We start from the raw sequence: 110327 nt of genomic DNA on the forward strand, positions 1-110327 counted from the left end.
AAAAAAAGTTTGTGGAGAATTCCCTGGTGGTCCAGTAGTTAGGACTCAGTGCTTTCACTGCTGGGACCCCAGTTCAACCCCTGGTCAGAAAACTAAGAACCTGCAAGCTGCTCGGTGCAGCAAAAAGAAAAGAAGTTTGGTCTATATATTTAACACTACAGAGTACTAACCACTGTAGGATCACACGGGACTATATATTTCAACTGAACTATATATCAAAGTAAAAATACCTTCAAAGATGTTAAAATTTCCTATGACCATATTAATAAAAACAGGGATATAAATATTTTGAAATTGGTATTATAAAATACCAAAAAATATAAAATAGTTGGAAAATGTGGCTTCCTCTAAACTAAGAAATTTCCAACTATCTTAAAATACTAATTACAAAATCTGCTTTATTGACCATGCCAAAGCCTTTGATTGTGTGGATCACAACAAACTGTGGAAAATTCTGAAAGAGATGGGAATACCAGACCACCTGACCTGCCTCTTGAGAAATCTGTATGCAGGTCAGGAAGCAACAGTTAGAACTGGACATGAAACAACAGACTGGTCCCAAATAGGAAAAGGAGTACGTCAAGGCTGCATATTGTCACCCTGCTTATTTAACTTATATGCAGAGTACATCATGAGAAACACTGGACTGGATAAATCACAGGCTGGAATCAAGATTGCTGGGGAAAATATCAATAACCTCAGATATGCAGATGACAACACCCTTATGGCAGAAAGTGAAGAAGAACTAAGAGCCTCTTGATGAAAGTGAAAGTGGAGAGTGAAAAAGTTGTCTTAAAGCTCAACATTCAGAAAACTAAGATCATGGCATCCAGTCCCATCACTTCATGGGAAATAGATGGGGAAACAGTGGGAACAGTGGCAGACTTTATTTGGGGGAGGGGAGGGGCTCCAAAATCACTGTAGATGGTGACTGCAGCCATGAAATTAAAAGATGCTTACTCCTTGGAAGGAAAGTTATGACCAACCTAGACAGCATATTAAAAAGCAGAGACGTTGTTTTGCCAACAAAGGTCCATCTAGTCAAGGCTATGGTTTTTCCAGTGGTCATTTATGGATGTGAGAGTTGGACTATAAAGAAAGCTGAGTGCCAAAGAATGGATGCTTTTGAGCTGTGGTGTTGGAGAAGACTCTTGAAAGTCCCTTGGACCCCAAGGAGATCCATTCAGTCCATCCTAAAAGAAATCAGTCCTGAATATTCATTGGATGGACTGATATTGAAGCTGAGACTCCAATACTTTGGCCGCCTGATGCAGAGAACTGACTCATTTGAAAAGACCCTGATGCTGGGAAAGATTGAAGGCATGAGGAAAAGGGGATGACAGAGGATGAGATGGTTGGATGGCATCACCGACTCAATGGACATGAATTTGAGTAAACTCCGGGAGTTGGTGATGAACAGGGAGGCCTGGTGTGCTGCAGTCCATGGGGTCGCAAAGAGTCGGACAAGACTGAGCGACTGAACTCAACTGAAATGAAACTAAGAAAAAACAAAACTGCAAAGAGTTTAAGAGAAAATATTATACTTTTACATTTGTTTGAAAGGATTATCATTAACTTGAGCTGTATTTTATCTGAAACATAAATATATATTGTATACCATTCCATTGAACATATCTACATACTTTGACCAACTCCAATTCCCATTATACAACTGTGTTCACAAAAACAGTTCCTCGCTGAAAGAAAACATGTATCTTTAAAAAAAAAAAAAAAAAAAAAAAGGTAAAGTAAAAGGTGCCTGGAACATTTTCTCAGACCATCAAGCAAGGAAATTTTCCCAAACATCTAGGATTACTTTAGCTTAAGTAAGTGGTTAAGTTTTCAGGAAGTTAAGGAATAGAGTATTTGTTCTATAAATTGATAAAGGGATATTGAAACAAAAGTAAGAACTAATTTTATATATTGACTTCAGGACAGAATGAACATCAGTAGAGGTACACTGTAGACTAAAAGAGTTAAAATATTGCAAATAATTTCATTTATGTAAAGATAGTGCTAAGTCGTGTCCGACTCTTTTGCGACCCCATTGAACTGTAGCCTGCCAGGCTCCTCTGTCCATGGAATTCTCCAGGCAAGAATACTGGAGTGGGTTGCCATTTCCTTCTGCAGGGGAACTTCCCAACCCAGGAATTGAACCCCGGTCTCCCGCATTGCGGGCAGATGCTTTACTGACTAAGCTACGTGGGAAGCTTCATTTATGTAAATATATGGTTTAATATCATTCAAACGAAAATCTTTCTAAATCTTCCTTGCAACTTAAAAATACTTAAAAAAATTAATGAGATTTGAAACTTGCAATGAAAAGAATTTTTCCCTAACAAAGGCAACGTCTTCCCTGGTGGCCCAGTGGTTAAGACTTCACCTTCCAATGCAGAGGCTATGAATTCGATCCACGGTCAGGAAGCTAAGATCACACACACGCCTGCTAAATTGCCTCAGTATGTCTGACTCTTTGCAACCCTATGGACTGTAGTATCTTTAATTAGTTGGGGAATTAAGTATTTCACTTTGTCACACAGTATTAGAAGAATAGTGGTTGAAATTAGAGGTAAATTTTTATCTCACACCTTATAGAGCTTTCAAAACAGGACCTAAAGAAATAATAAATTACAGGACCTAAAATGATGAATAACCAATCTCATAGATAAAATACTGACTATATTTTAATAATCTTTGATAGAGTACATCAATACTGTATATGCTACAGACAAAAGACTATTTCATTAAAATGTAATAATGAAGGCAGAAGGAACAGGCCACGCATTAAAATTAGTCTAACTAAAATATTTATTAAAATATTCATTAGAATAGAATATAGTAGGACATAAAAAAGTATCAGTAATCACCTCAATGTTGACACTATACAGTTAAAAAAATGACCAAGAAACGCTGCTAATATGTATGAAGGGGCAGTCCTTAGAAAAAGTAAAACTTTTAACATAGGGCTCAGAAATCATCAGAAAAACACAAATGAATTTGAGGTGACATTCTATTCTTTTCAACTATAACATGCATTATTTTGGATCAAATTCCTCTGAAAGTTTTACCTTTCACTTGCTATCACAAACCATAATAAATTAAGCATGTTTACAACTAACAATTCTTTGTGTAGACTGACATAGCTGACATGTGGCGTCACATTAGTTTCAGGTGTCCAGCATGATTCATTTATATGTATAGGGAAGTGGCCACCACAGTAAGTCTAGTTACCATCCATCAACGCACATAATCACAATTTTCTTGTGATAAGAACTTTTACGATCTACTGTTCAGTTCAGTTCAATCGCTCAGTCGTGTCCAACTCTTTGCGACCCCATGAATTGCAGCATGCCAGGCCTCCCTGTCCATCACCAACTCCCGGAGTTCACTCAAACTCACATCCATCAAGTCGGTGATGCCATCCAGCCATCTCATCCTCTGTCGTCCCCTTCTCCTCCTGCCCCCAATCCCTCCCAGCATCAGAGTCTTTTCCAATGAGTCAACTCTTCTCATGAGGTGGCCAAAGTATTGGAGTTTCAGCTTTAGCATCATTCCTTCCAAAGAACACCCAGGAGTGATCTCCTTCAGAATGGACTGGTTGGATCTCCTTGCAGTCCAAGGGACTCTTTGTTTTTTAATTTTTTTATTTTTATTTTTTAACTTTACAATATTGTATTGGTTTTGCCATATATCAAAATGAATCCGCCACAGGTGTACATGTGTTCCCCATCCTGAACCCTCCTCCCTCCTCCCTCCCCATACCATCCCTCTGGATCGTCCCAGTGCACCAGCCCCAAGCATCCAGTACCCTGCATTGAACCTGGACTGGCGACTCGTTTTATATATGGTATTATACATATTTCAATGCCGTTCTCCCAAATCATCCCACCCTCTCTCTCTCCCACAGAGTCCAAAAGACTGTTCCATACATCAGTGTCTCTTTTGCTGTCTTGTATACAGGGTTATTGTTACCATCTTTCTAAATTCCATATATATGCATTAGTATACTGTATTGGTGTTTTTCTTTCTGGCTTACTTCACTCTGTATAATAGGCTCCAGTTTCATCCACCTCATTAGAACTGATTCAAATGTATTCCTTTTGATGGCTGAGTAATACTCCATTGTGTATATGTACCACAGCTTTCTTATCCATTCATCTGCTGATGGACATCTAGGTTGCTAGAGTCTTCTCCAACATCACAGTTCAAAAGCATCAATTCTTCAGCACTCAGCTTTCTTCACAGTCCAACTCTCACATCCATACGTGACCACTGGAAAAACCATAGCATAGCCTTGGTCAACTCTGAAATCAGACTGATTATATTCTTTGCAGCCAAAGATGGAGAAGCTCTATACAGTCAGCAAAAACAAGACTGGGAGCTGACTGTGGCTCAGATCATGAACTCCTTATTGCCAAATTGAGACTTAAATTGAAGAAAGTAGGGAAAACTACTAGACCATTAGGGTATGACCTAAATCAAATCCCTTATGATTATACAGTGGAAGTTAGAAATAGATTTAAGGGCCTAGATCTGATAGATAGAGTGCCTGATGAACTATGGACTGAGGATCTACTGTTAGCAACTTTCAAATATAGTATTATTATTAACTATTTGAGAAGGAAATGTCAACCCACTCCAGTGTTCTTGCTGGGAGAACGCCATGGACAGTGGAGCCCGACAGACTACAGTCCATGGGGTCGCAGAGTTGGACATGACTTAGCGACTGAAAACTTATAGTCATCATGCTGTATATTACATCCCCAGGACTTTTTAATTTTACAACTGGTAATTCTTTATGCTAGCCTAAACTCTGAAAGATGTTGAAAACCTGAATACTCTGAGATTTATATATGTATATATGTATGGTCTCCTCACCCACTTTTACCTCTTTTACAAAACCCCTCCAATTTGGGGTGTATTTCATATAAGATTTATAGAAATAAGACTTAATGGTATAACTTTTTCCCCTCATATTTCAGTTAGTGAAATCTCGCTGAGGGAGAGATGACTTCAGAGCAGGTTCAAATTGGGAGGGGAGAGGTGGATAATGGTAGTAATATACTTCATTTTCTCAGCAAACAAACTTTCAACATACATGAATATAAAAATACTTTTGTTTCAAACTCAGAAGACATAAATATTTTAGCCCAAATAGACATTATTAGATTTCCTGAGATATTTTCCTTCTAAGAATGTGAAAGTTATCTGAAGAGAAGTGTTACTTGCTTGATGTGAATTTGCTGTCAGGACTCTGCATTGCAGGGGTAGCATCTGTGCAGAAGTGGGAAGTGGATATTTTAGCCTGAGGAAAAAGATTTTGATTTCATGATGTCATCCCTCTGATGGGGAGTGATTATCATTTCACCTGTAATTGCAGTGACAGTATGTGCAAGGGGAGTGGACACTGTGAAAAGCATTTGTGACTTGTGTGTATTACTGGAAACTATTAATTTCCAACTAAAAATTTCCAGTGGGAGTTACAGAAGTAGCTTGGGAACACCTTAACTAGGAAAAATGAAAGTGGAAAACTCAATCTCAAGGGCAGCTAAGCAGAGGACATTGAGATCTAAGTAAGATAATGGAGGTAAACACATGACTCCAATGGATGTCGAACTATCAGGAGAGTTTTGACACAAAAATAGTTTGATTTTTTTCCCAAAGTGCAGGAAGTTTTCTGAAGTTGAAAGCAGAAATAGTGTTAGTAGAGCAAAGAGAGTTTCCAGGTTGGTATAAGTCAATGGGAATACTGTGTTTCAGCAAATATTTATTGTATCTCTTCTGTGGATCAAGGACTTTTTTTTTTTTTTTTTTTTTTTGCCATATATCAGTATCCAAAACAAAATTCTCCTCATGGAACTTAAATTGTAGTTGCTAGAAACATACAATAAACAGAGCACCTCAGTTACTAGCTTGCATTGTATTTCAGAAGGCAATGGAAGAACCTATAGAAAACAGAACAGGAGTAGGGACAGTGGATTAGGATGGGTTGAAATAGTAAATAGAGTGTCCCCAGTAGAATTCATAGTCAAGATGACATTTGTGGAAATAGTTGAAGTTTTGAGGACTTCTTACATATTTGTTGTCTTGCTTTACTGTATGAGGCAAGACCTCTAGTAGGACCTCCAGTACCATATGGTATCAGTGCAGAGAGTCCATCTTCTTTTGATTTCTGATCTCAAGGGAATAATTTTACAATTAAGTTTGAGATAGATTTTCTATAGAATTAGTTCATATTCTTTATGAGTGAAGATTCCTTTATATTGGTTTTATAAATATTTTCTCTCCATGTGTACACATTTTCTTTTTAATGTTTTGAGAGTAAATTGGGAACTTTAAACCCTTTGACCAATGAATACTTTGGTTATGGTTCCTAAATGAACAGTAATTCACATATTCTGAGTACAATGAACAAATCGTGAAATTTTATGTTGAAGCAAGTGCATTATAAGTTTCACAAACAATGTTCAAGTGTTTTCACTTTATCAGTCATAAGGGAAATGAAAATTAAAACCTTAATGACAGATCATTCCAAATGCAGAGGAAAGCATAAAATAAACACTGATGACACCAAACACTGGCAGAAAATACAGTCACTGATTTGGGAATGTGAAATGGCAAGGACACTTTGGGAAAAGATTATCACTGACAATAATGGACAATACGTGAACAACAGTATGTGAACTTCCAGATGTTCAAGCTGGATTAGAAAAGGCAGAGGAACCAGAGATCAAATTGCCAACATCCGCTGGATCATCGAAAACGCAAGAGAGTTCCATAATAACATCTATTTCTGCTTTATTGACTATGCCAAAGCCTTTGACTGTGTGGATCACAACAAACTTTGAAAAATTCTGAAGGAGATGGAAATACCAGACCATCTGACCTGCCTCCTGAGAAATCTGTGTGCAGGTCAGGAAGCAACAGTTAGAATGGGACATGGAACAACAGACTGGTTCCAAATTGGGAAAGGAATACGTCAAGGCTGTATATTGTCACCCTGCTTATTTAACTTATATGCAGATTACATCATGCGAAATGCCGGGCTGGATGAAGCACAAGCTGGAATCAAGATTGCCGGGAGAAATATCAATAACCTCAGATATGCAGATGACAACACCCTTATGGCAGAAAGAGAAGAACTAAAGAGCCTCTCAATGAAAGGGAAAGAGGAGAGTGAAAAAGTTGGCTTAAAACTCAACATTCAGAAAACTAAGATCATGGCATCTGGTCCCATTATTTCATGGCAAATAGATGGGGAAGCAATGGAAACAATGAGAGACTTTATTTTGGGGGCCTCCAAAATCACTGCAGATGGTGAGTGCAGCCATGAAATTAAAAGATGTTTGCTCCTTGGAAGAAAAGTTATGACCAGCCTAGACAGCATATGAAAAAGCAGAGACATTGCCAACAAAGGTGCATCTAGTCAAAGCTATGGTTTTTCCAATGGTCATGTATGGATGTGAGAGTTGGACTATAAAGAAAGCTGAGCACCGAAGAATGGATGCTTTTGAACTGTGGCGTTGGAGAAGACTCTTGAGAGTCCCTTGGACTCCAAGGAGATCCAACCAGTCCATCCTAAAGGAAATCAGTCCTGAGTGTTCATTGGAAGGACTGATGCTGAAGCTGAAACCGCAATATTTTGGCCAAATATTGGAGTTGATGTGAAGCTCTTCTGATGTGAAGAGCTGAATCATTGGAAAAGACCCTGATGCTGTGGAAGACTGAAGGCAGGAGGAGAAGGGGACGACAGGATGAGATGGTTAGATGGCATCACCGACTCAATGGACATGAGTTTGAGTAAATTCCAAGAGTTGATGATGGACAGGGAGGACTGGTGTGCTGCAGTCCACGGGGTTGCAAAGAGTTAGACACGACTGAGTGACTGAACTGTACTGATTGGACAATAAGAAATTGTCCTAAAGGAGCAATGAGAAAAAAAATTAAATATTTAAGAATACACAAATTCATGTGTATGTGAATAAATGAATGAAACTCTATATGAATGATTAATAGAGGAAATGGGAGGTCAGTTAGGGTCAGGTAAAATATATAGACTGAGAGTTAGAAAGTACTCAGTTGTTTTAAAACTAGTGATAGAAAATTGTCATTGATCAGGATATTTATATGTTTTCAAGATATCTCCTAATTAATTATTAAATATAATGGAAAAAGTATTATGTTTAAAGTCTAGAAGCCTGACAAAATTTAAGTGACAAAAATAATCAGTTTTGAAAAATATGAACATCTTTCTCCTATACAAAACTGTGAGAAAGACATTTTCTCTGTAAAATATCTAGAAACTTATTCATTAAGTTGAAAACATTAGAGAAATAGAGGGGAAAGTTTGAAGCTAGTGGGCCTGTCATGTATAAAACAACAAGTCCAAAGAACTCAGTTGAAGGCTGAGGGACTGTTTTGTGAAAGGATTTTTATAAAGAAACATGAAAACTAAATGTAATGCATTAATTTCATTTGGTCCTACAGAAAGAAAAATACGAAGAGGAATATTGGAACAAATGATAATGTAATATGTATGTTGTTTAAATAATAGTATTGTGTCAATATTGAAATTCCTGATTTTATTACAGAACTCTGATTATGTATAAGAAGTTTTCTAAGTCTAAAGGAATTATGCACTGAAGTACTCATTGGTATATAGGAAACATTTAAATTATATGCTAGTTGTTCAGAAGATATATATATGTATATATAAACATATACATACACATACATATATGATGTGTGTTTGGTGAAAGAAAAAAGAAGTAAATGCAGCAAAAGATAATTATTAAATTTGGAAAAAGTGTTCACAAGTATATATTTTTAAAATTTTTGTGGCTTTCCTGTAAGTTGGAAATTGTATCAAAATTTTTTAAATGGAAAAATTGTTTCATGTGTTTCTCTGCTTAGTAAGAAATGAGATCTTTTATATAATCAACCTAAGTGAATTAAATATTTATGCATTTCAGCCTTTCTTGAAATTTTTAAAACAAACTAGAATTAGAAGGAAACTTCCTTAAACTTCTAATAAGTATTAACAACAAAACCCTACCACAGACATTAAAAATAAAGGTCCATTATTAAAATATTTCACCCAAGTTCAGGGATGAAAGAATTATCACTGTATCACATAGAGGGTTCCCCAGTGGTTCAGCAGTAGGTAAAGAATCTAGCTGCAATGCAGGAGATGCAGATTCAATCCCTGGGTCGGGAAGATCCCCTGGAGGAGGACATGGCAACCTGCTCCAGTATTCTTGCCTGGAGAATCCCATGGACAGAGAAGCCTGGCAGGCTACAGTCCATGGGGTTGCAAAGAGTTGGGCATGACTGAAGCGACTGAGTACATGCACATATGTATAGAGAGAGAACAGCAAAGGAAGAAGTTACCCTGTTTTTTCTCATCTTGTTCTGTCACTCATCTGTGTCCAACTCTTTGCGACCCCGTGGACTGCAGCACACCAGGCTTCCCTGTCCTTCACCGTCTCCCGGAGTTTACTCAAACTCATGTCCATTGAGTCGGTGATGCCATCCAACCATCTCACCCTCTGTCACCACCTTCTCCTCCTGCCCTCAATCTTTCCCAGCATCAGGGTCTTTTCCAGTGAGTTGGCTCTTCACATCAGGTGGCCAAAGTATTGGAGCTTCAATTTCAGCATCAGTCATTCCAATGAATATTTCGGGTTGATTTCCATTACTAAAGCATTTTCTAAAATAGCATCATCAGTTTGAGTCCTACTACAAACATCCTTTTCAGTTTTGTGACCTATGCCTATTCTTGTGTTTTACTACGCTCCTGTCCTTTTCTCTTTTGCATACAACCCATCAGTATAATAATGTACAGTGTAATAACTTGAGTGCCTCACTTATGGTCTGTTTCCCTCAACCAGGATAAAAATTTCAAGGTGGCAAAATCATTGTAATGGTTTGTGTGCTGACCTATCCTCTGCACCCCAGGAACGGGCGTGACCCACATAAGCTATAGAATGAATGTTTCTTGAAGCACTCGGTGTCTCTGTAATATTCCTGTCTGTTAGAACCACTCTCTGTCTTCCCTTCACTTTGAGTACCCTAGAGTCTCAGGCATAAAAACAACAATTGTATTTTGAAGACAAGACTAAAAAAGGGACTAAAAATTTCACACAGCCATGTGTACGACTTCTCCCACTTATGGGACCTTGATGTCCTCCATTTAACTCCCATTGGGATTATTGTTCATTTTGAACAAGTGGTTTCACTCCTCTGTTTCTGCCATTTCTGTTAGATACCTTTCTCACCTTAATAGCTTTGCTTATGTGCACACTTCACAGATGGTTTTCACAGATACTCACCATTCCCTTTGCAGACCTTGTCACTGCTATTACAGGTGACATGATAATCACTTCCCAACAAGGAGATGAGGTCATAGAAACACAAAGCCTTATTTCAGAGTTGAGATGCCCCTTTTCACACCTGCACAGCTGCTGCCCAGGCATCTACTGTGCTGATGGGAAATACCAGTCAGGTAAGTAGCAATGTGTTTCAGGTAAGTGTCAGATTTTGAGACAAGCTTCATTAGAAAATTCAGTCGTCCATATGGAAAAAAAATTCTGTTTCAGGGGATTGGAATATAAAAGTATACACACACCTGTAATACATACACATTCAGGACAGATTTTTAAATTTTTTTTATTTCATATTGTATAGTTAATTTACAGTGTGTTAGTTTCAAGTGGACAGCAAAGTGATTCAGTTATACATATACATATACTTTTCAGATTCTTTTCCCATTTAGTTTATTACAGAACACTGAGTTCCCTGTGCTTTACAGCAGGCAGGACAGGTTTTTTTCAGGATACCCTCAGCATAGTGCTGCTCTCGTTCACCTGTGTTGAGACCGCCTGACGTCTCTCTTTCTCCTTTGTCTCTGACTCAACACAGTTTTCGCTGTCAAGGTTTCATGCTACAGGCAAATGGCCAGAAATAAGAGAAAGACAAGCTCCCAGCAGCTGAGCTGGCATCTGGTGTCTGCGTCTTGTTTTTGGGTGGCGGGAGAGAGTATGTTGGGTTAAATGCAATCTGTCTTAATATGCCTTTAAAGTTCTGTTCTTAGATGAAAGTTAACTTTTATTTAGAGAAAAGTAAGGTTCATTTCATCTCCAATGTGAGGGACAATTATTTAAAGAAACATGTGGCTACCTATTGTGTTTGACAAGATGTTATAGGGACAGGTTGGATGTTTTCTGCCCCACACCAGAAGCATTATGTATCTCCAAGATATTTTGCTATTAGCAAGAAATGGCTTTAGATATCATAATCTTGGTGTTTTAGATGGTTGTTACCATAGATTTTTTTAAAGTTGAAGTATAGTTGATTTACAATGCTAATCACTGCTGTACTGCAAATATATATATATATATATTTATTTATTCTTTTCCATTATGATTTATCATAGGATACTGAATATAGTTCTTTTTGCTATACAGTAGGACCTTGTTTATCCATTCAAAAGCTTACATTTGCTAACCATAGACTTGTTCAGTGTCTAGACAGACTCAGTTGGGGGGGGAGGTTGGAACATGTCTTAAAATTATGTACTATTAATACATGCCTTATTTCTTTGAAAATGTGTAGATTTTTGAGTCTTCATTTAAAATATTTGTATATTCTTTTGCCTTATGATGAAAGTCTTATTTGCCAATTATATTAATACACTTTGCATATGTTTCTAATAATTAATGCCAAATAACTGGCAAAATGTGAGTATGGACAAATGTTTAATATATCTTATAGATACTTTTATTTTCATATATGCCTCTGTGTAACTTGTGATGTTTTTTCTAGTACACATAGAACATCATGCTGATGGACAACCAGGGAAAATTTTTTATTTGAATCTTGATACCTAATTTTGATTAATATTTTTCAACAATTATGTTACATATTTATATGTGTAAAACTACTTCATGAAGCCTAGTTTATCCTTCTATCCTGTGAAATCTTTGCCTCAATTCATATTCCTCTACTTTCATAAAAAGAAAAAATGGGAAACATACACGTGTTTTATAGCTTGCATTTTTCTTCTCAGAGTGTATTGTGGCGGAAGATCTCTATCAGTGCACAGATAACTCCCTCACACATCTCTGCAGCCTCAGAGTTTCCTGTTGTGCGTTTGGCCACTTCCACTCATGCAGCAGACGACTTCATGATTGTAGTCTTCATTTCCATTGCCTTTGCACACATGAGCAAAAATCCTAAGTGCCCACTTAACATGAGATTATACGAGATGCAGGCTTAATATTGAAAACGAGGGCATGGTGATCATGACACACCTCTTCTCATCCTTTTCATCCTTCGCTCCTCTAACTTCAGTGAAACCAGTGCCCTCTAGGCACTGATGCGATGCTTTCTGCCAGCTTGGAAATGGGGACTATATTCCTCATTCAGACAGGAATTGGCCTCATGGGAAATATCTCCCTCTTTTGTCTTTATAACTTCACTTTGCTCACTGGACATAATTTGAGGCCCATAGACCCAATCCTCATGCAACTGGTCATCGCCAATGCCACAGTTCTTTTCTCTAAAGGCATACCACAGACACTGGCAGCTTTTGGATGGAGGTATTTCCTGGATGACACTGGATGTAAACTTGTCTTCTATTTCCACAGAGTAGCCATGGGAGTTTCCTTTAGCACCACCTGCCTCTTCAATGGCTTCCAGGCCATTAAGCTCAAGCCCAGTATCTGGAGGTGGATGGAACTCCAGATGAGAGCTCTAAGATTCATTGCCTTCTGCTGTTTCCTCTGCTGGATTGGGCATATCTTGATAAATTCTTGTATTCTTATCATAGTAAAGGGTCCACTGAATGAGAAGAACTTCAGTACGAGAAATAGTGATGGATACTGTTCTTGGTATATGACAGAGGGTTCTGTAGGCTCATTGTACACAGTCATGTATTTTTCCCTTGACATTGTGAGTTTGGGCTTCATGGTTTGGGCCAGCAGCACTGTAGCTCTTTTCCTGCACAGACACAAACAGCGAATCCAACACATCTGCAGCAACCGCGTCTCCCCCAGACCTTCCTGTGAGGTCAGAGCCACACGCACTGTCCTGATCCTGGTAAGCTCCTTTGTTGCATTCTATACAATCTACATTGTTTTGACAATTTGGATGACTCTAGTTGCAAACCGAGGGCAGTGGATGGTGAACACCTCTGTCCTTTTGGCCACATGTTTTCCAGCATTCAGCCCCTTTGTGCTTATTATCAAGGACACGCGTATCTCTCAGTTCTGCTTTGCCTGTAGGGCAAGGAAAACGCTGTTTGCTAATGTGATTGTCATTCTATGAGTCTGTTCTCAGTGGGATTCAAATATTTATCTCAACATTTGTGAATATTATGGGGACCTCTTAAGTGTTGGGTATTAATTAACCCTAAAAGGAAATATATTATCCGTTTCTAATGGCCAACATTAAGTATTTAAATAATTAAAACTTATTTTTATCAGCTGTTTTCAAATAATTTCAAAATATTCTGACTTTAAATACTAATAGCTTATTTTTTAAAAGGTCTATTTATCTCTGGATAATGGAGTGTGCTCTATTTTTTAAAGTCTTACTCAATCTTTTGTAATTGGAAATCCCAGCAATTTTAATGAAGTCTAGATATAATGTACATACATGTGTAAATATCTACATTCAACTGCCAATAGCATTTATTACATACCAAAATTATGAGTCTTTAATCTTACTTAATTTCAAAATTATCAAATCTATTTTACTGTTGTTTTATAAAGTTAATATACACATGTTCAATGATTTCCTTTGCTTATTTTAAAGTTTGTGAGAAAACTATCATTTATTTTATAGTACTTTTTTAACATTTAAAAGCAATATGCTGTGCTCAGTCACTTCAGTCGTGTCCAACTCTTTGCAACCTATGGACTGTAGCCAGCCAGGCTTCTCTGTCCATGTGATTCTCCAGACAAGAATACTGGAGTGGGTTGCCATGCCCTCCTCTAGGGGATCTTCCCAACCAAGGAATCGAACCAATATCTCTGGTGTCTCCTGCATTGTAGGCAGTTTCTTTACCCACTGAGCCACCTGGGAAGCCCATTAGGACACAAGATCCCCTAGACCTTGTTCCCATGAGCTCATGGTATCAGAATGTGGAGAAGCAAACCTACAGATCTGTCTCCTGACTACCTTCATAAGGCATGTAACTGGTCTGCTATCAACTGTGCACAGGCCTCCTGAATGCATGGTTTCTGCAGCCCTGCAGAGCCCATTAAGCTGCTGATGTGAGTGACATATGCAGTAGAGGGCACCGGTATCAAGACACATGCACTCAGGTGTCAGAGCAGCAGTTCACGTGCTCTCATCAAGCGCAGGATATGAAGTAAGTGAAGAACAGAACCAGGAGAAATCATGTCCTAGAGCAGGCTGGTAGGCACTGTCAGTGGGCTGTGCAGTGGTGTCGTGTGTGTGTGTGTGTGTGTGTGTGTGTTAGTCACTCAGTTGTGTCCAACTCTTTTGCGACCCCATTGAACTGTAGCCTGCCAGGCTCCTCTGTCCATGGAATTCTCCAGGCAAGAATACTGGAGTGGATTGCCATTTCCTTCTCCAGAGTGTCTTATACAGGAATTGTTAATTTGCATGTCATAGGCCAAATTTGTAAACAATGATGTTCAGTTACTTAGTCATGTCTGACTCTTTGCAACCCCGTGGACTGCAGCATGCCAAGCCTCCCTGTCCTTCACTATCTCCCAGAGTCTGTTGAAACTCATGTCCATTGAGTCGGTGATGCCACCCAACAATTCTTGATATTTGGGTGTAACTAAGGGGAAGAAGGGAGAAGGCAATGGCGACCCACTCCAGTACTCTTGCCTGGAAACTCCCATGGACGGAGGAGCCTGGTAGGCTGCCGTCCATGGGGTCGCAAACAGTCGGACCCGACTGAGCGACTTCACTTTCACTTTTCACTTTCACGCATTGGAGAAGGAACTGGCAACCCACTCCAGTGTTCTTGCCCGGAGAATCCCAGGGACGGGGGAGCCTGGTGGGCTACCGTCCATGGGGTCGCACACAGTCAGACACGACTGAAGTGACTTAGCAGTAGCTGCAGCAAGGGGAAGTGGTCATGGTCAGAAATACAGGGCAAGAAATTGTGGTGTAAATAGAGGGGCTGGCAGGAGAAGGCACTGGGAGCTGAGGATTCCTCTGCCCAAGAAGTAGAGGGGTTGGTTGATCTGAGTCAGGTGCCTCCTGAGGAAATCATTAATCTCCACTAATATTTAGAATGGCACTGGGACTTCCCTGGCTGACTAGTGGTTAGGCCACTGTGCTTCCACTGCAGGGGACCGGGTTCCATTGCTAGACCTAGATCCCACATGACACAACTAAGATTCAGTGCAGTTAAAAGTTCTCTCCAAGATTGTCATAGAGGTAGTCATAGACAAAACATGTAATAAAATAAAAACTAAGCACTGTACCAACGCTCTTTTAACATTTTGACTGTAATCATGTCTCCGCTTTTATGTTGAGAATCCTGAGTTTAAGGCGTCTTCTTTTACTCCATTAACCATAGGCTATGCTCTTATCTTTAATGTATTTCATCCTTGCCTGCCCACAATACCACTTAGCTAATTTCCGGATATCAGAATGGGCCAACCATCCCTGCAGATGCCCCCATGATGGAAACATTTCCCAGAATGACGGGTTCAGTAGGTCGCAGACTGCGTGGGGGATGAGCTAACGACCAGAAGAGTCGCTCCGAGAGCGTGCAACGTGTCGGGGTGGGACTTCCGGCATCTTGCACATGGCGGTTATTATGGCTGTTTTTGATACCATTCGCTGGATCAGAGGTTCGAGGTCCCCACTGCACAGTGGTGGGTCTGACATTCAGTGTGGGCGCTGCCATAGTGTCTCCACCGTGTCCTGCTCAGGTCTACCTCTTATCTCCCGGGTAGCCCTGGCACTGCTCCGCCCACACCTTCCCATGGCCACGCTGAAGGCCCAGGCCCAGGTGAATGTCGGATCTCCAGACTCTCAACCTTAACCCTACTTAAAAACGAAGGGTCTCAGCTCTGGCTATAGCAGTGCATGCTCCTGTTTCCAGAACAGCGGGGCCGTTATAGATATAGGGTCCCCAGTTCTGACAGGGAATGATGAAATGTGGAAGAGTGTTACAGGCAGAGGGACACACATATTCAAAGCCTTGGAGGCACCCATGAGTCAAGACCATTCTGGAAACCTGGGTTCCCTCTCGTGTCTGCAGGAAGCAGTGTGAAAGGAGGCACACTTTGGCAGTCCAAGCAGCTGGGTCTTCAGTCGGGGGCTCCTGGGAATCATGGACGTTGGAAGAGAGCAGGGACTCTGAGCCGTGGTTTTCAAAGCATTTGAGATGTTGCTCAGGGCGAGCAGACTGGGTGGGACAAGGCAGGATGAAAGTGGAGGGGGGAAAACCAGTGAGGAGGCACAGGAGGACAGTTCTGGCGGTAGACAGTTCTAGAAGTGGCAGTAGCCTGGAGATTAATGCAGGTTCTTGATGGATCTTAATGATCGAAGTAAATAACCATTCAGATTTTTTGCCCAAACATCTAGGAGAATGAAGATGGGGAATTTGGTGGGAGAAACAGGATTCAGGGCAGATTATCAGTTGGATTTTGGATATGGGGTTTTGAGATGCCCCAAAGTGGAGGTGGCACATAAGCAACTGGATTCCAGGTCTGGAGTTTTGAGGAGGGACCCTGAGGCCTGGACCAGAATCAAGCCTTGTGCTCAGATTGGGAGAGCAGGTTTTACTGTCAGATGAATCCTGAAGAGGGATGTGCTGAAGGGCAGAACTAAATTGAGCGTGTAGTGGGGAGGAGTACTCTGTTTGGTACAAGAAGAATCTGCCAGAGTGGAAAGCAGTAGGAAGTAAAGAGCCATGGCTGGAATGGAAATATTGGTGGAAAATGTAGATGCTCCTTTTTTAAGTCTCAGCAGACTCACATACACTCCCTGTAAACAGGGGAAAGGCCAGCCAGGCTCGTGCAGCAGCCTGGACCCAATCATGAACGGAGGGGTCTCAGCTTTCTCAGGAAATTTCAAATTTATAAATGGATGGACTTAAGGCTACCCAGGCACTTAATAATTGATTGAAATTGGTTCCAAAATCCACAGAGGATACCAGTCTTGCTTTCTGGAACTTTCTGGGATTTTTAAATATTTTTGATCCATGGTTGCTTGACTCTGCAGATGCAAAACTGGTAGATATGCAAAGGACCAAGCATTTTTATTAAATATCACATTTTCTTAAATGCTTAACAGGCAGGTAAGAAGCAACCAAATTTTAAAAAACTCATCACTTTATTTACACCAATATCATTTCCTGAAGTGTTAATCCTGTGGGCAGAATTAGCTCACCTTTACTATTTTTGCTATTTCAAATCCTGAAAGATGATGTTGTGAAAGTGCTGCACTCAATTTGCCAGCAAATTTGGAAAACTCAGCAGTGGCCACAGGACTGGAAAAAGTCCGTGTCCATTCCAATCCCAAAGAAAGGCACTACCAAAGAATGCTCAAACTACTGCACAATTGCACTCATCTCACACGCTAGTAAAGTAATGCTCAAAATTCTCCAAGCCAGGCTTCAGCAATATGTGAATGGTGAACTTCCAGATGTTCAAGCTGGTTTTAGAAAAGGCAGAGGAACCAGAGACCAAATTGCCATGATCCGCTGGATCATGGAAAAAGCAAGAGAGTTCCAGAAAAACATCTATTTCTGCTTTATTGACTATGCCATAGCCTTTGACTGTGTGGATCACAATAAACTGTGGGAAATTTTGAAAGAGATGGGAATACCAGACCACCTGACCTGCCTCTTGAGAAATCTGTATGCAAGTCAGGAAGCAACAGTTAGAACTGGACATGGAACAACAGACTGGTTCCAAATAGGAAAAGGAGTTCGTCAAGGCTGTATATTGTCACCCTGCCTATTTAACTTATATGCAGAGTACATCATGAGAAACGCTGGACTGGAAGAAACACAAGCTGGAATCAAGATTGCTGGGAGAAATATCAATAACCTCAGATATGCAGATGACACCACCCTTATGGCAGAAAGTGAAGAGGAACTAAAAAGCCTCTTGATGACAGTGAAAGTGGAGAGTGAAAAAGTTGTCTTAAAGCTCAACATTCAGAAAACGAAGATCAAGGCATCCGGTCCCATCACTTCATGGGAAATAGATGGGGAAACAGTGGAAACAGTGTCAGACTTTATTTTTTGGGACTCCAAAATCACTGCAGATGGTGACTACAGCCATGAAATTAAAAGATGCTTACTCCTTGGAAGGAAAGTTATATCCAACCTAGATAGCATATTCAAAAGCAGAGACATTACTTTGCCAACAAAGGTCCGGCTAGGCAAGGCTATTGTTTTTCCTGTGGTCATGTATGGATGTGAGAGTTGGACTGTGAAGAAGGCTGAGCGCCGAAGAATTGATGCTTTTGAACTGTGGTGTTGGAGAAGACTCTTGAGAGCCCCTTGGACTGCAAGGCGATCCAACCAGTCCATTCTGAAGGAGATCAGCCCTGGGATTTCTTTGGAAGGAATGATGCTAAAGCTGAAACTCCAGTACTTTGGCTACCTCATGCGAAGAGTTGACTCATTGGAAAAGACTCTGATGCTGGGAGGGATTGGGGGCAGGAGGAGAAGGGGACGACAGAGGATGAGATGGCTGGATGGCATCACTGACTCGATGGATATGAGTCTGAGTGAACTCCGGGAGTTGGTGATGAACAGGGAGGCCTGGTGTGCTGCGATTCATGGGGTCGCAAAGAGTTGGACACGACTGAGTGACTGAACGGAACCAACTGAACTTACTATTTTTTAAAAACATACATAAATTTGCTGCTTTAGCCATCTCTAAGTACATTCTTTAAAAGTATAGAGTACATTTATGTTGTTCACAGGATTCACCCATGTTGTGGCAGGTATCAAAATTTCCTTCCTTTTTAAAGTTGAATAATATTCCAGTGTATGTGTACAACACCTGTTTATCCATTCAGTGGTTGATGGACATTTGGGTGGTTTTGACCTGTGGCTATGGTGAATAACGCTGCCATGAACATGGCTGTGCAAATGTATCTTCATGTCCTTGCTTTAAAATGTTTTGGGTATATGCTTAAAAGTGAAATTGCTGAGTTATATGTTAAATCTATGTTTAATTTTTTAAGATTTTTGTCATACCATTTTCCATAGCAGCTCCACCATTTTACATTTCCACCAGCAATACCACAAGGGTTCCAAATCTTCCAGAGCCTAGCCAACTTCTACTTAGAAACTTCTAAATATACAATTCAGTTTTGTTAACTAAAGTCATTAAGCTGTGAATTACATCCACAAGTCTTAATCATCTTTCAACTAGAAGTTTGTAACTTCTGATATCCTTCACTCATTTTATCTACCTATCTTCTCTTGTTCTGGCAATCACTAATCTGTTGTCTGCATCTGAGTTTGGTGGTGGTGTTGATTCTTTTATTTTATTTTTTTTTTACGATTCTTGAGCACCATGGGTTAGAACTGCTTGGATTCACTCATACAGGGATATTTTTCAGTAAATAGAACACTAAATGACCTTTAGTTGAATGAATCCACAACTGGGAAACTTCAGAAAGGACCTAAGCATCCACAGATTTCAGTATATGCATGGGATCCTGGAACCAATCCTCTGTGGAAACTGAGGGACCACTGGATTTGTCTTTCTCTCTCTGACTTATTTCACTTTAGCACACTACCCTCGAAATCCAATCACATTGTTGTAAATGGGAAATTTTCCTTCTTTTTTTATGGTTGAATAAAACTGAATAGTATTCCATATATATGACACGATTGTCATCCAGTCATCTATCAATGGACATGTAGGTTGTTTCTAAGTCTTGGATATTATAAATAATGCAGCAATAAACATGGGGTACAGATTTCTTTTTGAGATGATGATGATTTCAATCCCTTTGGATAAATACACAGTGATGGAACTGCTGATTACATGATAGTACTGTTTTTAGTTTTATAAGGATTCTTCATGCTCTTTTCCACAGGGGCTGCAACAATATACAGTCCCACCACCAGTGCACAAGGGGTCCTATTTTTCCACATCTTCACCAATATTTCTTTCTTGTCTTTTTCATAACAGATATAATAACAGGTGTGAGGTGGTATCTTATTGTGATATTGACTTGCATTTCCATGACCATTATTGATACTGAGCATCTTTTCATGCAGAAGATTCCCATTTTTGTATCTATTCCAAAAAGCTGTGTATTCCAATTTAACAGATAACAATTTATACAAAAAAAAAAAAAAAAAACAAAACACAAAACCCCAGCAACAATGTACTCCATCATGGATTTTCAAACACACTCATATATGTATGTTTATATAAAACTAAAACAAATGAGAACAATAATATAATGGAGAGAAAACAATTAGTATTTTTTTTAATTATAAGCTATTTAAACTACCCATGAAGCCATAAAGTGTCACCTGAAAGTGGACTTGAATTAGTTTTAAATAAATATTGGAAACTCTAGTGCAAATACATTAAAAATGAAAAGGAACAAGGATAGCTGATATGCTAACAAAGGAGAGAGAAAGGATCATACAAAATGCTTCATTAAAACCACAAAAAGCAGACTGGAAGATTAAATAGGAAGAACAAGGGCAATGAAAAGAAAATGGTAACAAATATGTTAGACGTTTATCCAATTACATCAATATATTAAACATTGATAGGCTCAATGCACCAATTAAAAGAAAGATTATCAGACTGGATCAAAAAACAGGACCCAGTTATATGCTGTCTCCAAAAAACCCACTTTAAATGCCACAAACAGGCATACAGATTAATAGTAGGGACTTCCCTGGTGGTCCAGTGGTTAAGACAGCCCACCCCCATTGCAGGGAACATGTGTTTGATCCCACATCAAATCCCTCTATACTGAGTCCCACAATCCCACATACTGAACAGTCAAAAATAAATAACTGTATTAGTATCAAAACAGATTTCATGTAAGCAAAGTTATCAAGACTAGATGGCTTGAATGGGTCTACATCTATTAAAGAAACTGAATCAATGATGAATACACTTCCAAATTTTCTGGGAATGCCATTTGCCCGGATTGCTTCACTAGTCAAATCTGACAAACATTAAAAAAGAGATTATTCAATTCTCTAATTGTTTTCAGAAAACAAAAACCAGGAAATAGTTCCACACTAATTTCATGAGAAAATACCAAAACAAAGACATTACAAGAAAACTATTGGTGAATACCTCTCAAGAACATAGTTGCATTCATTTTGATATTTGGCAAAACTAATACAATTATGTAAAGTTTAAAAATAAAATAAAATTAAAAAAAAAAAAGAACATAGTTGCAACAATCCCAACATAGTTACCAGTAAACTGTTTCAAAAACTATTGGAAAAGAATTATATGCTGTGACCACCTGAAAATGATCCAAGTAATGCAATGCTGATTTAACATTTAAAAACTAATTAATATAATCCATGTCATCAGCAGGTTAAAAACCAACTCTTGGGGACTTCCCTGGTGGTCCAGTAGCTAAGACTACATACTCCCAAGGCAGGGGCCTTGGGTTCAATCTCTGGTCAGGGAACTAAATCCAACAAGCCTCAACTAAGAGTTTGAAGCTGCAACTAAAGATCCCACATACCACAACTAAGACCCAGTGCAGTGAAATAAATGAAAAAACAAACAAAAACTCATCATCTCACCTATTCTGACAAAATGCAACAGTCATTCATGATAAAAATCTCATAATAACCTAAAAACAGAAAAATATATTCAAACTGATGATCTAAATAACATCCTACACCTACTATCACAATTACAAGAGAAAAACTAGAAACTCTCCCTCTACAATGAAGAAGGCAAGGATGTTCCCTTTTACAACTCCCTTTCAATTTTATACTGGAAGTCAAAACAAAGGCAATGAGAGAAGGTTATACTGATCAGGAAGGAATAAATGTCTCTTCATTCTCAGATGACATGACTAGTTACATAAAAACAAACAAAGAAAAAAAAAAAACTAGATTAAAAAAAAAAATCCTGGACCAAAGAAGCAATTTATAGCAAGGTGTCAGGGTACAAGGTTAATATACAAAAACCAATCATGTCAATACCATCAATGAACAAATGAATTTGAAATTAAAAACCATGTACATAGCACCCCCTCAAAGGGGGGGGGGGAAGAAATACTAAGTTATAAATCTACCAAGATATGCACGAGAAGATATACATGAGGGGAAACAATAAAACTCTGATAAATCAGAAATTCCTTGGTGGTTCATGGTTACCACTCCATGCTTTCACTGAAGTAGTTGGCCTGGGTTGGATACCAGGTCAGGAAACTAAAATCCCTCAAGCTGAGCAGATAAATAGGAAGACCCACTATCATCAAGATGTCAGTTCTGCCCAACTTCATCTATAAATTCAATGCAATCCAAATCAAAATCCCAGCAAGTTATTTTGTGGATTTAAATAAATTGATCGCAAAGTTTATACAGAGACACAAAAGTCCCAGAATAAACAACACACTACTGAAGAACAAAGCTGGCAGACTGATACTACTCAACTTCAAGACTTAGTATCTAAAGTAATCAAGCCAATAGGTATTGTTTAAAGGATAGAGAAATTGATTAATGAACTGTATTGAGAACCCAGAAATAAACCCAAAATATACTCAACTGACCTTTGACCGATGAGCAAGCACAATATAATGGAGAAAAAGGAAGTTTTTGTAATAAGTGGTACTAGGACAACTAAACATCACATGTCAAAAAGTGAACCTAGACACAAACCTTATACCCTTCACAACAAAATTAACTCAAAATGGACATAAATGTTTAAAACAACAACAACAACAACAACACTTAAAATTTACTAAGAAAACAAAAACCCAAATACTAAATGAGAAAACTCCCTTAACAGACACTATGTTAAAAGAAGATATACAGATGAAAAATAACTAAATATACAAAGAAGCAAGGAAATGCAAATTCAACTGAAAAAATACACAATGTTACATACCGGTAAGAATGGCCAAAATCCAAACATTCACAACACCAAATGCTAGTAAAGGTGTGGAGCAATAGGAATTTTATGCACTGCTGATTGCAATGATTAACAGATGCCACCGTGGATACAGAAAAATTGGAATCTTGGGGAAGGGTCTTGTAGTTGTAAGACTACTGAAACTGAATGGTTCCCTGCAAGACTTTGGGGCTTCAGGTGTCATGGCACTAAGGAGTAGGGATGCACTCTGCCTAACCATAGTAACTGCAGCACATGACCAAGGAATTTAAGAAAGTAGTGCCCATAGTCCACATGTGAGAAGGACACAGCTGCCCTTGGGGAAAAGGAGAAAGGCAGAGCCTAGCTAAGAGGATAGGGTTGGGTGTGAGGGTCTTACCCAGCATGCATACAGGTGTAAAGTTCTCTAGCATGACATCAAGGTACAGGTGTTTCTGAGCCTTTTCAAGAAGACATCATTCCTCCTGGGAGAAGTACACAGCCACATCCTTAAAGGTCACACTGCCCTGGTATAACAGGGACAAATAAAACCATGAACAGTCTCACTCCTAAGAACCCTCCATCTAACCTGCCACACATCTACACTACTGCCCAATCAGATGGGGCCACCTTAGACCTGGGGAAGAACACCTTTTCTTCTCTCACAACAGTAAAATAGATGTTTATCAGTTTTCATAATCAATAGACAAAAATAAAAGACAATTACAAGCCTAACCTGATTAACCCAACAATATAAAATAATTACTTACAATTGGGGGGGGGGGTGTAGTTCAAGCAGAGTAACAACAGCAGGGAGATCCAACCAGCCAATCCTAAAGGAAATCAGTCCTGAATGTTCATTGGAAGGACTGATGCTGAAGCTGAAACTCCAAAACTTTGGCCAACTGATGCGAAAAACTGATTCACTGGAAAAGACCCTGATGCTGGGAAAGATTGAAGGCGGCAGAAGGGTATGACAGAGGATGAGATGGTTGGATGACATCACCGACTCAATGGACATGAGTTTGAGTAAACTCCAGCAGTTGGTGATGAACAGGGAGGCCTGGCGTGCTGAGGTCCATGGGATTGCAAAGAGCTGGACACGACTGAGAGACTGAACTGAACTGAAGCAGACTGATGTGGTTACGTGGAAGTGCATACATACACATGTTTTCATCTGCTCAGCCAGCCTATGTCTTTTGGGAAAGCCTCCGTTTTCTGATGTGAACCTCTCATTGCTTCCAAGATACACAGGCAGTCATTTCAAGCCTAAATCCTGCTCTTCCCTGCTATTTATTCCCACTGAAAAGGAAGGATACCTGCACTTAACCTAAACCAGCTAGTCCTCACCTCACAGAACATCCACATACTGGTATGGGATCCAGGACCATTGGTGGAAGGAAATGGGAACCCCTTTCTGAGAACCCGACTTGCACTCAGGTCCCTGAGTATGGGGTTCTCCTGGGTCCCAAAAACAAAGGGTTGGGAGAATGTCAGGTGAAGAGCCCCAAGACCCCCCTCAAATACAGAGAATGTGTGCATGAGGGTGAGAATAAGTGAGGGATTGGAACAACCTCCACTTGCCCAAAGTGCTTCTTCAGCCTCGAATGTGTAAGAAAAGGCAGGCTATGGAGGGCAGTGACCATGGCAGTGCGTCAGAGCCTCACGCACTTTCCCGCACGCTGGATAAGGCCTGCCCGCCCACCCCTATCCTCTGAGCCAGGCTCCTCTCCTTTTCCCTGAGGACAGCTCAGTTCTTCTCACAACTGGACCTCTGCCAGGTACCAGAAGCCAGGTAACCTCGGGCGGACTGGCAAACCACTCCTCTGTGCCTCTGTTCCCAGTTCTATCTATCTATTACCAGTAGTGACAAGAAGAGTCACATCTTCCCTCTGCCTCAGTGACCTCATCATCCCCTGAAGTCCGTGCTTCCACTGAACAAGCTCTGGAGTACTTTTTAAATTTACTTTTAATGGGAGGATAATTGCTTTACAACATCCTGCTGGCTTCTGCCATGGAGTGTTTTTAAAAGCCTAATTCAGGTGACGTCCATCCTGTGCTCAAACCCTCCACCACTCCCAGCGCCATAAGAAGGAAGGTACAACCTCTCACCCACCCCTCCAGGTGCGGCCTGGCCTCAAGCTTTCTTCCTGGCAGAAATAAGCTGGACTCCGGTTTCCTGAATGGTTCAGCTTCAGTTGCATCTCCAAGCCTCACTCACATGGAAAAAGAGAAACGACCCCTGAAGGTCTCACTGGGCCAAGGGCCTGGGGGTAGAGTGACGTGGACAGGCGCCTCTCACCCCTGGCATTCTTAACTCTCTGTGGAAACAGGCAGGGGAGACCCCGGAGCATGCCTCGCTTACCTGAGGCGACGGGTCCCTCAGCGCAGGCGCCGCATCGTAACTTCTGGGCGGAGTGAGGCGGTGACGGTCGAGCTACCAGGTCTCACTCTGCACGGAAACTCCCCGCAGGCGGCGGTATCCCTGACCCCCAGAGAGAAAGACCCTCCTCTTGTCCTGTAAGCCCGCACCCAACACCACAAGCCAGACCTTCCGACCAGCTCCACAAACCTCACCGTAACCAAAACGGCCGCTACTTAGAAACCGGAATTCCCTCTCCAGAGGGTTTGCAATCAGGGAAAAGCCCCCTGACTCGATTTTCAGTGGGTGAACATCTCTGCCCTTGATCAGAAATCCTTCTGGAAAATGAAGTGCAAAAGTCTCAAGGAAGGATGCCCCACACAAGAAGCAACTGCGAAAAAGCTAAGCAGCACCCCCAGGAGCACTGGGAAACGACCTTAGTGCTGGGGAGGGACTCTAGCCTTCTTAAGGGGGCGGGGACCCACCCCCTCGTGTCCCCTACGGGCACAAGGCGTATTCAGAACACTTAAGAATCTAAGAATCTTTTTTCCAGTGGTCATGTATGGATGTGAGAGTTGGACTGTGAAGAAAGCTGAGCACCAAAGAATGGATACTTTTGAACTGTGGGGTTGGAGAAGACTTTTGAGAGTCCCTTGGACTGCAAGGAGATCCGACCAGTCCATTCTGAAGGAGATCAGCCCTGGGATTTCTTTGGAAAAAATGATGCTAAAGCTGAAACTCCAGTACTTTGGCCACCTCATGTGAAAAGTTGACTCATTGGAAAAGACTCTGATGCTGGGAGGGATTGGGGGCAGGAGAAGGGGATGACAGAGGATGAGATGACTGGATCGCATCACCGACTCGATGGACGTGAGTTTGAGTGAACTCCAGGAGTTGGTGATGGACAGGGAGGCCTGGCGTGCTGCAATTCATGGGGTCGAAAAGATTCAGATACGCCTGAGCGACTGAACTGACTGAATAATCTAACGTTACTTATTGAAGACTTTGGACATGATCTCAGACGCCTTGAAGCCAACCTACCTGTAAATCCACTGGTGGCAGGAAACAAATAACATTATCCCACTTCTTCTGAAATGGAGAGTTAAAGTCATCTTGTCAGTTTTGGTCAGGGACCAAAATAAGTCAGAACCCTCACTGGGAATGTGGAGATTTTGCACAGGCCTGAAGCAATTGCACATGAGGGAAACGTTCCCCTAGAAAAGGCTCTTCCTGTGGTTACCAAACCTCTTTGCACTGCGAGAGACACAGGTTGCATCCCTAGTCTGGGACGAAACTAAGCCCTTGCACCACAACTACTGATCCAGCAGCGCTCTAGAGCCAGAGGGATGCAACTACTGAGCCTATTTGCAGCAACTCCTGAAGCCCACGTGCCTAGAGCCTGTGCTCCACAAGAGAAGCCTCCAAAAGGAGAAGCACAAGCACTTCAACTAGAGAGTCTGCTCTCTGTGCCACAACTAAAAAAAGCCCATGAGCAGCAAAAAAGACCAACTACAGCCAAAAAAAATTTTTTAATGAAAAATGTATTCCAAGAAGTTATTTAATGACATATCTAGAATTATACATCACACAAATACAAAAAAAATGTTGTACACTTTAAATACATGCAATTTATTGTAAGTCAACTCCACATCCATGACACCATTTAAAAATCAAATATACAAAACTTTTCTTTTTATAACCATTCTGCTATGGTTTATGAACTACATTCTTAAAATTATCTGTAGCTACTATATCTGTAATGGTACATAAAGAAGACAATGGTGGGCTATTGACAATGTTTCTCAATTCCAGTGACATTATGTTGGCAACTTGACTTTGGCTATGGTGGGAATATTTACACCACAGATATTGGCAGGCACTACAAAGCAGAGACTAATCTACTATGTAACTGAAAGTCTGGACTTAAGACTGAGGTAGCATATGTTAATAGTTCAGATTTATCCTAAACGTGTATAATGTATATGGCCATTGCACTATGCAAAGTATAAAATTGAGAAAAAATAGAGAACATATTCTTTCAGTATTCCAGATTACAATTACATTGAGAAAAGAAGTCACTGACTTTGGTCACCATTGGTGAATGGGTGAAATCTCACATATGTCTTTGATGTTTGGCTGATCTCCTACTTGTCAAGAGAAAAAATACCCAAATCTAACAAAATAAAGGAAGACAAAATATACAAATAGAAATTCATCCAAACAAGATGCACAAGTTTCTTTTTCATGTGCATGAAAAAAAGAAATAGACACACGAAAAAGAAACAAAACTCAAATCAAGAATTCTGCTGCTGCTGCTGCTGCTAAGTCGCTTCAGTCGTGTCCAACTCTGTGCGACCCCATAGATGGCAGCCCACCAGGCTCCCCCGTCCCTGGGATTCTCCAGGCCAGAACAGTGGGGTGGGTTGCCATTTCCTTCTCCAAGGCATGAAAGTGAAGTTGCTCAGTCATGTCTGACTCTTCATGACCCCATGGACTGCAGCCCACCAGGCTCCTTCATCCATGGGATTTTCCAAGCAAGAGTACTGGAATGGGGTGCCATCGCCTTCTCCGCAAGAATCCTGAGAGAAATGCAATTAAAATTATTTCACAGTGGGTTTTACAGTCTTCATTGGAGGTGTCTGCATGCATTCAGTCTTAGTTTTTAAGCTAGGTTGCTGAAGTGTAGGTCCCAAAGAAAGGTGGGTAAATTCTTGTTAATTAACAATCATTAGCTGGTGACTTAACATTTTTCAGGAAGTGGTGGTAGAAAGCAGTGAGACAAGGAGTAAAGGGGTTAGGAAGAGCCTTGTGCACCAGGCCATGTGAGGGCCACAATTAGTCTGTCAGAGTCCCTCACAATTCCCAGAACAGTGAGTGGGTCAACTGCATAACAGGGCAACACAGACACCTGGTGTGAGTATATGAAAAGATAAACAGGATATCTGAAACCAATCACTGCATATGGCGGTGAAAGCAGTGCCAAGGCTGGGTTGACACCCATGACCCAGTCCGGAGTGCCTGCCTTAGTGCTGCTGTCCCAGTGAAGAACTTCCCAAACAGGAGTGTTAATAGGAAGATGTGCACTGGGGGGCCCTGGGGGAAATAAAGATGTCAGGTGTGGGTAGTTCATGTGAGTAGTTTACAGCAAATGGAGGCCCTGCTCTGAGGGGCAGAAGAGATACCAGTTGATATGTGCAGTGTAGAGGAACTGCTCTCATGAAAGGTCTGGCAGTAGTGAGCTCTTGTGGAAGTTCCTCTGCCTAAGCTGGACACCCCTTCTTTCACAAATGGCAAATAATAATAGAATCACAGCAGTAGTTTTGTCGGGTAGATAAATGTCATTTAGGTAAAAGGCATCAATGTTGTATGCCAGAGAAAAAGATACTTCTGTCCATCAGTATGGGGCTGGGGTATGAGCAGGACTCGTGGGGCAGGAGGATTAAGGAGGGAAGAAATATCAGGATAATCAAGGTGTTCTTTAGTCCCCAAACCTGAGGGTGGGGCTGGGCGGGGGGTAAGGAGTGAAGTGACCAGACTCTTCAAACCCTGAACCAGGCAACCTGACACTGAATCCCAGATCCCCGTTCATTGCTGGGAGATCACAAGCAAATGATGCATCCTTTCTTTGTCTCAGTTTCCACAAAAGAGAGGATCCATTTGATGCACAGTAACTACATCAGTTTTTCCCACCATTACCACCTCAAACTCCTCCATCACTGCTGTCCACATTTGCTATATTCATAAGGCCCTTTCTCCCATGTGAACTCTCTGATATTTACTCAAGTGGCACCTTTGGATAAGCCTTATCACAATCCTAGCTCTCTTATTGGAGAAGGCAATGGCACCCCACTCCAGTACTCTTGCCTGGAAAACCACATGGATGGAGGAGCCTGGCAGGCTGCAGTCCATGGGGTCGCTAAGAGTCGGACATGGCTGAGCGACTTCACTTTCACTTTTCACTTTCATGCATTGGAAAAGGAACTGGCACCCTACTCCAGTGTTCTTACCTAGAGAATCCCAGGGACAGGGGAGTCTGGTGGGCTGCCGTCTATGGGGTCGCACAGAGTCAGAAATGACTGAAGCAACTTAGCAGCAGCGGCTCTCATAAAGTTTTTCTGCAATGTGAATTTTCCTATGGATATGGAGAAGCTGTATTTGAGTAAATGATTCCCCAAATTCACTGCACTCAAAGAGGTCTTTCTCCAACGTGAACTCTCTGATGACCACCAAGGCTTGACTTATCAATAAAAGATTTCCCACATTCACTGCACTCATAAGGTCTTTCTCCACTGTGAACTCTCCAATGATAATGAAGGCTGGAAATACCAGAAAAGAATTTCCCACATTGACAGCACTCATAAGGCCTTTCTCCACTGTGAACTCTCTCATGATACCGGAGCCCAGTCCTAGCAGCAAAAGATTTGCCACATTCACTGCACTTGTAAGGGAGGCCTTTCTCCAGTGTGAACACTCTGATGATAATGAAGGCTGGAGCTACCAGTAAAAGATTTCCAACATTTATTGCACTCATAAGACTTTTCTCCAGTGTGAACTCTCCGATGATGTCGAAGACTGGAGCTACTAGTAAAAGATTTCTCACATTTATTGCACTCATAAGGCTTTTCTCCAGTGTGAACATTCTTATGGTTACTGAGTTGCTCATTTCGACTAAAGAATTTCCCACATTCGCTGCATTCAAAAGGTCTTTCTCCACTGTGTACTCTCTGATGATTACAAAGCATAGATCTAGTAGTAAAACATTTCCCACATTCATTGCACTCATATGGCTTTTCTCCAGTGTGAAGTCTCAGATGATAAAAGAGGGATGACCTATTAGTAAGAGATTTCCCACATTCACTGCACTCATAAGGCCTTTCTCCAGTGTGAACTCTTTGATGTGCAAGACAACTGGATTTATGGGCAAAAGATTTTCCACATTGACTGCATTGATAAGGTTTTTCTCCAGTGTGAACTCTCTGATGTTCAATTAAGTTGAACTTTTGGGTGAAAGATTTATTACATTGCTTGCATTCATAAGCATTTTCCCCACTGTGGATTTTCCTGTGGGCAGTGAGGTTCTTCCTTCGGCTAAAGGATTTCCCACATTCATTGCAGTCATAAAGCCTTGCTACACAGTGAACTCTCTGATGGGCAAGGAAACGGAATCTGTGGCTAAAAAATTTTCCACATTGGCTGCATTCATAAGGCCTTTCCTCAGTGTGAACTTTCTAGTGCTGAATAAGGTTAAGTTTTTGGGTGCTGGCTTTCCTATGTTTGCTGAACTCACAAAACCCTTCACTAGTGAGGACTCCCTCATCCTCAACAAGTATGTCTATGTGGCTAGAGACTATCTTGCCTTCTTTCCAGCTCTGATGACTTTTTCCACTGTGAAAAACAGCTTCACACTCCTTATTGTTGTTTTGTTTCTCCCTGGTATTAGTGTCCTGTTGCTGAAGTTCCATGCTGGCCACAAAGTTGTTCGCTATCTCCATTTTGGGAGAGAGATTTTCTCTTCCATGCATCATGCAGCTCTTCAAAAATGTGGGGCTGCCCATACCAAACTGGAAGGATTTCTGTTCAATGTGCTGCATCTGGTGCTGTTGAATGTTTGCAGTGAAAAAGAATTGTTTCCCACATGTCCCACATGTGTATGCTTTCTGTCCACTATTATTAATATTTCTTTGCTCTTCAGTCAAATGTGAAACGTCTCTCAAAACTGGGGTACATATCTTACAGGACTGGACATTCTCAGAAGATGAACCTACCCTGGGAGTGCTAATTTGTGACACTCCTTCTGCAGATTCGCTCTGTTCAGAAGGTATATCTCCATCCTGGGTTCCACACCAAAAACCTGAAAACACAGAAGTGATGGTCAAGTTCTTGTTCACTTTATTGGAGGGAATGACACACAATTGTACATGACACATGAAAGAAGCAGTCCACAGAATTGTGTTCAGGATATGAAGTTGGAGTCAAACTGAGGAACCAATGAGTCAACCTCACGTCAATCCCCCCTAAAGCAGTTAACCTCCCTCTCATTCCCAGTTAAAAAAAAAAAAAAAAAAAAGCCTGCTGCCACATCCTGCCTGCTGTCTGTGGACCATGGTAGGTGTATCTCTTCAGGACCTTGCTTTGGGTAAGATCCCCTGTCCATTAAACCACTGTTGTCTCTGGGCTCTTTGGTCTTGAAGCTGGGCAACTGTAAGGTTTTTTCAATCTGTGTGTGCACTCAGTTGCTTCAGTCGTGTCTGACTCTTTGCAACCCTATGAACTGTAGACTGCCAGGCTCCTCTGTCCATTGAATTTTCCAGGAAAGAATACCGGAGTGAGTTGCCACTCCCTTCTCCAGGAGATCTTCCCAACCCAGGGATCAAACCCGGGTCTTCTCCATTGGTAGGCAGATTCTTTACAGTCTGAGCCACCAGGGAAGCCCTATTCTTCAATATACACTGCAACTTCAAATGAATGAAATATGAAAATGGTGACTGTTAATAAAGGTGTACCTCAATATACAAACTTGAGAAAAAGAAAGTGAAAAGTCTCAGGAACAAAAACAAAGTTTGGGGCATTCCTGATGGCCCAGTGGTTAAGAATCCACCTTGCAATACATGGAACACTCATTTGATCCCTGGTCTGAGAAGATGCTACATGCCCACACTCTACAGACTGCAACCCACAAGTACTGAAGCCCTTGAGCCCTACAGCCTGTGCTTGGCAACAAGAGAGCCACCATGAGAAGCCCTCACACTGCAATGAAGAGTAGACCCTGCTCTTCTCCTAGAGAAAAACCATGTGCAACAACAATGACCAGCCAAAAAATTAATAAATAAATCTTAAAAAGAAAAACACAAAGCTTGCACCATGGTGTATGTTTTGTTTTTAAATTTTTATTGGAGTATAGTTGATTTATAAGTTATACATATATACACTTTTTATATTTTCATACAGGTTACTACAGAATACTGAATAAAGTTCCCTGTGCTATACAATGAGTTCTTATTAGCTATCTATTTTACATTTAATACTGTGTATATGTTAATCCCTATCTCCCCATTTCTCCCCTGCTTCCCACCCTGGTAACCATAAACATGTTTTCTACATCATGACTCTATTTCTGCTTTGTAAATAAGTTCATCTGTACCAAGGCCTCACATAGAATTGGTATCATATACTTGTCTTTCTCTGACTTACTTCACTCAATATGACAACGCATAATGCTGCCAATGGCATTATTTCATTATTTTTAATGGCTGAGTAATATTCCATTATATGTATACCACATGTCCTTCATCCACTCTTCTGTCCATGGACATTTAGGTTGCTCCCATGTCCTGGCTACTGTAAATAGCTCTGTAATGAACAATGGGAATGGGGTGCAAGTATCTTTTCGAATTACGGTTTTCTCTGTAATATATGCTGAGGACTGGGGTTAGTGGATCATAGGGTAGTTGTAAACATAGTTCTTTAAAGAACCCCCATGCTGTTCCTCATTATGGTTATACCAATTTACATTCCCACCAACAGAGCAGGAGGGTTCCCGCAGCACGGTATGTTTTACTTTCTGCACATGACTGCACCTCTCAACTAGACATACGTATTCAGATACAAGTTTTTTTTTTTTTTTTTCCATAAAAGTAAAGTCATACTTGGTATACAGATATGTATGTGTATGTGTCCGTGTAAGACATCTATGTACCTTCATTTATCAAGCTGCCTTCTTCCTTTAGGGCCTGCTTTATTGTCCCTTGTCTGTATGCTCCACACAGCCTGGCTCTGGGCCACCACTGGCACCTCGGTCCCTGCAGGGTCCCTCCTCCAGGGCAAAGAGACTGCCTGCAGGTCCCCAGGGAACTCTCTGTGCAAGTCAGGCCCCTTTCTGTCCTCCTCCAAGCTGTCTCTGCCTCAGGACAGAGATCAAGTGCCTAAAGGTGAGGAGAGGTGGGAGAGGGGCATGGTTCAAGGCCATGGTGTCCCCAGGAATCCAGGAAGATGAGATCAGGGCCACCTGATTAGGTGGCTTCCTGTCCTGGGGGACCTTCCAGAGGATGCTAGAGTGCAGAGGGCACAGCCCTGAGGCTGGCTCCCCATACTGGGACTCTGGAGGTGGGGGGAGTCCCAGGGAGAACTGAGCCCCTCGAAAGTGGGCAAAGCTCCTTTTCTTTCTTGCTCTTCTTGGTGCAGCCTCTGGACCCGATTGGAGGGGTGTATGCAATGCTGTGACCTGGGGGTGCACACTTGGGCGGGAGCCAGGGCCACAGTGGTGAAAAGGCAGGGCTCAGCTTAGGGCAAACACTCTGAATTTTGTGTCTAGGATCCAGTCACTATTCCACAGCCTGAGTGAGGGTGGGGTATACCGCCTATGGGATGAGGGAGGGTTCTCAGTCTAGGGGTCCTTCCTAAATAGCCCTCCTGGGGCACCACCAACTCCAGATGTCTCCGGGAGTCTGCCGGTGGCCCCATTCCCCACTCTGTACCCCACCTGGCTCACCTCCTTTCTCATCATCCCCTCTGAGAGGGGAGGGGGCCCAGGGAGGAAAAGTCCTTATCAAGCTCCATGTGGAAGAGGGGAGCAGGAAGAGTTTCAGTGGACTAACCTTTGTAGGGTTCCCCCTACAATCCTTGGGCTCTAGTCTACCTGAAAAGCCCAGACAGGAACCAAGAGGCCCACAGTGACCCCAAATCCCTGTCCAGGTCTTCTCCAATTCAGGGGTGTCTGAAAAAGCAACCCAAGAAGTGGGGAAACCCAAGAAGGTGAAGAGCTGTTGGAAACCAACAGTCAACAGTTACAGAAAAGAACAGATGAAAATCATTTGGGGGACTTCCCTGGTGGTCCAGTGGTTAAGACTTCACACTTCCACTGCAGAGGGCATAGGTTCAATCCCTGATGAGGGGACTAAGATCCCACATCAGGGCCAAAATATAGAGGGGGAAAGAAAGAAAATCACTTGTAAGAGAGTAGAGGTGAGGTGAGGTGAAGTCACTCAGTCGTGTCCGACTCTTTGCGACCCTATGGACTGTAGCCTACCAGGCTCCTCTGTCCATGGGATTCTCCAGGCAAGAATACTGGAGTGGGTTACCATTTCCTTCTCCAGGGGATCTTCCCGACCCAGGGATCGAACCTGGGTCTCCCGCATTGGAGGCAGACGCTTTAACCTCTGAGCCACCAGGGAAGAGAGTAGAGGGTGTCACAACCCCTTCCAGTGTAACTGGTGGGATCGCTGCACTTCCCTGGAAGAATCAACTCACAGAAGGACAGGCTGTGTGCTGCCTGGGTAGGTGTGTGTATTGTAGGGGGTGGGGTGTCTTTCCTAACTCTTTTTCTTGTTGACCTTGTTGAATTCAGGACACAGTACCTCAAAAATTGGCCCCTTGGCATACTGGATAACACAAACTCAAAGAGGTGAAAAAAACCATTGAATTAGGGAAGTTCACTCTGACTTCCCCATATTCCTACCTCCCATCACCCCCACATCTTGCTTCCCTGAAAGTAGATAAATCTCCCAGGTGAAAGGTCCTTCTCTGTACCAGCGGGTACATTCTAACCACTAGAGACAGAGAATTCACACTGGAGAAAACTGTATTAACATACCTTGTTACTTTTTCACCAATTTACTGCTGCTGCTGCTGCTGCTAAGTCGCTTCAGTCGTGTCCAACTCTGTGTGACCCCATAGACGGCAGCCCACCAGGCTCCCCTGTCCCTGGGATTCTCCCAGCAAGAACACTGGAATGGGTTGCCATTTCCTTCTCCAATGCATGAAAGTGAAAAGTGAAAGTGAAGTCGCTCAGTCTTGTCCGACTCTTAGCGACCCCATGGACTGCAGCCCACCAGGCTCCTCCGCCCATGGGATTTTCCAGGCAAGAGTACTGGAGTGGGGTGCCATTGTCTTCTCTGCACCAATTTACTACCTATAGCCAAAACCCCTAGTTTTTGTCATTTTTAAACAGTTAATCTTTTTGGTCTAAATGTATAAAACAAACCTTGACACTCTTGTCAGTTCTTCAGGTTTTCATTCTCATGTGAAGGCGCTGATGTGCGTGTAAAAATTCAGTAACATTTATATGCCTCTCCTGTTTAATTTTAATTTAATTTTAGTTTAATTTTCAGACCTAACCATGTTCTGACGCAACTTCACAATCATGTCTGCCCATTTTCTTTTGTGTAAAACACATTTATACCATTCAACTCAAGCAAAAGGGAAGCTGGGTATTCAGAAAAAGAGAAAACTGGATTGGAGAGAACTTACCCAGTTTCTACTACAATCCCTCAGTTTGATCACCAGACACCCATTTATTATTTCACCTACACATTCAGCACTTTCAGCCCTCTTTACTGGGACAACTGTAAACCACCTCCACTTATTAGGTCTCAAGTTAAATGGTAGCCCCTCTGTTCTTAATCTATGCTGAGACAAGTATGTAAACAAAATGATGTTATTTCTCGCCATCCCTTCCTATAGATAGTTACGGAATGGGACACAATGGAACTATGCCTACAGCAGAAAAGAAAATCACAAACAATAATTTCTATATACAGCAAACATGTCAACAAACTTGTCATTCAAGAATGGATGCAACAAAATGACTGGAAGTGAGAAAATTAATACAAAATTAACACATATAAAGGGAAGCTAAGGTTCTACTTAAAGACAGTGGAAAAGGGACTATAATTCCAGTTAAAGAATCACTGATGATAGAAAGGAATGATGATTTGAGAAATACATCTGAATCTTGACACACATGTCATTAACTGTGTAAAGTATGAACGATATTTGCTTAGAGATTTAGAATGAAAGAATTCCTATGCAGAGCTGGAAGAACACATATTCCTATGGAACAAATGAATCAATACTTGATACTCCTTGTAATGTCTAGAAGTATTTATAACTGTGCTGTAATGTGTTAATTTTTTTAGTTTAATAAACAAACTGAATTTGAAATAACTAATAAAATTTAAAATTGTTTTAATGAGAAGATAAATAACAAGGGGTAGGAAAAGAAATTCACAAAAATAACAAGATATATTTAAATCCAAATACACCAACTATTACAGTAACTGGTTTGAAATAAACATTCAAAGTAGTGGGTAAATACTTTTTGACAGCCGTAAACTTCCTTGGAAAAGGATTTAATTTTCATCAAGTGATGTTCAAGAGAATGTTTTGAATTTCTATTCGAAGAACAACTAATGTTGCATAGGCGACTCAAACACCTACAGCTACAGATGCTACAAATACACATGACCACCCGACAAGTCTTCCTAAAAAGTCTCATCTAATCTTGGCAGGCTGAAGGAAAACAAGGCCATGAAAAATTCAACTACCCACATACCTATCATGGGGTCAGAAGCAGGCCTGCCAATTCTGTGTCTCAAAATTTAGATATAAGAAACAGGTAAGACAGGGGTAGGATCCAACTGTTATTCCATTTATATATACATTTGAAAACAGTCATTACAAAAGTAGAATATGCTCTTGTATCAGTAACGTTAATGTTGAGAATGAATTAAAACTGGCAGGAGGAAACCATTTTCAGAGGTATACACAAGTATCACAAAGTTAAAATGTACATTTTAAATTATGTGCAGTTTATTGAAAGAACTCCACATTCATTAAATGATTTTTTAAAACAAATACGTAAAACCTATCTCTTTAAAAAATCATCCTGGGGCTTCTCTGGTGGTCTAGTGGTTAAAAATCTGCTTGCCAATGTAGGAGACATAAGTTCAATTCCTAGTCTGGTAAGATCCCACATGCCATGGGGAAACTAAGCCCGTGCACAAAAACTGCCGAGCCAGCCCTCTAGAGCACATGGGCTACAAGTACTGAAACCCGGGTGCTCTAGCCCCTGCAAGCTGCAACTACCGAAGGCCACATTCTCTCGAGACCGTGCTCCAACAAGAGAAGCCACTGCAATGAGAAGCCTGCACACAGCAACAAGATTAGCCCCCACTGAATGCAACCAGAGAAAGCCTGTGTGCAAGGAAGACAGCGCAGACAAAAATAAATAAAAAAATCATTCTACTATGGCTTTATTAGCTACATTCTTAAGTGGCTGTTATCTGTATGGTAGAAAAAAAACACACACACACAATGGTGGGCTACTGGCAATGCTTCCCAACTCCATGTTCAGGGACATTATGTTCGCAATGTGACTATCGGCTACGATGAGAGTATATACACCAGGAAAATTGGCAAACACTACAAATCACGGCTTAATTTACTATATGATTCAATGTCTGGACTTAAGACTGAGGTAGCATATGTTAACAAGGCAGATTTATTTAAACCCTTTATAATGTATGGGGCCATTGCACTACGCATAGTTTAAAAAAAAATGAAGAAAACACTCTTTTAGTACTCTAAATTACAATTCCATGCAGAAGTCATTCACATCATTGGTGAATGAATGAAATATCACAAATGTCTTTGTTTCCCCAATCCCATATTTGTCAAGGAAAGAGAAAATGGCCAAATCATACAAAATAAAGTACACAAAAGAACAGAAATTTAACCAAACAGGAGATACAGGTAAAAAATAGACACATGGGGGGGGGGGGGGGGGGGAGCTCAACACTAATAATTCTGAAGGAAATGCGATTTAAATTATAATTCTAAGTGAGGTTTTACAGTCTTCATTGGAGGGTTTGGCCTGCATTCAGTCTTAGTTTTTAAGATAGGTAGGTCAAGTGTGGGTTCCAAGATGGGGGAGGGCAAGTTCTTGCTAATTAACAATCACCATTTTAGTGAGTTATATTTTTCTGGAGGGGTGGGAAGAGCAGTGAGGTGATGGGTAAAGGAGTTAGGAAGAGGAGCCTTGGAGACCAGGCCTTGTGAGGGCCACAGAAGACATTCTTAGTCATTCAGTGTCCCTCACACTGTTCAGAATGGTGAGCAGGTAAACCACGTGATGGGGAAACAAGGTCAATGATCCTCTCCAGGCTGCCTGGTTCAGTGCTGCTGTCCCTAAGAATTTATCCACCAGGAGGATGTTTGCAGGAAGGAGATAAACACTGGGAGAGGTAGAGCTTGGAGCCCTGGTAAAATGCACATGTCAGGTGTGGACAGTCCCTGCTGCTAGGGACAGAAGAGAAGCTAGTGGACATATGCAGTATAGAAGAATCATACATATGAATGGTCTGGCAGCAGTGAGCTGTTATGGAAGTCCCTCTACCTCTCTAAGCTAGACACCTCAAATGGCAGTAATGTTGAAAGCCACAGAAAAGAAACTACTGTTCATCAGAATGGGACTGGGGTATGAGCAGAGATATTCTGGTGGGGCTGGAGCAGGGCAGAAGTATGAGGATGGATAAGGTATTCTTTTGGTCCTCAAAATCGACGGGGTAGGTGGAAGAGGACTGAGATGAACAGACTGCCCCTGTCCTGAACAAGGCAGCCTGGCACTGAATCCATATCCATGTCCATTGCTGGGAGATCACATATAGATGACACATAATTTCTATGCTCAGTTTCCTCCCTAGAAAGGGGCCATTTGCTGCATAGTGACTGCACAAGAACTTCCCACGCTGTTACCACCTCAAACTCTGCCAATGTCAGTACCATATATATTTGATATACTCACAAGGCCCCATACAGCATGAAACTTTCAGATGTTGAAACAAGTGGATTTGTAGGTGAAAGATTTATCACGTTCCTCCACTCAAAGGCTTTTCTCTAGTGAGGATTTTCCCGTGGATATGCAGAAGCTGTCTCTGGCTAAAGGATTACCCAGATTTACTTCATGCAAAAGTCCTTTCAACAGTGTGACCTCTCTGATGATGACGGAGGCCTGATCTATCATTAAAGGATTTTCCACATTCACTGCACTCAGAAAGCTTTTCTCCAACGTGAACTCTCTGATGATGACAAAGGCTTGACCTAGCAGGAAAAGATTTCCCACATTTACTACGGTCATATGGATTTTCTCCACTGTGAACATTCGTATGGGCACTGAGTTGTTCGTTTCGGCTAAAGAATTTCCCACATTCACTGCACTTGAAAGGTCTTTCTCCACTGTGTATTCTCTGATGATTACAAAGGATCCACTTACTGGTAAAAGATTTCCCACATTCAGTGCACTCAAAAGGCCTTTCTCCAGTGTGAACTTTCAGATGAGAATAGAGGGCAGACCTAGTAATAAAAGATTCCCCACATTCATTGCATTTATAAGGCCTTTCCCCACTATGAACTCTCTAATGTACAGACAAACTAGATTTGCTGACAAGAAACTTTCCACATTGGTTGCACTGATAAGGCTTTTCTCCAGTGTGAACTCTCTGATGTTCAATTAATTTGCCCTTTCGGGTAAAAGATTTATCACATTCCTTGCAATCAAAAGGCTTTTCTCCAGTGTGGATTTTTCTATGGGCAACGAGGTATTTCCTTCGGCTAAAGGATTTCCCACATTCTGTACAATCATAAAACGTTCCTCCACAGTTAAATCTCTGATGTGCAAGGAAACCGGACTTGTGGGTAAATATTTTCCACAATGGCTGCATTCAAAAGACCTTTCCCCAGTGTGAACTTTCTGGTGCTGAGTAACACTATTTCTTTGGGTGCCGGCATTCCTAACTTTGTTGGACTCACAAGACTCTTCAGTAGTGAGAATTCTCTCATCCCGAACAAGTATGTCTGTGTGGCTGCAAGCAATCTCGCCTTCTCCCCAGTTCTGATCGCTTTTGTCACTGTGAAAAATAGCTTCACACTCCTTACTGTTGTTCAGTTTCTTCCTGGTATTACTGGCCTGTGGCTTAACTACCATGTTGGCCTTGAAGTCATTCACAATCTCCATGTTGGTACAGAGATTCCATGTTGCATGGATTGTCCAGCTTTTCAAAAATGAGGATCTCACCACATCATACTGAAAGGGTTTCTCTCTAATGTATTGCTTCTGGTGCTGCTGAATGTTTGCAGGAAAATAGAATTCTTTCCCACATGCCCTACATGAGTAGGCTTTCTGTGTCCTATTTGTTCCTTCCTCTTCAGCCAAATGCAAAATGTCTCTCAAGACTGGGACACATATCTTACAGGGCTGGGCCTTTTCAGGGGACAAAATGGCCCTTGGGGTCCTAATCTGTGAGACTCTTTCTGCAGATTCGCTCTGTTCAGAAGGTGTCTCTTCATTCTGGACTCCACGCCAAGAACCTGAAAACAAACAAGTGATGGTGAAGTTCTGGTTAACTTTCTTGAAGGGAATGAAGGGAAGTCTCTGACTCTTTGCGACCCCATGGACTGTAACCTATCAGGCTACTCTGACCATGGGATTTTCCAGGCAAGATTGCTGGAGTGGGTTGCCATTTCCTTCTCCAGGGGATCTTCCTGACCCAGGGATCGAACCCAGGTCTCCTGCACTGCAGGCAGACGCTTTACCATCTGAGCCACCAGGGAAGCCCTGAAGGGAATGACACCATCACACTTGTACATCTGCCACATGAAAGAAGCAGTCTATACAATCATGTTCAGGACATGAAATTGGAATCAAATTGAGAAAGCACCTGTTCTCATCAAGCACAGGACATAAGGACTAGATGTGACCCAAGGTGAAAGGTGTGCTCTACAATTCACTCCTCTGTTAATGGCTTTTACCAAGACCATATCTGACACTGGCTGGGGACACTGTGCAGAAGTATACTGAACATGAGTGCCCCAGAAAATCTGGCTGCAACAAGTGGCTGGTGTTCAAGAAACAGTAAAGCATACATGCATGTTTAAGGACATAAAAAATTTTGTCAATAAGTACCACAAGGAAAACAAGTGTGAAGCCCACATGAGATAAGTGGTTTATAGAGGAGAGAGACAATGAAACCCAGGCTACAGTCAGACTAAAAATGGGAAGTAGCATAAACGACAAGTTGGCAGAATGTCAGGAATAGAGAAAGACAAGAGAAGTCATGTGTAGCCACTGGCTATAGCACTACAACACTAGCCAAAGGATGGAAGTCATATCTTCCTGGTATGATTTGAACACAGACCTGACATCAAGCCCTTTCCCACTTGCCATTCATCTTGGCCAGAGACTCTCCAAGCTCTTTTGCTGAGACTAGAGTCATGTCCATCCTGTGAAGCCCAAAGGACTCTCATTCCCAGTTGAATAACAACATGGGTTACAAATGATACAAGTCCTAACTGATACAAGTCCTAACTGCAATCTAGTTAACTACAACCACTATGCTGTACATTACATCCTCAGGACTTATTCACTTTAAAAGTAGAAGTCTGTAACTTCCAACACCCTTCAGACATTTCACCTACCCTAATTTCCTCATTCTGGCGATCGCTAATCCTTTGTCTATATCAGAGTTTGGTGTTATTGTTTTAAAGATTCATTGTATATATATAATCACATACTACAGATAAACAGAAGATGGATTACAAAAGATTGGGTCCCCTCATACATGGCTGTTTTTCAATAAATTTACACGGCATTACACAATCTGTAGTTAGATGAATCTACAAGTGTGAAAATTTCAGACTCAGTGGTGTGACTACAGAATTTCAGCATCCGCAGATATCAGTGTAAGCACGTATGCTGGAACCAAAGCTCTGAGAAAACAGGAAGAATTGTATTTGTCTTTCTCTGACCTATTTCACTCAGCATAATGCCCTCAAGGCCCTTCTATGTGGTTGCAAATGCCAAGACTGCCTTCGTTTCCATCTCTTGGATAGGGTAAAATAATGCCACAATAAACATGGAGTACAGGTATCTTTTTGATAGGATGATTTCACTCCTTCTGGATAAATACACAGAGTTGGAATTGCTGGATCATACTGTAGTTCCTTATTTAATATTGTAGGGATTCTCCATGCTCTATTCTACAGTGTCTGCAACAACGTACATTCACCCCAAGTGTGCACAAGATGCCCCCTTACGTCACATCTTCCTCAGCATTATTTCTTGTCTTTTCCTAACAGACATTATAACAGGTGTGAGGTGGTATCTCAATGCCGTTTTAATTTTGCATTTTCCAGGCCATTAGTGACATTGAGCTTTTTTTATGTACAAGGTTTTCATTTGCATGTCTTATTTGGAGAAATGTCTTCTCAGCTCTAACAGATACTAGCTTCTTTGAACTGGTCCATAGCAGTGAAAGCCCAGAATCCTATCCACTAGGCAACCACAGAACTTCAGTAAGGATATTTAAAAATTATGAGGTAGGAATTCCCTGGTGTTTCAGGGCTAGGACCCCGCACTTTCACTGCCAGGGGCCCAGGTTCAATGCCTGGTCAGGGAAATAAGATCCCGCAAAACTGACAGAGCGGAGGGGGGGGAGGGGAATTATAATTCCCCCCCCGCTCTGTCAGTTTTATATATATGTATATATACATAAACTACCCACAAAGCCATAGAGCGTTATATGGGAGGAGTCTTAAATCATTTCTAAACATATAATGCAAATTTTATCATAACTAAATTTAAAAAAAAAGAAGCAAATAGAGCTGATAAGCTAATAAAGGTGAGAAAATAAAATCATACAAAATGCTCAATTAACACCACAGAAAGAAAGAGTGGTAGAGTAACACATGAACAAAGAACAAGGGCAGGGCTTCCCCGGTGGCTCAGGGGTAAAGATTCCGCCTGCCAATGCAGAAGACTTGGGTTCAATCCTTGGTCTGGGAAGCTGCCACATGGGGTGAGGCAACTAAGCCTGTGAGTCACAACTAGTGAGCCTGTGCTCTAGAGCCCAGGAGCTGCAACTACTGAAGCACAAATGTTCTAAAGCCTGTGCTCCTCAACAAGAGACGCCACCACAGTGAGAAGCCCAAGCACCTCAACTAGAGAGTAACTCCACTTGCCGCAACTAGAGTGACGTATGCACATCAATAAAGACCCAGCAAAATAAATAGCCAACCAGATTTCACTTAAGCAAGGCTATCATGAATAAAGAAAATGACACAGTGACAAAGGAGTCAACTTCCGCAAAGCATCAATTGACAGGATATATGGACTTCTACAGACTACCAGTCTACTCCATCTAAGAGCAGAATAGTCTTAAGTGAAAGAAAGTGAAAGTCGCTCAGTCGTGTTCGACTCTTTGCGACCCCATGGACGGTAGCCTACAAGGCTCCTCCCTCCATGGGATTCTCCAGGCAAGAGTACTGGAGAGGGTTGCCATTTCCTTCTCCAGGGGATCTTCCTGACCCAGGGATCGAACCCAGGTCTCCTGAATTCTAGGCAGATGCTTTAACCTCTGAGCCACCAGGGAAGCTCAATCTGACATGAAACATTCACAAGACAGAGCACATCACAGGCCAGAAAACACACCCTAGCAAATTTCAAACAACAGAAATCATACAATGTCTGTTCTCAGAGCACAGTGAAATTATACTAGAACCAATAACAAAAAGATAGTTGGAAAATCACACAATACTGAGAAATTAATCAAAATAAAACATGGGTCAAAGAAGAAAAATCAAGGTTAATTTTTAAGTATTTTGAAATAAACACACTTCTTGAAATATGTGTATGCAGTGAAGGCAGTGTTTTAGGGCAATATATAGCATCGAATGCATGTATTAGAAAAGAAAAAAGGTCTAATAGCAATCTTCTTAGGAAACTAGAAAAGGAGAAAATCAAATCCAAAGGAAGAAGAAAAGAAATAACTTTAAAAATCGACAAAGAAAAACCAACAAAGTCAAAGCTGGTTCCTTAAAATGGACATTAAAGGATAATAATGAAATAAACGGGAATCTCCAAGATCATAAATGTGATAACCTAAATGAAATGGTCAGTTTCTTGAAAAATACAGTCTACCAAAACCCACAGAAGTACGTATATTCTAAATATGTATACATCTGTTAAAGTAGCTGAATCAATAAGGAATAACCTTCCAAAACAGAATTCCACTGGCCCAGATTGGTTAACTGATGAAATATGACAAACACTTCAGGAAGATACACAATTCTCTACAATGGCTTTCAGAAGACAGAAACAAAAGGACTGCTCCTAACTAATTCTGTGAGGTCAACATTAACACCAAACCAAAGACACGAAGAATAAAGTATACACCAATATCTCTCATGAACACAGATGCAAAAATACAAAGTATTACTGAATTGACTCAAAAACTACATAAAAAGAATTATACATCATGACCAAGTGGGATTAAGGAATGGTATGTAAGATGTATTTCATACATTATTACGATATCTACAGCACACTAATAACATAAAGACAGATATATACTCCAGTGAAACACAACAGAGACTTGAGATTCTATATATCATCCCTCATAACGTGTGATCCAATAATTACTGACAAGACCAACACCATTCAACGAGGACAGTTTTTTCAACAAATAGGTTGTTAGGTACTTCCCTGGTGGCTCAGACACTAAAGAGTCTGCCTACAATGAGGGAGACCCGGGTTCAATCCCTGGGTTGGGAAGATCTCCTGGAGAAGGAAATGGCAACCCACTCCAGTATTCTTGCCTGGAAAATCCCGTGGACAGAGAAGCCTGGTAGGCTACAGTCCTTGGAGTCGCAAAGAGTAGGACATGACTGAGCGACTTCACTTTCACTTTCTTTTCAACAAATAGAGTTGTTAAAACTGGATACCCACATGTACAAGAATGAAGTTAGTGTCTTACTTAATACCATACGGGCTTCCCTGGTAGCTCAGTTGGTAAAGAATCTGCCCATAATGTAGGAGACCCCGGTTCGACTCCTGGGTCGGGAGGATCCCCTGGAGAAGGGATAGACTACCCACTCCAGTATTCTTGGGCTTCCCTGGTGGCTCAGTTGGTAAGAACTGGGTTTGATACCTGGGCTGGGAAGATCCCCTAGAGAAGGGAATGGCTGGCTACCCACTCCAGTCTGGTCTGGAGAATTCCATGGACAGAGGAGCCTGGCAGGTGACAGTTCATGAGGTGGCTAAAATTACAAAATTCTGAGGTGGGACAAAAAAAGGGACAACTTTCAAAATGTTGGATTCAGCCATGATTCCTTGCCTATGACAATAAAGGCAAAATCAACAAAAGAAAAAGTAGTCAAGCTGGGCTTCAAAGCAATGAATAATTTCCATTTTATATGTTAACCTGTATCATGTGCCTGTGTGCCAAGTCGCTTCAGTCATGTCTGACTCCATGTGACCCTATCTATGGACTGTATCCTGCCAGGCTCCTCTGTCCATGAAATTCTCCAGGAAAGAATACCAGATTGGGTTGCTATGCCCTCCTCCAGGGGATCTTTCTGACTCAGGTATATGTCTCCTGTGGCTCCTGCATTGCAGGTGGATTCTTTACTATTGTGTGTGTGTTTGTGTGTGTTAGTTCCTCAGTCGTGTCCAACTTTTTGCGACCCCCATGGACTGTAGCCCACCAGGCTCCTTTGTCCATGGGATTCTCCAGGCAAGAATACTAGACTGGGTTGCCATTTCCTTCTCCAATGCATGAAAGTGAAAAGTGAAAGTGAAGTCGCTCAGTCATGTCTGACTCTTAGCGACCCCATGGACTGCAGCCTATCAGGCTCCTCCGCCCATGTGATTTTCCAGGCAAGAGTACTGGAGTGGGGTGCCATTGCCTTCTCCAAGAATATTAATCTACAACAACCAAAATTAAAAAAAAAAAAAAAAAACCCTGATTAAGAAATGGAAAAAGGAGTTGCATAGATATTTTTCTAAAGATAAACAAATGGCCAGTAAACACACTGTTAGGGGAAAAAAATCAAAAAGTTACACAAAATAGAAAATGCCAGTGCAGATATAGAGAAATCAGAACCTTGAAAAAGTTTTGCATAAACGCCTCAAGGTCTGTTTCAGTGCTGACCACGTCAGTGGCAACAGTGTGTTGCATAGTCAGCAACAAAAACATGTCAGGTCCAGGAATGGAGCAAAACATGCACACCACGCATTCAAACAGATACTCAAACAAAGAGAGGGGAAGCAAGGAGGGATCTATCAGTTGGACAGCAAAACTACTAACCCTGACAGTCTCCCAAGGAAACAGAAATAAAGGCAAAAATAAACAAATGGGACCTAATCAAACTTACAAGCATTTATTTGCACAACAAAGGAAACCGAAAACAAAATGAAGAGAACATACTAACTGGAAGCAAATATCTGGAAATGATGCAATTGATAAGGGCTTAATTTCCAAAATATATAAACAGCAATACAACTCAATAACAAAAAAACAACCAATGCACTGGGAAAAAGGGCAGAAGACCTAAACAGACTTTTGTCCAAAGAATACACACAGATGGCCAATACAGACATGAAATGACACTCGATCATTGCTAATTATCAGTGAAATGCAAATCAAAACTACAATTAGGTACCCCCGAAAAACTGTCAGAATGGCTAAAATTAAAAAGTCTACAGTTAACAAATGTTGATGATGGTGTGGAGAAAAGGGAAGTCTCTTACACTGTAGGAATGTAAATTAATGCAGCCATTATGGAAAAATGTATGGAGGTTCCTCAAAAAACAAACTAGTTGTCATATAATCCAGCAATTCCACTTCTGGTAATATACCCAGAACAAACTATAATTTGAAAAGATACATTCACCCAAATGTTCATAGCAGCCCTATTCACATTAGCCAAGACATGGAAATAACCTAAATATCCTAAGACATGGAAATAACCTAAGGTAAGACATGGAAATAACTTAAGATAAATGGATAAAAATGTGGTACATATACACAATGTAATATTACTGAGCCATAAAAAAAGAAATAATGCCATTTGCAGCATCATGCATGGACCTAGACATTATCATTCTAAAAGTGAAATGAGTAAGAAGTAAAAACAAAAATACCATATGGTATCATTTATATGTGGACTCTAAAATACGACAAATGAACACATCTAGGAAACAGACTTACAGACATAGAGAACAGACTTGTGATTTCCAAGTAGGAGGCAGGTGGGTGAGGGAAGTATTGGGAGTTCGAGATTAGCAGATGCAAAGTAGTACATACAGGATGGATAAAGCACAAGGTCCTACTCTATAACACAGGAACTATAATCAATATCTTGTGATATACCATAAGGGAAAAGAAAAAGAATATATATGTATGTATGTATGTATGTATAACTGAGTCACTTCACTGTACAGGAGAAATTAACACAAAATTAAAGATTGTATTGAACACAATATTGCAATAAACTTAAAAGTAACAAAAGACTACCGACCTTGAATCCTTAGCAGCAACTTTGGAGCTACCAGTGTTGGGATGTACTCTGCCTTTGCCATAATAATCTCAACACATAACCAAACAATTTAGCAAGAAAGTAGTGGGGACTCCCCTGGTGGTCCAGTAGTTGAGAATCCGTCTTGCATACAGGGTACATGGGTTGAATTCCGGGTCTGGGGACTAGCTCCCACAGTGAAGGGCAAGTAAGCCCGAGAGCTCTGGAGTCTGAACACGCCAAAATTAGAAGACTGCATGCCTCAAGGAAAGAACCTCCTTGCAACAACAAATATACCACCTGCCACAACTAAGACCCAAGGAAGAAGAAGCCAAATAAAGAAATAAATTGAAAACAGAGTCCACTGTCCAGTTGTCACAAGGACAGAGCTGTCCCTGGGAAAAAGGAGAAAGGCAGAGCCTAGCTCAGAGGAGGGAGGTGAGTGTGCAGGCCTTACCCAGCATGCACACAAGTGCAAAGTTCTCCAGCATGACATCCAGGTACAGGTGTATCTGAACCTCATCAAGAAGACACCATTCCTCCCAGGAGAAGTACACGGCCACATCCGCAAAGGCCACCCTACCCTGGTATAACATGGACAAATAACAGTCTCATTCTTGAAAACCCACCGTTCATCTTCCCACACATCTCCCCCACTGCCCAGTCAGATGGAGCCTCCAAAGACCTGGGTGCAAGAACCTTCCTCCTTTGACCTGAACCTTCAGAAAACACAGGCAGTCATTTGAAGCTGACATCCTGCTCTTACCTGTTGTTCACCAACACCAGAAAACAATGAGACCTGCATTGACCTAAACCAGCTCAGACTCACCTCAAAGCCCTTCCATGTACTGGTACCAATTCGAGAAGAAACTTCCACACCGTCTCCAGAGAACCAGTCTGCTCTCATGACCCCGAGAATATAGTTCTCCAAAGTCCCCAAACCGAAGAGTGGCAGAATAGCAGGTGAAGAGCCCCTTAAATGCACCTCAAATGCAGAGAATGCGTGTGTGTGTGTGGCGGGGGGAGGGGGGGGGTGGGGAGTGGTGTTTAGAGTAAGTGAGGGACTGGGAAAAGCTCCATTTACCAAAAGTGCTTCTGCAGCCCTAGCAATCTGTGAAACTGGCCCGCCAAGGAGGAAAGTGACCCTGGAGGTGATCCAGCGGCTCAGGCGTTCCCTGGCCCTCTGGCCGTACGAGAGCCAGGTGACTGGCTAACGTCTCCTCTGTGACATTGTCCCCAGTGATTCCCCGTTTCCCAGCTGTGCCCAAGGAAAACCCACGACTTCGCTCCGCCTCAAAGTCCTTCTCTCTCCCTACACTCCGTTCTTCCAGTCAACGGGTTTCAGAGAATATTTAAAAGCCTGACCCAGACCGTGTCCTTCCGGTGCTCAAAACTCTCCACCACGGCCAGGGCCCTAAGAAAAAACGTACCAACTCTCATCTACCACTTCAGGTGCAGCATGGCCTCAATCCTTGTCCCCCACAGAAACAGGATGGACTCCAGGTTCCCCAATGTTCCCACTTCAGTTGCATCTCCAAGTCTCACTCACACCTCATAACACTGGTCATCAGAAATAGGGACACCACTCCGGAAGGCCTCACTGCACTGGACCAGCAGCCTCTCGCTCGGGGAGTTCATATTCGGGTGGGGGATCGGCCAGGGAAGAAGCCGGAGCATGCGGCCTTTACCTCAGCTGGTTCCCTCAGCGCAGCAGGAGACATTTCAAGGACTCATTTGGATTCCGCCGGGTTATTCCCCGAAGCCGGCGGTGTGCCAGACCCTAAGACCCGCTACTGTCCAGTGAGCACAGAGCCTCCTCTCCCTTCTTGGCCCTTCACCTTGCTCCCAACACCAGACACCAGGACTTCTGACCGGCCACAGACTCTACAGCAATCAAAATGCCCGCCGGGAATACACCGGAAGTCCCACTAGCGGATGTTCTTTCTCCAGGGAACGCCCCGCTTCTGCACGTTCATTGGATGACCGTAGCCTTAGCGCAAGGTCTTCTGGGTAATGTAGGGCCAAGGCCTCAAGCAAGGGAACACTGCCCCCCCACCCCCCTACCCGCCCCAGCCCCCTCCCCCCCCCTCCCCCCCCACAGGAAACCTGGGAAGAAAAGCGAAACCGCTAGGGAAGGATCGCCGAAATCCTACCTGTTGTGGGGGAGGTGTTTCATCCTTCTTAGGTGGGCTGAGGATCCAATGAGGGAGGAAGGGCTTAAGATAATTTGTCTTGAATGCTTCTGATCACTGAGGTGTTTCCACAGGGTCTCAGGTTACTTCCCCAGTGGCTCAGTGGTTAAAAAATGCAGAAGTTGTAGGAGACTCAGGTTTGATCCCTGGGTCCGGAAGACACCCTGGAGAATGGAATGGCTCCCCACTCCAGTATTCTTGTCTGGAGAATCCCATAGACAGAGGAGCCTGGAGGGCTACAGTCCCCAGGGTCACAAAGAGTCGGACAGGACTGAAGCGACTAAGCATACATACACCAGACTCCTTAGAGCCAACTCAAGCCGACATCCAGCAGAAACTGGAAGCAAATAAACATTATCCTATTTCTGTTGAAAGCCATGCAGCCTTAAGTGTTATTTTAGGGAATTCCCTGGTGGTTCAATGTTTAGCAATTGGTGTGTTCTCAGCCATGGATCTGGGTTCAACCGCTGGTCCAAACTAAGATCCACCAAGAGCCTTTGTGCAGCCGGGGGAAAACGTCATTTTGTTAGCTTTGGTCAGGACACTAAAAATGTCAGACAGGTCCCCTCAGGGAGCAAGCAAGGGAAACTGTTGCTCGTTTTTCTCACTGATCTGAAGAAAAAAAGAAACACTGATGTATAATCAGGCCACCCAAACGAGCTCTCTGAACATCCCTTGGCCCAATTAGTCTTATTCAACTAGTCCCTACTCACGTGAAGGACCTTCCCGCTCAATGCTAAGCCCTAATCAGTAATGACTACCCTCGTGATATGGCCCGTTTGTGATTGTTCTAATCTTTAGATAATAACTTGACATTGACAGTGTAACAAGGAGGCTATGAATGGCATACTCCTCTGCTGGTTTCTCGAACTCATGAACCAATTGCGTCAGAATTCTCTCTAAATCCGGTAATCTCCTCTGGAGTAAAACACTGCTATCACATCCCGCTTGCTATGTCTGGACCACAGGGCTGTCTCTCCTGGACCTTGTTTTGGTTGAGTTAAGATCCCCAAACCATTCAACCATTGATGTCTCCAGGCCCTTTCTTTGGTCTTTGGGATGCGCAATTATATTATCTTGCCCCTAGGACTAGACCACCTGGTCTCTCAGAGCTGATCAGCATTGCCAGCCTCCACACTCCCACCCTGCTGTGGCACCACTGGACAGGGAGGAGGCGGGGCCAGGGTGGTCTCTCTGCAGGTATGCTGGGGTGGGGACTGCCCCAGATGCAGCAACATGCTGGGTCATGGAATTTGTGGAGCGAGAGCACTTCTCTATGGCTGGGGTGTCTAGTGAGCCTGCTCATCGGATACCAGCAGCTGCTGAAGCAGACCTCATTCTGCATGGCTTCTCGGCCAGGAGGGAACACACTCACTCCTACTAAACAGAGTCCAGGCTCCTCCAACCTATCCCGCTGTGTCTCCAACCAGTCAAGGAGGCTTGCTGCCACCACTGGACCACCAGGGGAGTCCGTGAGGGTGTTAGATGGGGGAGACAGAAAGGTCACAGACAGGAATGGGGTTGGAGGAGTGTGAGGTGGTAAGGTAGTAGGATGCAAATGTCAGTCATGCACGAAACGGACCACTTCTAGTGAGGAACAGGCACAGTGTGACTGTCTGCTGCTTGTGATCCCCCAGCAATGGAGGAGAATCTGGGAATCCATCCCACGTTACCCGGTTCAGGCCATAGGGAATATGATCACTGCACTCCTCGTCCTATCCAATCCACTCTGGAACTCAAAGAACATCTTGGGCATCCTGACACCTTCTGTCTCCCTCCCCCAAAGAGCCCTAGTCATACCACAACCCCATGCTGATGGGCATCCCTTTCTTTTCACTGGGAACTAATATTGATGGCGGTCATGTGAATGACCCCATATATCTACCTGAACTGCCCTGTGCTCAGAATTTATTGTTCTTCCAATTTGTGGAGAGAGGGGTCTACACCTTAGGCTCAGGAGTTTCCACAAGGGCACCCAGATGCCAGCCTCTGATGAGGGCGTCCTCTACACTGCACAGGTGTACTGATTCTCTTCTGCACTTCCCTGCGTGGACTCCATCAGCTGTGGCACAGCCATGAACTACCCACACCGTTGTCTGCGTCTCCACCAGGGACTGCAGCTCCACTGCACCCAGTTTGCATTTCACTGCAGACACCTTCCCTTTTCTGAAGTTGTTCAAAGGGACAGCAGCAACAAACATGCTAGCCCACACTGTCTTCAGTGTCCCCGGAGACATGACACTGGCCACAACCATATGCCGTGATTTGTTCTCAAGGTCCTGCCCATCTTTCTCATGAACCTAATTCAAGATGTGCCTGTGTCCACTCTCCTGGTGACTATCCCGAGTGTTTTGAGTGACCCTGAAGGACTAGGAGTCACCACTGTGGCTCTCTCCCTATCTCCAAAACTCTTCTTCCTAATGCCCTCACCCATCACCCCACTGCTCCTCCTACCCAGTAGAAAAACATAACTCTACAAATGATAATTAATTAGGAATATAACCAGCAGGAAAGTGCCAACATCTTCTGGGGACCCATCCTTGACAAACTTTAGTCCAAATGCTAAGGGCTGAAGAATGACACCTCCCATAATGCCTGTAAAACCCAACGCCAAGTTCTCGTGAAACAAAGCTGCTCACAGGCGTGAATCTTCACCTGTACAACACTTGTGACCCAGTCCCTCAACTGAACACCATCAGTGCACTGTCAAACTTGTGGTGACGTCAGACCTTGTTCTTTGCAAGCCTGTCTGCACTCACCTTATCTATCACATGGGATCCACAAGAACTGTGTGAGTGTGTGTGGCCCACACACCACAATGTGGAGCATCTGTATCACATGGCTGGCCCCAAAATCTCCTTGGAGTGTTTGTGAATTCTGTACCCACACCTGGTATGCGGGGTCAGCACGTCCCATTGTATTTCTCCAATAAGGTCTCACTTCTGTCACACATCCTTTGTGCTATGGCACATGAGTTAGTAGATCCAGGCTGCATCGAGGGGTGTGAGCATTCAAACTCAGTCACACTGTATCCCAGGTTGTGCTGAAATACACTGATGTTTAAAATTCTTTCTTCTGCTACTTACTGGAGTTACGAAAAGGCTTCTTTTATTTTAGAAATGCATTCTAACAAGTTATGAATTGAAAGACATGATACCTGCAATTATAAAACTTAAACACAACTAAGTAAATCATGATCAGTTCAGTTCAGTTCAGTCGCTCAGTCGTGTCCAACTCTTCGCGACCCCATGAATCGCAGCACGCCAGGCCTCCCTGTCCATCACCAACTCCCAGAGTTCACTCAGACTCACGTCCATCGAGTCAGTGATGCCATCCAGCCATCTCATCCTCTGCTGTCCCCTAGTCCTCCTGCCCCCAATCCCTCCCAGCATCAGGGTCTTTTCCAATGAGTCAACTCTTCGCATGAGGTGGCCAAAGTACTGGAGTTTCAGCTTAAGCATCATTCCTTCCAAAGAAATCCCAGGGCTGATCTCCTTCAGAATGGACTGGTTGGATCTCCTTGCAGTCCAAGGGACTCTCAAGAGTCCTCTCCAACACCACAGTTCAAAAGCATCAATTCTTCGGCACTCAGCTTTCTTGACAGTCCAGTTCTCACATCCATACATGACCACAGGAAAAACCATAGCCTTGACTAGATGGACCTTTGTTGGCAAAGTAATGTCTCTGCTTTTCAATATGCTATCTAGGTTGGTCATAACTTTCCTTCCAAGGAGTAAACGTCTTTTAATTTCATGGCTGCAGTCACCATCTGCAGTGATTTTGGAGCCCCAAAAAATAAAGTCTGACACTGTTCATGGGGTCGCAAAGAGTCAGACACGACTGAGCAACTGAACTGACTGACTCACTGATTACTAAAATATAATATACTCTTGAACCAGTGATTACAATGTTGAAGATAAATTTTAAATGGCAGAAGGAAACTGGTTTGAAGGATGTACACAAGTATGTCTAAATGTACATTCTAAATATGTAAAACTTAAAGCAAATATACATTCAATAAACTATTTAAAAAACAATTTAGCAAAAACTGTCCATAATCATTTTACTATGGTTTACTAGCTACATTCCTAAAATATTTTGCGGCTACTGGGGCTGTAAGGGGGAAAAACCATACAATGGTGAGCTACTGGCAGTGCTTCCCAACTTCATTTCAGTGACATTATGCTCACAGTTTGACACTGGTAATGGTATGAACATTTACACCAGGGAAATTAGCAAACACTACAAAACAGGGCTTGATTTAATTACAGTGCAATTAAATGTCTGAACTTAAGAATAGGTAACATATGTTAATAAAGCAGACGACGTATGTGGCAATTACACTACAAATAGTATAAACACTGAGAATACAAACCCCCGATATTCTGAACAGCAATTCCATGCAGGAAAAAAGTCACTCGTATTACTGGTGAAATTTAACAGATAACTTTGTTGTTTCTTTGCTTTCCTTGTCAAATAAGAGAAAATAGCCAAATCTCAGAAGACAAAGATAAGCAAAAATATGCATTGAAATTTTACCGAACTGAACACACAGGTGAAAAACACACAAATGAAAAACAAAAACTGAACATCAAGAATCCTGAATAGGGAATTTGCCAGCAGTCTAGTGGTGAGGATTCCACACGTCCACATCACGGGGCACAGTTTAGATTTCTGGACAGGGGGATTCCATAGGCACATGGCACAGTCAAGAAAAAAAAATCCTGAGAAAAATGCAATTAAATAGTGATGATTTTTTTATACAGAGGTTTTAGTCTTCATGGGAATAATCAACCCTGATTCCAGTGTTAGCTTTTAAGCTAGGTTGATCAAGTGTGGACCCAGGGAAGGAGGACAAGTTCTTACATATAATCACGAGTTACATTTCTCTGGAGGGGTGGGAGAAGAGAGATTATGGTTAAAGGGGTAAAGGAAAAGAGCCTTGGAGACCATGCCATATGAGGGCCACACTGGACATTCTCAGGCCTTCAGTGTACCTCACACTGCCCAAAACAGTGAACAGGTCAACCATAAAACAGGGCAACAGGGACATCTTGAGGTGGTACATAAAGAAGATGGACAGGACCTTGGAAACCAATCATTGTATGAGGCTGGGGTATAAGCAGGGCTCCTGGGGTGGTGCGTCCGTGTGTGTGTTTGTGTGTGTGTGTGTGTGTGTGTGTGTGTGTGTGTGTGGAGGGGTGGCAGAAGCGTCGGGATGGACAAGATGTTCTTCAAGTCCCCAAACCTGGGGTGAACGGTGAGCAGACTCACCAAAAACTATACCAGGCAACCTGGCATGGAATCCCAGATCCCTATCCATCCTAAGGAGATCACTAACAGGTGATCCAGCATCTCTGTGCCTCAGTTTCCTCTCTAAAAAGGGTCCATTTCCTCCAGAGATTCTTCCCACTGTTACCACCTCAAGCTTCTTCAACATCACTGCCAGAAATATTTGCAATATTCATAAAGCTGTTTCTCCAGTGTGACCTCGCTGTTATTTCATCATGTAGCACCTTCAGATGAAAGACTTAACATATTCCTGGCACTTACAAGACTTTTCTCTAGTATGAACTTTCCAATGGATGAAGAAGCACTGTTTTGCTTAACAGTTTTCCCACATTCACTGCACTCATAGGCCTTTTCCAGTGTGAACTCTGTGATGATCATAGAGATGTGTTTGAGTAGTAAAAGATCGGCCACATTCAGTGCACTTATAAGGTCTTTCTCCAGTGTGAACTCTATGATGACGAAGAAGGCTCGAGCTATTAGAAAAATACTTCCCACATTCACTGCACTTATAAGGCCTTTCTCCAGTGTGAACTCTCTGATGATCACGAAGGGTCCACCGAGCAGTAAAATTTTTCCCACATTCACTGCACTCATAAGGTTTTTCTCCATTGTGAACTCTCTGATGATACCGGAGGCTACTTGAACCAACAAAAGATATTCCACATTCACTGCACTCATAAGGGTTTTCTCCATTGTGAACTCTCTGATGACAAAGAAGGCTTGAGGTACTAGTAAAACATTTCCCACATTCACTGCACTTAAAAGGCCTTTCTCCAATGTGAACTTTCCAATGAGTACAAAGTTTTGACCTACTTGTAAAAGATTTCCCACATTTATTGCACTCATAAGGCTTTTCTCCAGTGTGAACATTCATATGGGTACTAAGATGTACCTTTTGGCTAAAAAACTTGCCACATGCACTGCACTTAAAAGGTCTTTCTCCACTGTGAATTCTCTGATGATTAGAAAGGGTTGACTGAGTTGTGAATGATTTTGCACACTCACTGCACTCATAAGGCCTTTCTCCAGTGTGAACTCTCTGATGATAACGAAGGCCGGACCTACTGGTAAAAGATTTCCAACATTTATTGCACTCATAAGACCTTTCTTCAGCATGAACTCTCTGATGATGACGAAGACTGGAGCTACTAGTGAAAGATTTCTCACATTTATTGCACCCAAAAGGCTTTTCTCCAGAGTGAATGTTCTTATGGTCTCTGAGATGCTCATTCCGGCTGAACAATTTACCACATTCACTGCACTCACAAGGCTTTTCTCCAGTGTGAACACTCTGATGATGACAAAGGCTTGACCTAGCAGGAAAAGATTTCCCACATTCACTGCACTTATAAGGCTTTTCTCCAGTGTGAAGTCTCAGGTGGTAAGAGAGGGTCGACCTATTAGCAAGAGATTTCCCGCATTCAGGGCACTCATAAGGCCCTTCTCCAGTGTGAACTCTCTGATGTGCAAGGCAACTGGATTTATAGGCAAAAAATTTTCCACATTGGCTGCATTTATAAGACTTTTCTTCAGTGTGAACTTGCACATGCTGAATGAGGTTACTTCTTTGGGTGCCAGCTTTCTCACATTTGTTTACCTCACAAAATGCCTCACTAATGAGGACTCTCTCATCCTCTACAAGAATGTCTGTGTGACTGGAAACTATCTTACCTTCTCCCAAACTGTGATGACTTTCTCCACTGTGAAAAACAACCTCACACTCCGTACTGTTGTTCAGTTTCTTCCCAGTATTAGTGGCCTGTGACTGAACTCCCATGTTGGCCATGAAGTCATTCCCAATCTCCATGTAGGTAGAGAAATTCCCTGCTGGGTGCACTGTGCAGGTCTTCAAAAATGAGGGTCTCTCAGTATTACATAGGAAACGATTCTCTCTAACATGCTGCTTCTGGTGCTGTTGAATGTTTGCAGTAAAATAGAATTCTTTCCCACATGCCCCACATGTGTATACTTTCTGCTCCCCATTTGTTCCTTGTTCTTCAGACAAGTGCAAAATGTCTCTCAAGACTGGGATGCACATCTTACAAGGTTGGGTCTTCTCATGTGACGAACATGCCCTGGGAATGCAAAACTGTGACACTCTTGCAGATTTGCTCTGTTCAGATGGTGTCTCTTCATCCTGGACTCCACGCCAAGAACCTGAAACAAACAAGTGATGGTAAAGATCCGGTTGACTTTATTGGGGTGAATGACACCATCACAATTTTACGTTTGGTACATGAAAGAAGAAGTCCACGGAATCGTGTTCAGGATATGAAGTTGGAGTCATATTGAGGAAGCAGCTGATCTCACCAAGCATATGACACGTGACTGGATGTGACCCAAGGTGAAAGGCATGCTGTATAATTCACTCCTCTGTCAATGGCTTTTACCAGGACCACATCCTCTGGTGACCTGTGCAGAAGTATACCGTACATCCTGTATATCTGAACATCTGGGTGGAACAGGTAGCTGGTGTTCAAGAAATAGTAAAGCAAACACAAATGTTGCAAATGGCAAAATGGCCTTCTTTTTTAGGGCTGAATAATATTCCATATGTTCCAGATATTTGTTATCCATTCATCCATCATTGAACACTCAGCTTGTTTCTATCACTTGGATAGTGTTAAAAATGCAACAATAAACATGGGGTGCAGATACCTTTTTGGTGCGGTGATTTCACTCCCTGTGGATAAATACAGAGTTAGAACTGCTGGATCATACTGTAGTCCCTCATTTAACGTTGTAAGGGTTCTCCATGGTCTACTCCACAGTGATGACAGCAACGTAACACCTCCCACGATGCACAAGGGCTTCTTTTCACCTCATCTTCACCAACGCTATTTCTTGTCTTTTTCATAACAGACATCAGAACAGGTGTGGCATGCTATCTCACTGTCATTTTGATTGGCATTTTCTGACCATTTGTGATACTGAACATTTTTTTACATACAAGGTTCCCATTTGCATGACTCATTCAGAAAAATATCTTTTCAGATCTAACAGATAATACCTTGTTCAAACTGGTCCATGGCAATGAAAGCCTAGAGTCCTATTGAACTAAGCAACCATGGAACTTCAGTTATGATTTTTTTTAATTATGAAGGAATTCCTTGGTGGGCCAGCAGTTATGACACCACACTTTCACTGCCAGGAACCCAGGTTTGATCCCTTGTCAGGGAACTAAGACATTACAAGATGGAAATATATATATATATATATAAAACTATTCATAAAGTCATATAATGTTATATAGAAGTGGTCTTCAATCAATTCTGAAAACATAACACAAACTTTAGCACAACTAAATAAAAAAATGAAGAGAAGCAAATGATGGCAAGTTAAGAAAGGAAAGAAAACAAAATCATACAAAATGCTCTATTAATACCAAAAAAAAAAAAAAAAAGAATGGTAGACTAACACAGGAACAAAGAACAAGGATAATTTTATAAAATGATAACAAGCACATTAGGTATTTATCAAACTATATCAATATACTAAACATCGACAGTCTCAGTGTACCAATTAAGAGAAAGATTATCAGGGTGGATCCATAAACAGGATTCAGCGATATGTTGTCTCTGAGAAACATACTATAGGACTTCCCTGGTGGTCCAGCGGTTAACTATTTGAAGTGCAACACAGGAGACACTGGTTCAATCCATGGTCAGGAACCCACATGCCACAGCAACTAAGCCTGTAGGCCACAATTAACAACTCTGCACACTCCAGAGCCTGTGCACCATAATGAAGACCCAGTATGGACTAAAAACATATTTAAATAAATAAAATTTTAAAACAACAAAACCCACTTTAAATAAAAACATGCATGTAACATTAGAGAGAGATTAACAGAATTCAAAATAAAAATGTCAGTAACTATATTAATATCTAACCAGAGGCTTCCCAGGTGGCTCAGTGGTAAAGAGCCAATGTAGGACAAACAGGTTCAGTCCCTGGTCTAGGAAGATCGCACGTGCACCAGGGCAACTAAGTCCACGTGCCACAACTACTGAGACTGTGCTCTAGAGCCCAGGAGCCGCAACTACTGAAGACCAAATGCTTGAGAGCCTGTGCTCAAAAAAAAAAAAAAAAAAGCCACCAAACCAGAAGTCTGTGTACCATAACTGGCGAGTAGCCCCCAGTCACTGCAACTAGAGAAAAGCCTGAACAGCAATGAAGACCCAGCATAGTTAACTGGGTATCTGGACACCTACAGACTACAAGTCTAGTCCATCTAACAGCAGACTAGTCTTAAGCTGACATGGAAAATTTATAAAACAGAGCACATGCTGGGCCAGAAAAACACACCTTAACAAATTTGAAACAACAAAAACCAGACAATGTCTGTTCTCAGATCATGGTGGAATCACACTAGAACCAGTAACAGAAAGATAGCTGAAAAATCGCACAACAAGGAAAAGTCAAACAACCCAAATAAAACATGGAGCAAACAAGAAATCTCAAGGTAAATTTTTAAGTATCTTGAAACAAACACAACACTTCTCAAAATATGTGTATGCAGTGAAAGCAATGGTTATACAGCAATTTATAGTACTGAATGCATATATTAAAAAAAAAATCTAAAGGCAATCACCTTAGAAAACTAGAAAAAAGAGAAAATTAAATCCAAAGGAGGAAGAAAAGATATCATTTAATAAATCAACAAAGAAAAATAACAAAGACAAACAAAGTAAGCTGGTTCCTTAAAATGACCAATAAAATAAAAAATATTTCTCATTAGGGTAATCACAAAAACAAGACAGGACATAAATTACTAATATTAAAAATAAAAAAGGACTTCCCCAGTTCCAATGGTAAAGTCTCTGTACTTCCATTGCAGGGGACAGTTTGATCCCTGGTTTGGAAACAAACATCTCACATGCCTGGAGGTACAGCCAAAAGAAAAAAAAAAGAGAGACAAAGAGAAAGAATTAAAGAGGAAAAACCACCACACGGAATGGACATTAAATGGTATAATGAAATATACAGGCATCTCCAAGACAATAAATGTGATAACCTAAATGAAATGGACCAGTTTTTTGAAAAATACAGTCTACCAAAACCCACACAACAATACACAATCTAAATAGGTATACATCTGTTAAAGTAACTGAATCAATAAGGAGTAATCTTCCAAAACAGAATGCAACTTGCCCAGATTGGTTAACTGGTGAAATATGACAAACATTTTAGGAAGATATACAATTCTCTACAATTCCTTTCAGAAGACAGAAACAGAAGGACTGCTTCCTAACTAATTCTGTGAGGCCAACATTACTCTAATACCAAACCAAAAACATGCAGAAAAAATATACACCAATATCTCTCATGAACATAAAGGCAAAATCACAAAGCATCAGTAAACTGATTCAAAAATTATACAAACAGAATTACATATCATGACCATATGGGATTCATGAAAGGCACCTAGCATTTATTTCACACCATATTAAAAGTTATAGGAACCAAAACAGCATGCTAATAGCATAAAGACAGATATCTACTCCAGTGAAATAGACTTCAGATTATAAAGATCAACCCTCATAATATATGATCCAATAATTACTGACAAGACCATTACTATTCAATAGATTCATCAACAAATAGTGTTGTAAAAACTGAATAGCCACATGTACAAGAATGAAGTTAGAGTCCTACCTAATACCATATACAAAAAGGCATTCAAAATATATCAAAGGTCAAAATGTAAGAGCTGAAGTTACACAATTCTTAGGGGAAAAAACAGGGAAAACTTTAAAAATCTTGGATTCAGCCATGAATTCTGACAAGTGAAAGAACCACTCCACAGGACTGTGTTCTGGAAATTAGTTGTGGTAAAACTGAGAAGCATCTGATCTCACCAAGCGCAGGACAGGACTGGAGGTGGCTGAAGGTGAAAGGAGGCTTGTACAGTTCACTCCTCTGTCAATGGTTTTTTTTTTTTTTTTTTTTGTTTTTTTGTTTTTTGTTTTTTTTAAACCAGGAACACACTTCCTGGACCTGTGATAGGGTAAGGAAGTATACTTCCAGAACTCAGAAACTCTGACTGCATTGTGTGTGTGTGTGTGTGTGTGTGTGTGTGTAGAACTTTTACGATCTACTCCTTTGGCAATTTCTTTTTTCTTTTCCTTATTTATTTATGGCTTCTCTTGTTCGTCATTGCTGATCTCAGGCTTCCTCTAGTTTCAGCAAACAGGGGCTACTCTCTAGTTGAAATGTGCGGGCTTCTTACTGCAGTGTCTTCTCTTGTTGCAGAGCACAGGCTCTAAGGCAGGAATGCTTCAGTAGTTGCAACAGGCAGACTCCGCAGTTGCAGTGCATGAACTTAGCTGCTCCACAGCATATGGGATCTGCTTGCACCAGGGAGCGAACCCCTGTTCCTGCGTTGGCAGGCAGATTCTTAACTAGACCGCCAGGAATGCTCTCAGGAAATTTCTAAATATAAAACAGAGTCTTGTTAACTAGAGTCACTAGGCTGTGCACTACATCCTCAGGATTTACCTTATACACTAGAAGTGTGTAACTTCTGACATCCTTCACTCATTTCCTCTACACTCCTTACCTTGATCTGGCAACCACTAATCCTTTGTCTGTATCTGACTGGTGGCGGTGGTGTTGATTTAAAGATTCAACATGTAAGCATAATCATTCAGTACACGTAAACCTGGAACACGGGTTCTAAAATACTTGGGTCCACTTACACATGAATACTTTTCAATAAAAAACCACAGGATCATACATGTATGTATATGTATTGTATCTGTGTATTATATAGAAATATATATCTTTTCAAACTACCTATGAAACCATATAGCATAAGGAAGCACTCTTATATCATTTATAAGTACATAATGCAAATTTTAGCACAATTAAATTAAAAAATGGAAGGAAATAGAGCTGATAAGCTAACAAAGGAGAGAAAATAAAATCATACAACCGTTTGATTAACACCACAAAAAAGAGAGTGGTAGATTAACAAAGGAACAGAGAATAAGCGTAGGGTTTTTTCCCCTGGTGGCTCAGTGGTAAAGAATCTGCCCGTCAATGCAGGAGACATGGGTTCAATCCTTGATCCCAGCAGATCCCACATGCCACAGAGTAACTAAGTCCGTGCACCAGAACTACTGAGCCTGTGCTTTAGAGCCCCGAAGCAGCAGCTACTAAAGTCAGCGCACCGCAGAACCCAAGCTTCACAACAAGGGAAGCCCGGCAATGAGAAGCCTGCACAACTAGAGGCTTATAGGCAGGTGCGGAGCGCCTTCTCAAGAGGGTCTTAGAAGCCCGGGCAGGAAAGGCAACTCAGAGAGCCTCTGCACTCCAGGGGGTCAGCCTGACAAAGAAAGAGAGGGAGAAAGAGAGAAAGACAGACACGGGGACCAGAGCTGTTCTCTCTGCAAGCAGAGAGAGTCCAGGCAGCAACCAAGACCCAGCACAGCCAAAAAACGAGAATGAAAAAAAAGAACAAGGGCTGTCAGGAAGCATTGGACACGAGGCTTCCTGTGTGCTGTTTTGGATCTGTCAGGAATTCTCTGTTCCTTATTAATTCCTGAGGAATTAATAGGAGAGGCAAGCCTCTCCCAGGGGCTGAGGAATCCAGGCATTTCCTTCATTACTGTTTCTATATGGTGATAAGTAGGGGCTTCCCTGGTGGCTCAGACAGTAAAGCGTCTGCCTGAAATGCAGGAGACCCGGGTTTGATTCCTGGGTCGGGAAGATCCCCTGGAGAAGGAAATGGCAATCCACTCCAGCACTCTTGCCTGGAAAATCCCATGGACGAAGGAGCCTGGTCACAAAGAGTCGGATACGACTGAGCTACTAGCTACTATGGTGATAAGTACCCTCTTTCTTCTTGTGAACCAAACAGTAAAAGTGATTGTTTACAACTCTCTCTCTAATATGGACTGCCTATGTTTTGTAAGTCTGGAATTTTAATCTTTATCTTTGCTGAGAATAACTATCTTGTAAGACAGTATATATGCCCACACCATGTTAAAACACCTTTGCTCCATCAGAGCTCTGGTCCCCGTGTCTTTCTTTCTCTCTTTCTCCCTCTCTTTCTTTTTCAGGCTGACCCCCTGGAGCACAGAGGCTGAGTTCACTTTCCTGCCCGGGCTTCTAAGACCCTCTTGAGAAGGTGCTCTGCACCTGCCTATAACTGGGAACAAATCAAATTTCATTTACAAAATATACATGATAATGCCTCTCTGAAATACAATTACTGCAAAAGAAAATCTTTAAAACTTTTTCTAAAAATCTGCCCTCTTCCCCTAATTTGGAAACTTTAGCTGAACAACTTATCAGTATCAGGTCTGGAACTGTAACTTTGGTGATTATCTTGATAATTATATTTGTTGTTTACCGTCTCCCTTCTATAAGGTTGGTTAATACTAACAAAACTCATTTGGTCAAGACCTTTTTTACAAATAAAATAAAATAGGGGGAATTGTCAGGAAGCATTTAACACGAGGCTTCCTGTGTGCTGTTTTGGATCTGTCAGGAATTCTCTGTTCCTTCTAATTCCTGAATACTCGGGAATTAAGAGGAGAGGCAAGCCTCTCCCGGGAGCTGAGGAATCCAGGCATTTCCTTCATTAGTGTTTCTATATGGTGATGAGTACCCTCTTCCTTCTTGTGAACCATACAGTAAAAGCAATTGTTTACAACTCTCTCTCTAATACGGATCACCTATTTTTGTAAGTCTGGAATTTTAATCTTTATCTTTGCTGAGAATAACTACCTTGTAAGACAGTATATATACCCACACCATGTTAATTAAAACACCTTTGCTCCATCAGAACTCTGGTCCCCATGTCTCTCTCTCTCTCTCTCTCTCTCTCTCTCTCTCTCTCTCTCTCTCTTTTTCAGGCTGATCCCCTGGAGCGCAGAGGCTCTCTGAGTTCACTTTCCTGCCCGAGCTTCTAAGACCCTCTTGAGAAGGCACTCTGCACTTTCACCCCATGGAGAGGGTGCCTGAGGCCTTCGTGAACAGAGCAAGCCCCGTGCAGGGGCTTTATTGGCTTTCTGCATAAACCAAGGAATATCAGCCTCTTTCTCTCCTTTACTTTCTTATCGGTGGACTCTGGACCACCAGGTTCCAGTCCATTAAAGGACCTCAACAAAGGGCAATTTTAGAAAATAGCAAGCAATATGTTAGATATTAATCCAAGCATACTATCAATACAGTATTAAATATTAATCCAAGTATACACCAATATACTAAACATGGATAGTCTCAGTACATCAATTAAAAGAGAGATTTCAGGATGGATCCAGAAGCAGAGCTTAACCATATGCTGTCTTCAAGAAACCCACTTTAGGACTTACCTGATGGCCCAGTGGTTAAGAATCTGTCTTACAATATAGGGTACACTGGTTCAATCCATGATCAGGGAACTAACCCCACATGCTTTGGAGCAACTTAGTCAAAGCTATGGTTTTTCCAGTAGTCATGTATGGATGTGAGAGTAGGACCACTAAAGAAGGTTGAACATCAAGGAACTGATGCTTTTGAGCTGTGGTGTTGGAGAAGACTCTTGAGAGTCCCTTGGACCGCAAGGAGATCCAACCAGTCAATCCTAAATATTCATTAGAAGGACTGATGCTGAAGCTCCAATACTTTGGCCACCTGATGCGAAGAATCGACTAATTAGAAAAGACCCTGATGCTGAGAAAGATTGAAGGCAGGAGGATAAGGGGACAAGAGGATGAGATGGTTGGATGGCATCACCGACTCAGTGGACGTGACAGATGGTGAAGGACAAGGAAGCCTAGCGTGCTGCAGTCCATGGGGTCGCAAAGACTTGAACACGACTGAGTGACTGAACAACAACACTGGAGGAATGAAAAGGAAAACAACTGAGGTAGGAGAGCTGAAAAACTACCTGTTGTGACAGAGGTGCTCAATCCTTAGGCAGGCAGAGGATCCAGGGCAGGAGGAAGGGCTTAAGAACATTTGTCTTTAATGATACCGATCACTGAAGTGTTTGCAAATGGTCTCAGACACCTAAAAGTCAACCCAAGTTGACATTCAGTGGAAACTGGAAGCAAATGAATATTATCCTAATGCTTCTGAAAGGCATGCAGCCTGAAGTGTTAAAGCTATTTTGGGGAATTCCTTGGTGGTTCAGTAATTAGGACTTGGTGTTTCCCACCATGTGTCTGGGTTAAAGCACTGGTCCAAAAAAATAACATCCAGTAAATGCCTTTGTGCAGCCAGGGGAAAAAGTCATTTTGTAACCTTTGGCCAGGGACACTAAAAATGTCAGACAGGGTCCCTCAAAGAGCCAGCAAGGGAACCTGTTATTCGTTTTTCTTCCTAGTCTGAGGGGGGTGGGGGTGGGGGGGAAGCCAGGACCCTGAATATAGAAGAGATATTGAGCAGGCCTGAGCGGGTAGACAAGGGGGAGAGCACTGCTTTTGGTCCCCCCAGAAAAGGCTTTCTTGCCTGTGGTTTGTGATTGTGCCCAACTTGGTGAAAAATACTGATGTATAATCAGGCCATCCAAATAAGCTGTTCTTTAGCTCTCTGAACATCCATCCCCTGGCCCAACAGTCTTAATCAACTATATCCTACACACAGGACTGGCCTTCCCTCTTAATCCTAAGGTCTTCTTGTTCTGCACCAGCTGTTCTGCTTCACCCCACTTCACTCATCACCCCACTGCTCCTCCTACCCAGCAGAAAAATGTAAATCACCAAATGATTATTAATTATCAAGATACCCAGAAGGAAAGTGCCAACATCTTCTGCGGACCCATCCTTGACAAACTTTAGTCCAAATGCTAAGGGCTGAAGAATGACACCTCCCATAATGCCTGTAAAACCCAACGCCAAGTTCTCGTGAAACAAAGCTGCTCACAGGCGTGAATCTTCACCTGTACAACACTTGTGACCCAGTCCCTCAACTGAACACCATCAGTGCACCGTCAAACTTGTGGTGACGTCAGACCTTGTTCTTTGCAAGCCTGTCTGCACTCACCTTATCACACGGGATCCACAAGAACTGTGAGAGTGTGTGTGGCCCACACACCACAACGTGGGCCATCTGTATCACATGCCCGGCCCCAAATCTCCCTGGAGTGTTTGTGAATTCTGTACCCACATCTGCTGTGCAGGGTCAGCATGTCCCACTGTATTTCTCCAACAAGGTCTCACTTCTGTCATATCTCCTTCATTCTATGCTACATGAGTTTGTAGATCGAGGCTGCGTCAAAGGGTGTGAGCATTCAAACTCTGTCACACTGTGTCCCAGGCTGTGCTGATATACACTGATATTTAGAATCCTTTCTTGTGTTAGTTACTGGAGTTATGAAAAAGCTTCATTTTAGAAATGCATTCCAAGAAGTTACATATTGAAAAACATGATACCTGAGATTATAAAACTTAAGAATGACTAGGTAAATCCTGATACACAAACACAAAAAGTGATCACGTGTATAAATATGATAAATGGTATAAGATACAGGAAGAGTCCATCAGTCATTCCATTTATATATATATATTTGAAAATAGTCATTACTATACTCTTGCATCAGTAATGATAATGTTGAAGGTAAATTTAAAATGGCAAGAGAAAACCGGTTTGAAGGATGTACACAAGTATGTTCAATGTACATCTTAAATACATAAAATTTAAATGAACTCGATTTAAATGAAACGATTTTTAAAACAATTTAGCAAAATCTATCAATAATCATTCTAGTATGATTTATTAGCTACATTCCTACAATATTTTCCAGATACTGGACCTTTAAGGGGGAAAAAGCATACATGGTGGGCTACTGGCAATTCTTTTCAACTCCATTTCAGTGACATTATGTTCACAATTTGACACTGGCAAGGATGGGAATATTAACACCAAAGAAACTGGCAAACACTACAAAACAGGGCTTGATTTACTGTGCAATTAAATGTCTGGCCTTAAGACTAAGGTAACAAATGTGAATAAAACAGATTTACTGAAAACATGTATAATGCATGTGGTCATTACATTACCCATAGTATAAACTTTTAGAACATATACTTTCAGTACTATGAATTACGATTCCATGCAGAAAAAAAGTCACACACATTATTGCTGAATGAGTGAAATCTAACAGATGTCTTTGATGTTTCTTTGCTTTCCTTCTTGTCAAAAAAAGAGAAAACACAAATCCCAGAAAACAAAAGTAGGCCAAAATATGAATAGAAATTTTCCCAAATAGAACACACAGGTGAAAAACAGACACATGAAAAACAAAAATTAACATTAAGAATCCAGTGAAAGGGAATTCCCCAGCAGTCTAGTGGCTAAGATTCCGTATGTCCATATCATAGGGCACATTTTAGATTCCCGGACAGGGAAACTAAGATCCCACAGCCACATGGCACAGTGAAGGGGAAGAAAAGTCCTGAGAAAAAAGGCAACTAAAATCATAATGATTTTTTTACACAGGGGTTTTAGTCTTTATGGAAGAGGTCAGTCTGCATTCAGGGCTAGTTTTTAAGTTAGGCTGATCAGGGAAGGAGGGCAAGTTCATACTAATAAACAACCATTATTCTTCTGAGCTACATTTTTCTGGAGGGGTGGGAGGAAAAGTGAGAATATGGGTAAAGGGGTAAAGGAAGAAGAATCCTGGAGACCACGCCATGTGAGGAACACACTGGACATTCTCAGGCCTTCAGTGTCTTTCCCACTGCCCAGAACAATGAGTGGTCAACCATATAACAGGGCAACAAGGACATCTTGAGGTGGCTATATAAAGAAGGTAGACAGAACCTTGGAAACCAATCACTGCTTATGGTGGTAGAGCCAGTTCCAAACCTAGGGCAATACCAATGAGCCAGTCCAGAGTCCCTGGCTTAATGCCGCTGTCCCTGAGAACCTTCCAAGTGGGAGGTTGTTACTGAAAGATGTGCATGGGTGGAAATGAAGCTGGAGTCCCTGGGGTTAATCCAGGCTTCAGGTCTGTGTAGCTCATGGTCAGGACACAGGAAATGGAGTCCCTGCTCTAAGGGGCAGAAGAGAAGCATTTGCAGTGTAGAGCAACTACTCTCATGAAAGGTGTGGCAGTAGTGAGCTCCTGTGTAAGTCCCTCTAAATCTCTGAACTAGACACCCCTTCTTTCACAAATGGAAATAATAATTATTGAACCAAAGCATTGGTTTAGTTGGGTAGATAATGTGGTCATTCACATGTAAGGCATCAATGCTGGATGGCAGAGAAGACAATCCTGTCCAATCAGCATGAGGCTGGGGTATAAGCTGGGCTCCTAGGGTGGGGGGTCATAATGGACAAAGTGTTCTTTCAGTCTTCAAACCTGGTGTGTCGGGGGGTGGAAGAGGGTGGGGAGCAGGAGAGAAGTGATCAGATTCCCTAAATCCTAAACCTGGCAACCTGGCATTGAATCCCAGATGCCTATTCATTCCAAGGAGATCACAAACAGATGATACAGTCTCTGTGCCTCAGTTTACTCTTCAGAAAGAGTCCATTTGCTGCACAGGTTCTTCATGCTCTGTTACCACCTCAAACTTCTTCAACATCACTGTCAGCAATATTTGCAATATTCACAAAGCCCTTTCTCTAGTGTGAATTCTGTTGTTTAATCAACTGGCACCAACAGATGAAAGATTTAACACAGTCCTTGCACTCAAAAGGCTTTTATCCAATGTGGATTTTCCAATGGATGAGGAGGAACTGTCTTTTCCTAAAGGTTTTCCCAACATTCATTGCACTCATAGGCCTTTTCCAATGTGAACTCTGTGATGATCATAGAGGTATGTCTGTGTAGTAAAAGATCTCCCACATTGACTGCACTCATAAGGCCTTTCTTCTGTGTGAACTCTCTGATGACGAAGAAGACTCGACCTACTAGTAAAATACTTCCCACATTCACTGCACTTATAAGGCTTTTCTCCAGTGTGAACTCTTTGATGATCACGAAGGGTCGACCTAGCAGTAAAATTTTTCCCACATTCACTGCACTCATAAGGTCTTTCTCCATTGTGAACTCTCTGATGATACCGGAGGCCACTCGAAGCAACAAAAGATTTTCCACATTCCCTGCATTCGTAAGGCCTTTCTCCAGTGTGAACTCGCTGATGACGAAGAAAGCTTGAGCTACTAGTAAAACATTTCCCACATTCACTGCACTTAAAAGGCCTTTCTCCAATGTGAACTCTCCAATGATTACAAAGGTTTGACCTACTCGTAAAAGATTTCCCACATTTATTGCACTCATAAGGCTTTTCTCCAGTGTGAACATTCATATGGGCACTGAGATGTTCCTTTCGGCTAAAGAATTTTTCACATTCGCTACACTTAAAAGGTCTTTCTCCACTGTGAACTCTCTGATGATTAGAAAGAGTTGACAAAGTAGTGAAAGATTTCCCACATTCATTGCACTCATAAGGCCGTTCTCCCGTGTGAACTCTCAGATGATAATAGAAACTAGAGATAGTAGTAAGAGCTTTCCCACATTTGTTGCACTCATAAGGGTTTTCTCCAGTGTGAATTCTTTCATGTGCAAGGAAAATGGATTTGCGGGCAAAAAATTTTCCACACTGTTTGCACTGATAAGGTTTTTCTCTAGTGTGAACTCTCTGATGTTCAATTAAGTTCCCCTTTCGTCTGAAGGATTTATTACATTCCTTGCACTCATAAGGTTTTTCTCCAGTGTGGATTCTCCTATGGGAAATGAGGTATTTCCTTCGGCTAAAGGATTTCCCACATTCACTGCAGTCATAAAGCATTCCTCCACAATTAAAGCTCTGATGTGAAAGGATTTGGGATTTGTGGCTAAAAAATTCTTCACATCGGCTGCATTGGTAAGACTTTTCTCCAGTGTGAACTTGCACATGCTGAATGAGGTTACTTCTTTGGGTGCCAGCTTTCTCACATTTGTTTACCTCACAAAATGCCTCACTAATGAGGACTCTCTCATCCTCTACAAGAATGTCTGTGTGGCTGGAAACTATCTTACCTTCTCCCAAACTGTGATGACTTTCTCCACTGTGAAAAACCACCTCACACTCCGTACTGTTGTTCAGTTTCTTCCCAGTATTAGTGGCCTGTGGCTGAACTCCCATGATTCCCACGAAGTCATTCCCAATCTCCATGTAGGTAGAGAAATTCCCTGCTGAGTGAACTGTGCAGGTCTTTAAAAATGAGGGTCGCTCAGTATTACATAGGAAAGGATTCTCTCTAATGTGCTGCTTCTGGTGCTGCTGAATGTTAGCAGTGAAATAGAACTCCTTCCCACAGGCCGCACATGTGTATGCTTTCTGCTCCTCATTTGTTCCTTGCTCTTCAGCCAAGTGCAAAATGTCTCTCAAGACTGGGATGCACATCGCACAGGGTTGGGTCTTCTCAGGAGACATACCTGCCCTGGGAGTGCGAAACTGTAACACCCCTGCAGGTTTGATTTCTTCAGATGGTGTCTCTTTATCCTGGACTCCACGCCAAGAACCTGAAAACAAACAAGTGATGGTGAAGTTCTGGTTGACTTTGTTGGAGGGAATGATATCACGACAATTGTATATTTGCCACATGAAAGAAGCAGTGGGGACAAGTTGGGAGCAGAAAGCGTACACAGGTCCATGGAATCACATCCAGCATATGAAGCCGGGGTCAAACTGAGGAAGCAGGTGCTCACTCCATGTCCAGGACACAAGGATTGGATGTGACCCAAGGCGAAAGGCACTCCTCTCTCAGTGGGTTTACCAGGACTACATCCTCTGGTGACCTGTGACACTGTGGAGAAGTATACTGTTCATCCATGCCACTGAAAATCTGGCTGCAGCATGCAGCTGGAGTTCAACAAACAGTAAAGCATACATGCATGTTTGAGGACATAAACAATTTTGCCACCAAGTAACAGAGGGAAAACAATGTGAAGACCACATGAGGTTTACACAGGTGGTAGGAGATGAATCCCAGGCTGGAGTCAGACTAAGACTGGAAAGCAGTAGAAACGACAAGTTGGCAGAATGTCCGGAACAGAGAGAGACAAGAGAAGTCATTTGCAGCCACTGGCGATAGCACCACAACACCACTCAAAGGATGGAAGTCACATGTTCCTGGTATGACGAACAAAGACCTATAACAAGTCCTTCCCCACCTGACATTCATCTGGGCCCAGAGAATCTCCAAGCTCTTTTGCAGAGACCAGAGTCATGTCCATCCCATAAGGCCCAAGGACTCTCCATTCCCAGTTACAAGAGTCAAAACGATGCAAGTCCTAACAGAGTTAGGACAAAAGAACAGTAACAGTGGCTCAGGGGAACTCAGTACACAATACATGCCATCAAATACTACAAATAAAACATTTAGATCATCTTTAAATACTAAAAAAAAGTCCTGAAACTAACACAACGTTGTAAATGAAGCAAACTATAATATAAAATAAGAAATTAAAATGAGTAAATGAATAAATAATCTCTATTGGAACCAGAGGAAAGGATGTATGGTGGATGGAGTACAAACTTTTTAAGGCTTCATCTCCCCACATAAACATAACTGCTCTGGCAGAATCTAACTGATATAACTCTTTTGCAACTATTGAGCCTGCTGAAGCTCTGCAGTGTCCCATAAAACAGAGCCTGAAGAGACAAAGCTTCAAAACTACAATCAAATACTACAGATATACTGGAATGATCATATTGATAATTTTAAACAATTACGATTAATAAGCTAATTAATGTCTACTAATGGATAGGGCAGACAGCATTGAAACTAGAAGGAAAATATAAGCAGAGAGATTGGAATTTTAACAAAGGATCAACACGAAATGCACAAGGGGTTCCTTTTCACCACATCTTTACCAACATTATTTCTTGTGTTTTTCATAACAGACATTATAACTTATGATGTAGTATCTTTCATTTTGACTTGCATTTCCCCTACCATTTGTAATATTGAGCATTTTTTTATGTACAAGGTTCCCATTAGCATGTCTCCTTTGGAAAAATATCTTTTCACATCTAACAGATCACAGCTGGGGTGAACTGGTCCACAGTAGCAAAAAAATGGAATCCTATCCAGTAGGCAACCATGGAACCTCACCTCAGTTAGGATACTTTTAAATTACATAGGAATTCCCTGGTGGCCCAGTGGTTACAATCCCACATTTTTCACTGCCAGAAGCCCAGGTTCGATCCCTGGTAGGGGAACTAAGATCCCACAAAACACAAATATATATTTATTCAAACTACCCATGAAATAATATAGGATTATATGGAAGTGATCTTAAATCAGTTGTTAATACCTAACACAAATTTAGAACCACTAAATTTAAAAATGGAGAGAAGCAAATACAGCTGGGACGCTAACAAAGGAGAGATAATAAAATCATACAAAATGCTCAATTAACACCAAAAAAGAAGGAGTGGTAGACTAACACAGGAATGCAGAACAAGGGCAATTTTAGAAAATGGTAACAAACACGTTAAGTATTTATCAAACTATATCAATATACTAAATATTGATAGTCTCAGTGTACCAATTAAAAGAGAGATTATCAGGGTGGATTCAGAAACAGGACTCAACCATATGTTGTCTAAGAAACCCGCTTTAGGACTCCCCTGGTGGTCCAGTGGTAAAGAATCAGCGTTGCAATTCAGGGGACACTGTTTCAATCCATGGTCAGGAACCTAAAATCCCACATGCCACTGAGCAACTAAGCCCACATTCCACAACTACTAACTCTGCACACTCCATAGCTTGTACACCACAAAGAAGACCAAACAGCCAAAATAAATCTTTAAGTAAGTAAAATTTAGAACAACAAAATGCACTTTAAATAAAACCTGAATATGCATTAAAGAAAAACAATAGAGATTAACAGAATTCAAAACAATAAAAAGTACTATTAACTATATTAATATCTAACCAGAGGCTTCCCTGGTGGCTCAGTGGTAAAGAATCCATCTGCCAACGCAGGAGACACAGGTTCAATCCCTGGTCTGGGAAGATCCCACGTGCCACAGTGCAACTAAGTCCGTGTGCCAGAACTACACAGCCTGTGTTCTAGAGCCTAGGAGCCACAACTACTGAAGCCTGAATGCTTGAGAGCCTGTACTCTGAACAAGAAAAGCCACCGCAATGCGAAGTCCGTGCATCACAGCTAGAGAGTACCCCCTCCTGCTGCAACTAGAGGAAAGCCTGCACAGCAATGAAGACCCAGCACAGCCAACTGGATATATGGACTTCTAGAGACTACTGGTCTACTCCATCCAACAGTAGAATAATCTTAAGCTGACGTGGAAAATTTACAAGACGAGCACACCATGGGCCAAAAAAACACACCTTAACAAGTCTGAAACAACAGAAATCAGACAATGTCTGTTCTCAGACTATGGTGGAATTACACTAGAACCAGTTACAGAAAGATAACTGGCAAATCACACAATGAAAAGAAATTAAACAACCCAAAGAAAACAGGGATCGAAGAAGAAATCTCAAGGTAAAATTTTAAGTATCTTGAAATAAACACAGCACTTCTCAAAATAATATGCATGTGGTGAAAGCAGTGGCTACAGGGCAATTTATAGCACTGAATGTATATGTTAGGAAGAATTAAGGTCTAAAAGCAATCACTTTAGGAAACTAGAAAAAGAGAAAATAAAACCCAAAGGAAGAAATAATTTTTAAAAATCAAGATAAAAATCAACAAAGCCAAAGTTGGTTCCTTAAAATGACCAATAAAATAAAAAAGATTCTAGTCAGGTTAATCACAAAAACAAGACAGGGCATACATTATTAGTATCAAAAATAAAAGAGGACTTCCTCGGTGTTTCAGTCGTAAAGCCTCTGTACTTCCACTGCAGGGGACAGTTTGATCCCTGCTTTGGAAATGAAGATTTCACATGCCTTGAAGCACAGCCAAAAAAAGAAGAAGAAAGAATTAAAGAAAGAAAGAGGAAAAACCACCACAGAGACAATGCACATTAAACACATAATGAAATATATGGGCATTTCCAAGACCATAAATGTGATAATCTAAATGAAATAGATTAATTTTTTGAAATATACAGTCTATCACAACCCACACAACAATTCACAATCTAAATATGTATACATCTGTTAATGTAACTGAATCAATAAGGAATATAACCTTCCAAAACAGAATGTAATTGGCCCGGATTGGTTAACTGGTGAAATATGACAAACATTTCAGGAAGATATACAATTCTCTACAACTCCTTTCAGAAGGCAGTAGCAGAGAGACTGCTTCCTATCTAATTCTGTGAGGCCAACATTACTCTAATACCAAACCAAAAACGTAAAGAAAAAGTATACGCTAGTATCTCTGATGAACATAAATGCAAACCACAAAGCGTCAGTAAATTGATTTAAAACTATATAAACATGATTATACATTATGACCAAGTGGGATTCATGAAAGGCACCTAAGGCTTATTTCACACCATATTACAAAGTTATAGTAATCAAAACAGCATGCTAAAAGCATAAAGATATATATCCACTCCAGTGAAATAGAATGGAGACTTCAGATTGTAAATATCAACCCTCATATATATGATCCAATAATTACTGACAATAAGACCATTACCATTCAATAAAGAGAAGTTTTTTACCAAATAATGTTGGAAAAACCGGATAGCCACATGTACAAGAATGAAGTTAAGAGTCTTATACCATATACAAAAAGGCATTCTAAATATATCAAAGACTAAAATGTAAGAGCTAAAATTACAAAATTCTTATGGGAAAAAAAAGGGAAAACTTTCAAAATGTTGGATTCAGCCATAAATTCGCCTACGACAATAAAGGCAAAATCGACAAAATAAAAAATAGACAAACTGGACTAGAAAAAAAAAGAACAATTACCACTTTATACCTTAAATTACATCATATAATGTGTCAATTGAACCTCAAGAAAGTTGGAGGAAAAAAAGAAAAAACTAAAGAACTTTTGTACATCAACAGACATTATAAAATAGACATTATAAAAATCAATAGACATTATTACATGAAATAGACAAATAGAAAAAACAGGAAGAAAAAATTTCAAAGCCAAAACATGGAAATAACCTAAATATCCATTAACAGATGAAGGCATAAAGACAATAGGCTACATGTATACGATAGAACACTATTGAGCTCATTAAAAAAAATTACATAATGCCATTTGCTGCAACATGCATGGACTTAAGACATCATCATCCCAGGTAAAGCAAGTCAGAAATAGAAAGAAAAATACCATGTTTCATTTATATATGCAATCTAAAATATCACATAAATGAATATATCTAAGAAACAGACTCACAGACACAGAGAACAGACTCAGATTTCCAAGTGGGAGGCAGCTGAGCAAGGGAAAGATTGGGAGTGCAAACTAGTATATACGGGATGAATAAAGCACAAGGTCCTACTCCATAGCACAGAGAACTATATTATGTATCTTCTGATATACCATAAGGGAAAAGAATAAGAAAAAGAATATATATACATGTAACTGAGTCACTTTACAGTACAGCAGACATGCACGAACATGAGACACAAAGACTTTCAACCAGTTCCACAATCTCTACAGCAATCAAAATGCCTGCCAAGAAGAGACCAGACGTCTACTGCGGATACTTGGCCTCCAAGGAATGTCCAGACTCTGCATTTTCATTGGTTGAACACTGTCATAACACATGGTCTTCTGGAAAATGTAGTGTCATGGTCTCAAGAAATGGCACCCCACACTAGAAGACGAACAAGAAAAGCTAAATTGCTGAGGGGAGGAGCACTGAGAAACTGCCTCTGTGGGGGAAGGGCTTCATCCTTCTTAGGCGGGTGGAAGATTCTGGACCAGAGGAAGGGCTTAAGACCATTTGTCTTTAATGCTATTGACCACTGAAGTGTCTGCACATGGCCTCATTCCTTAAAGCCAACCCAAGCTGACATCTGCCACTGGTAACTGGAAGCAAACAAACATTATCCTATTGATCTTGAAATCAACCCTGAGTATTCACTGGAAGGACTGATGCTGAAGCTGAAGCTCCAATACTTTGGCCACCTTATGCGAAAAGTCAACTCACTGGAAAAGATTCCTGATGCTGAAAAAGATTGAAAGCAGAAGGAGATGACAGAGGATGAGATGGTTGGGTGGCATCACCGACTTGATGGACATGAGTTTGAGCAAGCTCCAGGAGATGGTGAAGGACATGAAAGCCTGGCATGCTGCAGTCCATGGGGTCAAGAACTCTGACACCACTTAGAGACTGAACAATTGCTCTTGAAATGCATACAGCCTGAAGTGTTAGCTATTTGGGGGAATTCCCTGGTGGTTCAGTGATTAGGATTTACTACGTTTGCAGCTGCCATGCGGCTGGGTTCAATGGGTATTCCAGGAAATACAATGCAGCAAGCCCCTTCTCCCAGTCAAAAAAAAGAAGAAAAAAAAAGTTTGAATTCATTTTGCAAGCTTTGCTCAAGGACAATAAAAATGTCAGAAAGGGTCCCTCTGAGACCAAGCAAAGGAACCTGTTACATGTTTTTTACTCTCTGGTGCTGCAGCTTAAGTCCCAACAAAGCCTTGCCTTAAAAAAAGAAAAAAGCACCCTGACTGGGTATCTGGAAAGGAGATACTGGGCACGCCTAATGCAGGTGAACAAGAGGGAAAGCACTGCTTTTGTACATCCAGAAAAGGCTCTCTTGCCTGCAGAGTCTGTGCCCAACTCACTGAGAAACACCGATGTATAATCTGGCCACACAGAATGGCTGTTCTCTTGCTCGCTGAACATCACCTGCCCAACCAGTCTGATTCAACTATACCTACTCACGTGGTTGATTTTTCATCTTTATCATAAGGCCTAATCAGTCAAGGACTACCTTCTTGCCCTGGCTTCAGCTAGTGATTGTTCCAATCTTTAGATTATAATTTCTTCACATTTACTGAAGTCTTGTCTCTGTACCCCATGTCCACCCTATCCAACTGGAGACTCAAAGAACACCACATACATGTCCCGACACCCTGTCTCCCTCCCCACAACAGCCCTAGTCATACCGCAGCCCCATGCTAATGGACACACCTTGCTTTTCAGTGGGAACAAACATTCATAATTTTAATGTAAATGATCCCATTTATCTACGCAAACTTCCCTGGGCTCAGAATCTATAATTATTCTTCAAATTTGTGGAGGGACGGGTCTGCATCTCAGCTGAATAGCTTCCACAAGGACACACAGGGCCAGGCCTTTGACGAGTGCTTACACCACACCAAACAGAAGCACTGGCTTCTCTTCTGCACTTCCCAGTATGCACACCATCAACTGTGTCACAACCAGGAGCCACCTACTCTGGTGTCTACATCTTCACTGGGCCTCCAGCTCCACCTTCCCCAGTTCATATCTCCTTGCAAACACGTTCCCTTTTGTGATGTTGTGCAAAGTGACAGGGGCACCAAACCAGCAAGCCACCCATGGTCTTCAGTGTCACCCCAGATGTGACAATGGCCTCCACCACATGCACTATGCAGTGATTTCTTGCCAAGGTTCTGCCCATCTTTTTCATGAACCCAATTCAGGATACATCTTGCCCAAACTGTCCCGGTCACTATCCTGAGCACTGTGAGGGACCTTGAAAGACTGCTGCTGCTGCTGCTGCTAAGCCGCTTCAGTCGTGTCCGACTCTGTGCGACCCCATAGATGGCAGCCCATCAGGCTCCCCCGTCCCTGGGATTCTCCAGGCAAGAACACTGGAGTGGGTTGCCATTTCCTTCTCCAATGCATGAAAGTGAAAAGTGAAAGTGAAGTCACTCAGTCATGTCCGACTCTTCGCAACCCCATGGATTGCAGCCTACCAGGCTCCTCCGCCCATGGGATTTTCCAGGCAAGAGTACTGGAGTGGGTCGCCACTGTCTTCTCCCCACTTGAAAGACTAGGAATGTCCAAAGTGGACCTCCCCCTGTCTCCAAGGCTCTTCCTCCTAATCCCCTCACCCATCACCCCACTGCTCCTCCTACCCACCAGAAAAATATAAATCACCAAATGATTGCTATTTAGCAAGATAATCAGCAAGAACTTGCTCACATCTTCTGGGGACTGAACCTTGATAAACTTTAGTCCAAATGCTAAGGGCTCAAGGAATGACACCTCCCATAAAGCTTCAAAAACCCAAACTGAAGTTCTCTGCTAAACAAAGCTGCTCACAGATGTGAATCTCTAGCTGGTAACACAATTGTGACTCAGTCCCTAATCTGAACACAATCAGTGCATCAAACTTGACGTGACCTGGGAGATTGTCTTTCTAATCCCGTCTGCATTTACCTGATCATAAGGGATCTATGAGAACAGTGTGACTGTGTCTGGTCCACACACCACAATTTTGAGCATCAGTATCACATGCCTGGTCCCCCCAAAATTCACTGCTTGTGAATTCTGTACCCACACCTGCTGTGCGGGGTCAGCATGTCCCACTGTATTTCCCCAACAAGGCCTCACTTGTGTCACACATCCTTTGTGCTAGGTACATGAGTTAGCAGATCCAGGCTGCATCGAGGGGTGTGAGCATTCGACCTTTTGTCACACTGCCCCCAGGCTGTGCGGGTAAACACTGATATTTAGAACACATTCTTGTGTAAAAAACTGCTGGCATTATGAAAAGGTTTCTTTTATTTTTGAAAAGCATTCTAAGAAGTTATGTATGATGTGAAAAGAAGTGAAACCTGCGATTACAAAACTTAAAAATGACTAAGTAAATCATGATACACAAACAAAAAATGTGTAATTATGATAAATGATGATAATATACAGGAAGGGTCCAACACAGTCATTCCATTTATATATATATTTGAAAATAGTTATTACTGAAGTAGAGTAGGCCCTTATATCAGTAATTATAATGTGGAAGATGAATTTAACATGGCAGAAGGAAACTGATTTTAAGGATGTACACAAAAATGTTTAAATGTACACATACAAAATTTAAGTCAACTATACAACCAGTAAATGATTTTTCAAACAAATTAGAAAAATGTATTCCTAATCACTGTACTACGGTTTACTAGGTACACTCCTAAAACATTTTGCAGCTACTGGGCCTGTAAGGGGCAAAAAGCATACAATGGTGGGTTACAGGCAATGCTTCCCAACTCCATTTCAGTGACATTACGTTCACAATTTGACACTGGTAATGGTGTGAATATTTTCACCAGGGAAATTGGCAAACACTACAAAACAGGGATTGATTTACTGTGTAATTATATCTGAAGGTAACATATATTAATAAAATAAACTTATCAAAAACATGTATCATGTATAAGGCCATTATATTATACATTGTATAAAAATTGAGAACACAAACTTTCAGTATTCTGAATTACAATTCCATGCAGAAAAAAAAAGCCACTCACATTCATGAATGAGTGAAATCTAACACGTCTTTGTTATTTCCTTGCTTTCCTAATGTCAAAATAAGAGAAAATAGCCTAATCTCACAAAACAGAAGTTGGCAAAAGTACGAATAGAAATCTAACGAAACAAGACACACAGGAAAAAGACAGACATGTGAAAAACAAAAATTTAACATCAAGAATCCTGAAAAAGAGAATCACCAGCAGTCCAGTGGCTAGGACTCCCCGTGTCCACATCACAAGACATTTAGATTGCTGGTTGGGGGAACTAAGATCCCACATGCCACATGGCAGAGTTAAGTAAATAAATAATCTGAAAAAAATGTAATTAAAATTGTAATGATTTTTTAATACAGAGGTTTTGGTCTTCGTGGGAGGGGTCACCTTGCATTCCTGTTAGTTTTAAAGCTAGGTTGATCAAGTATGGGTCTCAGAAAGTGAGGACAAATTCACACTAATAAATAATCATTATTTTGCTAGGTAACATGTTTCTGGAGGGGTAGAAGAAGTGAGGAGATGAGTAAAGGGGTAAAAGAAGAAGAGCTTTAGAGACTACACCATGTGAGGGCCATACTGGACATTCTCAGGCCTTCAGTGTCCCTCACACTGCCCAAAACAGTGAGCAGGTCAACCACATAAGGGGAACAGGAACATCTTGAGGTGGGTATGTAAAGAAGATGAACAGGACTTGGGAAACCAATCACTACAGAGAGCGGTGAGGCCAGTGTCAGATCTGGGGAAATGCCAATGAGTTGGTCCAGAGTCCCTAGCTTAGCGCTGTTGTTCTGTGAAGAACTTCCCAAGTGGGAGGGTGTTAGTGGGAGATGTGCACACATGGAAATGAGGCTGCATCCCCTTGTGGTGATGGAGCTGTCAGGTGTGCACAGCTCATGGTCAGGATATGGGAACTGGAGTCCCTGCTCTGAGCGGCAAAAGAAAAGCCAGTGGACATGTGCAGTGTAACCACTCTCATGAAAGGTGTGGCAGTAGTGAGCTCCTGTGGAAATCCCTCTGCCTCTCTGAGCTGGACAGCTCTTCTTTCTCAAAGGACAATGATAAAAACTGAGACATAGCATTGGTTTGGATGGGTAGATAAATGGAGTCATTCACAGAAAAGTAATCAATGCTGATTCCAGAGAAAAGGTAATCCTACCATCAGCATGGGTTGGGATGTAAGCACAGCTCATGGGGTGGGGGCAGAGGGAGCACAAGTGTCAGGATGGACAAGGTGTCCTTTCAGTCCTCAAACCTGGTGGGCATAGAGCAGGAATGAAGTCACCAGATTCTCCAAATGCCTGAACCAGGCAACGTGGCATTCAATCTCAGATCCTTATCCCTTCAACGGGAATCATTAACAGATGACACGGCATCTCTGTGCCTCTGTTTCTGCTCTAGAAAGGGTCCATTTCCTTCATAGGTTCTGCCCACTCTGTCACCACCTCAAACTTCTTTGACATCATTGCCAGCCATATTTGCAATATTTATAAAGCCCTTTCTTCAGTGTGACCTCGCTGATGTTTAATCAAGCAGCAACTTCGGTTGAAAGATTTACCACATTCCTTGCACTCATAAGGCTCTTCTCCAGGGTGGATTTTCCAATGTGTGTGGAGGAGCTGCCTTTGCTTAAAGGCTTTCCCATATTCACTGCACACAAAAGGCCTTTCTCCAGTGTGAAGTTTGTGATGATCATAGAGACTGGTTTGACTAGTAAAAGACTGGTCACATTCACTGTACTTATAAGGCCTTTCTTAAGTGTGAACTCTGTGATGATGAAGAAGGCTCGAGCAACTAATAAAATGCTTCCCACATTGAGTGCTCTTATAAGGCCTTTCTCCAGTGTGAACTCTCTGATGATCACGAAGGCTCCACCCTGCAGTAAAAGATTTCCCACATTCACTGCACTCATAAGGTTGTTCTCCACTGTGAACTCTCTGATGATACCGGAGGCCACTCATAGCAACAAAAGATTTCCCACATTCACTGCACTCATAAGGCCTTTCTCCACTGTGAACTCTCTGATGACGAAGAAGGCTCGAACTACTAGTAAAACATTTTCCACATTCACTGCACTTATAGGGCCTTTCTCCAGTGTGAACTCTCTGATGATCACGAAGGCTCAACCTAGCAATAAAAGATTCCCCCATTCATTGCATTCATAAGGCCGTTCTCCACTGTGAACTCTTCTGATGACGAAGGCTCGAGCTACTAGTAAAACATTTTCCACATTCATTGCAATTAAAAGGCTTTTCTCCAGTGTCAGCTCTCTGGGGACACTGGTGGTTCAGCCTAGCAGTTAAAGATTTCTCACATTTATTACACTCATAAGCCTGTTCTCCAGCATGAAACTTCTTATGGGCATTGAGATGTGCCTTTTGGTGAAAGAATTCCCCACATTCACTGCATTCAAAATCCCTTACTTCACTGTGAACTCTCCAATGATTACAAAGGTTCGATCTACTTGTAAAAGACTTCCCACATTTACTGCACTCATAAGGCTTTTCTCCAGTGTGAACATTCATATGTGCACTTAGCTGTTCATTGCGGCTAAAGAATTTCCCACAGGAACTGCACTCAAAAGGTCTTTCTCCACTGTGAATTCTCCGATGATTAGAAAGGATGGACCAAGTAGTGAATGACTTTCCACATTCACTGCACTCATAAGGCCTTTCCCCAGTGTGAACTCTCAGATGATAATAGAGACCAGAGCTAGTAGTAAGAGCTTTGCCACATCTGCTGCACTCATAAGGGTTTTCTCCAGTGTGAAGTCTTTCATGTGCAAGGAAATTGGATTTGTGGGCAAAAAATTTTCCACATTGGTTGCACTGATAAGGCTTTTCTCCAGTGTGAACTCTCTGATGTTGCATTAAGTTCCACTTTTGGATACAAGATTTATTACATTCCTCGCACTCATAAGGCTTTTCTCCAGTGTGGATTTTTCTATGGGCAATGAGGTATTTCCTTCGGCTAAAGGATTTTCCACATTCACTGCAGTCATAAAGCATCCCTCCACAGTTAAATCTCTGATGTGCAAGGAAACTGGATTTGTGGCTAAATAATTTTCCACAATGGCTGCATTCATAACGCCTTTCTCTAGCATGAACTTTCTGATGATGAATGAGGGTATTTCTTTGGGTGCTGGCTTTCTCACGTGTATTGAACTTACAAAACCCTTCACTAGTGAGGACTCGCTCATCCTGAACAAGTATGTCTGTGTGGCTGGAGACTATCTTGCCTTCTCCCCAGCTCTGATGACTTTTCCCACTGTGAAAAACAGCTTCACATTCCTTACTATTGTTCAGTTTCTTCCTGGTATTAGTGGCCTGTGGCTGAGCTCCCATATTTGCCATGAATTCATTCCCAAGTTCCATGAAGGTAGAGAGATTCCCTGATGCAAGAACTGTACAGTTCTTCAAAAATGAGGGTCTCTCCATGATACAGCATAAGGGATTCTCTCCAATGTGCTGCTTCTGGTGCTGCTGAACGTTTGCAGTGAAATAGAACTGTTTCCCACATGACCCACATGTATATGCTTTCTGCCCACTATTTGTTCCTTGCTCTTCAGCCAAGTGCAAAATGTCTCTCAAAACTGGGATGCACATCTTACAAAGCTGGACCTTCTCAGGAGACAAACCTGCCCTGGGAGTCCTAATCTGTGACACTCCTTCTACAGATTCGCTCTGTTCAGAAGGTGTCTCCTCATCCTGAACTCCACGCCAAGTACCTGAAAACAAAGAAGTGACAGTGAAGTTCACGTCGACTTTACTGGAGGAAGGGAACGCCGTCACAATTCTATATCTGACACATGAAAGAATCACTCCACAGGACTGTGTTCAGGAAATGGAGTTGGGATAAAACTGAGAAGCAGCTGCTCTCACCAAGCGCAGGACAGAAGGACTGGATGTGGCCCACGGAGAAAGGCGTCTTCTACAATTCACTCCTCTGTCAATGGCTTTTACCAGGAACACATCTCCTCAACCTGTGACACTGTAAGGAAGCAGATCTCCAAGCCTCAGAAAATCTGACTGTGATTTTTTTTTTCTTGAGATGAGCACTTTTAAGATCTACTCTTTTGATATTTTCTTCTTATTTACTCATTTATGACTTCACTTGGTGGTTGTTGCTGGTCTCAGGCTTTCTCTAGTTTCGGCAAGCAGGGGCTAGTCTCTAGTTGTGCTGGATGGGCTTCTTATTGCAATAGTTTCTTCTGTGGCAGAGCACAAGCTCTAAGGCAGGAACGCTTCAGTAGTTGCAACAGGCAGACTCAGTAGTTGCCGCACATAGGCTCAGTTGCTCCACAGCATGTGTGCAGCAATGCTGTACCAAGGACCAAACCCCTGTCTCCTGAATTGCCAGGTGGATTCTCCACCAGGAGACCACCAGGGATGCCCTCTTTGGGAAATTTCTAAATATTCAACACAGTCATGTTAATTAGAGTCACTATGCTATGCCTTACATCCCCAGGACTTACTCACCTCATAATTAGAAGTGTGTCACTTCTGACATTTTTCATTCATTTTACCTGCCCACCTTGCTCTGGTCTAGCAGTCACTAATCCTTTGTCTCTATCTGTTTGGTGTTGGTGTTATTGTTTTAAAGATTCAACATGTAAGCATAACCATCCAGTACAGGTAAATGTGGAACAACCTGAGTTCTGAATGCTTGGGTCCACTTTTGCAGGAACACTTTTCAATAAATACACACAGAATGATATGCTCTGTGTAGTTGGATGAATCCACAAATGGGAAAACTTCAGAATCAGAGGACTGACTATGGGCCTCTAGACTTCAGTATATTTAGAGGATCCTGGATCCAATCCTCAGTGGACACAGTGGGACAACTGGATTTGTCTTTCCCTGATTTATTTCACTTAGCATAATGCTCTCCAGGTCAATTTACGCTACTGCAAATGGCAATACAGCCATCTTTTTGATGGTTATATAATACTGCATAATATTCCATATATATTTCATTTTTGTTATCCACTCATCTATCAATGGACACTCAGGTTGTTTCCATCTCTTGAATATTATAAATAAGCTACAATAGACATAAGGCACAGATACCTTTTTGAAATGATGATTTTACTCCCTCTGCATAAATACACAAAGGTGGACTTGATGGACGATATGTAAGTTCCTTTTTGAATTCTGTAAGCAGTCTCCATAATCTTTACTACAGTGGTTGCAATAAAGTATATTCCTACCCACAGGGAGTCAAGAATCTGCCTGCAATGCAAGAGACCCGGCTTTAACTCCAGGGTTGGGAAGATCCTCTGGAGAAGGGAAAGGCTACCCACTCCAGTAGTCGGGCCTGGAGAATTCCATGGGTAGAGGAGCCTGGAGGGCTACAGTCCATGGTGTCGCAGAGTCAGACCTGACTGAGTGACTAACACTTTCGCAACACTTTACCAACAGTGCACAAGGGGTCCGTTTTCTCTACCAGTTTACCAACATTTATTTTTTTGTCCTTTTTATAACAGACATTGTAACGTGTATGAGGTGGTATCTCATTGTGTTTCTGATTTGCATTTTCCCAACCATTTATGATACTGAGCATCTTTCATGCAGCTGCTTCCCATACATATGTATTCTGAAGAACAACAGCAACTGTGTACCCCATTATGCATTTTCTTAAAACACCCATATATGTATGTTTACATAACATTAAAACAAATGAGAAGAATTATAAAATGGAGCAGAGAAAGCAATCAGGAATTTTTTTAAATTATAAAGCATTCAAACTACCAAGGAAGCCATACAGGGTCATTTGAAAGTGGACTACAATCAGATGTAAATATATAGTGCAAACTCCAGCGCAATTACATTACAGAAAAATGAAAGGAAAAAAGTATACATGATACGCTAACAAAGAAGAGAAGATGCAATCATACAAAATCCTCCATTAACAAATGAAAAAGACTGGACAACAAACATAGGGAAAAGAATAAAGGCAATGGTAGAAAATGGTAACAAATTCATTAGATATTTATTTAACTATATGACTATATTAAACATTGATAGTCTCAATACACCAATGAAAAAAGATATTATCAGAGTGAATTCAGAAAGAGGAGTCAAGTACATATTCCCTCCAAAAAACCCACTTTAAATAGGAACATGCAGGAATTCCCTAGCAGTCTAGTGCTTAGGACTCAGCACTGTCACTGCTTCAGCTGGGGTTCAATCCCCAGTCAGGGAACTAAGACACTGCAAGCTGTGGCATGTCCAAAAAACAAACAAAAGCACCCACCAATACATGATCTCATCAAGGGATGCAAAAAAAAAAAAACAAAGGATCTGGCCAAATCCAATACCCATTCATGATCAAAATCTCCCTCTCCTAGCTATCTAAAAATAGAAAAATTCTTTAACTTCACAATCAAAATAAAACCCTACTGGTATCATCATACTTCGTAGACAAAAACTAGAAACTTTCCTACTAAGATGAAGAATTCAACTTTGTAAGTCATACTAATGAATGAGAAAATAGAGTTATACAAAAGTTATACTGATAGAGAGTAAAAGAATAAAACTGCCTTCATTCTAAATGGCATAACCAGCTATATAAAAACAAAATACACACACACACACACACACACACAAATCCTGGAATTCAAAAGCAATTACAGCAAGGTTTCAGGATACAAGGATAGTATACAAAAGTCAAGTATTACTTTCCTATACATCAGCAACAAACAAGTGAAGTTTGAAATTAAAAACACAATGTGCTAAGTTACTTCAGTCATATCTGACTCTTTGTTACCCTATGGGCCATAAACGGCCAGGCTTGTCTGCCCATGGGATTCTCCAGGCAAGAATACTGGAGTGGGTTGCCATTTCCTTCTCCAGGGGATTATCCCAGAATCTCTAACATCTCCTGCACTGGCAGGCAGGTTCTTTACCACTAGCACCACCTGAGAAGTCCCCCCAAAACACAATACCATGTACATTAACACCCCCTGAAAGAATGGAGAGAGAAAGGAAGAAATAGTTATAATCTACCAAGACACGTACAAATCTACATGAGGGAAATGATAAAAACTCTGATGAAGAAATCAAAGAACTAAATAAATGGAAAGATATTTCACATTAAAAGTGTCAAAGATATTTCACATTCCACTTTTGTCAAGATGTCAGTTATGCCCACCTTCACCCATCAATTCAATGTGAAAGTGAAAGGGAAAGTGCAGCCAGTCGTGTCCGGCTCTGTGACCCCACAGACTGTAGCCTACCAGGCTTCTGCGTCCATGGGGTTTTCCAGGCAAGGGTTCTGGAGTGGGTTGCCATTTCCTTCTCCAGATCAATTCAATGTAATCCAAATCAAATACCCAGGAAATTATTAAGAGAATATAAATAAACTGATTTAGGTTATACTTGAATGGTCTAGTGGTTTTCCCTACTTTCTGCAATTTAAGTCTGAATTTGGCAATAAGGAGTTCATGACCTGAACCACAGTCAGCTCCCAGTCTTGTTTTTGCTGGCTGTATAGAGCTTCTCCATCTTTGGCTGCAGACAATATAATCAATCTGATTTCAGTATTGACCATCTGGTAATGTCCATGTGTAGAGTCGTCTCTTGTATTGTTGGAACAGGGTGTTTGCTATGACTAGTGCGTTCTCTTGGCAAAACTCTGTTAGCCTTTGGCCTGCTTCATTTTGCACTCCAAAGCCAAATTTGCCTGTTATTCCAGGTATCTCTTGCCTTCCTACTTTTGCATTCCAGTCCCCTATAATGAAAAGGACACCTTTTTTGGGTGTTAGTTCTAGAAGCTCTTGTAGGTCTTCATGGAACCGTTCAAATTCAGCTTCTTCAGCATTACTGATTGGGGCACAGACTTGGATTACTGTGGTATTGAATGGTCTGCCTTGGTAATGAACCACTAGACCATGCAGGTATGACCTAAATCAAATCCCTTATGATTATATAGTGGAAGTAACAAATAGATTCAAGGGATTGGATCTGATAGACAGAGTGCCTGAAGAACTATGGACAGAGGTTTGTGACATTGTACAGGAGGCAGTGATCAACACCATCCCCAAGAAAAAGAAATGCACAAAAGCAAAATGGTTGTCTGAGGAGGCCTTACAAATAGCTGAAAAGAGAAGAGATGTTAAAGGCAAAGGAGAAAAATAAAGACAAAACCATTTGAATGCAGCATTCCAAAGAATAGCACAGAGAGATAAGAAAGCCTTCCTCAGTGATCAATGCAAAGAAATAGAGGAAAACAATAGAATGGGAAAGACTAGAGATCTCTTCAAGAAAATTAGAGATACCAAGGGAATATTTCATGCAAAGATGGGCTCAATAAAGGACAGAAATGGTATGAACCTAAAAGAAACAGAAGATATTAAAAAGAGGTGGCAAGAAAACACAGAACTGTACAAAAAAGATTTTCATGACCCAGATAACCATGATGGTGTGATCACTCACCTAGAACCAGACATCCTGGAATGTGAAATCAAGTGGGCCTTAGGAAGCATCACTACGAACAAAGCTAGTGGAGGTGACAGAATTCTAGCTGACCTATTTCAAATCCTAAAGGTTGATGCTGTGAAAGTGCTGCATTCAATATGCCAACAAATTCAGAAAACTCAGCAGTGGCCACAGGACTGGAAAAGGTCAGTTTTCATTCCAATCCCAAAGAAAGGCAATGCCAAAGAATGCTCAAACTACCACACAAATGCACTCATCTCACACGTTAGCAAGTAATGCTCAAAATTCTCTAAGCCAGGCTTCAACAGTACGTGAACCGTGAACTTCCAGATGTTAACACTGGGGGTTCAATGGTTAAGAATCCTCCTTGCAATGCAGGGGACTTGGATTAGATTCCTATCTGGGGGACTAAGATTTCACATGCCCTGGAACAACTATGCCCAAAAGCCACAACTACTGAACCTGTGATCCACAAGTAAAGAGCCCAAATGCTGCAACAAAAGATTCCACATGAGGCAAAAATCCCACATGATGCAACTAAGACCCAATGCAACCAAAATAAATACACAGCTAAACAAATAAACATTTTATTTAAAAAGAACAAAGTTTAAGGACCCACAACACATGAATCTGAAATTCTTACAAAGCTAAATAAAGCAAAACAGTGTGCTACTGACATAAAAACAGATATATATTCTAATGGAATAAAACAGACACTACTGAGTCTAAACATCAACCCTCAAATACATAATCCAATACTTACTAACAAGAGGACCATTACCATTCAATAAAGACAGTCTTCTCAACAAACGGTGCTAGGAAAACTGGATACCCACATGTACAACAATGAAAACAGAACCTTATCTAACACCATACACAAAAATTCACTCAAAGCATACCAAAGATCTAAACTTAAGAGATAAGATTACAAATTCGTAGGAAAAACATACAAGACAAACTGGGCCTCATAAAAAGGAACAATTGTGGTTGCATACCTTTAACTTACACAGAATCATGTGTCAATAATACCTCAAGAAAGCTGTGCAGAAAAGAGGAAAAAAATAAAGTTTTGTACATCAAAGGACACTATAAACACAGTAAAAAAGAAACCATAGGTTGGGAGAAAGCATTTCCAAAACACAAATACAAAAACGGATTAATATCAGACTTCTCTGATAGTACAGTGGATAAGAATCCACCTGCCAATGCAGGGGACACAGGTTCGCTCCTTGGTCTGGGAAGATTCCACATATAAGTAAATGAGCCTGTGCGCCACAACTACTGAAGCCCACACATCCAAGAGCCCCCACACGGCAACTCTTGCGCCCTGGTGCTGCAACTGCTGAGGCCTGTGCACTGGAGCCTGAGAGAGCCTCCTTCACGTGACAAAAGAGAAGCCACCCTAAAGAGAAGCCTGTGCACAGGAACAAAGACCCAGCGCAACCAAATAAATAAATAAATTGTAAAGGACTGATATTCAGAATCTATGGATAAATTTGTAATTCAACAACAACTAAAAAGCCAACCAGATTAATAAATTAAAAAAGGACTAGGGTAGATATTTTTTAAAGATATACAAATGACCAATAAGTACACCATGAGGGAATGTAACCAAAATGGGAAAATATACCACTTCAAATCCATTAGGACGGCAATGATTAAAAGAAAAGAAAATAACAAAGACTTCCCTGGTGGTCCAGTTGCTGAAGCTCCAGGCTCCCAATGCAGAGGCCCCAGGTTCCATCCCAGGTCAGGGAACCCACATGCCACAACTAAGAGTTTACAGGCCGTAACTAAAGATGCCACATGCCGCAACAAAGACTGAAGATCGACGACCTGAAGTGCCACAACTAAGACCCAGGGCAGCCAAATGAATCAATACTATAAGTAAAAAACAAAACACAAAAAGAAAAACCTTGCACTCATACCTCCAATTCCCTAATATTAAAAAAAAAAAAAAAAAAGACTGCATACTGCCAATACAGATGGCAGATATTCAATCCCTGGCTATCACTTCTCAGGGAAATAACATCCTGCATGCCCCTTGGGGAGACCAAAACAAAAGAACAGAAAATAACAGATGCTGGCATGGATATAAAGAAATTGGAACCTTGAAAAAAGATCTTGCAAAACATGTCATGGTCTGTTTCAGTAGTAACCATGTCAGTGACAACACTGTTGCAGAGTCAGGCACACACACAAATGTCAGGTGTAGGAATGGAGTAAAACTTCGGTACCATTCACTTGGAAAGTCACTTGGCCAAAAAGAGGGCAAAGAAAGAGAAATAAATCAGGCTGATGGAAGACTACTGACCTTGACAGTTTCTCAAGGCAAGAGAAATAAAAGCAAAAACAAATGGGACCTAATCAAACATAGTCATGTATGGATGTTCCCACAGTCATGTACAGATGTGAGACTTGAACCATAAGGAAGGCTTAGCACTTAAGACTTGATGCTTTCAAACTCTGAAACTGGAGAAGACTCTTGAGAGTCCCTTAGACAGCAAAAAGATCAAACTAGTCAATCCTAAAAGGAATCAACCCTGAATATTCATTGGAAGGACTGATGCTGAAGCTGAAGCTCCAATGCTTTCACCACCTGATGCGAAAAGCCAACTCACTGGAAAAGACCCTGATCCTGAGAAAGAATGAGGGCAGGAGGAGAAGAGAGTAACAGAGGATGAGCTGGTTGGATGGTACCATTAAGTCACTGGACATAAGCAAACTCCAGGAGATGGTGAAGGACAGGGAAGCCTAGCATGCAGTTCATGGGGCTGCAAAGAACTGGACACGACTGAGTGATCAACAAAGGTCCATCTGGTCAAGGCTATGGTTTTTCCTGTGGTCATGTATGGATGTGAGAGTTGGACTGTGAAGAAGGCTGAGTGCTGAAGAATTGATGCTTTTGAACTGTGCTGTTGGAGAAGACTCTTGAGAGTCCCTTGGACTGCAAGGAGATCCAACCAGTCTATTCTGAAGGAGATCAGCCCTGGGATTTCTTTGGAAGGAATGATGCTAAAGCTGAAACTCCAGTCACCTCATGCAAAGAGTTGACTCATTGGAAAAGACTCTGATGCTGGGAGGGATTGGGGACAGGAGGAGAAGGGGACGACAGAGGATGAGATGGCTGGATGGCATCACTGACTCAATGGACGTGAGTCTGAGTGAACTCCGGGAGTTGGTGATGGACAGGGAGTCCTGGCATGCTGTGTGATTCATGGGGTTGCAAGGAGTCGGACACGACTGAGCGACTGAACTGAACTGAACTGAGTGATCAACAACAAAATCAAACAAAAGCTTTTGCACAGCAAAGTAAACCATAAACAAAACAAAAAGACAAACTACTGAAAATAATGTGACTGACAAGGGCTTCATTTCCAAAATATATAAAAAGGAGTACAACTGATAACAAAAAAAACCAACCCAGAAGAGCTTTCTTCTGGGTTGGGTTTTTTAGACATTTCTCCAAAGAAAAAATTCAGATGGCCAATAGGCACATGAAAAGGTACCCATCATCACTAATCATCACAGAAATGCAAACCAAAACTATTATACAATGAGGTACCACATCATACCGGACAGAACGGCCATCAGTAAAACGTCCACAAATATGGTTTTTCCTTATAGTCCAGTGGTTAAGAATCCACCTTGCAATGCAAGGGATACTGGCCCAATCCATGATCCGGAAAACCCCATGTGCCGCGGAGCAACTAGGCCTGCGCACCACAACCACTAGCTCTGTGCTCCAGAGCCCACAGGCCACACACCGCAGCCTGCGGGGCCACAGCCCGCGCCCCGCAACAAGAAGACCCTCAGTTAGAGAGGGGCCCTCTCTCCACAGCTAGAGAGAAGACCAGCAAAGCAACGAAGACCCAGTGTGGCCAAAATTAAAATAAGTAAGTTCATTAATTTTTTAAAAGTCTACAAATAACAAATTTGGGAGAGAATGTGGAGAAAAAGGAAACCTCTTACACTGTTGGTGAGAACGTAAATTGGTACAGTCACTATGGAAAACGCTACAGAGGTTCCTTAAAATAAGAGTTACCTTATGATCCACAATCCCATTCCTGGGCATGTATACAGAGAAAAACATAGTCTGGGATACATGCACCCCCGTATTCCTTGCAGTAATGTTTACAATAGCCAAGAAGTGGAAGCAACCTAAATGTCGACAGATGAATAGATGAAGAAGATGTGGTGCTTATATACCATGGAATAGTTCTCAGCCACTAAAACAAATGAAATAATGTCATTTGCAACAACATGGATGGACCCAGAGATTGTCAATACTGAGAGAAGTTAAGTCAGAAGGAGAAGGAGAAATAGTTATGACATACCTTATATGTAGAATCTAAAAAGAAATGATACAAATGAAGTTGAAAAACAGAGAGTCAGAGAATGGCTGCCAGGAGGAAGGACTAGAAGAAGGGATAGTTAGGGAGTTTGGGGTGGACATGTGCACACTCCTGTATTTAAAATGAATACCAACAAGGGCCTACTATACAGCACATGGAACTCTGCTCAATGTTATGTGGCAGCCTGGATAGGAGGGAAGTTTGGGGGATAACAGATACCTGTACGTGAATGGCCCAGTCCTTTCCCTGTTCACCTGAAACTATCAAACATTGTTAATCAGCTATAACCCATTACAAAATAAAAACTTAGGAAAACTAGAATAGATTCAAATCAACCAAAACTGAAAGTATTCTGTGGGAAGAAACATCGTATTTCTATCTGTTTACTGGAAAAGCGTTTCAACCAGTTGATGTGCCAGATTACATTGAGCACCTATTATACAGTAGGCACTCTTTCCCAGGCTGTGAACACAGCTGTGAAGCAGGTATAAAAGCACTCTTGGCAGATCATAAACATGTAAGCAAACAAACCAGGACACCTCAAAGGTGCTTTTAGGAACAGGATAACATCCCAGAGAGTGACTAATGTGTGTATGTGTTGGGGAAGGGCTTCTTTAAACCAGGTCATTGAGAAAGGACCTCAGGCAAGAAAGATAAATATAATATCGCTTAAGTGAAATAAAAAAAAAAAAAAAAAAACCTGATACATACACACTTATTTAGGAAACAGAACCAGACTCAAGGATTTAGACAATGAACTTGCTGTTGCCAGAAGGGAAAGGAGAAGGGCATGGATAGTTAGAGAGTTTGTGACTGACATGTACTGCTGTATTTAAAATGGATAACCAGCAGAATCTAATGTACAACAGGAATTAAAACAAAATTGTAAATCAACAGTAATTCAATAAAATTAAATACCAAACAAAAAGACTACTGACCCTGAATCCTCAGCTGTAATTTGGGGCTACAGGTGTTCGGCACTAAGGAGTAGGGATGCACTCTCCGTAGACACACTAACCACAGCACATAACTCACCACTGTCAGAAGGCAGTGATGTGAGCAGTAAAGAGCTGTTCTTGGGGGAAAGGAGAAAGACAGAGCCTGGCTCAGAGGATAGAGGTGGGTGTGCAGGCCTTACCCAGCATGCATACAAGCGCAAAGTTCTCCAGCATGACATCCAGGTACAGCTGTATCTGAGCCTCATCAAGAAGACACCATTCCTCCCAGGAGAAGTACATGGCCACATCCTCAAAGGTCACACTGCCCTGGTATAACACGAACAAATAAAACCATGAACAGTCTCACTCCTGAAAAGCCACGATCTATTTTGCCACATATCTCCCAGCCCAGTAAGATGTAACCCCCTAGAAACAACGGGAAGCAAATCTCCCTCCTCTGATCTGAACTTTCCATTGCCTCCAGAATACACAGGCAGTCATTTGAAGCTGAAATCCTGCTCTTCCCTGCTGCTTATTCCCACCAGAAAATAAGGAGACCTGCACTTACCTAAACCAGCTCAGTTTCACCTCAAAGCACTTCCATGGACTGACACGGGTTCCAGGAGTAATGTGCCATACTTCCTCCATAGAACAGGCCTGCACTGAATAACCCAGGCATGGGGTTCCCAAGGTCCCCAAACCAAAAAACTGGTAGGATGGCAGGTAAAGAGCCCCCAAGACCTTACTCAAATACAGAGAATTAGCGCCTGGGAGTGATAACAAGGGAGGGACTGGAACAACTTCCATTTACTAAAAGTGCTTCTGCAGCCCTGGGAATCTGCGGGAACACGAAGGCCACGGAGGAGAGTGACCAGGGCGATGCTCCAGGGACTCAGGACATGCCAGGGCCACTGCCTGGTACCAGGGCCAGGGAGCCTCAGCTGACTGGCTAACCTCTCCTCCGTGACTCCATCGTCAGTGCTACCCTTTACCAGATGCTACCGTGAAAAAGCCACAACTTCCCTCTGCTCAAAGTACTCACCACCCCCTACAGACTTTTCTTCCACTGAACAGTCTTTGGAGAACTTCTAAAAGCTCGACTAGATCGTGTCCTTCCTTTGCTCAAAGCTCCACGGCTCCCAAGGCCCTAAGAAGAAAGGTACAATACAACTTCTCATCTAGTACTCGAGCTGCAGCCTGGCCTCAAACTTAGGTCCTCACAGAAACAGGATGGACTATAGATTCCCCCAACGATCCTGCTTCAGCTGCATCCAAGCCTCACCCACACATTACACTTGTCTTCAGAAATAAGGACACCACCTCCGAAGGCCTGCATGTTCTGAACCAGGGGCCTGAGATAAAGCGACCTGAGCAGGCTTCTAACTCTGGGCATCAGTATTTCAGTAAGGAAATGGGCAGGGGAGAACCCGGAGCACGAAGCGTTTACCTGATGTGGGGCCGACAGCGCAGCCGCCGCCATCGTAGCCTGTGGGCGGAGCGACAACACTCGAACAACCGAGTCGGACTCGGCACGGTTATTCTCGGCCTACGGCGACGTCTGCAACCCTGCGTAGTACGGACAAAGCTTCCAACTACGCCTCAGCCCCTCATCTCCCTCTCCAACAACACACTCCGGAGTTTCTGCCTAGCTCCACAGTCTCAGTAGCGACCAAAATGTCAGCCACCAAAACACCGGAAGTCCGACTACCGGATGTTCCGCCTCTAGGAAATGCATCGCCTTTGGATTTTCATTGGCTGAAGGCCTCAGCGCAAAATCTTCTGGGTAATGTAGTGCCAAAGCCTCGAGCAATTGCACCCCACTCTGGAAGCCCCAAGAAAAAAGGCCCAGCGGCACCACGAGGATCGCAGAGAAATCACCTGAGGTGGAGGAGAGTGGTTCCACAATTCTAAAGAGGATGGGGGCTCCATGAGAGAACGGAAATAGGGTGCTTCAGAGCATTTTAATCCTTTAATGCTACTGATCACTGAAGTATTATAGACTTAATCTCAGACTTCTTGAAGCCAACCCTATTTGACATCCGTTGGTAACTGGAAGTAAACATACATTATCCTATTGCTCTTGAAATGCATGCAGCTTGAAGTGTTGAAGTCATTTAAGAAAAAAGTCTACAATAGCCTGAATGGGAATGCAGAAAGTTGATATTTAACAGGCTTGATGAAGCCTAACAAGAGATAAAGGCAACTTAGCAAGTATAACTCCCATATTGATACCTAATCAAACACCTATTTCCTATGCTTACTATTTGATTTCTATGGCAACATTGAACTCAATCTTTCATCCATATTGTAACAAGCCCAGAACTTTGGGCATCCATCTCACATGCCTGTCCCAACATCTCTCTGGAGTGTTTGTGTGTTTCTCTGGCCCTGGGTCTGCAATTCCCACTGTATTTTCCCAACAAGGTCTTCTTTCTCATTTCCCTTTGTGCTGTGGTACATGAATTTGTAGATCCAGGCCGCAATGAAGGGTGGTCAGCATTCAAACTCTGTCACACTGTGTCCCCTGTTGGGCTAACATGCAGCAATATTTAGAATACTTTCATGTGCAATAAAGTTACTGGAGTTACATAAGGGATCTCTTAGTTTACAAATGCATTCTAAGAAGTTATGTATTCAATGACATACCTGGGATTATAAATTTGAAAAACACAGAAGTACATGATGCTACAAAAACAAAAAAAAATGTGCATGATAAGATAGATGCTATAACATAGGGGAAGGACCCAATAGTCATTCCATTTATATAAACATTTGAAAATAGTCTCACAAAAGCGGTGGGTTGCACTCAAGGCTCAGTGGTAAAGAACCCACCTGCCAATGCAAGAGACGCAGATTCGATTGATCCCTGGTCTAGAAAGATCCCACATAGCCCCAGAGCAACTAAGCCCATGCACCACTACTAGTAAGCCTGCGCTCTAGAGCCTGGGAACAATGACCAAAGCCCATGACCTAGAGCCGGTAGTGTGCAACAAGAGAAACCACCACTCTCCGCAACTAGAGAAAAGACTGCACAGGAATAAATATCTAGCACGGTCAAAAATAAGTAAGTAAATACAATTATATATTTTAAAAAGTAGAATATGTTCTTGCATCAGTAATTTTAATGCTGAGGATGAATTAAAAATGGTAGGAGGACACTGCTTCAAGGGGTGTACAAAACGCACATGTTAAATAAGTAAAATTTATTTTAAGTCAACTATACATCCATGAAATGTTTAAAACAAATATCCAAAACCTATCATTTTATAAGCATTCAAGTAATGTAAAATTCTTAAAATTATATGTAGAAATACTGAACTTGTAAAGGGGGGAAGTACACAATGGTGGGCTACTGGCAAAGGTCCCCAACTCCAGGTTAAGTGACATTATGCTGGCAATCTGACACTGTTTATGGGAGTATTTACACCCACAGAAATCGGCAAACATTATAAAATAGGCCTTAACTTACTTTGTAACTTAATGTCTGCACTTAAGACTGAAGTAGCATATGTTAAAAATTCAGATTTATCTTAAATGTGCATAATGTATCTGGTCATTACATCATGCATACTAAAGAAATTGAGGAAAACCTGAGAACATATTCTTTCAGTATTCCAAATTCTGTGCAGACGTCATTGACATTACTGGCTAATGGGTGAACTCTCACAGATGTCTTTCTTGTTTACCTGCTCTCCTATTCATCAAAAAAAGAGAAAATGGGGAAATAAAAGAAGACAAAAGATAAGAACCAAACAACATAGGTAAAGAGATATTAAGAAACAACACTCAACCTCAAGAATCCTGACAAATGCAATTAAATTATGATTTCACACTGCTGTTACATGGTCATCATTGGAGGTATCAGCATGCATCCAGTCTTAGATTTTAACATAAGGTTCAAATTTGGGGTCATATGGTAGCTTTATTCCTAGTTTTTAAGAAATCTACATACTGTTCTCCATAATGTTTTTATCAATTTCCACTCTCACCATATACCCTGAGAAAACCGTAATTCAAAAACATATGTGTTCCAATGTTCACTGCAGCAATATTAAAATAGCTAGGACATGGAAGGAACCAAGATGCTCACTGACAGATGAATGGATAAAGAAGTTGCGGTATAGAGTATTAGGCAGCCATAAAAAGTAATCCATGTGTCAGTTCTAGTGAGGTGGATGAACTTAAAAGCCCATTATACAAAGTCAAAAAAGGACAACAAATTATAGTTTACTTATGCACACATATGGAATCTAGAAACACGGTACTGATTAACTTATTTGCAAGGAGAGAACAGAAATACAGACATAGAGAAGAGATTTATGGACACAGCAGGTGAAGGAGAGGGTGAGAGGAATTCAGAGTATCATTGAAATATATAACTACCATGTGTAAAATAGCTAGTGAGAAGTTGCTGTGTAACACAGGGAGCTCAACTCAGTGCTCTCTGACAACCTAGAGAGGTGGGATGGAGTGGTGGGGGTGGGGGGGGTGGTCAAGAGGAAGGGTACATATGTATACTTATGGCTGATTCATGTCATTGTATGAAAGAAACCAACATACTGTAAAGAAAGTTTCTAAACAAAAATATTTTTTTAGAAATGTCCGTCAACTGTGCTTCCTAATGATGGGGGAGGGGGGGCAAGTTCTTACTGATTAACAATCATTACTGGGCAACTTCCATTTTTCAAAGTGAGTGGGGGTAGGAGGAGCAGTGACAGGACACGCAGAGGTTAAGAGGAAGAACGTTGGAGACCAGGCTATGTGAGGACCACAGAGGATACTTAGTTCTTCAGTGTTCCTCACATTGCCTAGAACATGAGTGGGTCAACTGCATAATGGGACAACAGGCACATCCTGAAGTGGTGAAGCCAGTGTAAAATGCAGTGACCCAACGAGTGAGTCTGGAGTCTCTGGCTTAGTGTTGCTGTCCTGTGAAGAACTTCCCAAGGGGACAGTGTTTGCAAGAATTGTGCATAGGTGGAAATGAAGCTGGAACCCCTGGTGGCGATGCAGCCATCAGGTGTGCATAGTTCTTGGTCGGAACACAGGAGACTCCCTGCTCTGAGCAGCAGAAAAGCCACCAGCGTATATGTGCAGTGAAGAGGAACCACTCTCATGAAAGAGAGAGCCCTTATGAAAAGCCCTCTACCTCTCTGAGATGGACGCCCCTTCCTTCTCAAATAGCAATAATAAAAACTGAATCACAGCACTGGTTTGGTTGAGTAGCTAAATGGAACAATCTACAGGAAAGTCATCAATGTTGGTTTTCAGAAAAATGATAATCAGCGTGAGGCTAGGGTATAAGCAGGGCTCATCAGGCAGGGGATGAGGGGTGCAGAAATGTTAGGACGGACAAGGTGTTATCTCAGTATCCAAACCTGGAGGGAGCAGGAGGGGGTAAAATGACCAGACTCCCTAAATCTTGAAACAGGTAACCTGGAATTAAATCCCAGATCCGTATCCATTGCAAAGAGATCACAAACATGATACAGCATCTCTGTGCTTCAGTTTCCTCTAGAAAGTGTCCGTTTGTGGCATAGGTATGTCCCACCTTCTTACTATCTCAAATCCCTCAATTTCACTGCCAGCCGTATTGTGATACCCATAAAGCCTTTTCTCTAGTGTGAGCTACTTGATGGCTAATCAAGTGGCACTTTCAGGAAAATGATTGACCACATTCCTTGCACTCCAAAGGGTTTTCTCTAGTGTGGATTTTCCTAAAGGAACTCAGTTGGTGGGCTTGGTTAAAGGATGTCCTATATTCACTGCACATATACAGTGTTTCTCTTCTGTGACTGCCCTGATGATAATGGAAGCCAGACAGAATATATAAGACTCACCACATACATTACACTAATAAGGCCTTTCTAAAGCATGAATGGAGAAGGCAATGGCACCCCACTCCATTACTCTTGCCTGGAAAATCCCATGGATGGAGAAGCCTGGTAGGCTGCAGTCCGTGGGGTCGCTAAGAGTCGGGCACGCCTGAGTGACTTCACTTTCACTTTTCACTTTCATGCATTGGAGAAGGAAATGGCAACCCACTCCAGTATTCTTGCCTGGAGAATCCCAGGGACGGAGGAGCCTGGTGAGCTGCCGTCTATGGGGTCGCACAGAGTCGGACATGACTCAAGTGACTTAGCAGCAGCAGCAAAGTATGAATTCTCTGATGTCCAGTGAAACAGTACTTACAGGTAAAAGATTTATCATATTTCTTGTACTGATAAGGCTTTTCTCCACTATGGATTTTGCTATGGGTACTGAGGTACTTCCTTCAGCTAAAGGATTTCCAACATTCGGTGCAGGTGTAAGGCCTTTCTCCACCGTGAACTCTGTGATGTACAATTATGTTCCAGTTTTGGAAAAAAGATTTATTATATTCATTGCACTCAAAAGACTTTTCTCCAGTGTGGATTTTCCTATGGATATGTGGAAGTTGTCTCTGGCTAAAGGATTACCAACATTTAAGCCCTTTCAGAAGTGTGAACTCTCTGATGACGATGAAGGCCTGACCTATCAGTAAAACATTTCCCACATTCTCTGCACTCATAAGGCTTTTCTCCACTGTGAACCCTCTGATGCCGATGAAGACGTGACCTATCAATAAAACATTTTCCACATTCAATGCACTCATAAGGTCTTTCTCCACTGTGAACACTCTGATGATTCTGGAGGCCTCTCTTAACAATAAAAGATTTCCCACATTCACTGCACTGATAGGGCCTTTCTCCGCTGTGAACTCTCTGATGGTACCGGAGACCACTTGAAAAAATAAAACATTTCCCACATTCACTGCACTCATAGGGCCTTTCTCCACTGTGAACTCTCTGATGATACTGAAGACCTCGCTTATCAATGTAACATTTCCCACATTCACTGCATTCATAAGGCCTTTCTCCAGAATGAACTCGCTGATGATAATGGAGGTCAGATTTAGCGATAAAAGATTTCCCACATTCACTGCACCCATAGGGCCTCTCGCCACTGTGAACTCTCTGATGATACTGGAGGCCACGCAGAGCAACAAAAGACTTTCCACATTCACTGCACTCATAAGGCCGTTCGCCAGTGTGAACTCTCTGATGGTCAATTAACCTCCCCTTTTGGATGAAAGATTTACCACATTCCCTGCATTTATAAGGCTTTTCTCCAGTGTGGATTTTTCTATGGATTCTGAGGTACCTCCTTTGGCTAAATGACTTTCCACATTCAGGACAGGCATATAGTGTTCCTCCAGAGTTAAATCTCTGACCTGCAAGGAAGCCAGATTTGTGGGCAAAAAATTTTCCAGAATGGCTGCATTCATAAGACCTTTCTCTGGCATGAACTTCCTCGTGCTGAATAAGGCTATTTCTTTGGATGCGGGCTTCCCTACATTTGCTGAACTCACAAAATCCTTCACCAGTGAGGGCTTCTTCATCCTGAACAAGTATGTCTGTGGGGTTGGAGACTATCTTGTCTTCTCCCCAGCTCTGATGACTTTTTCCACTGTGAAAAACAGCATCATACTCCTTACTGTTGTTTCGTGGCATCCTGGTATTAGTGGCTTGTTTCTGAACTCCTATGTTGGCCAGGAAGTCATTCCCAATCTCCATGCTGGTAGACAGATTCCTTGCTGCATGGATCGTACAGCTTTTCAAATATGCAGATCTTCCCATATGACACTGGCAGAATTTCACTCCAGTGTGCTGCTGAACATTGGCAGTAAAATAGAATTGTTTTCCACATGTCCCACACGTGTATTCTTTCTGCTCCCTATTTGTTCCTTGCTCTTCAGCTAAATGTAAAATGTCTCTCAAGACTGGGACACATATCTTACAGGGCTGGGTATTCTCAGGAGACAATTCTGCCCTGAGAGTCCTAATCTGTGATGCTCCCTCTGCAGATACATTCTGTTCAGAACATGTCTCTGCATGCTGGACTCCATGACAAGAACCTGAAAACAAACAGTTTGACTTTATTGGAGGGAATAACATCATTACAACTGTACATCTGATACATGAAAGAGGCAGTCCATGGAATCATGTTCAGGACATGAACTGGGATTAAACTGAAGAAGCGGTTGGTCTCACTATGCCCAGGACACAAGGACTGGATGTGGCTCTCCCAGCCAAGTGGTTAAGACACTGCACTGCTAATGCAGGGAGTGCAAGTTCAATCCCTGGCCATGGAACTAAGATCCTACATGTCTCACAGCCAAAAAAAAAGAGGAAAAGATTTAAAAAAAAAAAAGTTACTATATTAATATCCAAGCTGACTTAACATAAACAAAGTCATCAGGGATAAAGAGAATTACACAATGATAAAGGGATCAATTTTTCAGATTTCAAAATAATCCTTAACATTTATGTGCCTAACAACAGAATATTTAAATGTGAGGCAAAACAGACCTACAAGTAGAAACAGATATAATAGTTGAAGACTTCATTCAAAACTGCTCTACCAGAAATGACCAGATTCAGCAAACAGAAAATCTGTAAAGATGCTGTTCAACTGAAAAGTACCATCATCAATCAACTGGATGTAAGGACACCTAAAGACTACTAGTATACTCCATCCAAAATCAGCACAATAGTCTATTCATGCTGACATATAACATTCACAAGATAGACCACATCCTAGGTCAGAAAACACCTTAACAAATTTGAAACAACTGAAATCATACAATGTCTTTTCTCAGAGCGCAGCGGAATTATAACAAAAATCAGTAACACAGTTGGGAAGATCCACTGGAAAAGGGAAAGGTTACCCACTCCAGTATTCTGGCCTGGAGAATTCCATGGACTGTATAGTCCATGGGGCTGCAAAGAGTTGGACATGACTGAGAGACAAAAAAAAAAAAATAAGTAACACAAAGATAGCTGAAAAAAAAAATCCCCAAATTTTGAGAATTAAACTATACACTTTCAAATAAAACATGGGTCAAAGAAGAAGTCCCAAAAAAGAAATCTTAAGAAAACTTTTAGTTAGAACTGGACATGGAACAACAGACTGGTTCTAAATAGGAAAAGGAGTACGTCAAGGCTGTATATTGTCACCCTGCTTATTTCACTTATATGCAGAGTACATCATGAGAAACGCTGGGCTGGAAGAAGCACAAGCTGGAATCAAGATTGCCGGGAGAAATATCAATAACCTCAGATATGCAGATGACACCACCCTTATGGCAGAAAGCAAAGAAGAACTACAGAGCCTCTTGATGAGAGTGAAAGAGGAGAGTGAAAAAGTTGGCTTAAAGCTCAACATTCAGAAAACTAAGATCACGGCACCTGGTCCTATCATTTCATGGCAAACAGATGGGGAAACAGTGGCTGACTTTATTTTTCCAAAATCACTGCAGATGGTGACTGCAGCCATGAAATTAAAACACGCTTACTTCTTAGAAGGGAAGTTATGATCAACCTAGACAGCATATTCAAAAGCAGAGACATTACTTTGCCAACAAAGGTCCATCTAGTCAAGGCTATGGTTTTTCCAGTAGTCATGTATGGATGAGAGAGTTGGACTATAAAGAAAGCTGAGCACTGAAGAATTAATGCTTTTGAACTGTAGTGTTGGAGAAGACTCTTGAGAGTCCCTTGGACTGCAAGGAGATCCAACCAGTCCATCCTAAAGGAGATCAGTCCTGTGTGTTCATTGGAAGGACTGATATTGAAGCTGAAACTCCAATACTTTGGCCACCTGATGTGAAGAGTTGACTCATTTGAAAAGACCCTGATGCTGGGAAAGATTGAGGCCAGGAGGAGAAGGGGACGACAGAGGATGAGATGGTATCACCAACTCAATGGACATGAGTCTGGGTAAACTCCAGGAGTTGGTGATGGACAGAGAGGCCTAGCGTGCTGCAATTCATGGGGTCGCAAAGAGTTGGACACGACTGAGCGACTGAACTGAACTGAAGAAAACTTTTTTTAAGTATTTTCAAATAAACACAACACTTCTCAAAATAAGTGAAAGCAGTGTTTATAAGGCAATTTATAGCATTGAATGAACATATTGCAAAAGGAGACCTAAAATCAATTATCTGTGCTTTTACCTTATGAAACTACTATATAGAAAAATCAACAAAGCTCCAAAAAACCTTGTTATTTAAAATGGCCAATAATATAAAAAGGATCCTAGTCAGTCTGTGAAAATGAGGCAGTACACAAATTAATAATATCAAAAAAGAAAGAAAAGGGGAAAAAAATGAAAGAGAAGGGACATCCTTGGTGGTCCATTGGCTAAGACTCCTAACTCTCAAAGCAAGGGGTCCAGATTCCATCCCTGGTCGGGGAACTAGATACCACATGCTGCATCTAAGAGTTCACATGCCTCAACTAAAAGATCTACATGCTATGAAATATCAGTAAATTGAATCAAAAACTGTAAAAAAAAAAAAAAATTACATACCATGATCAACTGGGATTATTGCAAGGTACACAAGGATAATGTAACATTCAAAAATCAACAAACAGAATCCATATCAAGAATTCCCTGGAAGTCCAGTGGTTAAGAACCTACCTGCAGGGGATACAGGTAAGATCCCTGGTCCAGGAAGATTCCATATGCCACAGGGCAACTAAACTCTCAGGCCACAAGTACTGAACCAACCTGTAAACCTTGCTCACCACAACTAGAGAAAATCCTCCCAGCAACAAAGACCCAATGCAACCAAAAAATTAAAAAAAAAAAAAAAATTCTAAAAACAAAACAAAAGCAACCAAAAAAGACAACCTAAAAACTGGGAGAAAATATTTGCAAATGATGTAAGTCAGAAAGAGAAAGACAAATACCATTTGATTTCACTTCTTTATGGAATCTGAAATATGATACTACATATCTACATATAAACACACAGAAAACAGAAACAGACTCAGGAATAGAGAACAAACTTGTGTCTGCCAAGTGGGAGGGAGGTAAGTGAGGGAAGGATTGGGAGTATAGGATTGGCAGATGCAAACTAGTAAACATAGCATGGATAAACAAGGTCTTGATGTCATATTACAGGAAATTATATTCAGTACCTGTGATAAACCGTAAGGGAAATGAATAAGGAATATATATATATATATCTGTGTGTATGTGTGTGTATTAAAAAAACTTAGTAGCTATGCTGTGCAGCAAAAATTAACATAAAATTGAGAACTGAACAGAATATTTTAATAAAATTATAAAAACAAAAAAATGAAAAGACTACTGACCCTGAATCCTCAGCTGCAAATTTGGGGATACAGGTGTTCTGGCACTGAGATTGCACTCTTCCTAGCTACACTAACCACAGACATAACTCAGCATTTTGAGAAAGTAGTGCCCATGGTCCATATGTAAGAAGGACATACCTACCCCAGGGGAAAAGGAAAAAGGCAGAGCCTAGCTCAGAGGAGCGAGGCGGGTGTGTAGGCCTTACCCAGCATGCACACAAGTGCAAAGTTCTCCAGCATGACATCAAGGTACAGGCGTATTTGAACCTCATCAAGAAGACACCATTCATTCCAGGAGAAGTACACAGCCACATCCTCAAAGGTCACACTGCCCTGGTACAATAGGGACAAATAAAACAATGAACAAACTCACTCCCAAAAAAACCACCATCCAACTTCTTCGCACATCTCCCCCACTGCCCAGTCAGATGGGGCCTCCTGAAACCTGGAGTTAAAAAAAAAACCTCCCTCCTTTGATCTGACCTTCCCATTGGCTCCAGAAAACACGGGTAGTCCTTTCAAGCCAAAATCCTGCTCTTCCCTACTGTTTATTCCCACCAGGAGAAAAAAACAAAAAACAAACCTGCACTTACCTAAACCAGTTCAGCCTCACATTAAAAGTGACCAGTTCCACACTTCCTTCCATTGATGATGGAAAATAGGAACCACGTCAACAGACCCCAACCTGCATTCAGGACCCTGAACATGGAGTTCTCCAGGGTTCCCAAACCAAGGGTCTGGGTGAATGGCAGGTGAAGAGCCTTAAGACCCTTCTCAAATACAAAGAATGCGTGCATGGGCTTGAGAATAATTGAGGGACAGGGACAACCTCCATTTACCAAAAGTGCTTCTGCAGACCTGGGAATCTGTGGGAACGGGCAGACCATGGAGGAAGGTGACCTGGGTGATGTTCCAGGGGCTCAAACTTTCCCAGGACTTCTGCCTGGGACCAGAGCCCTGGTAATGGCACGGTGGCTGGCTAAGGTCTCCTTCGTGACTCCATCCTCAGTACTACCTCTTTATGAGTTGTGAGCAAGGAAAAGCCAGAAATTCCCTCTGCCTCAAATTAATCATCACAAACCAACAGACTTTTCTTTCACTAAACAGTTTCGAAGCCTAATTTTAAAAACCCAAATTCAGATGACGTCCCTCCTGTGCTCAAAACTCTTCACCGCTTCCAGAAGGTCTAAGCAGGAAATTACAACCTCTCATTTGCCACTCCAGGTGAAGCCTGCCCGCAAACGTTGTTCCTCACAGAAGCTGGACGGGCCTCAGGTTCCCCAACATTCCTGCTTCAGTTGCATCTCAAAGCCTCACTCACACATGACACAGGTCCTCGGAAATAAGGACACCACCCCTGAAGGCCGCCTGTCGTGGAAGAGGGCCCTGGGATAAAGCGACCTGAGCAGGCGCTCTCGCACGGGGCATTCAGATTTTGACGGGAAAGGGGGCAGGGCGGAACGTTTACCTGAGGCGGCACCCGCAGCGAAGCCGCCGCCATCCGAGCCTGTGGGCGGGGCGGAGCTGCCAAAGGAGAGCGACCAGGTCGGTTTCCGTACGATAACTCGCCGCAGGTGACCTCCCCGACACTAAGAACAGACCCTGTGCAGCGTGCACGAAGACTCCGCTTCCGCCTTAGGCCCCTCACTGCCCATCACTCGTGAGCTTATCACCAGCCCCACGGTCTCAACAACAAACAAAACGTCGAAATAGACGCGCCGGAAGTCACACTGCCGGATCCAGGAAATGCGCATCTTCTGAATTTTCAAGGGCTCAGCCCACTCCAGTGTTCTTGCCTGGAGAATCCCGGGGACGGGGCAGCCTGGTAAGCTGCCGTCTATGGGGTCGCACAGCGTCGGACACGACTGAAGCGACGTAGCAGCTGCCTCACCTTAGCGCAAGTCCTTCTGGGTAATGTAGTGCCAGGGCCTCAAGGAATGGCGCCACACTGGAAGTGCAAGGAGGAAAGCCAAGCAGCACCGCGAGGAGCGCGGGGAAATCACGTGTCGGGGGCCTCCGTCCTCGTTAAAGAGATGGGGAGTCGATGACGAAATAGAGGGGGGTGCTTCAGAGAATTTAAGTCTTTAATGATACTGATCACTGAAGTGTAGTGATAATGTAGCTGACAGCCATTGGTAACTGCAAGTAAGAAAACATTATCTTATTGCTCTTGAAATGCATGCAACCTGAAGTGCTCCAGTCATCTGTAAATTATGGTCAGGGAAAAGAAAAAAAGACTACCGGATTCTGACTGGGAATGTTGAAAGTTGATACTGGGCAGGCCTGCTACAGCTGAACAAGAGAGAAAACACTTATTTTGGTCCCCCAGAAAAGGCTGTCGTGCCTGCATAGTCAGTGATGGTGTGCAACTAAGTGAGAAACAATGATGGATAATCAGGACACCCAAAACGGCTGTATTCTTCCTCTTTGTACATCCCCTGCCCCACCAGTCTGATTCACCTATCCCCTACTCATCTGCCTAAACTTTCACTTAATAATAAAGCCTCATATGTCAATACCTACCTTCTTGCTCTAGCCCCAGTAGTCCTTGTTTTTGTCATTAGATAGTAACTACTTCACATTGAGTTTCTCAGAGACTGTAAGTGGCCTGCTTTTTTCCTGGTTTCCCTGTCAACTGACGAGCCAACCTCACCTCAATTCCCTCTAAAGCAAGTAACCTCCCTATCCTCCCCAGTAAAAAAAAAAAAAAAAAAAAAAGCCTACCGCCACATCCTGCCTACTGTGTCTGACCACGGTGATGTGTCTCTCCTGGACCTTGTGATGTCTTTGTCCTTGTCTCTAGGCTCTTTGTTTGCTATTCAGGCTAAGCGATTATTAATATGTTATCCTGACTTTAAGACTAGACCCCTTTATCTCTCACAGCTGATCAGTGTCTCCAGTTTCTGCCACTCCAGCCCTGCCTGGCACAGTTCCACAGGGAGGAGGCAGGGCCAGGGTGGTTTCTCTGTAGGTATGCTGGGGTGGGTAAACTGTGGCTAAGCAGCTGTCAGAAATGTGGGCTGCTCCTCATGTACCCATGGAGTAACTGCAAACAATCGCCACCTCAGCCCAACCTGGGCTCTGCCCTGGGACTTGCCTTTGCACCCCCAAATCGAGTCCTTACCCTGGTCTTGACTGCACCAGATCCAGCAACATGTTGGGGCATGCAGTCAGTGGAGCCAGAGCATGTCTTCTCCTTGGCTGGGGTGTATGTGAACCTGCTCACTGGAAACCAGCAGCTGATAAAGCAGACCTCACTCTGCCAGGCTCAAGGGCCAGGAGTGAGCAAGCAAACTCCTACTAAACAGGGTTCAGGCTCCTGCAACTTTTCTATCTGTCCCACTGTGCCTCCAACCAGTCCACCACATAGAACCTAGGACTGGGATATTCTGTTTCTTGAACTGCTCACAATCCAGATGCCATGATGTTACAAACACACACACACAAAATATATGATATGATAAATGATCTCACAAAGGGGTAGGACGCAATAGTCATTCATTTATATAAACATTTGAAAATAGTCATCACAAAAGTAGTGGGCTTCCCTCGTGGCTCAGTGGTAAAGACTGCACCTGCCAATGCAGGAGACAAGGGTTCAATCCTTGGTCCAGGAAATACCACAGGTCACAACTACTGAGCCTATGGTCTAGAGCCTGGGAACCAAAACTACTAAGCACATATGCAAAAACTATTGAAGCCCTAGTGCCCTAGAGCCCTGCTCTAGCACACTGCAATGAGATGCCCGTGCACCACAACTAGAGAGTACCCCTCACTCTCCACAACCAGAAAAAAGCCTGTGCAACAATGAAGACCCAGCACCATCAAAAATAAATAAAATTATATATTTTCAAAAGTGGGATATGCTCTTACATCAGTAATTTTAATGTTGAGGATAAATTAAAATGGCAGGAAGAAACTGGTTTGAGGGGTATACACAAAGTATCAGAAGATTGGCATTTACTTATTAAATACATAAAATTTAAGTCTACTGCACAACCATAAAGTGATTTTAAAATATGCAAAACCTGTCACCATATGATCATTCAACTATGGCAGCATTCTTGAAAGTTATTTTTGGCTACTGAACCTGTAAGAGGGGAAAGTATACAGTGGTGCAGTACTGGCTATGTTTCCCAACTCCGTGTTCAGTGACATCATGTTCGCGATCCGACATTGGCTATGGAAGTATTTACACTCACGGAAATTGGCGAACACTATAATATAAAAAAGGATTTACTTTGTAACTGAATGTCTGCACTTAAGATTGAGGTAGCTTATGTTAATAGTATACATTTATCTTAAATGTGTATAATGTATTTGATTATTGCATTATGCATAGTAAAGAAATTGAGGAAAACATGAGAACATGTTCTCTCAGTATTCCAAATTCAAATTCCATGCAGGAAACACTCACATTATTGAAGAATAAGTGAAATATCACAGATATCTTTGTTGTTTCCCTGCTCTCCTATTTGTCACAAAAAGGGAAAATGGGGAAATCCCACAAAATAAAAGTAGGCCAAAAGATAGGAACAGAAAGATACCCAAACAAGACACACAGGAAAAGAGACATTAAAAACCAGCAACACTCAACATCAAAAATCCTGAGAAATGCAATTAAAATCATAATGATTTCATACTGCTATCTTACAGTCTTCATTGGAGGTGTCAGCATGCATTCAGTATTAGAGCTTAAGATAGGCTGGATTTCTGGGTCATATGGTAGTTGTTAGCTTTTTAAGAAATCTCCATTCTGTTCTGCATAATGATGATATCCATGTATATTCCCACCATAGACCCTGAGAAAACCGTAATTCAAAAAGAAACATGGACCCCAGTGTTCATTGCATACTATTTACAATAGCTAGGACATGGATGCAAACTATATGTCCACTGACAGATGAATGGATAAAGAAGTTGTGGTACGTGTATACAATGGAATATTACTCAGCCGTAATAAGGAATCAATTCGAATCAGTTCTAGTGAGGTGGATGAACCTAGAGCCCGTTATACAGAGTGAAGTCAGGGAAAAAATGTCATATATTAATGCATATAATGTATACATGTATATACATTAATGCATATACATATACATTAATGTCATATATTAATGCATATACAGGAATAGAGACACAGACAGAAATTTATGGCAACACTGGAGGAAGGAGAGGATATGAAAAATGGAGCAAGTAGGACTGAAACACCCTCTACCATACATAAAACAGATAGCTATTGGGAAAGTTCTGCATAGAACTGGGGGCTCAACCCAGTGCTTTGTGACAATTTAGAGGGGTGGAACTGGGTGTGCGGATGGGATGCAGATTCAAGAGGGAGGGGACATATTTATACTTGTGGATGATTCACATTGTTGTATGGCAGAACCTGCAAAACATTGTAAAGCGATTATCCTCCAATTAAAAGTAAATATTAAAAATAAAGAAAAAAAATAGCTTGATCTAGTGTGGGTCCCAAAAATGGGTAGGCAAGTACTTGTTGCTTAACAATCATTTGGTGACTTGCATTCTTACATTTATGGAAGGGTGTGGGGTTGGGAGGAGCAGTGAGAAGATCAGTAAAGAGGACAGGAGGAAGAACCTGGGAACCAGTCCATGTGAGAACCACAGTGGATGCTCTTATTCCTTCATTGTCCCTCACATTAACTAGAACCATCAGTGGGTCAACTAAATAATGGAGTAATAGGGACATGCTAATCAAACCAGTCAATCTTAAAAGAATCAGTCCTGAATATTCATTGGAAGGACTGATGCTGAACCTTAAGTTCTAATACTCTGGCCACCTGATGTGAAGAGCCAAATCATTAGAAAAGACTCTGATGCTGGGAAAGATTGAAGGCAGGAGGAGAAGGGGATGACAGAGGACAAGATGATTGGATGACATCACCAACTTAATGGACATGAGTTTGAGCAAGCTCAAGGAGATGGTGGACAGGGAAGCCTGGTGTGCTGCAGTCCATGGGTCACAAAGAGTTGGACATGACTGAGAGACTAATCAGCAACAACTAGGAATATGCTGAAGTCTGTATATGAAGA

At 41.9% G+C, this 110327-nt stretch overlaps 4 protein-coding genes and 1 non-coding gene across 10 annotated transcripts; 1 reads left to right on the forward strand and 4 right to left on the reverse strand.

Moving 5' to 3' along the window:
• Positions 1–9569: 9569 nt before the first annotated feature.
• LOC102408695 (vomeronasal type-1 receptor 1) lies at positions 9570–13867 on the forward strand. Its single transcript, XM_006067237.4, has one exon. It carries the CDS (start codon positions 12382–12384, stop codon positions 13324–13326), a length of 945 nt encoding a protein of 314 aa, XP_006067299.2. The 5' UTR covers positions 9570–12381; the 3' UTR covers positions 13327–13867.
• A 14080-nt stretch (positions 13868–27947) lies between these two features.
• On the reverse strand, positions 27948–49585 carry LOC102400587 (zinc finger protein 211). 4 transcript variants are annotated; one of them, XR_006640220.1, is made up of 4 exons: positions 49230–49585; positions 47545–48125; positions 31182–31267; positions 27948–27995 (listed from the first exon to the last, which is right to left on the reverse strand). XR_006640220.1 is itself a non-coding variant. In XM_044931782.2 (4 exons), exons 3-4 carry the CDS (start codon positions 47603–47605, stop codon positions 39701–39703), a joined length of 918 nt encoding a protein of 305 aa, XP_044787717.1. In that variant the 5' UTR covers positions 47606–47771; positions 47999–48125; positions 49230–49584; the 3' UTR covers positions 36475–39700. The 4 variants fall into 4 exon arrangements, 2 of the variants coding, with proteins under 2 accessions (XP_044787717.1, XP_006067352.3); XM_044931782.2 differs by lacking the exons at positions 27948–27995; positions 31182–31267 and adding an exon at positions 36475–40557 and having other exon boundaries at positions 47545–47771; positions 47999–48125; positions 49230–49584; XR_006640219.1 differs by lacking the exon at positions 27948–27995 and having other exon boundaries at positions 29661–31267.
• TRNAW-CCA lies at positions 34515–34586 on the reverse strand. The gene has a single exon. It is a non-coding gene; the product is annotated as a tRNA-Trp (tRNA).
• Positions 49586–53965: 4380 nt separating the features above from the next.
• Positions 53966–99089, reverse strand: LOC102409997 (zinc finger protein 883). 3 transcript variants are annotated; one of them, XM_045163399.1, is made up of 5 exons: positions 94538–99089; positions 94133–94237; positions 93291–93417; positions 69985–70470; positions 53966–57182 (listed from the first exon to the last, which is right to left on the reverse strand). In XM_045163399.1, exons 3-5 carry the CDS (start codon positions 93388–93390, stop codon positions 55366–55368), a joined length of 2403 nt encoding a protein of 800 aa, XP_045019334.1. In that variant the 5' UTR covers positions 93391–93417; positions 94133–94237; positions 94538–99089; the 3' UTR covers positions 53966–55365. The 3 variants fall into 3 exon arrangements, with proteins under 3 accessions (XP_045019334.1, XP_045019333.1, XP_045019335.1); XM_045163398.1 differs by lacking the exon at positions 94133–94237; XM_045163400.1 differs by lacking the exons at positions 93291–93417; positions 94133–94237.
• Positions 99090–99305: 216 nt separating this feature from the next.
• Positions 99306–106473, reverse strand: LOC102409673 (zinc finger protein 211). Its single transcript, XM_006067238.4, has 3 exons — positions 105742–106473; positions 104480–104606; positions 99306–101026 (listed from the first exon to the last, which is right to left on the reverse strand). Exons 1-3 carry the CDS (start codon positions 105772–105774, stop codon positions 99555–99557), a joined length of 1632 nt encoding a protein of 543 aa, XP_006067300.3. The 5' UTR covers positions 105775–106473; the 3' UTR covers positions 99306–99554.
• Between the last annotated feature and the right edge of the window lie 3854 nt (positions 106474–110327).

This window comes from Bubalus bubalis, chromosome 18, assembly GCF_019923935.1.
Source record: "Bubalus bubalis isolate 160015118507 breed Murrah chromosome 18, NDDB_SH_1, whole genome shotgun sequence".
Lineage (NCBI taxonomy): Eukaryota > Metazoa > Chordata > Mammalia > Artiodactyla > Bovidae > Bubalus > Bubalus bubalis.

Coding starts and splice junctions, on each gene's coding strand:
- LOC102409997 (XM_045163398.1), bottom strand. CDS start 94,570: ATGGCGGCGGCTGCGCTGTCGGCCCCACATCAG. Junction 93,418..94,537: donor CGCTGTCGGCCCCACATCAG/GTAAACGCTTCG, acceptor GTGTTATACCAG/GGCAGTGTGACCTTTGAGGA. Junction 57,183..69,984: donor TCATCACAGTTTGGGAGAAG/GTAAGATAGTTT, acceptor TGTTTGTTTCAG/GTTCTTGGCGTGGAGTCCAG.
- LOC102408695 (XM_006067237.4), top strand. CDS start 12,382: ATGCTTTCTGCCAGCTTGGAAATGGGGACTATATTCCTCATTCAGACA.
- LOC102400587 (XM_006067290.4), bottom strand. CDS start 49,262: ATGTCTCCTGCTGCGCTGAGGGAACCAGCTGAG. Junction 48,126..49,229: donor CGCTGAGGGAACCAGCTGAG/GTAAAGGCCGCA, acceptor ATGTTATACCAG/GGTAGGGTGGCCTTTGCGGA. Junction 40,558..47,998: donor TGCACTTGTGTGCATGCTGG/GTAAGGCCTGCA, acceptor GTTTGTTTTCAG/GTTCTTGGCGTGGAGTCCAG.
- LOC102409673 (XM_006067238.4), bottom strand. CDS start 105,774: ATGGCGGCGGCTTCGCTGCGGGTGCCGCCTCAG. Junction 104,607..105,741: donor CGCTGCGGGTGCCGCCTCAG/GTAAACGTTCCG, acceptor CTATTGTACCAG/GGCAGTGTGACCTTTGAGGA. Junction 101,027..104,479: donor TGCACTTGTGTGCATGCTGG/GTAAGGCCTACA, acceptor GTTTGTTTTCAG/GTTCTTGTCATGGAGTCCAG.